The sequence below is a fragment of the Mesoplodon bidens genome (assembly GCF_964165515.1).
Source record: "Mesoplodon bidens genome assembly, chromosome: 15".
Taxonomy (NCBI): Eukaryota; Metazoa; Chordata; class Mammalia; order Artiodactyla; family Ziphiidae; genus Mesoplodon; species Mesoplodon bidens.
The window spans coordinates 72,320,842-72,454,122 of NC_138171.1; the positions used below are offsets into that span (position 1 = coordinate 72,320,842).

General features: G+C 42.5%; 5 protein-coding genes and 1 pseudogene across 10 annotated transcripts; 3 read left to right on the forward strand and 3 right to left on the reverse strand.

Moving 5' to 3' along the window:
• Positions 1 to 3,160: 3,160 nt before the first annotated feature.
• CHGB (chromogranin B) lies at positions 3,161 to 16,242 on the forward strand (the record flags this gene model as incomplete). The annotated part of the gene is made up of 5 exons (XM_081255697.1): positions 3,161 to 3,209; positions 7,901 to 7,947; positions 8,643 to 8,736; positions 13,653 to 15,349; positions 16,149 to 16,242. 5 exons carry the CDS (start codon positions 3,161 to 3,163, stop codon positions 16,230 to 16,232), a joined length of 1,971 nt encoding a protein of 656 aa, XP_081111823.1. The 3' UTR covers positions 16,233 to 16,242.
• A 5,387-nt stretch (positions 16,243 to 21,629) lies between these two features.
• On the reverse strand, positions 21,630 to 22,841 carry LOC308628362 (EEF1A lysine methyltransferase 2-like; annotated as a pseudogene). The gene has a single exon. The product of its transcript is annotated as an EEF1A lysine methyltransferase 2-like (transcript).
• A 5,703-nt stretch (positions 22,842 to 28,544) lies between these two features.
• Positions 28,545 to 39,669, reverse strand: TRMT6 (tRNA methyltransferase 6 non-catalytic subunit). 2 transcript variants are annotated; one of them, XM_081255699.1, is made up of 12 exons: positions 39,381 to 39,669; positions 36,703 to 36,830; positions 35,126 to 35,235; positions 34,485 to 34,576; positions 34,272 to 34,355; positions 33,882 to 34,006; positions 32,757 to 33,115; positions 32,282 to 32,367; positions 31,545 to 31,647; positions 31,356 to 31,442; positions 29,798 to 30,034; positions 28,545 to 28,715 (listed from the first exon to the last, which is right to left on the reverse strand). In XM_081255699.1, exons 1-11 carry the CDS (start codon positions 39,506 to 39,508, stop codon positions 29,825 to 29,827), a joined length of 1,512 nt encoding a protein of 503 aa, XP_081111825.1. In that variant the 5' UTR covers positions 39,509 to 39,669; the 3' UTR covers positions 28,545 to 28,715; positions 29,798 to 29,824. The 2 variants fall into 2 exon arrangements, with proteins under 2 accessions (XP_081111825.1, XP_081111824.1); XM_081255698.1 differs by having other exon boundaries at positions 28,545 to 30,034.
• Positions 39,670 to 39,832: 163 nt separating this feature from the next.
• MCM8 (minichromosome maintenance 8 homologous recombination repair factor) lies at positions 39,833 to 74,494 on the forward strand. 3 transcript variants are annotated; one of them, XM_081255694.1, is made up of 19 exons: positions 39,833 to 40,125; positions 43,186 to 43,332; positions 43,627 to 43,710; positions 45,745 to 45,827; positions 47,048 to 47,197; positions 48,843 to 48,946; positions 49,737 to 49,935; positions 53,370 to 53,455; positions 57,823 to 57,974; positions 58,219 to 58,414; positions 61,859 to 61,889; positions 62,843 to 62,983; positions 65,030 to 65,171; positions 65,933 to 66,128; positions 67,885 to 68,104; positions 68,393 to 68,602; positions 69,441 to 69,517; positions 73,453 to 73,642; positions 74,356 to 74,494. In XM_081255694.1, the coding sequence occupies exons 2-19, from the start codon at positions 43,188 to 43,190 to the stop codon at positions 74,446 to 74,448; spliced, it is 2,499 nt and encodes an 832-aa protein (XP_081111820.1). In that variant the 5' UTR covers positions 39,833 to 40,125; positions 43,186 to 43,187; the 3' UTR covers positions 74,449 to 74,494. The 3 variants fall into 3 exon arrangements, with proteins under 3 accessions (XP_081111820.1, XP_081111821.1, XP_081111822.1); XM_081255695.1 differs by lacking the exon at positions 68,393 to 68,602; XM_081255696.1 differs by lacking the exons at positions 73,453 to 73,642; positions 74,356 to 74,494 and having other exon boundaries at positions 68,393 to 68,652.
• A 9,395-nt stretch (positions 74,495 to 83,889) lies between these two features.
• On the forward strand, positions 83,890 to 110,132 carry CRLS1 (cardiolipin synthase 1). Of its 2 annotated transcripts, none has more exons than XM_081255425.1 (7): positions 83,890 to 84,558; positions 87,357 to 87,494; positions 92,060 to 92,189; positions 99,086 to 99,171; positions 100,081 to 100,149; positions 101,780 to 101,871; positions 109,436 to 110,132. In XM_081255425.1, exons 1-7 carry the CDS (start codon positions 84,253 to 84,255, stop codon positions 109,695 to 109,697), a joined length of 1,083 nt encoding a protein of 360 aa, XP_081111551.1. In that variant the 5' UTR covers positions 83,890 to 84,252; the 3' UTR covers positions 109,698 to 110,132. The 2 variants fall into 2 exon arrangements, with proteins under 2 accessions (XP_081111551.1, XP_081111552.1); XM_081255426.1 differs by lacking the exon at positions 109,436 to 110,132 and adding an exon at positions 103,573 to 104,780 and having other exon boundaries at positions 83,902 to 84,558.
• Positions 105,694 to 117,696, reverse strand: LRRN4 (leucine rich repeat neuronal 4). The gene is made up of 4 exons (XM_081255424.1): positions 116,985 to 117,696; positions 114,928 to 115,132; positions 109,136 to 109,273; positions 105,694 to 107,621 (listed from the first exon to the last, which is right to left on the reverse strand). Exons 1-4 carry the CDS (start codon positions 117,640 to 117,642, stop codon positions 106,373 to 106,375), a joined length of 2,250 nt encoding a protein of 749 aa, XP_081111550.1. The 5' UTR covers positions 117,643 to 117,696; the 3' UTR covers positions 105,694 to 106,372.
• Between the last annotated feature and the right edge of the window lie 15,585 nt (positions 117,697 to 133,281).

Sequence of the window (133,281 nt, forward strand, 5' to 3'; positions counted from 1 at the left end):
GCTCTGTTTGCTCTGGTGACCAGAGAGAGCTATCAGGCCAAGAAATGCAGATCTTGGCCATTGGAAATCAAGCCAGTGTGCTCCAAAATGGTAAGACTGAGGGAAATTAAGGAAATGGGCAGAAAACCAGCAGCATCTGCTGCAGTGTGTGTGTGTGTGTGTGTGTGTGTGTGTGTGTGTGTGTATGTTGGGAGGAGGAACATATGAGAGACCAGCAAGCAGCCTTCATTCTAGATCCTTACCATGTGATATGTTGCTAACTATAATAGATTTGTCAAGCACCTAATGGTCTTATCAACCCATCAGACCCAAATCATAGTTATCTCCCCTAGTTCTCAATATCTATTTCTTGCTTTCTCTCCAGTATATAAACAAATAAGTGCACCTGTTCATCTAATTTTCTGCAAACCCCAAACTGAAGAGGAAGATTCCCTGTTTTGTCACACCTGAAGGGTTGTAGCTCTATCTCTTGATCTCTTTTTTTTTTTTTGGCTGTGTCCTGCAGCATTCAGGATCTTAGTTCCCCAACCAGGGATCAAACCCGTGCCCTCTGTATTGGGAGCGAGGAGTCTTAACCACTGGACCACCAGGGAAACCCCATCTCTTGGCCTCTTTTTAGAAATGTTAATATATGTCTTCTTGCAAGCTATATGGAGTTATATTACCCATAATTTAGTGGGTTAAAAAAATAGTTTCTATCTTCTCTTAACATGAAGATTTGATTTGTGATTTCTTAATTATGTCAAAGTATATTAGGAATCTAACCTGACATAAGAAACCAAGTACTAAATGTATTGTAGGATCAAATTATCTAAGGAAAACTACTTATTGACATGGTCTTTATTAGGAAAAAACCTTAAAGTCACAGAGATAAATGTTTATCTTATTGGCCACAAACACAGAGAATTCTGTAGATGTACATCTGCAAGGCATCAGTTTCCATGGTAATGCCATTTTCCTGGCATGCCATGTTCTCTCACCTTCCTCTGTAGACCTGGAGTCTACCCTACACCTCTCCCATCTTTACTCTCTGACTAGTGAACTCTGCTAGAGCAGGGGGAGGAGTATATTTCCTTTTGCCATTAATGTTGGGATTAACCCTGTAATCTGCTATAGCCAGTGGAATATGTATCTACTACAGTGCTTGATATAATAGTAAGCATTTATATATGCAAATGAAATGAATTCATAAATTTTGAGAGAAAAATCTAAATTCAGAACCTGTACTGCTAACCTGTGGTTTTGAACTATATGCCATTTTTTGGTCTGTTTGCTTCCTGATTCCTTCCTCCGTTCTGTATTGCTGGAGAGACTGGCTCTTGCAAACTAAATTTTACAGTCTTCCCTGTCAGTCTTTCCCAAGTATGTTCAGCCACTAAGAGGTACTTGCACTGAAAGAAAGGAGAAGTCAGGGTTTTTATCCCCCTTTCTCTTCTTGGGAGGAAGGAGATGCATCTCTAGCCGTGGCTGCTTCTCTTCTGTGGTTCTAGCTCCCTTCCTCCATGGCCCCATGGCCTTTGTAGCTTATAAAGCTTCCCACTCCTACCAGGCGGTCCATGTTTCTGGGGTCCAGTGAAGATACATCCTTTCTTTACCCTATCACCATTCCCTCGGGGCGTAGCAGCTGCCTGCAGTTAACAGTCTCTGGGTCTCCTCATTTTCTCCTATTTGTTTTTCAGCTTTTCTAATCCTTGAGTATTAGTTCCTGTATTAAATTCCCTCTGGTAGTTTCATTTTCCTGGCTGGGTCCTGATGGATTACCTACTTCAGGAGCCATGTGCAAAGCTATGTTTTTTTCTGAACCCTGGTTCCTAAGGGAGATATGCTTTCCTCCTTAATTCCTCCTTGAGAGCATTCCTGAGAAATGTTCTTCCCTATGGCTTCTTTTCTTTTCCTATAGTAATAGTATTCTGTACAACTTGAGATAAAATTATATCCAGAACAACATCAGCAATCAAAAAGCTAGGTCAGCCCACTCTTGTAAAGGTGTCATCTGTTCCCAAATTGATCCACAGATTAAAAATGTCAGCTGTTACCAAATTGATCTATAGAGTTGATGCAATTCCTATCAAAATCCTCAGAGCTTTTTCATGAAAATTGAAAACTGATTCTAAAATTTATATGAAAATGCAAAGGGCCAAGAATAACCAATAACATCCCAAAGAAAAACAAGGTGAGAAGACCTTTTCCACCAGATATCAAGATTTATTTAAAAGCTATGGTGATAGAGAAAGTATGGTACTGCTCCAAGGATAAACAAATAGACCACCAAAATGGAATGGACTGATATTCTAGAACAGTCCAGAAACATACCCATACACATATGGACTCCAGGTTTTTTTCAAAGTTAAACTACAGAGCAGGTGGGAAATATGGTCATTTCAGGAAAAAAAAATTCCCAGAACAATTAGGTGATGACAGGGTTTTAAAAAAAAGAGTGACTATACCCCTATCTCATACCATGTTTATTCTAAAGCCCTGTTTCCTAAGGAAAATATTGATTTCCTCTGTCATCCTGATTTGAGAGAAATCCTGAGAAATCTACCCAAAGGCTTCCCACCCCCCCCTCCCCGTACATGGTGATCTGAAATTATAAAAGGTTTATAAAATAATGAGAAAAAAGAAAAGTAAGTCTGAATGTAGGAACTGGCTGTCGACCAACTGACAACAGTGAAAAGACATACACAGCCTCAAACACATGTTTCTAGATATGGAGGTTGGGGGGTGGGGCGGTGCGGGGGAGATGAGAAATAGGCTTGAACAATCTAAGCAGGACCTGGCTCCTCTCCCCCCGACTCATTTTAACTACCTCCCCTCACCCTTCCACCCCTTCTTCTGCCTAACTCCCCACCCCCGCTCAAGACCCCGAGCACCAAGGCGACTGGACTGGCGTAAATTTCTGCCTACTTGCGCCACCGCCCCGGGGCCGCCTCATGACGTCAGGGCTGAGCGAGGGGGCGCCGCCTCCTGGGTGCCCGCCCCTCCCGGCCCTGCGGCCCCGGCTTGCTCTTTAAAAGAGCGGGGCCTGCGCCAACCGCGCCACACCGCGGGGACCAGGATACAAGGCTATTTTCCCGGCGTATCTTCATCTCGCCTTCCGTCCACGTCTGCTCACCGCCAGCCGCAGCCCTCTTCTGCGCAGATTCCGGCGAGCCGGGCCATGCAGCCTGTGGTGCTTCTCGGCCTCCTGGGAGCCACGATGATGGCGGGTGAGTGGGCACTATGGGACGTTCAGCACCGCGGACAGCGCCAGCCTCTGCCTCTCCGGCCGCTCTGGGCATCCTGACTGGCGGATACTGGGAGACGGGGAGGGTTGAGTGGATGGTGTCTCCCTCTTGCTTGAGGTTCTTACTTTCTTCTCTTCCCTGGGTATTTCCCTTCAACTCCCCGCCCCAACGTCTGACTTGGAAAAAGCCAGAGAGCTTCCTAGCCCAACCAAAAGAGTCTGTTTTAATAGATATAAAGAAGACGTGCCCGCGCCTCCAAGGAAACCCCACATTTTGTGCTCACTTCTAAAATGTCACAGCCTCTTTACCTGTTTAGAGAGATGCTGTTATAGTCTTATTCTGTACCTGTAATTAAGTGCTTGTTTGGCTTTTTAAAACCAGATGACCACGGAGAGACAGGAGAACATGTATTATATTAGTTGGCAACTGTATAATTTATTTTATTATTTTATTATTTAAACATGATTAGATAAAAGTAAGTCTCTTATGTATATATATAGATAAGATATATCTTTTTTCTTAACACATTCATATATGTGTGTTCAGGTATATGTATGCACAGGTTTAGTGTAATATTTTTCTGTATTTTGTATTTCTGCCTCTGGGGAGAGGTAATTTCACATTCAAGTTAATCCATCTTTAAGTTATAAATGGAAACTGCAAGAAATATTTTGACCTTTGTATTCCAGAAAAATAATGAGTATAAAATAAGCACGAAAAATATTTTTAGAGTAGTAAAAAAAAAATCGTTTTAGTCAATTTGGGAAGATACAATTTTAAGTAGTAGATATTTGACAGTGCCTCTTTATGTGTGGAAAATTGTGGGATTGATCTTTCAAACTACTCTGAATCTCAAAGAAATGGTCTTTGGAGATTTGAGGAAAAAGTGTGTATGTGTGTGTGTGTGTTGAAATAAAATCCATGAGTCCATTGAGAAGTAAATATGCCACCACCAGATTAAATTGGAGGGGTTCTTTTAGCTGTCTTAATGACCTCATAGAATATTGTTCTTATCTGAGATTGAGATTCCTAATTAGAGTTGAGGCATTGCCATCCATGAATATGAGGGTTTCATTGACAGCAATTACGGGATCCCAAAGAGAAAATGAAAGCCACTGGTAATTTATTTTATTGCAAACTACATACATTCAGAATTTTCTAAAATTCTTGTCACTCTTACAAATTGCCTATAAATGTTCTCGATTTAATTAAAGGAAACCAAATGAACGTTTAGAGTCCTTCCTGGTCAAAAATATTTTCAGAAAGGAATTGCTTAACAAGCTAAATCTGTGCTATACATTGTGCTATAGACCACAAAAACAATGTCATTTATAAGGCTTATTTAACTATAGTGGTAAAATATTTATGGCTCTTATGCAAGATAATATTTTAAGAAGGGTTTATATTTTAACAGCAACTAAAATCAAGATATTATATTCTTTAAAAAAAATTTTTTTACTGAGCTATAATTCACACACCATAAAATCCATACTTTTAAAGTACATAATTCAGTGATTTTTAGTACATTCACAGATTATCACTTTTCAGAACATTTTCATCATGGTAGAAAGGAACTCCATATGCATTAGCAGTCATTCCCCATTCCCACCTCCCCCAAATGCTTGGATATTAGACATGGTAGCCTTCAAGCAGAGTTTGTTCTTTAGCAAAATCACAGGAAACCTGCAGAAACCATCTGGCTCATTTCCTACCATTATGAGTTTCTGAAGGGAGATCTACACCTTTCTACAGGAGTTGTTCACTCTAAAAATTAATATGAGTGAAGAAGCTACATGCTATTCATATATACTAGGTAAGATGGTTTCTGCATTCAAAAACGTTAGCGGGGACTTCCCTGGTGGTGCAGTGGTTAAGAATCCGCCTGCCAATGCAGGGGACACAGGTTCGATCCCTGGTCCAGGAAGATCCCACATGCCATGGAGCAACTAAGCCCGTGTGCCACAACTACTGAGCCTGCGCTCTAGAGCCCTTGAGCCACAACTACTGAGCCCGTGTGCCACGACTACTGAAGCCCATGTGCCTAGAGCCCGTGCTTCTCAGGAGAAGCCACCACAATGAGAAGCCTGCACACCGCAACGAAGAGTAGCCCCCGCTTGCCACAGCTAGAGAAAGCCTGCGCGCAGCAACAAAGACCCAAAGCAGCCAAAAAAAAAAAAAAAAAACAGTTTGCGTACCATGTTATTTTACAGCTGTATTTTCATTCTGGGATGAAACCTTAGTTTGGTAGTCTTATGGAATATTAATACTTTGGAAGTTATTCTCAGATTTATCATATGATATTATTTGAAAATTTTTCTGCCATTTGACTACTTCACTTTTATCACAATTATTGGATTTTCTTTTGTGCACCCTTAATGTTAACTTTTACAAAAATAAGTTAAACTACTTTAGAGGTATCAAGATACATTCGGTTATCACTTTGCTGCCACAGATTCTATTGGAAGAAATACAATGAAACTTAGATGTCTCACTAGATGCATAATATGCTTTCATAAGGAGACCTTAGTTCCTTTCCATCAAAAAGATGTCTGAAGAGCCTCAATTAGGAAACAGGATTGTTCTGTAAAAACAAACATGAGGGCTTCCCTGGTGGTGCAGTGGTTGAGAGTTCGCCTACCGATGCAGGGGACGTGGGTTCGTGCCCCGGTCCAGGAGGATCCCGCATGCCGCGGAGCGGCTGGGCCCGTGAGCTACGGCCACTGAGCCTGTGCATCTGGAGCCTGTGCTCCGCGGCGGGAGAGGCCACAGCGGTGAGAGGCCCGCGTACCGCAAAAAAAAACAAAAACAAAAACAAAAAAAAACATGAGCTACAAATTGTTTAGAGTCACAAAAGAAAAATATTCCTCTCCCCTCAAATCAGATGACTGTTACTACTTTAGCAATATCAGTAGTTAATAATACCTATTAAACATTTGTGGAAAAAGAAAAGTTATTAGCAAGAAACTGCATTTACCAAAGAAAGCTTAGTAAAGCTAGAATTTTAAAAGGCACTTTCTAGTTTATGACAGAAGTAATTCTCTCAGTTATTTCTTTTCAGAGCATTTTACAGATCTCAGGTGGGAAGAATAAGTGCCAAAGTGGGAATGTTCTCAAATAACAGCCATTTGGGGATAAAATAATGGCCCAGCATATTGGACCCTGAGTACCAAAGGTGGCCATCCAGATCTTGTCTGAACTACATTTCAGGAAGATAGTGGGGTCATACCTTGTTAATCGCTTCTTAAATATTTTACCAATGATTTTAACATGCTGCATAACTTTGGGCCTATTGAAACAATTGAAGTAGATCCCAGGTTGTGCTTTGAAAAGGAAAATTCAGTAAGGTGAGCAAATGAAATAGGAGTTTTATTTCTAGATTGAGCCCTATGATATGTAATTGATTGGGAGGAGGTAAAGAGATTGGAAAACAAATATTTGGGGAGGAAAGGTCAGGTTGCTGGTAATAAGAAACAACATTTGATCAGCTTCCATCTCTGATGTCTGAGAGTTTTGCTCTTGCTCCAAGTAGCTCTTCACTTGTCTCAGAGACCTGGAAGAATCTTCTGCACTGAGCTCTCCAGCCATAATAGCAGTTTCTCCTCTAGGGAGTGTCAGGAGAACTGTAGAGATGGGCCTATATGTAAATGCTTTGAGCTTCTCCAGTGGAAAGGGCTTAGAAAAAACAAAGTCAAAGTGAAAGATAAAAGAATCAAAGCAACTTTGCAAAAGGAAAAAAAGCACTGTAAAATTAAAAACACCCCTGAAGCATTTCCTAAGATGACAAAGGCACTTCAATCACTTCAATCACTGGTTTAAAATAAACAGAATCTCATGAAATTTAATTTAAATAAATTAAAATTTATCTTTTTGCAATATCCTCATGAACCATCCATTAAACACCTATTTGCATATGATATTGCAGACCCGACGATGTCCTGGTAAAATTAGATACCTCCCATATTTTTTACATGGCTGCAGACAACATGGGGGAAGGGAAACAACACTGATACAGACACATAAGCGTGCTTGTCCAAGAAAAGGCTTGGGAGTAAAACGAGGTAATTAATTATATAAGATAATCATAACCACATTTTTGTAAAGGAAGTGAGTTTCAGGGAGAATATTTTCTTGGGGACAGGAAAAGGCAAAGGGAATCACAGATCTTTACCCATTTTGAGTAGGCAGAAGGGTTGAGGAGGGCACTCCGGTTTCATTTAAACTAGGCTTGTTTTAAACTTTTTATTGACATATAATATATGTACAGAAAACTGCATATAGATCATAAGTATACAGCTTACTGAATTTTTCCCTCCTTAAGCACACCTGTGTAATCAGCACCCAGATCAAAAACAGAACATTGCCAGTATCCCAGAAGCTCCCCTTGTGTGGATTTGATTTATATTGGATATAAGATAGCATTCATTTTCAGATCATGTTTATGACATTGCTAGGGGAAACAGCTGTGTGTGCGCGTGTGCATGTGTGCGTGTGTGTGTGTGCAACTGGGGCAATTGTGGTCCCTGGGGTAGACATCCCCAACGATCTCCACTCTGCTCAGCTCTGCCTTTGACCCTCCCTCCAAGTAACATGCTGGGGGTGGGGTGATTTTGTGAGTTTGGGGACACACAGCTTCCCAAAATCAACTCACTTCCCATTCTCTTTTTCTTTCAAAGCTGTCAGTTCTTTGCCAGTGGACATCAGGAACCACAGTGAAGAAATGGTAAGTTGAGGGCTTCCCTGGTGGCGCAGTGGTTGAGAGTCCGCCTGCCGATGCAGGGGACACGGGTTCGTGCCCCTATCCCGGAAGATCCCACATGCCGCGCAGCGGCTGGGCCCGCGAGCCATGGCCGTGGAGCCTGTGTGTCCGGAGCCTGTGCTCCGCAACGGGAGAGGCCACAGCAGTGAGAGGCCCGCGTACAGCAAAAAAAAAAAAAAAAAAAAAAGAAATGGTAAGTTGAAATGGAAGTCTGGAATCCAGACTTATATCTAGACTCTGGATTCTCTCATCCCCTATCTCATCCAACTAAACAAAATAAAAACCAAAAATAGACAAACAACAATGAGGAAATGGGAGCGAGTGATGTCCCTCCTGCCCTGGGCTTTTACCTCCTTCCTGGATGTCTTAGTGCCCCTGAGGATAGCTGTCATCACACTGTTTTCCTTTGAATCTGTTCAGAAATGGGTGTTTATTTCTCTTCTCTGGATAGTCTTGACCCAGTGCCTTCTTGCATTGCTCTGTGGGGAGGCCTGGGAGGTTTCATTACAGTCCTATATGTAAGTCTACATTCCTGACCCAAGGTGTCTGCATCGGTACAGGTCACATAGCCAAGCCTCTCTTGACAGCAGCTCTGGCTTAAGTAGTCGGGCATTCCAGTGATACCAGCTTTGCCAGCCTGCTTTCTGGTTTCCCCCTAGGTGACTCGCTGCATCATCGAGGTCCTCTCAAATGCCTTGTCGAAGTCCAACACTCCACCCATCACCCCTGAGTGCCGACAAGTCCTGAAGAATAGTAAGTATCCTCCACTGCAGGAGACCTTTGTCCCTTGAGTAGTTCTTTCTCTTGCTCCCTCTGTTTCGCCTTCCACTTTACCTCCGTATGAACCAGAGGCATGATGCAGTGGGAAGACTACAGGCTAGATCAGTATCTGGGGAGATAACCTATGGCTTCCAAACCCTGCTCTGCCACTTAATAGCCGTGTTACCATGGGGAAGACCCCTTGCCTCTCTGGGTTTATTTCCTCAAAGTAAAATGAGGGAGTTGAAGTCAATGATAGTCTGTGAGCTGTCTATATAGTTCTTAAATTCCTTGGTTTGAGAGTTTGGAATTTTAAAACAGGCTTTCATTTGGGTGGAGGGAGGTACGGGAAGTGCTCGTTTGTGATTAGACGGGGAGGCGAAGTGTTCTGGAAGCAATGGAAGATGAAAGGATAGGAGACAGAAATTATTCTTCTCTTTACCTCCTACTCTTCTGACAGTGAGGAGTTAGAAGCTTGGAAAGGTGACTGGGAAACTTCTGGCCTGTTTACATGACAGATTGGTTAAGCCATTTTAATACATGGCTTGTTAGAATGAGAGGTACTACCAAATGGTATCAGGAGTTCCCGGCCTGAGAACTGGAAGGGATGGGGGTAGACTTAGAGCATCCAAGGAGTCAGAGCAATGGTCTTCTGGGTCTAGACTGGAATGTTCCTCTATACAAAACAGCTTATGTTGAAAACAAAATTTGAACAGTGATACGAGCAGTATCCATTGGAAGTTGACATGAAGAGGTAAATTTTACAAAACTATGCATCTCTGGGACTTCCCTGGCAGTCCAGTGGTTAAGACTCTGTGCTCTCAGTGCAGGGGGCATGGGTTCGATCCCTGGTTGGGGAACTAAGATCCTGCATGCTGCACAGCATGGCCAAAACAAAAACAAAAACTATGCATCTCTTTTAGCATGAAGTCAAACTGATTCAGACAAATCCGAAAAGCTCTGTTCTCTTCAACACCTTTCTCTGCTTTTAAATTTTTAGTCAGGCTGAGAACAGTGGATTTTCTTTTTTCTTTTCACCTTCAAAATCTCCTATTGCAAGATAATACTCTCTTCCTGTTGCTGCACATGAGGCCCATGCATAAAATTATAACAAGTATGAGTGACTAGCCAAAAGAGTAACCTGGGGGGACTCAATCCACTATTGGGGGCTTCAGGATAACCAAAGTAGGTGTGGGGGCCTGAGACTGTAGGAGACCCATGCACAGTGGAAGGAAGCTTCTCTACCACTCCCAGCCTACATGCCTCTTTCAGAATTTCTCCCCAACTTTCTTTTCCAGCAATTACAGGAATGAGCTTGTTAGAATGAGCTTATTAGCCATTGCAGGGAATGAGTGAGAGCAGGGTGGGTCTCCAGGCAGGGACTAAATGCTGCTCCTTTGGGCAAACCCATCTCGTTATCTCCCTTCCCCTTTCTTTGTTTACCAGATGGATGCAGAATTTTTGGGTCTGTCATACTAGGTCATCAAAGAACCAAGATTGCTTAGGAAGAGTTGTTGATTGTAGGGCTTTGCTAACTGCCAAGATCAGATTCTTAGCTCTCAGATAGGAGTCTAGCCTCTGCTCATCACTGATTGTGCCCTGGGGTCTTTTGAGTCTCTTGAGAGAGCCCCAGGAAAACTGGTCAAAATCAAATGACCCATGTCTATCAGGACCTTGGAGACATCATACCCAGAGAGCCATTAAATACTGAGATCAGGGAGATTTGAGCTCCTCCGGGGTTGCAGACTCAAACACCAGCTAGGGCCAGACAAACACATAAGAGAAAGGAATAAAACAGGACAGGAAGTGACTCACGAACTGGAGGATACATGCCCCTTCTAAGGAGGAATAGGTTTTTCTCAGCTTGAAACCCATTGTGAGAGAAATATAGATTCTGTTACCAGATCTTGGGATTTTTCAAAATAATTTAAAATTTGGATATCTAAGCAATATCTCCTAGTATTTAACTATTGCCTCTGAGTTCAAATTTACTAAAAATGTTATTTAGGCCAAATAGAATTCACCTTTGGGCTACCAGTTCATAACTTCTGTCGACTGAAAAAAAAAAAAAAAGAAGCACAACCTAAAATTTGAGATTTATATTTTATTCCATGGACATACATTCCAGGGGACAACCTCTCAGACACAGTCTGAGGGACTGTTTTGAAGAGGTAAGGGAGGAGCCAGGATATACAGGCATTCTTGCAATAAAAAACCAGATAGTCAGAACATCAAAATATTACTGTTAATTAAAGAAAACCAGACATCTTAAGTTAAGGAATTTAGCACTTTTCTATGTATGGGAAGATGCAGGAGTCTGGGCTTATTGAAGTCATTCCTTTGATACGAATCTTAATTATCTTGTTTTTTTCCATCCTGAATCCCCTCTGGGTACACAGTTAGGTGTGGCTGCAGTGCCTAGATGGCCAGGACATCCTTTGTTTACTGATTTGGCAGGCGACAAAGCTTCTGTCCTATTCTGGTTTTCTCTCTCATGCTGAAATGTCTTATGCTGATCACAGGACTGGTGGATCTTTCTGCCAACAAGTTGGATGAATTCCTTCACGTAGCCTCCCTCCCATCCCCAGCCCATCTCTGTCTCCACTCCCACTCTCTCCAGCACATCTCTGGAGTGAGCACACGCTTACTGAGCAAACAAACATTTGGGGAGCAGGGAAGAATCATTGTTTCATGGCTTGAAGAGACCTTAGGGAATTCATAGTCCAATTTCTTAACAGGTATAAGAATCTCTTTGATCTGGTCATCTCTGGCAACATGATAGTTAGGGATGGAAGGTGCATTTTCCCCTTTTTACTTGAAGTAAGAGTGAGCTTCACACCTTGGTTTTACAGATTGACAAGACTGTATGCTGCTGATCACAGCCCTCCTGAGATCTCACCTGAGGGGACTTAAAGCTCAATTTAGGAGGAAGTGCTAAGCCTCAGGCAAGCTACTACAAGCAGCATACATTTAACCTGGAAAAAATAAAAATACTTCTCTTCTTGACCAGCAGGCAGTAGGAAAGGGGCCACACAGCCTCTGCCTCGGGAAGCTGAGATTCTGTCTGGATGACATCAGTATCTGCTCAAAGCCTCCCTGCTTACCTGTGCATACCTGGTCAGCCGTGCCTCAGTGCTGCACACACCACAACTGGCTCTTAAAAGGCAAAGGCACCGGTGAAGGGCCAGCCCTCAGGTGTCTGGGTGTGAAAGGTCAGGGACATTTCAGTTGCCTCATAAAACATGAACATATGATCATGCCAGGCTGGGCTTTTAAGCAGAGACGAATAGACTGTCTGCTATTTCCTGGACATTTTTACAAAACAGACCAATTTTTTCTGTTTTGCAAATATCAGTTCAAAATGACTCATCAAGAGCCATTCAATAGAAATATCATGTGAACCACAAATATAATTTCAAATTTTCCAGTAGCCACACTAAAAAAGTAAAAAGAGACAGGTGAAATTAATTTTAATAATACATTTAATTTTGTCCAATTTATTTTATTCAATATATAATTTGTACCTACAATATGTTTATAATATATATTACCTTATACATCCAAAATATCATCATTCCAACATATCAATATGAAAATTTGAGACATTTTACATTCTTGTTTTTCATCTGAAGTCTGAAATCTGGTGGTTTCTTACATTTACAACATGTCTCAGTCTGGACCAGCCACATTTCAAGTCCTCAGTAGCCACAAAGGTTTGGCGGCCCCCACCATGGATGGCGCAGACGTCAGCCTAGAGCTGTGAGCAGCCTTGGCTTCAGGTGTTCTATATGAACTCAGTGACATCAGTTGAAATCCAAGCCCTCCCAGCTAACAACTCAGACAGTGTCAACCGCATATCTTCTTTCACAGGATGCCCTTGAGTTAAGGAGGATTTAGTGAAGATGCTGTCAACATTTAGAAAAGATGAGAAAAAATAGCATTCAATTAAAATGTTGGTTATACTGTCTAGTGTTGATTTGTGCAATACAAAGATAACTCAGTTTACTGAAGTTCATTCTCAACATTTGAGAACATGTGGGGTGGATGGGACCTGAATGAGGGAAGGACATGGTCCTTTCCACTGCTGTGCAGTTTTCTCAGGGAAGAAACAAACACCCTGCTTATCACCAATTACTAAGTTTTATTGTCACTCACTGCTAAGTTGCATCTACACAGTTGATTGGATAATAAAAGTCTGATAAACTAACACAAAATTTTTAATCCTTGGTTGAATCTGATATTTCCCATTTTGGGCATTTAACTTCATTGAGCTGGATTCTAGTGGGAACCATTTACACAATGCTAACTTTTAAACCCCTACTTAGAGCAAACATGGAAATAATGGTCCTGAATTACACCTCTCTGAGCCTCAGTGTCTCTGTCCACAAAAAGGGGAGGCTGAAATAGACAAATTCTAAGGTGTCTTCTGGTTCTAAATTCTAGTATTTTATAAACCTATATTTGGATTTCAATTTGGTCATTGAAAGATGCTTGTTGGGTGTTATGAAAAAATAAATATGCAGAGAATTTATTATCAGATTTAAACACAGCTAAGGAGTTTTCATACCATTTCTTTCTTTCTTTTTTAAAATATTTATTTATTTATCTGGCTGCGCTGGATCTTAGTTGCAGCATGCGGGATCTTGGTTGCAGCAGGCGGGATCTAGTTCCCTGACCAGGGATCGAACCCTGGCCCCCTGCACTGAGAGTGTGGAGTCTTAACCGCTGGACCACCAGGGAAGTCCCCATACCATTTCTTTTAAAAGTAATCTGAGTATATTCTTTATTAACTTAAAAAATTACCCAAGGACTTTCAGGATCTTTAGGATTTGTAGTGATCACTGAGGCTGTGCTTACTGAACCACAAACAATTCTGAAGTGATACTTACTCTTTTCTATTTTCATTATAGGTGGAAAACAGCTCAAAGATGAAGAGAAAAGTGAAAATGAAAACACAAGGTTTGAAGTGAGATTGTTAAGAGGCCCAGCTGATGCCTCAGAAGCCCCCAGGACCTCCAGTAGGGAGGACGCAGGGGAGGGGGACGCCCAAGGCCAGACAGTGACAGACACAGAGGGCGGTGGGCACAGCCGAGAGCGGGCAGGCGAGTCCCAAGGCAGCCAAGTGGCCAAAGAAGCAAAGACACGCCATTCTGAGAAGAACAATGGACACGACAGGGAGGAAGAAGAGGCGGAGAAATATCAGAAGAGGGAGCGTGTGGAAGACGGCCGTGAGGAGAGACACCCTGGAGGGGCAGGAGAGGCGCAAACTGCCCTTCCCAGCCACAGAAACCAGACTCCAGCTAAGAAAGACGAGTCAGCGTCCAGATACGGTCCGCAGTCCGCGGGGGGCCTGGAGAAGTCGCACAGCCGGGAGAGGAGCAGCCAGGAGAGCGGAGAGGAGACCGGGAGCCAGGAGAATGGGCCCCGAGAGCCGCAAAGCCACCCCGAGCGCCGGGAAGGACCTGAGGAGAGCGAGGAGGATGTCAGCCCCGAGGCGGACAAGCGACGCTCGAGGCCAAGACACCACCACGGGAGGAGCAGGCCCGACAGGTCCTCTCAGGAAGGGAGTCCTCCCGCTGAGGGAAGGGGGTACTCCCGGGAGGAGCCGCACGTGGGCACAGGCGGCTCAGGGGAAAAGAGAGCCCGCCATCCAGCCCTCTCCAGGCCTTCGGAGGAAGAAGCCGAATACGGGGAGGAAGTGCGGAGTCACCTGGCTGCCGGGGCTCCCGGGGACCCGGAGGGGGCACGATATGGGGGCAAAGGAAGTGAAGAGCACCGGGCTCCCAGGCCTGGCAGTGAGGAGAGCCCAGAGCAGGAGGACGGGAGAAAAGGCCTCAGCCTAGAGCCGCATGGCGTGGCGCACGGCCGTGACGAGGAGAGCGAGGAAGAGAGAGGCCAGGAGGGGGGGACCCGCCACAGAGCCCGGGGAGGGGACCCGGGAGCCTACCCCACTCTGCACCAGACGGAAGAGAAACGGTTCTTGGGTGAAGCGCACCACCGTGTTCGGGAAAGCCAGACGGACAAGGCGAGACGGCATCCTCCAGGCGAGTTGCGAGATTACCTCGACTATGATGAGCAAAGGGGTGAGGAGGGAGCCCGAGGGAAGTGGCCGCAGCGGGGGGACCCGCAAGACGCCGAAGAGAACAGGGAAGGAGCTAGGCTTCGAGGCAAACAGTACGCTCCCCATCGCATCACCGACAAGGAGAGGTTAGCGGAGCTCGTGGGTCCGTACGACGACCCTCCCCAGTGGAAGAGCAGCCGGTTTGAGAGAAAAGACCACATGGATGACAATTCTCTTGAGGGTGAAGAGGAGAACGGGCTGACCCTGAATGAGAAGAATTTCTTCCCAGAATACAGCTATGACTGGTGGGAGAAAAAGCCCTTTGAGGAGGATGTAAACTGGGGGTATGAGAAGAGAAACCTGGCCCCCAAACTGGATCTGAAAAGGCAGTATGACAGAGTGGCCGAACTGGACCGGCTCCTTCACTACAGGAAGAAGTCAGCTGAGTTCCCGGACTTCTATGGCTCGGAGGAGCAGATACGCCGTCGCCACGCAGCAGAAAATGAAGAGGAGAGGGCCGGCCAAGGAGCTCTGACGGAGGAAGAGGTATGGCGTGGGGCTTTTGCTTAAAACTAACTTCAGGTGGTTAATTTTAATATGTTATATACAAGACTATCTGATACTATGGGGAGATACGGATGGGAATTAATCACCATGGGACTGTACGCCTAGTAACGGAGCGGAGACAGCCTCTGGGTTTGATTTCCACCTGGCATCTAGCCATTGTCCACAGCCCTGTCCACTTCCTCCCACTGCAGTGCTGCAGTGCTTCTCAACCTCGGCTGCATCAGGATGTTCTAAAGCTCCCCAGTGGTTTCAATGTTCAGCCGAGGTTGAAAACCACTGGTCTAGTGTCTTCTCCTTGGTCATTTGGCTTTTCATCACTATTTCCCAGGGTAGAAAAGAACAGGTGATACAGAAGTTCGTTGCTTAGTTCTATCTCTGTCATCTCTTGGCCTAGAACAGTCAGACATCTACGTGTAGGAGAAGTAACATTACCAGAGCTTTACCTTCCTTAACAATGTTTTTTCCCCCCAATATTGATTATGTAGGTTGGTGCTTCTCAGGCTTGAATGTGCCTCAGAATCATGTGGGATTTCTAGCCTTAGAGTTTCTGATTCAGTAGGTAGGTCCCAGGTGGGGCCCAAGAACCTGTATTTCTGACGAGTTCCCTGGTGATACTGATGCTGCTGGTCAAGGAACCACACTTTGAAAACCACTGATGTCGGGTATCTCCTAGAGCCTCTAACATATCAAAAATTCCCCTTTCTGTTCATACTCCCTAAAACTGCAAAGAACTAAATTGATCTGGGACCTCATGCCTCTACTTTTCTGTATTTTCTAGGAAAAAGAACTTGAAAACTTGGCTGCGATGGATTTGGAACTACAGAAAATAGCTGAGAAATTCAGTGGTAACCGAAGGGGCTGATGGTCATTGGAGCAAAGGGCAAATTTTAAAAGCAGCCTCACATGATCTGTTTTCCACCACTTCACTGAAAGACCCCATTCATTTACCCAAAGGCAGAAGGTAGAATTTACTGTTCATCAAATGTTTGACACGATTGGAAATGTCCTTCATTTTTGCCAGAATGTTATTGAAAATATGAATAGCATGACTTGTAGCATATTCTTTTTCAAATAATAGATATATTAACATGCTTGTGACAATGACTGTGCTACTGTCCTTGAAAAAATGTCTCAGTTTGAAGTAATAAAAGATTCACCTGAGGCCAAAAGTGTCATGTTCTCAGCTTCCTTTGGGCTAATAGGGAGGAGTGTGATTTTTAGATCCATTCTTCAAAGTAAATTCTAAAATATAGCACTAAGATTGTTTGGTTGGTTGGTGTTTGGATACAGAAACAAAAAAAAAAAAAAGGAAAAGAGCAAACATCTGAAATCAAAGAATGTGGAGGGGGCTTCCCTGGTGGCGCAGTGGTTAAGAATCCACCTGCCAAGGCAGGGGACGCAGGTTCGAGCCCTGGTCCAGGAAGATCCCACATGCCGCGGAGCAACTAAGCCCATGCGCCACAACGACTGAGCTCGTGCGCCTAGAGCCCGTGCTCCACAACAAGAGAAGCCACCACAATGAGAAGCCTGCGCACCGCAACGAAGAGTAGCCCCCACTCACGGCAACTAGAGAAAGCCTGCGCTTTCAGAGGCAGGGCTCTGACTCTAAGTAACTGTGTGACTTTGGGCAAGTTACTTTCCCTCTCTGGGCCTCAGATTCATCAGTAAAACAAGGATATCTGTTCCATTGGGTTGTTGGTGAGGATGACTGAATTTAAGCAAAACACTCGGAGTAGTGCCCAGTGTGAGGCAATGGTGCAGGAAACAGTGGCTGCTACCATTTTTATGGCTGCAGCTTCTCACAGCAAGACCAACGGACAGTAGCCCTTCTCCCTTCTTTTACTTGGCATTTCATTCCTCACAGATGGTGGCTTCTACTTGGTTGATTACTCCTGTTTTGGCAGTTCAGGTAAAGAGTTGTCCTCCGGGCATCACCCATGACTTTTATTCATCTGGAAGGCCTGGTTCTCCTCCTCTTCACTAAGTTAAGACTTGCCTGTGATAATTTAGCCAGATTCTGGTCAGGTTAACTCTTGGTGACATACTTCTCCAGGAGGGTGTCAGTTTGTCATATGGAGAGCAAGCCAGTGCGATGAATCAGTGTGATGAATCTGACAGAAAAGTGTTCTAAATCTGGGCACACACACACTTCTAAAAGGCTGCTTATTGTCTCTCTAGGTATTTTTTCCAGCCATGGGATCATGACGGGCTGCTCCCAAAGGCGAGTGGGAAGTGCTAGGGGTCGTGGCTGCTGGAGGCAGTCCTCGTGGGACAAGGAGTTAGGATACAAATATCGTTCCGGTTTCTGGGGGCTGCCATAACAAAGTACCACAAACTGGGTAGTTTAAAACAACAGAAATTTACTCTCTCACAGTTCTGGAGGCCAGAAGCTCAAAATTAAGGTGTTGGCAGGGCTACACTCCCTCCAAAGTCAGTAGAGGAATGTCCTTCCTGCCTCTTCCAGCTGCTGGTGGCCCCAGGCATTCCTTGGCTTGTGGCACCATCATTCCAATCTCTGCCTCCATCTTCTCATGACCATCTTCTTTCTATGACCCTCTCCTCTTCACACAATGTTCTTTTTCTAAAGATACCGGTCGTGTTGGATGAAGGGCCCACCCTACTCCAGGATGAGTAATTACCTCTGCATCAATCCTATTTCCAAATAAGGTCACATTTGGAGGAACTAGGGGTTGGAACTTCAACATACCTTTTTCTGGGGGCAAAATTCAACCCATAACAAGCAGGCCCGCTCCCGCACCCCTCAGGTGGATTAACTCTGAGCCGCATATTCTGTGCCTCCTAGAACTCCCCGGGGGATTGAGCCCCAGGTGCCCCAGGTGGCCTGCTCTCTAGTGCACCCTTTATGGGCTCTCTTTACCTCCCTGTCCTGCTCCTACTGGTGACCCTACTGGTGTTTCCTGGGATCACCTCCCAGATAAACTGATTGTCCTCAACTTCTCATCTCAGGGATTGCTTCTGGGAAAGCCCAACCTAAGAAACCATTCAACGGCAGGCTCAAACTCGTCTTATGGTAAATAATGTAACCACACGTTGTAATACACTGCAGTTATAATCTCTTGTGTTACTGTGTCTTGACAGAAGATACTGGGAAATGCTTAACACGTTGCAATACATGCAACGCAATATGTCTCTCCCCTTCTCTACTGCAGTCCAGTAGAAAACAAAATCATTTCCTAAATAAAGAGAATTCAAGGGGCCCAAAATGAATAGGGATTTACTTACTGGATGAGAGAAACACTGCAATGCATCAAATGCCAGCCTGGCGAGTCACACACACACACACACACACACACACACACACACACACACACACACACACACACACACACACACACACACACACACACACACACACACACACACACACACACACACACACACACACACACACACACACACACACACACACACACACACACACACACACACACACACACACACACACACACACACACACACACACACACACACACACACACACGGCACTGCTCATGAGGAGAAGCTGCTGGCAGATGGAGCACAGCTCTGCATGGTGCCCCAGGCTTGGAAATGGTTCACACAGCTTCCTCCTGGCCCACTGCCTGGTGAGGCCCTGTGCTCCAGCACAGCTTTTCATCTTACTTTGCTGACACTTCAGGGCAGGGGAATGTGCAGGCACGAATGACCTATCTAGGTTGCAGGAGACATCCAAGAGAATCCCACCTGAGCCATAGTGCCCAGCAGAGTGCAGTTAGGACCTCTGGGTGCCACCATCTCTTTGAGAAGGAGTCAAGGACTAACCGGGTCACTGTCTTTTCCCTCTTTAATCAAAATAATATATGTTGATGGCAAAACATTGAGTGAGTGTTATGAGTTGAATTGTGTGCCTCAAAATGATATGTTGAAGTCCTAATCCCTGGCACCTGTGAACATGACCTTATCTGGAAACAGAGCTTCTGCAGATGCGATCTGTAATAGTTACGATGGGCTCATTAGGGTGGGCCCATATCCAATAGGAAGAGGGAAATTTAGATACAGACACATACAGAGAAGAATGCCATGTGAAGACAGACATACAGGGAAGAAGTCCATGTGAAGACAGTGGCAGAGACTGGAGTTATGCTGCCACCAGCCAAGAAACGCCTGGGGTCATCAGAAGCTGGAAGAGGCTAGGAAGGATTCCCCCCTAGAACTGTCAGGGGGAGTGTGGCCCTGCTGACACCCTGATTTGGAACTTCTGGCCCCTAGAATTGTGAAATAAATTTCTGTTTTAAGTCACCCCGGTGTGGTACTTTGTTAGGGCACCCTATGTACCTGATATAATGAGAAACAAATGGCCTCTGCCCGCCTCCTCCCAAATCCTTCTGCAGAGGCAGCCATCTATAGTTATTTTACAGTTTTCTTTTCTTACTTGAGTATTTAATTGTCACAGTCTCTAATATTTTATCAAGTGATGGGACAGGAGGGGAGAAAGCGTCCTATCATTACAAAATGAAAATCCACAACATACCATTGTAACATATGTATAATTGGGAGATCTCAGGTGCTAAATAATTAACTAAATGCAACAATTAGTATTTTTAGCTCAGGAGCTAGTCACTTGGACACATAACAGGCCTCAATGAGAAAGTGAAGACCAAAAGGAAGCAGGATGAGCCACATGGACACCTGGGGGACACTTCAGGCGGAGGGAACAGCAGATGCAAAGGCCCTGAAACAGGAATGTGGTTGGCACGTTTGAAGAAGAACAAGCAGGCAGCATGGGGGCCAGTCATAGGGGATGAGGGTAGAGAGGGTGGAAGGGTCCAGATCATGCAGGGCTTTGTAGGTCCTGGTAAGGACTTTGGCTTTAGCTCTTGGAGAGTTCTCTGGAGGACTGACATGATTTGCTTTACATGATAAAAACACTGCGGCTGCTGGGTTGAGAGAAGGCTGTAGGGGAAGTGAGGGCAGAAACACAGAAACCAGCAAGGAGGCCACTGCAAAACATCCTGGCGGGTCATTGTGATGGCTTGGACCAGGGTGGTGGCACTGGGGGTGGGAGAAAGTAGTCACACTCAGGATCTATTTTGGAGGCAGATGGCAGGGAGGGCCGATGGATTTGGTGTGGCAGGAGGGAAAGAGAGGCATCAAAGATGATTCCAAGGTTTCAGTCCTGAGCAACTGGGAAGAGGGGAGGTGGGGAAGGTTGCAGGAGGGACTGGCTTAGAGGGGAGGTATGTGGAACTCAGGTTGGGATTTGTTAAGTTTGAGATGTGACTAGACACCCAGTGGAAGTGTTGAGTAGGGTGTATGGGCCTGGAGCTCAAGGAAGAGGGCGGCTAAAGACACAGTGTGGGAGTCACCATCACAAAGATGGTGTATAAAGCCTCAAAATGGGGTGAGATCACCTAGTGTTATATAAATGAGCCAAAGATGACCTCTGTATATCTGCCCCAAAGTTGTTTATTTCTTCACTGTAGGCTGAGAACTGTTAGCTCAAAAGCCTGTCAGTGCCAGACTCAAAATTTATACATCCGGGGCTTCCCTGGTGGCGCAGTGGTTGAGAGTCTGCCTTTTGATGCAGGGGACGTGGGTTCGTGCCCCGGTCCGGGAGGATCCCGCATGCCGCAGAGCGGCTGGGCCCATGGGCCGTGGCCGCTGGGCCTGCGCGTCCGGAGCCTGTGCTCCGCAACGGGAGAGGCCACAACAGTGAGAGGCCCGTGTACCATCAAAAAAAAAAAAAAAAAAAAAAAAATTCATACATCCATTCGTTTTAAACATAGCCCAAAGGAGCACATTTTTGGACATTCAAGGCCCATCTGCTTTGCATACCTCTGCCAAACTATACTTAGCATCTGCTGGCCATTGATAAGATAGAGCCATGCGACTACAAGACAGACCTCAATCCTTATAAGCTGTGAGACTCCTGCCCCTTGGACCTCTCTGACTCAGCGACTCCCTGCCGTGCTGCTGAGCGGCATTACCTAGACACCAAAGGCTCCACTCCGACTCCCCTCTCCCTGGGAGTTCTCTTGCCCTCCTCCCCTTGAGTAGCAACCCCCTTGGTGTAGCTTCTGGACAGATTCCTGCTATGAGGAACATTCCTCCCTCCCCACCCTTGCAAACGTGCAGAGCTTCATCATCACCCAAAAAAGTAGGTATGCACTCCTGCCACCTCATAGTTCTATCTTTTTCTTTTATCAGTTCCCAAATCCCTTGAACATTCTACACCCAGGCAGCAAGTATGGACAAAAAAAGGGAAGAGGTGCAGGTGCTGAGCCCTGGGGCACACTGATATTTTCCTAAACATTCATCTCAGAGATGAAGAGGAACCAGCAACAGAGATGGAGGAAAAAAAGGCTAAAAAGGAAGCAGGGAACCAGGAGAGGGAAACCGTCACACGGAGAGGGGTCAAATGCTGCCAATAGGTTTAGAGGGCTGAGAAAGAGCTTTGAATTTCACTTTACATCTTTTTTTTTTTCCCTGTAAATTCACTTACTGCTTTAAAGTTTTTAACTGTTTCAGCAGTTACAGGAATATTTCTTTTTAAATCAGAAAGAAAAATATTTACATTTTAAATACAAAAGAAACATTTTAATTATTCTTGGTTTACCTCTAAAACCCAACCACTTACATGCTCATGATTTTTTTTTTTAAACTAACCTGTTCTATCTATACAACGTGTGCATCCTGTGTGATTACTAAGCATTTATTTACCCTTGGATTTTCTGTGTCAGGTTTACTTTGTTGTGGAGTTTCTTTAAAAAAGCTAACTGAATTTGTCCAATAAAAAGTCTCACATTTTTTGGAAAACCAGTGATGCAACACTGTTTCCAGATCTGCCTCCAAAGATGAACTTGGGTGTTGGTAGCTCTTTGAGAAATTCAAATCCTTCACTGAATTCATTTAGCAATGATTCCTTGGTTAAATTATATTAGGTTATTAGAAAAAAGTCTTTCACTTTTCAACATTCTGGAAAGAGATTTCACATAATGCTTCACCTTCTCAATTGCATTGTTAGGATTACGGTTTATGGCATCAATAGTCCCTTTGGCAATACTAGTATGAAATCGAGGCAGCTTTGCAGAAAGATTCAAAAAGTCTTCTACCTTCAACTTAATAAACCTTCTTTCTCTATAATATTTCTGGAAAGCTGTATCAATTCCAGTCATGTTAGGGAAACCAAATTCTGCCATTTCCGATTTCACTATCAAGTACTGAAGCATCCAAGAGAATCCTGTGTCTTTGCATCTACCTTAGTCGAGCCATACCCTCTTCTCCAAATGAGATTAATCCTGTATCTCCATATTCTTGGAGAGTTTGCAGTTCTCTCTCACAGATAATAGCATCCCAGTGCTCTTGGGGCCCCAGCCGTTGGGACGAAGCCATCCCCTCTGGGACTGCCCCTCTGACTGTGCCTGGGGCCCCAGCGCCACTGCTCTGTTTGTACCCCCCACGCTCCGAAATGCTGCCCTCCTGTTCCATTCATCGCTTCACTTAAATCTGTGGTCAGCACACTTTTCCTTAGAGGGCCAGATGGAACATATTTTAGGCTTCGAAGGCCATATGGTCTCTGTCACAACTATTCAGCTTGGCCATAGCAGAAAGCAGCCATGGACAGACAATACTTGAACAAATTAGCCTAGCCGTGTTCCAATAAAACTTCATTTATGGGCACTGCAATTTGAATTTCACGTAATTTTCACATATCACAAAATTCTTCTTCTTTTGCCTCCACCTCAACATTTAAAAATGGAAAAACCAGCTTTTAGCTTGAGGCCATACAAAAAAACTGGCAGTGCACCAGATTGGGGCTGTGGGCTGTGGCTTGCTGACACTTGGTTTAAAGCAGGCATATTCTTATTTTTGTCTCCTCTATTCCTTGAGTCTGTCGCCTTACAGCTACTCTGTGTCACTCACAGGTGATGGAAAAGAACTGTGAGAGGCCACCTTACTTACACTTATTTGTTTGTGGAAAGTACTCCCAGAAGGCAAATGACTTTTCACTCTCACTCCCTCCGCCCTCTGGATGAATTTCTCTACTTTTCCAAGTGTGCTGGTTTAGAATGATAACAACATACAACATATTGAGGCCACCCACATTTTGAAACAAGTTTTCTTTAGTACCTTGTTAACTTTCTGGCAATGTGAAAATGAAATGTCTAAATCTTTCCAGTCCTGTTTTAATACCTCATCTAAATGCCAGAAGCCCAGGTTACTAATGAACTGGAGGGGGGAGTACATCACATTAATTTCCTATTCTTCAAAGCTTTTGCACTTCCTCAGAAAGGGTCAAAAAACAGTGGGTGCCTAATAAATGTTAATGGGGGTAATTAACAGCTTATCAGTTGCTCTTCAGGTACTCACATTTCTTGCCATCTGACCTGTATTACATAAGGCCAAGAAAAATCTGTAATTTATTTTACAAAAATTAATACTAGCCCAGAGGCAACATTCTATTTCTAGTAAAGATATCAGATGTAATTGGATCCTTTCTAGCACTAGTTAAACAGAGTCCAAAATCAGGACCATTTAGAACAACATGAATTTTAACAATCAGATTTTTAGGACATGCTTCTTAGTATTTACTATTGCTATTGCAATATTTACAACCAATGCTTTATTTTTTTAAACTAATTTTTATTGTAGTATAGTTGATTTACAATGTTGTGCCAGGTTCTGCTGCACAGCAAAGTGAACCAGTCACACATATACATATAAGCCACTCTTTTTTAGATTCTTTTCCCATATAGGTCACCACAGAGCACTGAGTAGAGTTCCCTGTGCCATAGAGTAGGTTCCTATTAGTCATCCACTTTATATACAGTAGTGTGCATATGTCAGTCCCAATCTCCCAATTCACTCCCCCTTGCCCTTTTCCCCACTGGCAACCATGAGTTGGCCCCCTACGTCTGTGACTCTCTCTCTTGTCCTGCAAACAAGTTCACCTGTACCATTTTCTTAGATTCCATATACAAGCCATATCATATGATATTTGTCTTTCTCTAATTTATTTCACTGAGCATGACAATCTCCAACAACAAATGCTTTAAAACAAAATGTACACACCTTACTTTTTCTTCAAAAGTTTATACATATTAAAAAAGAATATATTTTTGGCTTTTCCATATACAACCAATAAATGAATGATTACCCATTAAGATCTGGTTCATATGAGGGAATTCCCTGGCGGTCCAGTGGTTAGGGCTCCTAGCTTCCACTGCAGGGGGCCTGGGTTCGATTCCTGGTCGGGGAATTAAGATACCGCAAGCAGCGCGGCCAAAAAAAAAAAAAAAAAAAAAAAAAAATCTGCTTCATATGAGAGAGGGGACCAAGATGGCAACATAGAAGGGTCCTGAACTCCCTCATCCCTCATTCGGATACACCGAACGTACAGCTACACACAGAGCAATCCCCTCTGAGAGAAATCCAGAAACTAGCTGAGTGATTCCTACACATCAGACAGATGAGAAAAGCCACATCAAATCCAGTAAGAGAAGCTGAGACACACTCTCAACTTCATCCTTGGCACGGCACTGTACAGTTGAGAGGGAAATGCCAACCCCAACTCCCAGCCTCTCCCTGAGGAGCACAGGGTTTGGACCACAACATAGCACCCCAACATTTAAGAGTCCCACTCAAGGAATGAACGGGCCTCCTAAAGACCTAGCTCTGAAAGCCAAGGCGGTTTAGGTCCATGAGACCCACAGGACTGTAGCAAACAAAGTAGCAGTTCTTAATGGCAACTAAACACTTGCTGCTGTGGCCACCCCCCAGGGCTCAGTGCAGAAGTGGCAAAGAACAACACCCATCTCCCAGCCTTTCCCTAAGGGTGTGACTGCACACTTTACAAGCTGCTCCTTGAGCACTAGGCTTCTAATTTAGCACACATTCAGGGACTGGCTGTGATCCAGGGCCACGGGAGTCTATGAGCACTTTCCCTACTTCCCACCTCTGGTTTGCCCCAACATTATCCGATTGCCAACCTCTCTGGAAGGAGCTTGTATGCATGTCTGGCATCCCAGCTGCCACCCAAGAACCCCAAATCTAATAGCCAATGAGAACTGCATTCACGAGTCCCACAGGACTTTAGCAAAGAAGTTTTTATATGGGTGCAGGAGCACCCCCTGCAGCTATACATCTGGGTTCAGCGTAGAGGGAGCAGGCAAAAAATGCTCACCTCCCAGTTTCCCCCTGGAAAGGGCTTAACTACATACTTTCCCAGCTGCTGCCTGAGGATCCACTTCTAATCAGCCTGCATCTAGGTGTTGACAGCAATTCTCCCCTTTGGGATACTGATGGGTCGTGGCACACCCTCAATTACTGGGAGCCACTAAGAACAAAGTCAGGGGTACTTAACAGCTTATCAGTTGCTCATCAAGTAGCTTGGAGATCAGAAAGTCGTGGGAGACAACCAAGAGCTCAGATCAGGCTAATTGATGAGGTTTATCTCCTATTTGAGACCATTCTGTCAAGACTGTGAGAGGTGGCTATTGTATCTAATGTGCAGGCATCAAGACTGAGAGTGAAGGAAAATAAACAGAGGAATATGTTCTAAACAAAAGAACAAGCAAAATCTCCAGAAACAGATCTTCATGAAAGAGATAAGTGATTTACCTGATAGAGTTCAAAATAATGGTCATAAAGATGCCCACCAAGGTCAGGAGGGCAATTCATAAATAAAGTGAGAACTTCAAAACAGATAGAAAATATAACTACCAAACAGAATAACTGAATATTGAATAATACAATAACTAAACTGAAAAATTCAACAGAGGGGTTCATAGCAGACTCGATCAAACAGAAGAAAGGAGCAATGAACTCAAAGACAGTCCAGTGGAATTCATCCAGTCAGAGCAACAAAAAGAAAAAAGGAATGAAAAAGAGTGAACATAGCTCAGGAGACCTGAGACACCATCAAGTGGACCAATATACACATTATAGAGGTCCTAGGAGGAGAGAGAGAAAGGAGCAGAAAGCTTATTCAAAGAAATAATGGCTGAAAAGTTCCCTAACTAACTTGGAAGAAAAAAAACCAGACATCCAGATAAAGGAAACTCAAAGAGTACCAAATAAGATGAACCTATACTGACACACATTATGATTAAATTGTCAAAAGTTAAAGGCAAGGAGAGAGACTTAAAAGCAACAAGAGAAAAGCAACTTGTTACCTACAAGAGAACCCCGTAAGACTACAAGTAGATTTTTCAGCAGAAACTTTACAGGCCAGAAACAAGTGGGATATATTCAAAGTGCTGAGAGAAAAAGCTGCCAACCAAGAATACTATATGCAGCAAAGTTGTCCTTCAGAATCGAAGGATAGAATTTTCCAAACAAACAAAAGCTGAAGTTTATCACCACTAGATCAGCCTTACAAGAAATGCTAAAGGGAGTTTTTCAAGCTGAAGTGAAAGCTACTAATAAGCTATTTAGTAACATGAGAACATATGAAAGTATAAAATTCACCGACAAAGGTAAAATATATAGTTAAATTCAGAATACGCTAATATTGTAATAGTGGTGGGTAAGTCACTTATAAAGACAAAAGTATTAAAAATAAATATAACTACAATAATTAAGGGACACACAACATGAAAAAGACAAAACATCAAAAATACAAAATGTAGGGGGTGTGTAAAAACGTAGACTTTTTGTATGCGAATATATACCCAAAGAAAATGAAATCAGTATCTTGAAGAGATATTTGCACTCCCGTGTTCATTGCAGCATTACTCACAATAGACAAGATATGGAAACAACCTAAGTGTCCACCAACAGATGAATGGATAAAGATGTGGCATATATATACAATGGAATGTTATTCCGCCACAAGAAAGAGGGAAATCCTGTCACTTGTGACAACATGTATAGACTCTGAGGGCATTATGCTAAGTGAAATAAGCCAAAGACAAATACTGTATGATGTCACTTATATGTGGAATCTAAAAAAATCAAACTCACAGAAACAAAGTAAAATGGTGATTGCCAGGGGCTGGGGGGTGGGGGAAACGGGGAGATACTGGTCACAAGGCACAAACTTTCAGTTATAAGATGAATACAGTCCAGCAATTTAATGTAGAGCATAGTGATTGTAATTAACCATAATTATATACTTGAAAGTTGCTAAGAGAGTACATTTGTAATGTTCTCGCCCCCAACCCAAATGGTATGTCACAGGTGGAGGTGTTAGCTAATGCTATGGTGGTAATAATTCTGCAATATATAACTGCATCAAATCAACAATGAACACCTTAAATTTACACAATGTTATGATGTCAATTACAACTCAATAAAACTTCATACAATTTTAATGTACCTCTATGCTAAAAAATCTTCTAACTGGCACCACTGTATATTTCCAAGTACCCTAATCCAATGGAGAAGTAAGATGGACATTACATAATGATTTTGTCTTTACTTTTTGATGGCCATTCATTAAAGTGCTATTTCACATAGCTCTCCTGGTGACTGGATGTCTAGTAGTCACAGAATTACCCACTCATGTGCTCCAAAGGTGGATGTCCACTTTATAAACAAGACACTCTTGATGTGTGTGTATATACACAGAAGTGTTTCTCAAGGAGTGGGTCCCGGCCCAGCAGCACTAGAGTCACCTGAAACTTAAAAATGCAAACTTCCTGCCCCATTGCAGACTTAATACTTAGAAACTCAGTGAAGCCCAGCAATCGGTGTTTGAATAAGCCCCCCCCAGGGGATTCTGGTGCACACTAAATTTTCAAACCACTGAATTAAATCATCAGTACTCAAAGATGAAGTAAATTACATGAATGAGACAACATAACAAGTAAAGGTTAACTCTGAGTTAACCTGGTGCAAAAGTCCACATGTCAACTCCAGGGGCAGCTATATGGGCGCACAGGGCCTTGGCAGTGCAGACCCCCACAATGAGTGGAATGAGTTGGGACTTGAAAACGGGTTGAGTTTCAAGTAGGAGATGGCTCTAACAACAGTGACCAGTGGAGACCAGCCACTACGGAATCTAGTCTGTGCATATATTGTGTTCTCTCTGACCAAGCTTGACTGCTTGCATGTGAGTGACAACTGTCCACAAGGACATGTTCAGTGATGTGCCGATCCAGGCATGTTTTCTCACAAAGACCACGTGTCACAGTCGGCTGAAAGCCAACGAATGCAGCATCACTGACAGCATCATTCATGTAAGTCAGACGGATCATAGTAGGAAACGCTTTTATTCTTTAAAAGCAATTGTCTTAAGAAAACGGAATCAAAACTGTAGTTGCTGGTAACCACACTGGCCATTTTTAGAATAGTACATGCTATTAGGAAAAAGCCATTTCTTTTTTCTTCTGAGATGCCCCTTGCTGGATGATCTGCATCTATTCTATAACAACATGAACAATACACACGATGAGCATGTTTAGTGAGCAAGACTCACTCTCAATGGGCGAGAGCCGTGGCTTCCTCTAAACACTTCTCTTGGCTGCAGATGACCAAATAATTTAATTACACTTTTTCAGAGCTTAGAAAGGCTAACCACTAGTCATGCCAGAGCTCAACAAACCAGCACTAATGATCACCAAAAAAAGGCACTTTAAAATACTGCTGACAAGAAGTGACACTAATGCAATGAGGACTGGTCTAAGCCCTGCACTAAACTTTGTTACAGTTCACATGGACAGTGTGTTCTCTCTGTCTCCATGTGGATGTGTGTGCACATATAAATGTATGTATGTATGCGCATATACCAACATCCACATACATGTATCTATCTATCTCCGTAAGCCTCTGGGGAGGGAAAAAAAACATTTCTGTTTCATTTAATAGTACACAAAAATTCTAGTCACTTTATTTGGAACAAAGAATGAGAGGACTGGCAAATTAATTCAAAAAAGTACCCTACAACACCTTTCTACTGACAAAAACAGCAGTAAAATAAATACTCAGATCTTTTCTAGGTCATCAACTATTAAAATAATAAAATATAAAAAATTTTAAAGTTTATTCCATTGGAGGGAAAAGGGTGGACATTTTTGGTACTGTAAGTCTCACACACATTCATATTGCTTAGGTTGAAGAGAACATAATGAACAGAGGAAATTTCTTCCACAGATTCCTTCGTTTCAGTACTCAAGTTTCACTGATGGTGTGTTATTCCACTTGGCTTAACATATAAACAAAGCTTTGTATAAATATATTTCTTTGATCTCTAAATTCTCAAGATATTTGCACAGAGCACTAAAAGTACTTAGAGGATTTTTGTGAAATAAACACAACTGGCCATATACCAGTCTACTGCTTACCCCAGGCTTGGGTATTCTGGCTCGAGGTTTTGACAGACAGAACCAATCTGTGTCAGAGGTGGACAAAAGGCTTACTTGTCCTTCCCACGAACAGGGGTATAGACACGTTCTCATTCTTAGGATATGAAAACACAATTAGTAATGGCATTTAAAGTTTACTTACTAACTGCATAATGTCTGAGAACAAAAATCAAAGCAATTTTTGAAAGGCTGAGTCAGACTCTGGGCACTTCCGTTTTTTAGCTGCTGGCTCTTCAGTCTTGTGTGATTCTAAAGTGCTGGTGCTGGATTTGAGACTGGGGTCTGCTTTAAGGTTGTCCATGGCAACAGTGAAGCCTGAGAGAAGGTATCCCCCACCTCCGCTCATCAGTAGTTTGGGATGACTTCGATCTGGCAAAACCTAATCAAGACAGAAAGACAGACATTCATGTTTTCCTAAGCAGATAAAGCCATGTTAACAATACACATGCCAGAAACGAACATTTAAATGACACAGATTTGCCTGAAGAGAGACCAATTTAATCAGACCAATTCCTAAAGAGGTCCGTCTTTCACATGACAGTGCAGATAAAAGCGTAGAAATTGGTTTAAGTGATTTTCTTTTGAAATATAAAACTGAAACCATTTCTCTTAAACCTGAAGCAAGTTTCTGGGGGTGAAAGGGCAACTGGTTTGTGTAGTGCTCTGGGCCTGGTTTTCTCCCTCTTTCTTCATGGTCAACAGTGGAGCTGGGTCCATGGAGAAGTAGCTACTGGACATACATCCAGAGCCTTCTTTCTCCAACACTCTATTAATTCTGTCAAAAATTCTTCTCTCCTGTTCCCAGAGCTAAATAAGATGACTACCAAGAAGCACAGGGTTTCCCAGGTCTGCAGAGTGTCCTGGATTAAGTAAGATGTCCAGGAAGCAGGGCAGGGCCTGTGACAGCCATGGAGGTGCACCCCCAGATCTCTAAGAGGGAACTGGCTGTGAGCTGAAGCAATAGAATGCCTCTAGCTGCTGCTTCTTTGAGATTCACACCCAGGGAGGCTATTCCTAGTTGATAACTGAGCATGGGTACCACAACTAGACCATTTCTGTCCAACACAGGACTCCTGTAATGGGCAATTTTTGCTCTGGGGTTCCTCATCATCCTGGCTGAGACTTTCCCAGAGCAGCACTGCATGCTCTTCCTCCCCTCCCCTCCTTCCTCCCACTTTTCACAGGCATCAGACCTGTATCACGGTCTGACAGCTCTCCCTGCCTAATCCTGCTCCCTCTTGTCTTATCTTTCACAGGCATTTCTCTTACACTTTTAATTCTATCTTCGCATATACATTCCAGAGGACATGAACTGACACGGAGCCCACCAGGACCTCTCGAACACTTGTTGCAAAGACATCCCAGCAGAAAGGAAAGGGTCACTTTCTTGTTAGCCTAGGGATTTTGCTATTATCAGTTATTCCCTCTACAGTGATCTCAAGGCCTTGGGGAAACATGAACCATAGTTGTTTGCATTTTAAATGTCTCTGGACTCGGGTATCTGAGTAATAGACCATGACGTGAAAAAAGAAAAAAGGGTCCGGAAAGGTCAGGGCACTTTCTCTGAGTTATAGACGTGAGACTCTTTCATCTCTATAGATAGAAACAGGGAGATCCCTAATTAACAGCTTCTGGCACTACTGTGCAGAGCCAGCGACCCGGGAGAGCAGCTCCCAAGGACTGGCTGTGAGCACACATACCTGGTAATTTCTGAGCCAGGTTTCAGACAGCCTGAGATTGATGACCCCTCCTCTTTCCCGCAGTTTTGTGTAGCATTCCAACAGAGGCTAAAGGCATAAACAGAGTTCTGTTAATAATTATTTTAAGGGTGCAATTTGAGAATCAACATTCAGATGCAAGAATTCTTGTCCACTCTGTTTCAGTATTACCTCTTTATATTGACAGTAGACCACAAATGGCCTTGAAGGAGCCACAAAGTCCAGCAAAGACAGCAGCAGTGGAGTGGGATGGAAACGACTAGCTACAATTAAACTGCAAGGAAAATGTTAGACAAATTATTTCTCTATGTCCCCAAAGCAGAGCATAGGTTTTAAAATGCATTTAAAATATCACGTATTTATTTGCATGACTCACACAAGGAAGCACTTTAAATACAACATTCTAGAGAGTCCAACAATAAAATCACGAGCTATTACTTTCTAGGAAACACAAACTGGATTATAAACTCTCATGGTGATTGGCAACTCCAAGCGGCCAACTTAGAGTTGGCAACTCTGATGACAGTCTTGATTTAAAAAAAACAACACTGTAATACTGGCTTTGCAGATACCTGAATCTGCCTTTCCTGTCAGGTTTTCCTTAGCCCATGCCCTCAGGCAGTATCACATCAACTGGAATGCCCCCCAACCTGCACCTAGCGGGACTACACAGCCCAATCTGATGTGCCATCATTGGAGAAATCTCAATTTCTTCTAAAACTCTGAAAGCAGCATAATCAATTTCCCATCTCTGGCAGATGCAGCCTCCTTTCTTTAAAAACCCAGGACAGGATCATCATGTTTGCCCTCATTACAACCGAAATAGACAAGCAGACAGAGAATGCTAATCTGCTTGAAGCAGGGCCCACGAGCACCAAGGTGTCGCCTGTGTTCTTTCATCAACACACCCGTCTGCGTTTCTTTCACTCAGCAGAGCAGCAGCCTCTAAACGTCTTTTCTTCTGCTCTTCTTGTCTCCTCTGCTTTTCCTGAATCTTCAAGAAGAAAAATAAGATACCAACATACTGAGGTCATTCAGTCGGGTTTATGGAAACACTGGTCTGTCAAAACATTTTAATAATATTTATCAACTTGGACTAAGGCAACAGGAGGAGATCATTTATAAGGAAGCTGAAAACACATAAGAGAGCCCTTTGGTTATAAAACTACCATGCAGCCACCTATACAATGCTTCTGTATCCTAAAGCTCCATCCCAAAGATTAAATCACACGTGTGTACACTCACACACACTTTTTCTCTGTTTTGATATTTGTTACCTTGGAAGCTGACGCTCCAAAGCCAAATCAAATCTCAGGGCTTACATGAAGTTAAATGAAGCCTGAGGAAGGTACTGAGGGTAGTGGGAACTCTTAACATTCTTACATAATCCTTTTTGCTTCCTCTCTCTTTAGGCTCCTTATAGTCTGGATTTTGAGAGACAATTTCCATTGTTTCTTGTTCTTCTGGGTGATTGCTCTCTGGGGCCTCTGGCATGCTGTCTTCGTTCTCTTGTTCTGAAGTCTGTTTTTCCTCCAGTGTGCCATTACTTTCTTCAACCGAAGCACTGTCTTTTGGCTCTGAAGATAACATCTCAGCAGAAAATGTTCCATTTAAGAGCCTGTCCACTTGGTTGAGGGGGAATTCATAAAGACCACTGAGGAAAGATTTTGGAAATCCAAAACATGCTGTTGCTGCCCGAACAGGTCCACCTCCAGGGTACAGCTGAATAATGGAGCCAAAACCTGAACAGACAAAAGAAACAAATATCTGCTCAATGGAGGCAGCTCTAGACTATGCAACCCTTGGGGTACTCCACAGTAAGGAGACTGAAGGTCTCTCTGCTTTACGCTGTTCAGAGGTTGAAGGTGATGCAGCTCCTCTGGGGGTCCATCTGGAGTCCATGCGTATTCCCAGTGGGGGTAACAGAATTCCAAACAGGTACACAGGAAGTCTTAAAGAAGTGTACCCCCCTTGACACTACAGTAAAACCCTGTGATCATATAAATTTTGTATGTCACATGATTGGTGATTGGTTCTCAGCATCCCCCAAGTCCAATCTTTAAACAGGGTAGTTAGAAGTTCTTATCTTCAACAGGGTCATAAAAAGGGCAGACAAATCAGGCTGTGTTGTACTCTTCTAGTACAGAATACATCCCTAGTATTCTTCCCACCCTATACTCTCAATTCAGGCCGGTAAAATGAGCACCAGCTATCCAAGAGTTTAACTGAAATCACGGTCCTGGAGGTCCTAGCCAGTCACAGGCTTCAGAACCATCCCCACTGACACAGAAGCTGGAAAGGACACTGCGTCGGGAGTGCCAGCACAGCTCAGGCTGGGAGCTGTGGGCTACGGAGGAAGGTCCCAGAGACTGGAGCTGTGCAGGCACACCCAAGTCATTTCACTCGCTTCCAGTAACTCAACCTCACTTTCCATGAGTTTGAGTTTTTTAGACCCCTCGTCTCGAATCATGGTAGGTTTTTAATGAACGTGAAAACGTTAAATCTTACCTCCCATTCGTTCCATTATTGCACCCAGCACCAAGCCTGCACATGTTTCCATCACAATCATTTTATTGCCAGCACGGATATTTCCCAACGTCAGCATCTGGGCTAGTGTATCGTATCTCATGTGGCTAAGGAAAAAAAATGATTCATTCATTTATAGCTAAGCAAAGTCTGCTATTTTAATCATAATTTTTCAAGTTTTGTTTGTTTCATAAAAATGGTGTTGGTAAGATTATTGATTGCTTTGGAGGCAATAGTAAAAAAGGACTTACAATTTATGAAGTAGGAGGACACTTTATGCAGATGAGCAAGATTTTCATTTTACTTAAAATCATGACTTTCTTAAAGATATACTTTCCCCCAATTACACTTTTGAAAGGAAACAAAGCGTACTTAATTTTTCCAGGTTCTCTTGCATAATACATAACTGAAAGAATGCGGGTGGATGGCTTCACAACAGTAATCATGGCTTCATATCTGGGGAAGGAAAGACAGAACATCAATTTTAAAAAGCTAGTTTAAAAATATTTTATTTTTAATAATATATTTTATAAATCTATAAAAAGATTTTATATTTTCATCCTTTTAAAAACAAAAATTACTTACTTCTTTTTCTTCTTTTTTATATATTTATCTTGAGCAAATTCTGTCTTGTCTCGGAATGTTGTACTATTTTCAATTAATTGCTGAACTATTTCCTACAAGAAAAGGAGCAAGCAGATTTCCTGAAACTTTATTTTCACAGCACAGATACTTCAAAGGTTTCTTACCCCAGAATGTATCCAAAGGTCTGATTCTCCAGGCCCTTTTCCACAGAAGTCCAAATGGGTGACCTTTGTATTTTTATACTCTTATCTAGAATTTGTATTAAAATGTAAGTACTTTAAACTCCATTTAAATCAAAGTAAAAGAACAGACATACAATAAAGGGAGAAAAGAGGTAAAGAAAACTGTCAGTCCTGAAGACACTGGCTGAAAACGTTACTGAAAATGAACAAAGTTAAGCTCTGAGATGCACTAAGTTATCAAATTCTCTTTTGCTAACACTATTAGTAATGTCATTCACTTACATTCCTGCCTATAAGAAACAATACCTTTGATATACTGAATTGCATATACACTTCAAGCTATTTTTAACAGAAGTGTACAGTATTTTTACATTTTACCTTAGGAGAAGTCTACTTTAAAATGCAAGCAATCTCCTAAATACCAAATGAAAACAAAAAAAAAAGTCCTTTGAATTTTACCTCGCCTTTAATGCCTTTGTCCTTTAAAGCTTTTATGTCATCTTGAGTAAGTTTCTGAGATTTCCCATCATCGATTATATTTCGATTATCAGTGCCCGCTTCTTTGGTCTCTAAGGAAGAAAATTGCTCTATGACATGTATGATCTGAAATTATTTAAAAATCTTTCCTATTCTAAGTTCGTATCCACATCCAGCCCATCAGCCACTTGAATCTGGCCTTCCGGTTCCACTGCCCCCACCCCAATCCACTATCCTTTCTTGTCACGACTACCCCAAGCCACTCACTCATATTCTTGTTCCCACTCTTGTCCCCTTACAATCTACGTGACACCAAAGTTCTCTTTTTAAAATGCAAATTGGCTCATCTATTCCAACGCACAAACCCACAGTGGCTTCCAGTAGCAATTCAAAGACGACCCGCAAGGTTGTATATGACCTGGCCCCTGGCTACCTTTCCAGGGCTCATTTCTCAACCCCTGTACTCAGCCACATTGCCCTTCTTTCTGTTCCTTAGACACAGCAGCATGGTCTCAATGCGGGGCTTTGGCACTTGCTGCTCCCTCTGTCTGGAATGCTCTCGTGACATCTCCAAGTGGGTGGATCCTTTCCATCACTCAGGGCTGAGCTCACCATCTCAGACAAGTTTCACGTCTTTCAATCAGCCTTCAGTACACCCCCCTGCTCTATCATCTGCACAGCACACATCACCATCTGAAATTATGCTGTTTGCTTATTTTTGGTGTTCCCCACTGCTAAATAAATTTTATGGGATAGTCTATCTAAGGAACTGCTGAAATTGCACTGCTTAATCATGTCTAGAACATATCTGGTGCTTAATAAAAACATGAATGTTGATTTAAAAGTAATTAATAAACTGGTTTGAACCAGAACTTCAATAGTGTTTTAATTATTTAATTTTAATAATTAAGTATTTTAATTTTATTAATAAAATATTTAAGCACATTTATTTTGATAAAAATTTAAGTATTTAATTTTAATTAACAATAATACTAAAATTATGGGGTCGTTACTCTAACAGGCAAGGCACTGTTAAGAACTTCCTCTGTGTCATATGATTGAACACTCACCACAGCTTGGGCAATAAACGTATTTATGGCCCTATTTTACCGATGAGAATATAAAACTTAGAGAAACCAAATAACTAGGTCAAGGTTACAAAGTAAGTGATGAAGCTGGAACTTAAACCTAGTCAGTTGAATTCAAAGCCAGACCTCTTATCCTTACCCTATATGTTAACTACCTCAAGAGCTGGTAACTTCTAGACACCAACAGGGCTCCACACCCACTCTTACAATGAAGCTGCAAGGATTCATGGCATCAAATACCTGGCCCAAGGTCGAAGAGCTGGTTAATGATGGGCAGGAGTCAGAACCCAGGTATCTGAAGGCCAAAAGCAGACCCTAATTAATTCCACCAAGCTACAGTTCTTAGATTATGAGTTTAGATTTCTTTGGGGACAGCCTGGGCTAGCATTCTAGAATTAATTCGAGTTGACAGGTTTCTGAGTAGCCAGCTCAAGAGCATCTATTTCATACATCCTAAGTAGTACAGTGCACCTGAAGTAGGCTCTTCCTTCTTCTTCTTAGGCTGAAGACTTCCTCCACTGGTCACTTCAAATGTGGTTCCATAACTATGGCCAATGACGTTATCCAGATAGAACCACTGTTTTTCAAAAGTTACTTTTCTGGGGAAGAAATGCAATCAATTAGCTGAATCTCATTTGTATTCAGTATAGGGAAGATTTGTTCAATCTAGGTTATTTCATAATCAGTCTCCCTAAAGGATGATCAGCAGCATTATCTCTGACCATGAACCGACAAATGAACTAGAGAGGATTGGGTTGGGGCCAGAAACACAAAACACTGCACAAAATTAATAAAGAAGGCACAAAAACACTGAATTTGGAATGAGAAACAAGGACAGAAGACATTCCTCTTCCGAGGCATTGGTCTGGCTCCAATTTGCACTGTCTGACAGGATGTCCAAACTCGCAGACTTCGGATTTCCTGAGCAGCAAGATTGCCATGCCACTGAGACACACACTGTGACGCCTCTTGTAACTTACACAAGAAAATCTCAAAACTGAACAATCATTGAGATGACAGGGATTTAACAAATTCCCTGGCCTGACTGGCCATTTTCTTTGAAAATCATCCCGTAAAAGCAAATGATATTTACATATGAACATTACTGACAATCTACACATGTGTAAACAGTACCTAACACTGATGAGGCTCTACTGAGGCCCAGGCAATCTCAGCTTTTCCCATTACCCAGATTTTTATCTTCTTACAATTTAAAAGGGAAAGCCCACAAAAACAAAAGAAACTTTCCTTTCAAAAGACAAAAACTAACACCCACCGAGTGTCGATCAGGGGTTAGGTAGTATGTGCCTGGTGTTTCATACTTTTTGATTTAATTCTCAATTAAGTAATCCTGGGACACAGCTCTTTCCAGATGAGCAAACTTGAAACTGAGGGAAAAGTGTCTTGCCCAAGATTCAGTTACACACTAGGAGCTGGGATTCAAATCCAAGTCTGCCTGACCTAAAAGCCTGGTTCTTTCCACTGCACCACACGGTCTATCCAGCAAAGAACAAATGGATCTCAGGAAGCCCTGCTTAGCTTCAGGACATGGCCCATATCAACAGAACTCTGCATTCTGAAAGATGTACACTGGTTCATTTTCTTTATGCCCCATCCTACACCTTCTCTTTCTTTCTCTGTGCCCCAAGAGGCCAACCATAACAGAATGCACAGACCGCATCACACAGGCTCCCTTGCTGAATGAAGGCTTCCTACAATTCTAGACCCTTGGATGCATCACCAGTCTCTACTGGTTCTCTAAACCTTGTCACATCTCTGTATGTGTATGTGTCACATCTTCATTAAGTCTCCTTACTTGAACCACCTGAGTGAATTTCTCCAAGATCCTAAGTATCCAGACAGGGCCAATTCTTGCTCTTTGCTGGCTCCTCAGTGATTAACACATAACAGACACTCTAAATATTTGCTGACATGAATCCCCTCAGAGAAGCTGAAACTCAGCTCAGCCCAGATGTGTACCCTCCCCCACCTCATCCTTAGAGTAGCCCAGTGCTAGCAAAACACTGTGTCTGAGCTGGGTTGGGTTTACCCCCTGGCAGCTGGTCTGATATGCAAAGAAGGGTGTGTCACTCAAACTGATTGGCCTGACAAGAGGTCACTGCCCTAGTCAGGAAAGTGGGACCCAGTCAGAAGGACATGGAGCCACACCTTCCTTGGGGAAGAGGGGGATGTGCAGAGTCTGCTCACAGAGGCAGGATTGCTTCTGCCCAACCAGATGAGTGCAGCCCCGAGGAAACAGTGAAGGGAGAGTCTGGCCTGGGATGTAGTTGAGCTCAAAGAGTCGTTTTCTAAACAAAATGGAAACTAATGCTATGGCTTCTGCCAAGAAAACTGATGCAAAGTGTTTCAAAATAAATGTCTAAAGAATACTTTTTAGAAATAAAGATGTAACTGTCTGTCTCCTTGGGAATGAAAAGCTCTTATCTAAAAGAGCACATTTGTAAGAAGCAAACTCAAACAACCACATCTCACGATCAAGCAACTTAAAAGGACAACACGAGAAAGAAAAACCAAAGGTTCATCTGCACATGGAATCGTTCATCGAACGTATAACCTAAGGACTTTGCTGCACTGCTATACATCAATTAAAAAGCTTAAATAATTCGTATTAGCACTTTACACATTTCTAATCAGAAATTCTGAAAAGCAAAAAGCACTGGTTTCAAGAATACAAAATAAAGTTGTGATGAGGGGGGCTCTGGAAAGCAAGAATGAGACTAGAGGATGAAGGGTGGGTTCTGCGAGAAGACAGGAGAAAATAACTCAAAACCTGGGGCAAGAACCCCAGGACAGGGGGTGGGGTGGGGGCCTGGAGAGAGGGGCGGAGCATCTGAGGGCCAAGAATGGGAAAAGGACCCTGGAAAGTGTAAGTGAGATGCTTAAGATAGAGGGCCAGTATGAGATCACGGAGGGGAGTTCTGTAGGAAGACAGAAGGAGTGAGGGAGATCTCGAGAGCCAAGGATGGGATCCTGGGGGCAAAGGTCTCTGTGGGAAGAACCGAGAGGAGATAACGAGGGAGAGGATTGGGAATCCAGAATGGATTGGGAATCCAAGAATGGAACCCTGGAGGGAGAGGGTGTCTAGAACATGGGGGCGGAGAACCCCTAAGGCCAGCGACCCGACTTACTTTCTCCGCTGGACTTGCACTGCTTTAAACACATCTTCCCGTTTCAGCACCACGAAGTCGCCGTCGCGGATGCGGTGGTCCCCGGGATGCGGTGGCCGTGGGCCCGGTTGCTCCTCAGAGCCCTCCATGACGCTCAGCCGGTCTCCGAGCTCCGCAGCTTCTCTCCACTTCCCCGCGCTCTGCCCGGTGCCCTGGGGTGTAGGGTGTAGCCGCCGGCAGCCTCACCTCCCACAAATCAAGAGGACTCAAAGCCCTCCGACCGGCACCGCCCCCACGTGCTGCGCGCCGCTTCCGCTTTCCGGTAAGAACCTCAGGACAGCTTCCGGGAGCCTCAAGGCTTCCGTCAGGCCGATCTCTTTGATTGGCTGCCCTCCATCACGCCCCTCCGGTCTCGCCGCAGCTTCGGGCGGAAGTTGCGTCACAGAAGCGCCAAAAAAGAACTTGGAAAACTGGGGTTTGGTTAGCAGAGCTGTTGTGGCGCCCTGCTCTAGACATTTTCCGGCTCCGCTGTGCGGCCTCGGTGGAGAAGCTGAGGTCCCCAAGCCGCTCCTACAGATGAGCCTCGATCCCGCGCGGGGACGTCAGGAGAGCTGAGGGTGAAGAGTCTGCGGGGCTTGGGCAGGGACACCTGAGGAGCTCGGACCGCGGAGTCTCCTCTCCGCCCCGTCGTGCTTCCCCCCCGAGAGGAAGGGAGAACCAGCCCAGCCATGAACTAAGAGAGTTTTGGGACCTCCATCTTTTGCAAGTAAGAACTTAGTCTTGAGGAGACGTAAATGAAGTGGGGTATTTAACCAAGCATAGAAGCCCGACGGGTGGCTTTTACCCATTCTCCAGTCCTACCTCTTGCATTTATGTTGGAATTTTTACTAGTTGTTCTCACCATATTACCTCGTTTGAAAAAGATACGGCACGTAGCATTGTCGAAGGAGCACTTCAGCTTGGGAATGTGGAGACGAAGTTTGAGCTCAGTACTGTCAACAGACAACTTTGATCTTGATCAGTTCGCTTCATTTCTCTGGTCTTCAGTTTCTTAACGTATGGTGTGGTCTAGATGATTATCAAAGCCCTGTTAGTGCCCATAACATGAACTTGTTATTAACTTATTTACTAATTTAAATCGCTTTAAATAAAGATGCGGATACGCTGTCTTGTAATGAATTGCACTACAGTCTATGGATATATTCTTATTTATTTTTATCCTTAGGATATGAACTGTTTTATTGAGGTATAGTTGATTTATAATGTTATGTTAGTTACAGGCGTACAACACAGTGATTCAATTTTTATAGATTATACTTCATTTAAATTTTTTTGGGGGGGCTGTGTCGGGTCTTAGTTGCGGTGCGAGGGCTCTTCGTTGTGGTGCGCAGGCTTCTCACGAGTTGTGGCGTGCGTGTTTTCTCTAATTTTCAGTTGTGGCGCGCGGGTTCCAGAGTGTGTGGGCTGTGTAGTTTGCGGCATGCAGGCTCACTAGTTGAGGTGCGTGAGCTCAGTAGTTGTGGCGTGGGGGCTTAGTTGCCCTGCGCCATGTGGAATCTTAGTTCCCTGACCAGGGATCGAACCCGCGTCCCTGCCTTGGAAGGCAGATTCTTTACCACTGGGCCACCAGGGAAGTCCTTATTTTTAATTTCTTGAGGAAGCTCCACACTGTTTTCCATACTGGCTGCACCAATTTACATTCCCACCAACAGTGTGCTAGGGTTCCCTTTTCTCCACATCCTCCCCTACATTTATTATTTGTTGTGTTTTTGACGATAGCCATTATGACCGGTGTGAGGTGATATCTCACTGTGGTTTTGATTTGCATTTCTCTGATGATTAACGATGTTGAGCATCTTTTCATGTGCCTCTTGGCCATCTCTAAGTCTTCTTTGGAAAAATGCCTGTTCAAGTCCTCTGTTCATTTTTTTGGATATTGAGTTGTACGAGTAAACTATTTTCTTCAGCAGACTTTATTTTTTAGAATAGTTGTAGGTTTACAACTATTGTTGTAAAAATTGCACAGAAAGTACAGGGTTCCCATATAGGTCCTCTTCCCTTCCCCCACCCCCAGTTCCCCCATTATTAGCATCTTGCATTAGTGTGATACATTTGTTGCAATTGATGGACCAAAATTGATACATTGTTATTAAAACCCGTAGTTACATTAAGATTCACTCTTTTTGTTGTATAGTTTCGTGGGATTTGACAGATGCATGATTTCATGTCCACCCTTACAGTATCATACAGTATGGTTTCACTGCCCTGTGCTCTACTTACATGAATTATTTTAAAACCCATTTAAAAAAATTTTTTTTTGGCTGCGTTGGGTCTTCGTTGCTGTGCACAGGCTTTCTCTAGTTGCAGCGACCGTTGTGGTGTGCAGGGTTCTCATTGCGGTGGCTTCTCTTGTAGAGCACAGGCTCTAGGCGCGTGGGCTTCAGTACTTGTGGCACATGGGCTTAGTAGTTGTGGCTTGTGGGCTCCAGAGCGCAGGCTCAGTAGTTGTGGCACACAGGTTTAGTTGCTCCGCAGTAGGTGGGATCTTCCTGGACCAGGGTTCGAACTCGTGTCCCCTGCATTGGCAGGCGGACTCTCAACCACTGTGCCACCAGGGAAGCCCCTTAAAACCCATTTTTAAAGATCACTTATATTTTGATTTATTGCTTTTCAACCAGGAACTATCTTTATGGGTTTGAGTTTAATAAAAATGAGTCTTGGGAATTCCCTGGTGGTCCAGTAGTTAGGACTCAGTGTTTTCACTGCTGTGGGCCCGGGTTCGATCCCTGATCAGGGAACTAAGATCATGCAAGCCGCACGGCATGGCAAAAAATAAAATAAAAATTTTTTTTAAATGAGTATCTCACCATGTACAAAGTAGAAAAAAGCAGCAAGGGATAATTAGCCCCCAAAATGATATTAACAAATATGAATATGCTTTCAGAAAAACTTTATTGCATTTCAACAAATTTATCTAAAAATTGCAAATAACCCATCTATCAGTATTGGCCTAGAAATGATCTTGCTTTCATTGTCATTTTAACACAGTCGTTCTAAATCTGGAAAATTAACTTCTTTTCCATTTTGGCCCCTACAGGAAAAGAAAGGTTGAAACATGTATGTACCCGTCCCACTCCTGTACTTCCGCAGAAAGATCTGTCTTAGATACCTATGTAAGAATATCCAGGGAGTTCCCTGGTGGTCTAGTGGTTAGGATTTGGAGCTTTCACTGCCGTGGCCTGGGTCGGGAAACTGAAATCCCACAAGCCATGCAGTGTGGCCAAAATAAAAAAAGTAAATTAATTTTTAAAAAAAGGATATCCATGTATAGCTGATAAAAGTGGATATGGCACAGCTGGATTGTCTATATATAAGGAGCTATGATGATATATTCCTAATGTCACAGGTCAGGATAATGTTCAGGCAGTGCTGCCCTGTAATAAGTCTCACAACACTACAGAGGTATCTTAGAGTTAATTACCTGTCTTATTTTCATTTCTATTGTGGGAGTTCCATGAAAACAGGTATGGTACCTTTTCTTATACCTTTTCTTATTTTTATCCCATGATAAATCCCATGACAAAAATAAGAAAAGGCGTAAGCATTCAGTATACTTGGTTAAACATCTGTGGTATGCCTTAAAAAGAGATGAGGATTAGAAGAATTACTGCAGAGTGTTTGGGGTTTGTACCATGCTGTGCAACATTGCTGGTCTCAAACTATAATATATATTAGTTTTTCTTATTTACTATGTTAATACATTTTTAGGGGCACTATTTCTCCTATAGTTTTGATGAGGACTTTCCTAATCTCTATCTTTTAAAAGACATGAATGGAGAGTACAGAGGCGGAGGATTTGGACGGGGAAGATTTCAAAGCTGGAAAAGAGGAAGAGGTGGTGGGAGCTTCTCAGGAAAATGGAGAGAACTAGAGCATAGACGTGACCTGAATAAAGCCACAGGAAAACATCCTGGTAGGGGAGACCAACGATAGTGCAATTTTTTTTTTCCTTCGTGAAGGAATCTGTTCATGCCTGTCATGAAAAGCAGTTTAACTCAAATTTGTCTGTCTTTTATTTGACATTACCCTTAAGGTAATATTTGGATGTTCATATCCAAAATTCTTACTGAAATCTGTAACTTAGATATTCTGTTAATAACATGTCAGGGTCTCGTTGTTATAAGGGGAAGCAAATAGGAAAAAAAAATGTTTGTTCTGTTTCTATTAACCTAGTATTCTGTTTTTGTGGTTTTGTTTGTTTTTTCAGAACAAACCCCACACTCTTTGCTGCTACAGTCAACGTTGGATCAATTCATACCATATAAAGGCTGGAAGCTTTATGTGTCAGAAGGTAGAGTTAAAAGTGCAAAAAGTACCATAAGTCTTATTTTCTTTAACTTTTTTTGGATGCTACATCTCATATTACTGTTCATTTGGCATATATATATATATATATATATATATATATATATATATATATATATATTCCCTCTTCTTTAATCTTAGTTCACCCAAACAATTGAATTATGTTTATGTTTCAAGAGCATAATTTTTCATTTTTCTATAGGTCAGAAAAACAAACCACACTAGGTATTTCAGAAAGAGGATTTAATACAGGGAATTGGGTATACAGATAGAAGACTGAAAGAGCAAAAAGGGAACACTGAGGTAAACTCCCAGATAGTGTTAACTTTGGAAAGCAACAACCACCCTTATGCCTGAGGGAACAAAAGATAAGTAGTGCTGAGGTTATCAGAACCTAAGAATTGAAAGGAGGAGCCACAGCATAGCTGTGGCTTTGACCTTTGAGGGTCACCCCACAAAGCTGTGCTTGGACCTCTGAAGGATATCTTTCAGAGCTGTCCTCAGACCACCGAGGCGAATTAAGCAGGTTGCTGCTGGTAATTCTGGCAGGAGAGTGGCATGGTTGGTGCTTAGAGCTGGAGGCTAGAACTGTAGCTATCCTCTGTAGCTGGAGAGATGCTGAAAAGAATTGGAAACAAGAATAAGTTCCTTCCTTCCTGCCACCTGCCAGTCTCTAAGGTTGCCTCTAATTGTCAGAATCTTACAGGAGTCTGGGACATTCCTTGTGCAGATCTTGATTGAAGAATCACAAAGCTGAACATAGAAGAGTAGGCTTGGAATCAAGAGACAACAGCCAACACAGTTTGTGTACTAACGTAGTTAAGGAATCTCCTTTTTGTAATCCAGAACATCAGTTCCCATCATACGTCTGTCTGTATGGGTTTGGAGAATCATCTTTCCCATGCTCTGATAATATTATTTGTTTGTTATGAGATATGGGTTTTGTGTTCATGTATATCTGTGTTTTTTTTATCCTCCGGACTGTACTGCTTATGGGCAAGGATCTTGCCCCATACCAGGCACTCAGCATTCATTCTGTGAATGAATGAAGTGATTTACACATGTTTTCTGTGTTGAAAGTCTGTTTTTCTCTGGTGTATAGAAATGTTAGGTTTCATAGTTGATGTGTCTTTTGATGCTTTAGGATGCATTAGCCACTAACACCCACAGTATTTCCCTGGCAGTTAGCTCAGAATACTAGAAGTGATCTTTGGACTGGTTCTAAAAATGGAGTTCACAAGTTGCCTTTGGCCAGTTGTACTTCCAAACTGCTTCATTGTACTGTTTCTCTGTGGGAGACCAATTCAAAAATGTTATAGAACTTTACAATGTGGAAGATAACTTTACAGTTTTGGGACCAGAGTCGGGTGGTAGTCTGCCTCTCCTGATCTCAGGAAGGGATTTGACAAATGGCTATTGGGACTAGTAGGATTTTCTTTGCAAAGAAATAAGAGTTAAAAAATTTTTTTAAACCTCAACATATTTTATTTATTTATTTTTTAACATTTTTGTTGGGGTATAGTTGCTTTACAATGTTGTGTTAGTTTCTGCTGTATAACAAACTCTATCAGCTATACGTATACATATATCACCATATCCCCTCCCTCTTGCGTCTCCCTCCCACCTTCCCTATCCCACCCCTCTAGGTGGTCACAGAGCATGGAGCTGATCTCCCTGTGGAGATCACAAGAACCCAAGCTATGCAGCTTGAGTTTTCGCTTTATTATGTAAGCTGTTTGAACTAGTAGATCTCACTCGGTGTCACAGCTCAATGTAAAGATTTTCAGTTATTGGTGCCTTTAGAGAGAGACACTTCCTATCTGCCTTTCAGATTATGCAGACCGAAACTTGTTTTAGAATCTTATGTTTACATTCTATACCAGTTCTTATCTAAATGTAATCAGAATGTACAGCAATTAGAAGTCATCTACCATGTATATAGTATTTCTTCTGTCTCATGAAAAATACGCTTGTACGTGTGTAATTTTTATTAGTGCTGATGCCATATTTGTTGGATTAGTTTACAGTGACAGCTCTCCTTTTATTGAGAAGATTCAAGCATTTGAAAATTTTTTCACAAGGCATATTGATTTATACGATAAGGTAAGGTTCTTGCATAACAAAGCTACTAGTCCACCTTTATGTGTCATCTTATTGAACAATGTATTTGAGGTGCTAGTGATTGTGATTATAGACACTGGACTGTGTTGGAGTATGAGAGTATGAGAGTATTATTAATACCTACCACAAAGGGTTGTTAAGAGACATAAATAAGTTAATATATTTTAAATATTAGAACTGTGCTTGGCACAAAACTTATAGTACTTATTATCACCATATTTTAAAAAACTTTTTAAATTTAGTTTTATTTATTTTTTATATAGCAAGTTCTTATTAGTTATCTGTTTTATACATATTAGTGCATATATGTCAATCCCAATCTCCCAATTCATCCCCCCCCCACCACCACCACCACCTTTCCCCCTTGGTGTCCATATGTTTGTTCTCTACATCTGTGTCTCTATTTCTGCCCTGCAAACCGGTTCATCTGTACCAGTTTTCTAGGTTCCACATGTATGCGTTAATATACGATATTTGTTTTTCTCCTTCTGACTTACTTTACTCTGTATGACAGTCTCTAAATTCATCCATGTCTCTACAAATGACCCAGTTTCGTTCCTTTTTATGGCTGAGTAATATTCCATTGTGTATATATATACCACATCTTCTTTATCCATTCATCTGTCGATGGGCATTTAGGTTGCTTCCATGACCTGGCTATTGTAAATAGTGCTGCAATGAACATTGGGGTGCATGTGTCTTTTTGAATTATGGTTTTCTCTGGGCATAATGCCCAGTAGTGGGACTGCTGGGTCATAATGGTAATTCTATTTTTAGCTTTTTAAGGAACCTTCATATTGTTCTCCATAGTGACTGTATCAATTTACAATCCCACCAACAGTGCAAGAGGGTTCCCTTTTCTCCACACCCTCTCCAGCATTTGTTGTCTGTAGATTTTCTGATGATGCCCATTCTAACTGGTGTCAGGTGATACCTCATTGTAGTTTTGATTTGCATTTCTCTAATAATTAGTGATGTTGAGCAGCTTTTCATGTGCTTCTTGCCCATCTGTATGTCTTCTTTGGAGAAATGTCTATTTAGGTCTTATACCCATTTTTTGATTGGGTTTGTTTTTTTAATATTGAGCTGCATGAGCTGATATTATCACTATATTAACATTATATGCTTTCTCAAAGTATGTGATTGAATGCTCATATATGGTAAAAAAGCAATCATTATTTTCATACCTTAATATTTTATAGGATGAAATAGAAAGAAAGGGAAGTATTTTGGTGGATTTTAAAGAACTGACAAAAGATGATGAAATAGCTAAGTTGATACCAAATATAGCAAATGAATTAAGGGATACACCTGACAAAACCCTGGCGTGCATGGGTCTGGCAGTACATCAGGTAAGTGTTGATTTTGTGAGACTTTTGTCAAAATTTTAAAGGAAGATTTCACAGTAACAGTACCTTCTCTAAAAGATTCTTAGTTTTTACCAACAGACTTTTGCTAGAACTGAAAGGTTGCTATCCTGTCAGAGGAAGACGTCATAGGCATGGTGGGGTTTAGGGTGTGTCTTAAAGTGGTACTGAGGACTGGACATAAAGCAGAGGAGGTCAGGGTATCCAGGTGAGGGTTCATTACAAAGATTCGTTGCAAATATGTATACACTGCTAGTGACCCAAGGCTGGGAACCTTGGCTGTTGTCTTCAGACTCCTCTCACTCATTAGTTCTTTTTTTTTTTTTTAAATTAATTAATTAATTTATTTATTTTTGGCTGTGTTTGGGTCTTCTATGCTGCGTGCGGGCTTTCTCTAGTGCGGTGAGCAGGGGCTACTCTTCGTTGCGGTGCATGAACTTCTCACTGCGGTGGCTTCTCTTGTTGCAGAGCACAGGCTCTAGGCGCACGGGCTTCAGTAGTTGTGGCACACAGGCTCAGTACTTGTGGCTCACAGGCTCTAGAGCGCAGGTTCAGTAGTTGTGGCGCACAGGCTTAGTTGCTCTGCGGCGTGTGGGATCTTCCCGGACCAGGGCTCGAACCTGTGTCCCCTGCGTTGGCAGGTGGATTTTTAACCACTGTGCCACCAGGGAAGTCCTTCTCATTAGTTCTTCATGTCTAAATTACCACATCCTTTCACTTCTATTTCTAAAATATCTCTTAAATCCGCCTCTTTTCCATCCTTAACAGCCTCTGTCGTAAGACTTCATTATCTTTCCTTAACTGTTGCCATATGTGGTAAAACACGATTTGTCCTTGGAAACTGTGGTGACTCTTCCCTGCCAAATGATATCCAAACCCTTTGTGTGGCACTGAAAGCCTTCCATAACCTGGTTCAACTTCCTCTCCCTGCTCTCCTTCATTCACTGCCATCCAGCTAAACTAAGCTTCCTCTAGGATTCTTACACGTGCTGTCCATTTGGCATAGAATGCCCCTTGCCTCACATGTCCAAATGTCTTGGGCCTAACTCAGTTGTCACTCTGAAACCTTTCTCATGACCCCTTTTCAAAACTCACATGGTTTTTCTGTCTATAAATCTTTATGGTAGCAATTATAGCTGCATATTTGCATCTCATTTTTTCAGACTGGCAGCATACTGCTTTGTACACAAGTAGATGTTAAATATTTATTTTACTTAATGTCAAATGCCAAGGAAGTAAATATTGGTTATTTCAAAAGTCATCTTTATTTTCCTTATCTTAATCACTGAATTTGGAGAAGTAGAAGATATTTTTTCTCCAGAATCCATCCAGAATAGCTTTGGGGGGCTACTGTAAGGACTTTTAATACTAGGTTTAGTTGAGACAGAAGGTAGCAGACAGGGATGCTGGAGTTTTCCAGCCCAAGGACTGCAAAATCCCAGGTAAAACATAATCCACTATAAAATAAGTAATCATAATTAAATATCAGAATTTTAAAGGGCAGTTAGAGTTCTGTTAATATGCTCTTCTGAACTGTTTATATTCTTAACTTCATATTCTCTATAAAAGAGTTCTGCTTCAAGAGGATATCTTGTTTTCAAACTTTTGAGTAAATGTCTGTCTTGTCTAGGTGTTAACTAAGGATCTTGAAAGGCATGCAGCTGAGTTACAAGCCCAAGAAGGATTGTCTAGAAATGGTGAAACAATGGTAAATGTGCCACACATTCATACAAGGTGAGGAATTTGCTGGTATTGAAGTATTATTCAGAAACAGGCATTAAAGACTATTTAAGAGTGAGAACCTCATTTTATAAACCCAAAGAAATCAGTAAAAAGCATATGAGTTTCTTACTAACTCATTGGTCATCACACCCAAGTGAACCTGCTGAATTTGAAGAGATCATGATAGAAATAAGCTTTTTCTGCCTAAATAAGTTGATTTGTGAACCTGCAAATTTTTGTAAGCATTGATTTTGGATGTATGCTTATCAAGACCCTGCTATTTACATTTAATAATCCATGTGATACACTAAGTGGTGTGATTAAAATTTGTTAATATTATTAGATTTCTATTAAACACAGAGAACAAATGGAATTTTTTCTTGAATTCAATTTTTTATTGTATTATAAGATTTTAAATTCTCATTAGAAGAGATGAATAAGGTAATCATCCAGGTTGTTTGTTTGGTTTTTTTTTCCTTAGAATTTAAAAAAGACATTTCCTAACATTTCTCGAAAAAGAAGTTGGAGACTCAGAAATTGCTGAATCTGAGACTTTCCTTTTGGCATTATTTTTTTCCTTTTTCCCTAGAGAACAGCCAACGAGACAAGAGGAAAAGGGAAGATTTAACTTTGTTTTTTTTAAGAATGATTTAATACTTGTAAAATTCCTGATATATATGGGCGTGATATGGTTTGAGAATTCCATAATTGCTTCTAAAAGGGACTTGTGAAAATGCAGACAACCTCAGCTTTCTGCTCATTGTAAATGTATAGATAAATATGTTCCTGTTTTTGTTTTTAGGGTATACAACTATGAGCCCTTAACACAGCTCAAGAATGTCCGAGCAAATTACTATGGAAAATACATTGCTCTGAGAGGCACAGTTGTTCGCGTCAGTAATATAAAGCCTCTTTGTACCAAGATGGCTTTTCTTTGTGCTGCATGTGGAGAAATTCAGAGTTTTTCTCTTCCAGATGGAAAATATAATCTTCCCACAAAGGTGATACCATGTTCTTTAACTACTTCCTTCTTTATCTTGGTAAAGAAGGCAAATCAGTTTACAGAAAACATTTCCCAGTGTTTCTAAATGCAGAGCTTATTTTTATTGTTTATTTTCAGTTTTTAAATTATAAAATACTTCAGGGTACAGAAAATAAAGAAACGAAACATCTCTACCCACCCCTCAGAATTTACATTTTGCCAGCTCCAGCTGTATCTTGAAAGAGGTAAAGCATTACTGGTACAGCTTTTGTCTCTTTTTTACTCCTTGCTTGTACCATTCCCAGAGACAGTCATTATCCTGAAGTTAATTTGTATTCTTCCCGTTCATATTTTTATATTTTGACTTAATAGGTACACATATTGTTTTCTTTCCTTTATTCTGCTGTTGGAAAATGATGCATTCCTTTTTTGTTAATTTTTTTTAAACTATAAATTTTAAAACTATAGAAAAGTGTAGAGAATAATGTAACTAATATCTGTGTACTACCATTATGAGTTGGCAAATATTTAGCTAATTTTTTTACAAAAAATATTAAGTGTTATAAAGGTAAAGTCTCTGTTTCCTCCTCAGTTCCATTAACTTTGTTCCACCCTTAGAGCCACTATTCTGAAATCAGCATGAATTCCTCAAGTCTGCATTTTCATATTTGACTATATATGTAGGATTTGTTTTGTTTATGTTTACGTAAATGATACACTGAATGTAACAAATTACAGCTTTTTTTCATTTGGTTATTTTGGAGTTCTACCTGTCTTAATATCTAATTATATCTAATTAGATATAATTATATCTAATTCTTTCTAGATATAATTATATCTAATTCTTATATCTAATTCTTTCATTTATTGTGTGGAGTAAATGAATAGCCACTGTTTATCCATGCTCTTGGCAGACATTGTGCTGTTTCCAGTTTTTCACAATTTCAAATAATGCTGCAGAGAACATTCTTGTGCATGTCTCCTTAGCAGAGGAATTTCTCGGTTATATGCTATGCTTATTTTTAACTTTTTTAGATGTTGCCAAAGTACTTTTCAGAATGTTGGTCCCAACTTACACCCCTGCTGGTGGTGTTAAGTGATTACCATTTCCCCATATTTTCATTTACACTTGGTATTGTTAGGTTTTTAAATTTTTGCCACACTGATGGGTGTAAAATGGTATTTCATTTTTAATATGAATTTCTGTGATTTCTGTTATGTTTGAGCATCTTTTCACATCTTTATTGGCCATTCAGTTTCTTTCTTTATTGAATTTTCTGTTCATTTTTCTGTTTATACTATTGATAGGAGTTCTTTATGAATTCTAGATACTGAGCATTGATTTCTTACATTATAGATATTTTCTCCCAGTCTTTAGTTTATCTTTTAACTTTGTGGTACATTTTTTGTTTTAGAGTTTTATCAATACATTTTGACATGGTTAAATTGATCAGTCTTTTTCCTATGACTTTTACATTTTCTGCATGGCTTAAGAAGGCCTTCCTCACTCACTCATTATAAACATCTCTCTTACATTTTCTTCCAATACTTATAAGTCTTGTTTTTTCTATTTAGATCTTTCGTCCATCTGAAATTTAATTTTGTGAATGGCATAAAGCTAAGGATCTAATTTTATTCTTTTAGGTGGAAAGCCAGTTGTCGCCATTTATTAATTAAGCCCTCTATTTCTACTGATGTGTAATACATCATCTGTAGTACACTGTGCTCCCATAGACATAGTGAGTCTGTTTTATTTCACTGGTCCTGTACCAGGTCTACACAATCCTATTTACATTGACCTTATTAAAACTTCTGATAAGGTAGAAAGACTTGCCATACCGATTCTTCTTTTCCAGAGTTGCCTTTATCATCCTTAGACTTTAATAAGTTTAACATTTATTACATTTTTACTAAGATTGAAATTCCTAAGGCTTCCTTCTCTTGTAGGAAGAACAAAGTATGTTAGATTCAGCCACTGGTTCTGATAATCAATGGTGTTGGTAAATGGGTGTCACCTACTATTTGGGCTTAAGATTCAGGACTGCCTTTAGGTCAGAGAGGCCAGATTTTTTTTTTTCCCCCCTTTGGCTCGTTTTGCAGAATCTTAGTTCCCCGACCAGGGATTGAACCTGTGACCTCAGCAGTGAAAATACGGTCTTAACAACTGGGCCTCCAGGGAATTCCTTGGAGAGGCCAGAATTTAAATCCTGATTTAAATCGGATATTTTCTGTAAACATTATTATGTCAAGGTGTTTCCATGCCCTCTAATACAGTAGGTAGTAACGCTGACTTCATTACTCGTGTCTGAACTTCAGTGAATCAAAGTGATCAGAAAGACAGTTGTTCCAGCTGATCTCTGTTCCAGTCACTATTGCTGCATAACTAATCACCCTACAGCATAGTGGCTCAAAATAACAACCATCATTTTATTATTTCACATGGTGTCTGTGGGTCAGGAGTTTGGAAGAATTGGTTGGCTGGGTACTTCTGGCTCTTGGTCTCTTATGGAGCTGGAATAGCAAGCGACTGGACTGACTGGACTGACTGGGCACTGGCCAGCATCTCTCCTCCACGTTGTCTTTCTGTGTGGGCTGGTTTTGGCTTCTTGCACACAGTATGGCAGCTCAGGACACTCATTCTGCTCACATGACTGCCAATAGCTTCAAGAGACAGAGGTCCAGCTGACAGGCAGAAATGGCTTTGCCTCTTTCGAAGCAGCCTCAGAGGTCAGGCAGCATTACTTCTGTCACATTCGGTTGGTTACAAAGTGAGTCACAAGCCTGTCCACATCCCAGGAGGGGGAAATTAGACTCCAGCTCTTTATAGGGGAGTGGCAAGGTTCTAGAAAGGTTTGAAGGGTGATACTATTATAACCGTATTTGGAAAACACAGTCTGCCACAGTCTCTGTATTTATAAATGCATCTTGAGGTACAAACAGCAAACAAATGACTTACGAAAACTTGAACACAACTGACTTACATGTTGAGGACTGCCTGTGTGGTACAATAAATATTATACTATACAAACAGTGCAAAAGGAGGTTAGATAGGAGAATTGGGGATTAAAGAAGACCCAGGAAAGGCTTTTGAAAAGGGGAGGATTGGGGCTGGGTATGTGGGACTGGATACAAGGGGATGCTCAAGGATTGGGAGACTACTTGGGCACAAAGGAAGGAATAAGTGCTTGGTGTGACAGGTGTGTAAAGAGACTTGCATACCCACAGCAGAAAGAATAAGAGCAGTCATCAAGAGGGACCAGCTGAAAAAGTGCCTCAAAAACAAAATCAATACAGAAGAAAATAGAAAGTCATTGCAGCTTTTAGTTCATCTTACTTTAATACCATTCTGGGACCAACTTTTAAACCACTACTAAATGAAGCATTTTAACTTGAATTTTCCTGAGGTATGATTGTAGTTTATCAAAATTTAAATGAGAATTAATCTTGTTGCAGTGTCCTGTGCCTGCATGTCGAGGGAAGTCGTTTACTGCTCTCCGAAGCTCTCCTCTCACAGTTACGATGGACTGGCAGTCAATCAAGTAAGCAATCGGACTATTAAATAAAAGGCAGGTTTTAGAGCCCTCATACTGCCAAGTAAATCTACAGTATTCCTGTATTATACTTTGATTCTTATCTGTAGATTGTGATAAGGTTTACTTGGTGCAGAGTTACGTGTTGGAGTGATAATTGTCTTTATTTGAGATTTGTTTTCTATCAGATTCCAGAAAGGATTTAATGTACAAGTATTATGTCCTTTTGCTATTGAGAAATCATTTTATATCTCATTTATGTGACTCATTGAATTGGATGTATATATAAGCAAAGCTGTATGTTTCATTCCATAATGTGATATCCTAGAAATAATATTGTTTTGAAGTTTTAAAATAGAGAATCCCTTAGAAATAGATATGTTTCATCTTATGTTCACAGTATCCATGAGGCATTTTCTATAGGTGATTAAAAAAAACTTTTTTTTTTAAGTCAGATAGTTTTCTCTATGTGTGTATATTTTTAACAATTTATTCCATTTTTTTCTGGCTGTAGTCCCATAACTCATCCCTAAATATAAAATAATGGGTAGTTTTGAAGTCAGGGTGCTATCCAGGAAACTTGGCTGAAACAGATGATCTTTAAAAACTAAGAACATAGGGGAAAAGTGAAGTAGATTGCTACCAAACCCTGTCCTAGCTTGACCTAATGCCCTATAAAAACCAAGACCGATACATACAGTAATAAACTGTGCACTATGCTGAGATCTTTACAGACACTCCATTTTATAAAAGATGACATGTTTAAAACTCTTGAGTGTGATCATGTGGGGGAGCCTGGTTTCCAGCCCATGTCTATAGCACTTCCACCACTGAAGGGGGTGGTGATGTCCTCAAAGGTGCTCTAAGGTTCACAGTACATGCATAGAAAATTCAGAGTGATTTAATTATTTGAACAAAATTTCTTTGTTTTCAGGTAAAAATAGACTAAAAATAGGCTTAAATATTTTAACTGGATTAGAATGGTAATCTCCTAATATTAGGAAATCAAACTTAGGGGGGTAGATGATTGAGAAAAGGAAGACATTTAAGTCCTTTTCTTGAGTTTTTAAAAGTAAGGTATTGTTCCGGTTCATTTTAAATGAGTTAGTTATAGTAAAACTTCGTTAATGCAATATTAGCTTACATAATTAATTGTTTTATTCTATGGCTATATAGGTATATAAAATGATTTTTTGCTCTACAAGAAAGGCCTCCTTCCGGCCATATACAGTAAACTCAGTTTCAATTTTTTCTGAGCCTTAGCTTGGATGGCCATAAGGAATTAAGTTATTGTTTTTCAACTAGTGCATTGAAATGTTTGGATGAGTCAAGGTCACAGCTTTATTGTGTATATCAGAATCGAAGGCTTACAGTTGCAGCAGTCCCAGTTCTAGAAGTTCATTTGATGAGGACAGTCACAACATGTGCAGAAATAGCTTGCTGAAAGTATGTTTTCACAGTGTTGATAACCAAAAATGGAGAATAACCTAAACATCTGAAGAAAATATTATAAAATGGATGGTACTATGAATTATTGTGTAGCCACTAATTATGATGATGTAGGAGAGTGTTTTGAAATGACATCCAAAAATGTTTACAATGAATTTAGTGATAAAGCAGGTCACAGAATGTTCTCTACTGTACAATACTGACTTTATTTAAAAAAAAACAAACACTGGTAAATACAAAAACATGTTGAGAGTATACTGTCTGGGAGGTCAGATGAAAGTAATTGTTATTTTTTTCTTTCTGTTTATCTGTGTTTTTAAATTTTTACAAAGGTGACACATAGAAATATGTGTTCCTTTAATAAGAAAAGTCTAAAAATATACTGTTTTTCTTTTTTTTTTTTTTTTGGCTGCTTTGGGTCTTTGTTGCTGCGTGCGGGCTTTCTCTAGTTCTGGTGAGTGGGGGCTACTCTTTGTTGCAGTGTGCCGCCTTCTTATTGTGGTGTCTTGTCTTGCTGTGGAGCACGGGCTCTAGGCATGCGGGCTTCAGTAGTTGTGGCTTGCAGGCTCTAGAGAGCAGGCTCAGTAGTTGTGGCGCACAGGCTTAGTTGCTCCACGGCCTGTGGGATCTTCCCGGACCAGGGATCGGACCCATGTCCCCTGCATTGGCAGGTGGATTCTTAACCACTGCGCCACCAGGGAAGTCCCTAAAAATATACTTTTTTAAAGCAAGGTGATCTTAGCATGTTGTGTCACTCTGACACTTCTCATTGCAGTTCGCCAGTGTTTAAATATGCATTGAGGGTGAAAGTAGTGGGTAACCATGGAGCAGGTTTTGTGCTTACATTCATCATTTAAGTGATTAAATTAAAAAGTTTTAAAGTAATGTGTATGTTTTTAAACACTCAATCAGCATAGAAGGCCACAGTTCCCACAACTTCTTGTTGCCTTGTACATGATTCTAGACAACATTCTTATGTCTCTTCCTTCACTTTACTTATCCGCTCTGTGAGCTGAGAATGTTAGAGACATGGTACCTGCTGTCCCTTCTCCCCTTCCACCTTTTCTCAGTATGACGTTGCTTTTAAATTGTCAAGGTTTACTTCTGTTTTCTAATGAGAATTATCTTCCATGTTTTATTCATAGGTCATATCTAATGAAACCAACAAACAGCACTTACATGTTTATGATAACGTAAATATTGTTCAACAAAGAATCAAGTCAGGTGATCAGATGGCAAGAGAAAGAAGTGTAATTTGTGTCACTGGGTTGTTTTGTTTTGTTGGGCTTTTTTGCCCCTTAAAGGAAAATGATCCAAGCATCAAAATCAAAAAGGATTCTTTTCTTATACTCCACTGAATTATCCCATATTTTAACATGCTTCGTATTTGGACTATAACTTTGTTGTTTAGCACTTTTCCTACTCTTCGTAATCTTTTTATCCATGGTGTTCTGAAAACGTCTGAGTCTATCTAGTCACGTCTTCATCCTGCTTGATACTGATTGGCCCTTTTCTTCTAGAGTTGTCTTCAACTCTAGAATATCTATTTTCTATTTTCTCTCTTTGGGCTTCTTATCAGGTGTATCCATTCAATTGTTTGTCCTTCACCCTTTGTTTTCTTTATGCTGCTCTTTTCTAGATTTCTTTGGCTTTTGCTTGTATCCCTTCTGTAAGTGTTTGATTTTTATAAACATATCTTTAATTTTTCTGATCTCACACTTGTTTTCCAATAGCTTCTCTTTCATAGCAGCTCATTCTTATTTTATGATGGTAACATTTTCTCAGAAACTCTGAAGCAGTTTTTTCTTTGTTTTTAATGCTTTTCTCCTTCTTTAATTATTGCCATTTCATCCTCAAATATCTGATGAGGAATGAGAAATTATTTGGAGTAGGTAAGATAGGTTTCCTTTGCTATTTTTTAGGTAGGAGTTTTTCTTCAAAAAGCCTCATCCCTAGATAGAGGGTAGGGTTTTGACGACCAGATCTTGCTTTATGAATGTGTTTTTGAATTTGGCTTGGGCTCCTCAAATGCCAGGATGAGGAGGCTTATGCTGGAGCTCTGATATCCTCTCTGGACACCTTAGTTCCCCTCATAGAGTAGATGCCTCTGTTTCCTTAAAACAGTGCTCTGGTTTTTGCCAGGTGGGGAAGCCTGATGGCTTTCCTGGGATGCTCTCCTTCTTCTTCTACCCACCTACGCACCCACCTTCCGAATAATTTCTGAACAGCTATTCTGCGACTTGTCTTTCAGTTGATTATCCTGTTTTGTTTCAGCCATCTGCTCCCACTCGCCATTCCTGCCACCTCCAACTTAGAAGCCTCTCTAGGGCTGAGAACATTGGCTCCCACTTCTCTTGTACCCTTGTAAATTTTTCCTGTGTGTATTCTGGAATTCATTTGATTTTATCCATCAATACTTTCCAATTTGCTGTTTTATAAAGTTTCATTAATGTCTCTTATTTGTTGACGGCACCTCTGCATGCCCCAAAACTTCTCTTCACTCTTTTAGTGACTGTTATTTTGGTGGACACTTTAGAGGGAAGGTAGGCAAATGCATGTGCCCATTCTGCCATCTTTTTTTTTTTAATATATTTATGTATTTATTTGGCTGTGCTGGGTCTTAGTTGCGGCATGCGAACTCTTAGTTGCAGCATGTGGGACCTAGTTCCCTGACCAGGGATCGAACCCAGCCCCCCTGCATTGCGAGCGCGGAGTCTTAGCCACTGGACCACCAGGGAAGTCCCTCTGCTATCTTTAATTGGAAATGGCTGAAGTAGTTTTAGATATACCATTGAACCTTTTCTTTTTTTTTTTAACTAACTGCCCTTTATCTAGCTCAGCACCATGTGGACCGTGAATAGTTAATATGTTGACAAAATAACCCAAAGTCAGTGTATGTACTGACTGAAAATTGTTTAACTTTTTAGAATCCAGGAGTTGATGTCTGATGATCAGCGAGAAGCAGGTCGGATTCCACGAACAATAGAATGTGAGCTTGTTCACGATCTTGTGGATAGCTGTGTCCCAGGAGACACAGTGACTATCACTGGAGTTGTCAAAGTCTCAAATGCTGAGGAAGGTGTGGTATAACTTTCCTCAATTCTGTTGTCGCTCAGTAGTTTGTCAGCATTCATCTTTTCCGTTTTTAAGATACTTCTGAATTTCCATTAATTTAAAGAACTTGATTCTTATATAGGTGAAACTTTTCCTCTAAAATAAAAGTTTATTTATAGCTCACCATGCCTTTCTTTTACAGTCTACTTCAGTCTTTGTAAGGAAAATGAAAATACCAATTATTGTGTATCATACTTTGAAATTTACAGGTTCTCGAAATAAGAATGACAAATGCATGTTCCTTTTGTACATTGAAGCAAATTCTGTTAGCAATAGCAAAGGACAGAAAACAAAGGCTTCCGAGGATGGGTGTAAGCATGGAACGTTGATGGAGTTCTCACTTAAGGACCTTTATGCCATCCAGGAGATTCAATCTGAAGAAAACCTGTTTAAACTCATTGTCAAGTATGTATGAGGTTATCTCAAGTTTTATTTTATCATGTGCATGTTGGGGGTGCTCTTGGCTACCAGTAACTGAAAACTCGTCAAAATGTTTGCAAATTACAATTCATTAGACATCTTTAGACCTGTGCAGCCAAGTCATTGAAAGAAGGAGACTTAAAGGGTGAACTGCATACATAATATTTAAAGAAGGGATAAAATTTCATTTTTTCAGTTCAATTCAAAGAATCAGAATAAATAAGGCCATATATGAATATATGAAGTATTATGTTGAATATAAAGAAGTATTTTACATTTGTCAATTGTATAGATAGGAACAAACAAAAAGGACAGGGTGGAAGAGGTATAATCCAGCTAATCACCCATCTTTGTACAGCCCGTAAGCTGAGTGGTTTTTACATCTTTTCATAGCTGAAAAAAATTAAAAGAATATTTCATGACACACAAAACTACATGAAGTTCAAATTTTGCTATCCATAAGTAAACTTTTATTGGAACACAGCCACACTTGTCCATTTACATAGTGTCTGACTGCTTTTGAGCTCCAGGGGCAGAGTTGAGTAGATGTGATAGAGAATGGCTCACAGATATTTATGTGTCTGTACCTTTACAGATAAGTTTGCTGATCTCTAGTTGAAACAATAAGGAAAATTTACTATATCACACAGTCTGGTTACTCGACGGAAGAGTCATGGGGACAGTGAATTACAGAGTCATTTCAACTATTTGTACGTAGGGGGTTGTTTGTTTACTTTTAAAAAGCAAGAAATAGGGCTTCCCTGGTGGCGCAGTGGTTGAGAGTCCGCCTGCCGATGCAGGGGACACGGGTTCGTGCCCCTATCCCGGAAGATCCCACATGCCGCGGAGCGGCTGGGCCCGCGAGCCATGGCCGCGGAGCCTGTGTGTCCGGAGCCTGTGCTCCACAACGGGAGAGGCCACAGCAGTGAGAGGCCCGCGTACAGCAAAAAAAAAAAAAAAAAAAAAAAAGCAAGAAATAGATTCACATCGAAGTCACTTACTATTGATAAGTATTTCAGAATATTTTTTTATTTCCGTGTTACTGTCCCGCAGTAGAGAAGAAGCAGTGTAGAGGCGTTTTTGCTTTAGTGATGACGAGCCTCTTCTAGAAGATAAACCTGAGTTAGAATCTTGCTTCAGCCACTTCCAATATGATCTGGGGCATGTTAATTTCTCCTTCATTTTTACCTTCTTAAAGTAGAAATAACAATACCTGCCTCAGAATGTTGTTCTGAAGATTAAATGAGATTTCATGATGTACTTAGCGTAATTAACACAATGTGCTGTTATTTTGAAATATTTTGACAAATTTTTGGATAATTTTGAAGAAATAGGAGAAAATGAGAGAGACTGAATAGTAGCTGTGCCAAACAGAGGTAAAGAACTGAGGTTTTGAAGTGCATTGTATTAGAAAAATTGATCTTGTCACGCTTTTCTCTTCACCTAGGCTTTGGGCTGTAGGAGAAGTTTGTCACTGTCCCTATCTAAGGGACAGCTTGTCACTGTTCCTATCTAAGTGCCTAAAACTACTCCTAACTAAGGCAGTGACACTGTCCCTAGCTAAGGGCTTGTCACTGGCCCTAACTAAGAGCCTAAAACGACTCTTTTTTCCTTTAATATGTTAATTAGAAAGCTGGGAAAAGTATAGAGTTCCTCAGGGGTTCTTTGTCTTTAAACCCTCAGAGATGTCCTTTGAATAGATGGCCCTCCAAACCTAGGATGAGCTAGGGTGGTGATGTGATCTGGTAATAAATGTTGGAGTGGTGAGTGGTCTGTAGCAGGTGACCAAGGAATACCCTGGTTGAGGACCAAAACACCTCTTTGATTGGTACCTCTTACCAGTTATAAATAAAAATGAACATTTGCAGTGGTCCTTCTTCTGTCATACTTAAGGAAGATAAGTTAGTATGAAAAACCTGGGTTTCCTTCCTACAGTTTGCTTTTACCTTTTAGTTCTAAGTTTGTGATTCCAACATCAAAACTTGAATTTTTCATGGTCCTCCATTTGTGAATCTTGCAGGGGTTGGCAAACTAGGCAGGCTGCTTGTTTTGGTAAATAAAGTTTTTATTAGAGCACAGCCCCACCCATTTATTTACAAATTATTCATTGTTGGCTTTGACAAAAGTTGGGTAGTTGTGACCCAGACAGTAAGACTGAAACTATTTACTTTCTGGCCTTTTAGGAAAAATGTTGTCAACCCTTGCTAGATTAACAAATTGAGGCCTATGAAAAGAGAATGGAGAAGACAATAGAAGGCTGTTTCAGTTTAGGTTCCTTCAGAAGCAGTGATTTGCATAAATGTAGTTTCTTTGGGAGGTGATCCCCAGAAATACTGGGAGGGGCATGAGGAAGTGAGACAGAGAGGGGAGGGCAGTTAGTGTATGGTACCTTAATGGAGGCTTAATAAGGGCTTAATCCTTCTGAGGCCTCTGGGACACTTGACTGTAGAGCTAGCCTCAGTATTTTTCCATCTAAGGGCCTAGATTTGGGGCTGCTCCTGAGAATATTAGACACCCGAGCACTTCTGGCCCGCCCAGCCTGCCTGCTGATGATGCTTCTGCGGCCACAGAAAGCCCTTTGGCAGACAGGTGCAGGCGCTCGGTAAGAGGCCAGCAGTGATCATGCAGGAGCACGCTGAACAATGATTGCCAAGGGGAAGTGGCAGGACACCAACTTCTGTGTTGACATGTATTAACAGGGATAATGATTCACAGTTAACTCTGATTATATCTCTTCCTCCCTGTCCTTTTTGTTCCTGTTTATGTATTTGATAAATGGGAACTACTTCTTTATATTCAACATAATACTTTATGTATTCATATGTGGCCTTATTTATTCTGATTCTTTGAACTGAAAAATTGAAATTTTATCCCTTTATTATGTACTCAGTTGACCCTTTAGTCTCCTTCTTTTAGTGACTTGGCTGCACAGATCTAAAGATGTCTATTCATGTAAAATAGAATGTAATTCGGTATCCTAAAGCCTAAAAGTAGAAGACCATGATTATGATCTTTTTTTTTTTTTTTTTTTTGTGGCGCTCCGTGTGGCATGAGGGATCTTAGTTACATGACCAGGGGTAGAACCCTCACCCCCTACATTGGAAGCGTGGAGTCTTAACCACTGGACCGCTAGGGAAGTCCCTATGATGCATTTTAAAGGCTAGTAATGTAAATGCTTTACAAGTGTCCTGTCTCCCTTACACAGGCACACTTTTTAAAACATTCCTCCCTTTATAGATTAACTAAGAATTTTGATAAATTTACTGTTAGAATAAAATTTCTTGAGTTGTTTGAGAAGATGTAAATTTTTTATTTTTTACTATTTTCTTTTGATGCTAAATAAAGCAAGTTAAGCAAATTGTAAAGTAGATCTTCTAGTGTATCACTGAAATGTAAGTTAGAATTTATAAGTCATATTCTGTTTTTCAGCTCGCTTTGCCCTGTCATTTTTGGTCATGAAGTAAGTATTTTACTTCATCTTTGCTCAAAAATACATAAATTTGGCAAAAATAGTATATAGAGATTTCACAAAAAATAGTCATTTCTGTTGGCCAGTTATTCATATTTTATTTTTATTTATTTATTTAAAGCAATTAAGTTTAGTATTTTTTTAATTAATTTTTTTTTGGCTCCGTTGGGTCTTCATTGATGTGCATGGGCTTTTCTCCAGTTGTGGTGAGCGGGGGCTACTCTTTGTTGCCGTGCGCAGGCTTCTCATTGCGGTGGCTTTTCCTGTTGCAGGGCATGGGCTCTAGGTGCGTGGACTTCAGTAGTTGTGGCACGTGGGCTCAGTAGTTGTTGCTTGCGGGCTCTGGAATGCAGGCTCAGTAGTTGTGGCACACACGCTTAGTTGCTCCTTAGCCTGTGGGATCTTCCCGGACCAGGGTTCAAACCTGTGTCCCCTGCATTGGCAGGCGGATTCTTAACCACTGCGCCACCAAGGAGGTCCCTTATATTTTAATATGAATCATTATTCTCCATAAATGGATGATATGAGAGAGAAACTACAGTCCCTTGTAAGACAGAGCTGCTTACCAATTAGAGTTAATAGGAATGGTCTTTTTTTAAAGTGACTCTGGACAGTGTAAATGTTAAAGCAGAAACTAACAAAGGTTTCTCAGTTTTGTGGAACGGAGTCAATGCCTGGCAAGGTATGTCTTCAGTCAGTGACTTTTAAGATACCTGATTTTATATGCTTTCTAATTTAAGCTTTTTAATCATCTACATTAAAGAAGTTTATATTTTTAGACTTACTTTTCTTAGGAAAAGAAAAAAAACAGAGTTCAATCATGCTTTAAAAAAAAGAATCCACACACAAATTTTGTAAACATCAGAGGAGCACCCCTTTTGCTAGTCATCTTTATGTTTTTCTCACTTGTTTTTGTTTTTTCTCTCTCTTCTTTCACATCTGAGCTTGTTAAAGCAGGTTTGGCGTTAGCACTCTTTGGAGGAAGCCAGAAATATGCAGATGACAAAAACAGAATTCCAATTCGAGGAGACCCACATGTCCTTATTGTTGGAGACCCAGGCTTAGGAAAGAGTCAGATGCTACAGGTAGGAAAATCAGACATTTAGTATTTGACCTTTTGCTTATAAAATGCATGAATAATTCACAAGTGAATTTTCTTAAAACATGCAGTGTTTGTGTTCCAGAGGGTATTATTTGTCACGTACTGTGAGTGAGTTGGGGTTTGTGTGAGTAATATATAACTTGTATCTGGCCATCCTTTCAAATCGAGCCAGTCTCCTGTCACTCAGGCTGCACAAGCATGCTGCTCTGTTAAGATGTCAACTATTGTGAAATATTAACCATTTTCCTAACCCCCTTTTTTGTATCCAGCATTGCTTTGCTAGTCTTTGTTGTTGTGACCTCACCTATGAAAAGAATAGTTCAAGAAAGTAAAGCAGGGTAACCCGTTATCTCTTCATACAGCTACATAAACACTGTATTGGGCTTTAAGAATAGTCTGATAAAGGTAAGAGATCTGGCCTATCCACCTCCACTGCTTCTTTCTGAGTCTAAAACAAGGAAACTTCTATGACCAGTCTGTTGTTGGTCCCCAAGATGATTTTGGCTGTGCCAATCAGAGCCTAGTAGTTCTCCCCTCCAGGGCTTATGCTGGCCCTAGAAGATGCAGCTGGTTGGAGTGCTTCTGGTTTCCTTGGAGTGACACCTGGTAAGCCAGCAATGCATATCACTATCGCCTTTGGAGCTTTTCGAAAATACCGTGGCCTTCCCCAGTATTAAGAATTAAGAATCTCTGGGTTAGGGTCCTAGCATCTACATGTTTATAAACACAGGTGATTCTGAAGTGCATCCAGGATTGAAAACTCTTGATCTCATTGTATTATAAACCTACTGTCCTTCATGTCAGAGTCATTATTTATTACCTATGGCTGAGTGTTAAATCAGTTATCATTTTAATTGCTAATCTGATATTTATTTAATCCTGTGTTTCCCAGTTTTGTTCATTTTGGCCAGTTGGGTCAACTTTTTTTTTAATTCTGTTCTGAACCCATGCTATAAGCCTGACAACTGAGGCACAGGGTACCCAGTTATAGGTGAAACAGAGTTGATAGTAAAAATGAAAACAGGATATACTTAGGTAGAATATGCATGTAAAAGTGCATGTGGGGATCTGAATTGCATGTAAGTCTGCTAGCCCCACTAAGCCAAGGTTTTTAAAAATTAGGCTAACACTAACAGTTATGAGTTGTTTATATGTTTAAATTATGTTTTCCTTTGACCATTTAGCAAGCCATCATACTCTCAAACTAACAACTAAGGAATTACAAGTAACAAAAATAGTGATAGCTACCATTTATTTAGCTAAGCACCGAAGCATCACTTGGGTTGTGTGCTACGCAAGTCCAGAGCACACTATTGACATAGATAGCAGTGTAAGTGCTGTCTCCTAAGGTTGTGGGGTGCACAGCTGTGTACAGCGGCCTTGCACGGGGCATGTATTGTATGCCAGGTACCGGGTTAAGTGCCTTGCATATACGATCTCATTCATTCCTCAAGGCAGTATTGATAAAATATAGGGAAGCTGAGGCTCTGAGAGGTTCAAGAGCAGCACACCAGTAGATGCATGGTAGAGCCAGGATTTAAACAGGTCTGCCTGACTCCAGAGATCCATGCTTTTAGCTGTTGTGTCATTTAACTACTTTTCTGTCGTGCCGTATCTTATTTACTCAGAAGGTGAGCACTATTGAGCCATTCTATTACCTGATGTTTAAAGAAGCATTGGAGTCTCTGAAACTAAACTTGTACTTACATTTTCGCTATTTGAACTTGAAAATGAAGCATAAAATGGAATTGTGTAGGGTATTCACATGACCACAGACTTCAGAATCAGGCTGCCTGGGTTTGATTGAGTCCTGACGTCACACCTTCATAGCTGTGTAAGTTACTCTCTTCAGACCTTAGTTTCTACATCAGTAACAGGAGTGTTACCTTCGTCTTACTGTGGTGGTGAAGATTGTACAGTAAAGCTCTTAGAAGAATACCTGGCATACAGCTAATATTTGTGAGCAACTACTATAGCTATTATTTCTCTTTTACTTTGGTTGATTCTCTTAAACTCTTTGTTTCATTAGGCAGTGTGCAGTGTTGCTCCACGTGGCGTGTATGTTTGTGGTAATACCACAACCACCTCTGGTTTGACTGTAACTCTTTCAAAAGATAGTTCCTCTGGAGATTTTGCTTTGGAAGCTGGTGCCCTGGTACTTGGTGATCAAGGTAAGAGGCCAAAGCAAATAATAATTTGGGGGCTTTCTTTTTTTAAGCCTTTTCCTTTTCAATTAATTTCTTTACAGTCTGTTCCAAGAGTCATTTGGACAGCACAGGTGGAATCTAAAAACATATTCCTTACTGCCAATCCTCCCCATTCAGTGGGGTCTTCATATGATGTTTAAAGAGGTTAAGTGTACAGTTAACTCTACAGTTGCACAGTCAACACCTGGCATTGCTGAGAACCGCACTCTAGACTTCTGACTTTAGAGGCTTTGTGTTCCTTCCCAAATCATGTTGTCCACTGTTTCCAAAGGACCCAGCTCACATAGCACCTTTTTCTTGAAACCTTTCCAGATTCCCCTTCCTCTTTTAACTCCACCCCACCCCCAGAAAATTCATATGATTATGCATATATATTATAGTTGTTAAAACATACTATCTTAAATGTGTATATATCTTATCTGTTCAAATTTAAGCCTTTAAGCTTTTTGAGGGTCACTCTCATATCTTCATTTTTGTAACCCTCACAACATAGTGCCTTGCCTAAGGAAAATGCTAAATGAGTAAATATTATATAACAGTTAAATAAGATAAATATTTTATTTGCTGTAAAACAAGCACAAAGTTTGTACTGTATGACATTTTATAATTTTAACTGTTGGAAACTAATGGAAATATGCTTTATTGTGGAATAATTTCTATCTTGTCAGGTTTGAAACTTGACGAAAGGAATATTTTTTGTCTGAATTATTTTACTGTGGTTGTAGGTATCTGTGGAATAGATGAATTTGATAAGATGGGGAATCAACATCAAGCCTTGTTAGAAGCCATGGAACAACAATGTATCAGTCTCGCCAAGGCTGGCGTAGTTTGCAGCCTTCCTGCAAGAACTTCCATTATTGCTGCTGCTAATCCAGTAGGAGGACACTACAATAAAGCCAAAACAGTTTCTGAGAATTTAAAGTAAGCCTCTTCAAATATTTATACTTTAATATATTGAATGCCTATAGATATGAAGAAGATAACTGAGGACATAAATGGAGAGTTCACAGAAGTTGCAAGTTTCCAATAAATGGACAAAAATGTGTTAGAACACTGCACGTTATAACAGTGAAGTGCTGGGACCTCCCTGGCAGTCCAGTGGTTAAGACTCCACGCTCCCAATGCAGGGGGCACGGGTTCGATCCCTTATCAGGGAACTAAGATCCTGCATGCCACACGGCAAGCCCAAAATAAAATAAAATAATAAAACAATGAAGTGCTATTGACATCTACCAGATTGGCAAATATTTTAAATATTAATCATTATTGGCAATGGGGTGGCAAAATGGGTTCTCACATACATAGTTTAGCATTTTGAAGGACAGCTTGACATGTTTATCACTATTTTAAATGTATATTCTGTTTGTTCCAGCCAATTCTTTTAGGAATTATACTCACAGAAATAGGCACAAGAATGCACAAAGATATTTTGACAGGGTGGGTCTTACGGCATTGTTTATCACTGCCAAAGATTGGAAATAACTTGAAGTGCCCCCATCGATAAGGAAGTGCTTGAACTATATAAGACTGTACTGTGGAAAGTAGCAATTAGGAGAACGAAGGTAGCTTTGTATGTACTGTGATAGGGGAACATGTCTGTGCTTTATGGTTAAGTGACAGGAACACATTACACACTTACCTGTGTATGTGGGTCCCACTTTTTTCCAAAACCAATGCTTATATCTGGATGTGTGTATGCTTTCTCTTCTCATTTGTTCTGTACAGGTTGGACAAAATGTATGGGGAGGGGAAAATAGACTCAAGTGATGCACAAGTGAGAAAAAGACAAAAAGATGCCTCGTGTGAAACACTGGAACTTTAAATTCTAGTGGGAAACAAAAAGCTAATTTTCTAATATTTAATAATAAATACTTTTATTGTAGGAATGGTACATAGTAAAAAACACAATTGTACTTTGAGATTCTGGGTATTTCTGTACTACCACCACCAAAAAAGCCATCTGTTAGTGTTTCTTAGTAAAATGAGAAAGTCCTGTATTGGAAAGATCAGAAAGATCTTATTGAACAAGGATCCAGGGAACTTGGATTCTGGTTTTTAGTGGTACCACTGGGATGTTGATCCAATTCTTTAACCTCTCTGGATTTCAGTTTGTTGGTCTCAAATAAAGGAGTTATCTGGTTGGTAAATTTAGAAATGACTAAGTAAAACACAGCACTTTTACTATAATGGTTAATAGACATATAAATGCCCCTTTAAGAAAAAGTGGTATTTTTGCTTCTAAATGGGCATAGGTACTTTGAGAGACTCAGTGTTTTGGTGAGACAGGAAATATAAAAGCTTAAGAACTACTCACCCAGATAACCTTTGATGTATCATGTTGCATTCTGGCTTACAAGTTCAATGATCCTAAATCATAGGGAGTGATATAGAACATAGAGAAGAATTTAGTGGTTTTGATGGTGTGAGATAAGGCTGCGTCCTCAACATACCGATATAGGGACATATAAGGCTGTGCACATGTGACCTGGTGTGTCTCTGGAGTTGGTGGGTATATCGAATCCAGAAGCTATTGTTTGTTTCTTTAACCTAAAGCTTCATTTTCTTTTTTTAAGTTCTACCTGGAACTTGGATTAGTAAGCAAGTGAGTAAACAGTTTTCTAGGTTTTCTGTTTGTTTTAATTCCAATCACTGTTTCCTCTTTCTTTCACCCTTTTAGAATGGGGAGTGCCCTACTATCCAGATTTGATTTAGTCTTTATCCTGTTAGACACCCCAAATGAGGATCATGATCATTTACTCTCCGAACATGTGATTGCAATAAGGGCTGGAAAGCAGAGAGCTGTCAGCAGTGCCACAGTAGCTCGTGTGAATAGTCAAGATGCAAATACCTCTATACTTGAAGTGGTTTCTGATAAACCACTATCAGAAAGACTAAAGGTATGTTTCTTCTCCTTAATCATTCAGTTCAGTTTTGTTTGAATGCCAGAGTTCAATGTGTTGCTTGTTGTAGAGCAGTAGTATGTAAACTTCCATAGCAAATACCTTTTATATTATAATACTAGAGTTTATATAAAGTTCAGTTGAAATAATCTAAGTCAACTACACCGAGAGCTAGAACTACAGTGTCTGGCTTATTTGGTCTATTTGTCTAAGCAAGTTATTTTAGCAGAATGATTTTATTTGCTACTTATCCTTGTAATCTTGGGCCTTTTTATCATGCTTTAGGTGGTTCCTGGAGAAACAATAGATCCAATTCCCCACCAGCTATTGAGAAAGTACATTGGTTATGCCCGGCAGTATGTCTCTCCAAGGCTATCCACAGAAGCTACTCAAATTCTTCAGGATTTTTACCTTGAGCTCCGGAAACAGAGCCAGCGGTTAAATAGCTCACCAATCACTACTAGGCAGCTGGAATCTTTGATTCGTCTAGCAGAGGTTCCTTGAGTTTAAGTTCACATTCTTTTGGCTTAAAAAGGGAGTAGAGGGTAATAAGATTTCTCTCAATTTTCTGTGGAATGATTTGCTTTTCTTCCCACTGAGAGACATTAGAAATGGGTGGATACATTTTTTTTAAAGGGTTGTTATATACTTAACAATCAAAGTTTAACCCCTTTTTTTGAAGCAGGACCAGTTACTTATGCAATGGGTTTTTTTTTCCTTTAATGACACTTAGGAGACTCTTGAAGTTTGAAGATTGCTTAGGTTAACTAAGGATTTGGGGATTCAAAAGGGAGCATATGGGAACATGGAATGTGTCAAATATCTTAGGCGTATTTGATTTCATATACGACAGGTCTGTAAGTGCCTGTTTTCCTAACGGCAGTAACATCTATTCACAATTATGGAATGCTAAGAGAACTCTGGCAGTTAAAATTAGCTGGATCAGAGTTTGAGGTTTTTTGCTCCTAGAATCTGATTAACTCATCTTTGTTGTTTTAACAAATTAGTTAGGCATGATTTCCTGAAAGTACAAGGCAAGTCTATTTCATAATCAGATCTTCTAGAATGAGCATTCAGAAAGATGTTCAAAAAATTTTTATGTACTAAAATCTATTGTAGTAGATAACAATGATTTTAAAATGGGTGATAATTTTCATACTCAAGTTTTCAGATAATTTTTTAAAATTGTGACTTTTCATACTACAGCCCCTCCTCCCAAAAAAGTTTTGTGTAAAATGAATAAATGAAATAAACTTAGACATACTATACCTGCTCAATCAATGTTAAATACATTTATCTTTTGTTATCTGAAGATGGTTGTTTTCTTTCACAGGCACGAGCAAGGTTGGAATTGAGAGAGGAAGCAACCAAAGAAGATGCTGAGGACATAGTAGAAATTATGAAATATAGGTAAGATTACATTTTAAATGCTGTTTTAAGTGAAATACCGGTCATCTTTCCATCTCAAATTATATATTTAAGCAAAATTATTTTTATTTAGCCCATTCGATCACTTATTTTCCTCGGAACAAATTGTACTTTACTGGTTTAAAATATTCCTGTGTAAATAATCTTTACATTTAAAAAAAAAGGTTTTTTTGAATGGGTAATACATTCACATAGTTCTAAAATCAATTGAAAAACATACTTTGAGAAGGCTTGCCTCCATCCTGTTTACCATCTACCCTACCTCTTTACCAGGACACCCATTACTTTCTTGTAAATAGCATATAACTTACTCTGTTCTGTACCTTTTTTTTTCAATTGAGATATAATTGACATATACCATTATTAGTTTCAGGTGTACAACATAATGATTTTATATATATATGTGATATTCGTATATCAAAATGATCACCACAGTAAGTCTAGGTAACATTCATCACTGCACAGTTACAATTTATTTTCTTGTGATGACAACTTTAAAGATCTCCTCTCTGGGGACTTCCTTGGTAGTCCAGTGGTTAAGACTAAGCTGCCAATGCAGGGGGCGCAGGTTCGATCCCTGGCCAGGGAACTAAGATCCCACATGTTGTGTGGTGCGGCCAAAAAAAAAAAAAAAAGGATTGACAGCTTTTAATTTCTTATTGCTGACCCCAGAGTAACTAACTGCCTCATAATGAATAAAATTATTAACAATTAATGACTACGAACCCTTTCGACCAATTCCTAACATATTACCCTCTATATCTTAATATCTTACTGGTTTAGCATCACACAGCACTTGAACCATCAATTTTCTCTTTTACATGACTCAGTACTAGGGTTCGAGGGGTCTTGTAGGTGAAAATTTTACCAGGCTGGCTTCATTGTGCTGGAGACCCTCCAGTTGATCATTTATAAGCAAACAGATAGGAATTACTAGACTTTCTCATACAACATGCTGCCAGGGCTCAGTGTACCAGCATATGAAGTAAAGGAATGGCCACAAAAACCAGCTGCCTGCCTGACTTCTAGTAGGTCTAACTTCCTGGGAGACGAGACCAGTAAGAAACTGAGAGTCCTAATACAGATCCTTTTTTCACTAGGAAAGTAAGTCACTGAACCCAACCAAAATTTTAGAAATCTTGGATTCTGAAATTTTTTCCTAATTGAAAACAAGCACCAACAACAGGGACTTCTCGTTTAATGACAAGAAGCTGCCTCTTTGCTCACAATCTTGAGTATGTGTATCTTTCTCTTTCTGTGCATCCTACCCTTAAGCGCTTCACCTTTGGGAGTGGAGCCAAGATTGCCACTCCTGGTTTTCTTTTCTTTTTAATGCTCTCTCGCCCTTTCTTTGGGTTTTCTGGTGCCTCGCTCTACTGAAGAGTGTCATGTGCTTCTACTTCATAGACTGTTGGCAGTCAAGCAAATCAAGGGTCAGACTACCCCAGCCACTTTCCTTCACCTGTAGCATTTGTTTTTTGAGGCTTTACCCTTTGTCACTTTCCCAAGGCCTCAGACCCCAAACTTTGCCTCAAGCAGCCAAGCTGGTGTTTCTCTACAATAAATCCCCAGGTCTGTGGACACCATGGATTAGTTCTCATATCTGAGCATTGTACTTAAGCAAGGTATATTATGTTCTAATTGCCTTTTCAATAAAAATACTACAGTGCTCATTTATGAATAGTTCTGCATGTCTGAATACTCATGTCAGACAGTGTTGACATGTGCTTTTTCCTTGTGGAACTTGTATTTGTTTCTACTTCTCCAAGTTGCCTTGCTGGTAAAACTGAATTAGCTTCAGGCTGTCAGTTTTCTTCAGGGCTCCTGAAAAAAGAGTTCTCATTATTAAGTGTAAATAGCACCCACATGAGATTTCCAGTTTGTTTCCCTGAATTGCTTGAGTGTTTATTAACTTTCATAAAAATTTTCAGGAAAAAAAGAGGCTAGTTTGATTCCAGATGATTGGAGTTACCTGGCATTATTTCCATGGTAGAGATCAAGACCCAGTTAAACACGTTGAGACTAGGTCGTGAACTATCTGCTTTGTGATACTTAGCATGCTTTCTGTTCTCAGTGTAAACTCTGAGAGAAGGGACCTTATCTGTCGCATTTACCACTGTACTCCCAGGGCTCAGACTGATGCCTAGCACACAGTAGGCCCTCAGTAAATGTACTGAATTAATGGTAAGGTTGATCTTAGTAATCATTTTTCATTCATTAAATCTTCCGTTTGAGAGTTTCTTTTGTTTTTGTTTTGTTTTTTGGCTGCACTATGTGGCTTGAGGGAATCTTAGTTCCCTGACCAGGGATGGAACATGTGCCCCCTGCAGTGGAAGCACAGAGTCTTAACCCCTAGACCACCAGGGAAGTCCCCAGTTCAGAGTTTCTGTCTCCTCAACTTTTGCATGTTTGCCCTTAACATGGTTTGGAACCTGTAAAATTACATTTTAACTGGGAAGCAGAAACCTAAATAAGAAAAATCTAAACTGTGACAATACATCACAATTATCAGAGCACATAGCTATAAAAACCACGTATTTATGGGCAACAGTTCACATAAGCTTTCTCTTAAAATTGGAAATAAACTAGGAAGCAGAAGAGAACAGAGCCACCTTCAAAGGGTAAGAGATCATTGTGAGAGTTTTTTCTATTTAAGGAAAATAACTCATATTTTACATACTTTTCTTCAAATCACAGATATGCCACTCATTAGCTGTGTAACTTTGGCAAGTCACTTAACCTTCCAAGACTTTGTTTTTTCATCTATAAAATGGGAATAAGAATAGTCCCTAAGTCATAGGGTTGCTGGAAGGACTAAATAGAATAGCACATGGTAAATAAATATAATTAAGGTAAATATTAGCTATTATAATTGACATACTAGCCTAAAGCATTTGTGATAACTGTTTTATGAGAGATAAGTATATGGTAAATTATATGGTAAAGTAGTTAATCATAAATAAGATTATACTATATTTCTAGGGGAAACACACATTCATCAAATTGTTTTATCAATTACAATCTTGGATGACTCATTCCTATTTGTACAGTTTATTCTCTTTCATGTGGTCTCCTATCTATTCAGGGAACAAAATGAAGCTGTGTTTTTAGTAACCCTTTAAACTCATTCCTGTGAGCTCCTTAGAGGCAGGGATTGCACCTATTTTGTTCACCACGATAAGTCTATTGCCTCGGAAGTGACTGATATATATTTGATTAATTAATTCCTGATTAAATAACATCTTTGCCTATGAGCCTGGCTGTGAGACTACATATGTCTCATTTACAGGCAGAGAATTCAGGCAGGGAATCAGCAACAGGGCTGGCTAATTGTATGTCTAACTAGTACTTTCAGACTTCTGGCTAAAATTTACTGTCAAGTACATATTTCTTTCCTTGATGATACTGTGAAAATAGAAGGAAAGCAGCAGAGAGCTGGAGTAATAGGCATATCCTTTAATATCTATCATTACTGCAACTCAGCAGAACCTTTCTAGTTCATTTTCCAGAGTATTTTTCAACACCTTTTATTTGCCAAATGCTACACTAGGAGCTGAAACACATCTTTACCAAGTAAAGCCTAAATTTAGTATGTTTAGAATTTCTTTTTCATGAATCAAAAAGAATGTTCCAGGTATTTATATTGTAGCCTATCAACTTTGTATTTTTATGCATTTCACTTTGCAAATATAGGGAGTTTCTTAAAAGTGGTAACTGTCCAAAATATTTTTATCCCCAAACTGTTCATACCTAGTGAATTACACAGTGGCCACTCAATAAATATACATGTTTAAATCTTTGTTACGTGAGCCTCAGGGCTACTTCCACATTTTTCTTATTATAACCTGGAGGCCTGGGACAAAAATTTCTCTAGCTGTGCCACTTTGGGTAACTTTGTTTTTCTTCCCTCCCATAAGCATGTTAGGAACTTACTCTGATGAATTTGGGAACCTAGATTTTGAACGATCCCAGCATGGTTCTGGAATGAGCAACAGGTCAACAGCAAAAAGATTTATTTCCGCTCTCAACAACATTGCTGAAAGAACTTACAATAATTTATTTCAATTTCATCAACTTCGGCAGATTGCCAAAGAGCTAAACATTCAGGTATGATAAACCAGATAATTAGTACATCTTTTTATAATAATTTCAGGAGGCCTTTATTAATATAGTAGAACATTTAAATATCAAAAGATTTGGATTAAAAGAACAGAATAGGTGTTTTTGGAGTACTTAAAAATACAGGCTTGTTTTCTTTAAGATATAAAATTAGCTGCTCAGAGCTTAAAAAAAACAGTTTTTATCTAAAATTCATACCTACTAAAGAGTTTTCAGCATCTTGATAGGGGAAAACATCATCATAGCAAGACTCAGTTTCTATGTTATCCTGACAATCCCTGTGGGCAAATCATCCTTATAAATTGTTGAACCTCAGTTTTTTCATTTGTTAAATGGACATGATTCCACCTGCTCTACCTACTTAAAAGTTTTAGTGAAAATGGGTGTAATAGCACTTTAAACACGTAAAACAGTTTATATGGAGAATTGCTCACTCAATTTCAAAAGTTAGTCTAATTTTTATTTTGAAGCTAAGCTAAAACAAATATAAAAGATTCTCTGCAAACTGGAGTTATTTTTGACTAGCTAGGCATTATAGATTCCAAGGTTTATATGTTGGCAGTTTTTTCTGTAAGGAGTACAAATAATTTTATTTGCATAAGAAACTTGACAATTGTATATTACTGTTTGAGAGATTAATTCTAAAAATCATATTTTTGTATATTACTTAATGAGCTAACTCTTTTGATATTTTCTTCCAGGTAGCTGATTTCGAAAATTTTATTGGATCACTAAATGACCAAGGTTACCTCTTGAAAAAAGGCCCAAAGGTGTACCAGCTTCAAACTATGTAAGAGAGCTACCAAATCAGGCCCTCCTGGGTTTATTATGAAGAATATGCACCAAAAAAAAAAAAAATGTTATCTGAAAAATGACATCCCAAAAGTAATGTAATAGGAAAAGAGTGTTGAACTAATTTAAGAAGTGATAAAGTCATGTGTTAATTTTTTACTTCTCCAAGAGGCTAAAAATAAATTGTTTATATTTTATCTAAATGATATAATTAGAAATTATTTATAGTTTTATTTTTGACCTTTCATTCTTATAAATATTTCATAGTTTTGCATATCACATGTGCATCTGGGTAAGCATTCACAAAGTTACTTTTAAATGTTTAAATAGTTCTGCCACACAAAACTGAATCTTTTAGAAATAAATTGAAACCAACTTTCAATTCCCGAAAAATTTGGATTTTTTTTTTTTTTTTTTTTTTTTTTTTTTTGCGATACGTGGGCCTCTCACTGTTGTGGCCTCTCCCGTTGCGGAGCACGGGCTCCGGACGCGCAGGCTCAGCCGCCATGGTTCACGGGTCCAGCCGCTCCGCGGCATGTGGGATCTTCCCGGACCGGGGCACGAACCCGTGTCCCCTGCATCGGCAGGCGGACTCTCAACCACTGCGCCACCAGGGAAGCCCTGGAAGTTTTTATATTGACTTTTTTTTTTTACTTTGGTTTATAACATTATATAAGTTTCATGTGTACAACATTATAATTAGACTTCTGTATATACTACTGCAAGCTCACCAAAAGTCTAGTTTCCATCCATATATTGACATACTAAGCTTAACATCTTAGCTGCTGAAAACAATTTTAAATAAATAGCTGTGCAAGACTAATATTTTTTCAAAGTATATTTTATTTATTTATTTATATATATATATATTTTAATTGTTTTTTGTGGGCCATGCTGTGCATCATGCGGGATCTTAGTTCCCCTACCAGGGATCAAACTCATGCCCCCTGCAGTGGAAGCGTGGAGTCTTAACCACTGACCACTAGACCGCCAGGGATGTCTGTTGTGCAATTCTAATATTAAAACCTAGCAGCGTCTGTTCCACTCTTCCACATGCCCTATTTTTCTGTTCAGTCTCAACTGTTCTCCCATTTACCTCCGTTTTTCTAAAGGTCACGCTAGTAATGCTAATTCTTTTTTTAAATTGAAGTATAGTTGTATACTTGCCTCCCCCCTTACTTCCCCTATTATTTGAAATAAAATGTATTGGTAGTAGTCAACTTGACAATTTAGTCCTTTGGAGAGAGGTTATCAAGCAGCGTGTAGGAATAAACACCACACAGTGAGTGATAGATCTTTATAGCTTCCTTTTATAAAGAAGGGAAATATGGTTTTTGCGTTGGCATGTTAAGTTGCCGTTGTTATACAGATGTTTATGAATGGGTAGAATGAACATGTATGCATATTGACTAGCCAAAGAGGTGGATGGTAGTAAATAAAGTGATTTTGATGCCCAAAACCCAATCCATCCTCTTAGTGTGCCTTCCTATAATGCAGAGGTTGGAAAGCAAAGAAACGTTTCCCAAAGTTTTTTTTTTTGGCTGTGCCGCGTGGCTTGTGGGATCTTAGTTCTCCGACCAGGGATGGAACCCCGGGCCCATGGCAGTGAAAGCACAGAGTCCTAACCACTGGACCACCAGGGAATTCCCTCCCAATGTCCTTTTGCTGCTTGAATTCTGAGTGTGAATTGGAGTCCACTGATTAGATTTGGAAGGTAGAATTGGGGAGCCATCTTCCTCCTGCTTGCTGTTTTCTGCTGGCACATGTAGTTGAGGAGACATTTAATTTAATTTCTCTGCAGCAGCATTCTAGCAGTTGTTAAGAGGCAGTTGTGTGACGTTGGCGGGCCCCAATTCTCCACCTTTCTTGTTGTGGGGGTAGAAGCTCCCCTGGCAAGCCAGACCTGTAGTGTTTTTCTGGGAGTCAGCCCTGGAGACCCAGCATGCAGCCCACTCCTCCAGCCCTTCCAACAATATTACAATCATCTCTGTTTTACAATCCTTCTTTTTAATGTGCCGAGAATGGTCTGCATTTCCCGTAACTAAATCCTCACTGATATACCTTTATCCAAAGCACTCTACCCAGCTCACCTACTATATACTTAAAAAGTTATGAGGCAATATTAATTCACAAAAACTACATACTAGTTTTATTTGAAGTTATAGAGGTCACTATCAGAAGAACTAAAAAAAGCTATACCAGGTTTGCTCTGGAGCGTGGGCCTAGGGGTCGAAAGGTAGAGTGTACATGTTTATTTTCATCATCAGCTTTTCTACACAATGGAATTAGTTACCGTGTATATATATATATATATATATATATATATATATATATGTATCTTGATAAGATAGACATAAAAATAAATGAAAAGGTTAAAAAAATTGAGTGATATTTTGACATTTAAATTGAAACTATTCTTAATACACAGACTTGCAAAGTCACTGAATAATTCATTAAGACTAGAGAACCTTAGCCTTACTTCCATATACGAATAATAATTTCAACAGACCTCTTCTAGATATATTGAAAACACTGGATAGCCTGAAAACTTCTCTTTCTCATAGAAGGTCTATTATCTAAAGTATTGAAAATGGCTCTCCTTCTCAGTCCTGAGAAGCACTGTATTCACAAGTTTGGCAGGCAAAATGTCATCCCCCCTCCGATGACATCCACATCCTAGTCCCCAAAATCTGTGAATATGTTAGGTTATACAGCAAAGGAAAATTAAGATTGTTAATCAGCTGGTCTTAAAACTGGAATATTGATTATTCTGAATTATTTAGGTAGGCTCAACATAATCAGAAGGAATTTAAAAGTAGAAGAAGGAGGTAGATGGAGTCAGTCAGAGGAAGATGTGACTATGGAGAATAAGCACAAAGAGATGCAACCCTGATGGCTTTTTAGATGGAGGAACAGGGGCATCAGGCAAGGAATGTGGGTGGCCTGTAGAATCTGGGAAAGGCAAGGAAACAGATGCTACCCAGAGCCTCTAGAAAGGACCACAGCCCTGTCAACGCCTTGATTTTAGCCCAGTGAGATCCGTGTTAGACTTCTGACCTTCAGACCTGTAAGATAATAAATTTGTGTTAAGGCACTAAGTTTGTGGTAAGGTGTTGCAATAGCAGTAGGACAGTGATACAACATCATATAAAGAGTATTCTAACAAAAGGAGCTGATATCTAGTCATGACACTGAAAACCAGCTGTAAAAAAAAAAGAGGCAAGTCATGCATTTTGTTGTCTCCACTCACTGAATGTTTGGAGAACCTCTCAGTGAAAAAGACTCTTAGCTAACATTTCGGTTGTGGAAGTTTTTCACATTTTGTTATTGACAACTTCACTGTGAGACAGTAAGAAAGATGCCTTTTTTGGCTATAGTTTCTGTATCATCAGAGGTTACCCAAACAGCAGCTGGACTATGAGAGGTTCTCAGTGAAGGGTGTGGGATGAAGGACACACCCCTTCACCAAGGTGATGAATAAAGAAGAGGGAGGCACTGAGATTTCTTGGTCGCTAGGTTGACACCTTTAAAAGCTGAGGTGTTATCCCCTTTTCTTCTCTGCTTAATATGTTAAATTAGGGGCCATAGAGAACAAGCACAAGATGTGAACGTGGCAAAGAGCCCATAATACCCCCTGAGCTCTGAACACAGAGGTGTGAGTGAGCATTGCCCGCAATGGTTATGACCATGGGGTTGGTGAGTAGGTCTCCTGGGCTATAGAAATCCCTTGAAATTTTACCAAAATTTGTATTGCTTATTTTTTAATAGCTTTCATTGGATTATATAGGAAGTCTGCAAAACATTCCATGGAAGATGCTTTTGATCTTTTAGGGGCTGGAGTCCAGACAGCTTGCAATGTAAGCTCTCTGAGAACAGAGACATGTGGATTCCCTAGAATCTAAACATGAGTGGTATAGAAGAATTTTCTAATTGTGGAAGAAAGGAAATAATATGTTTAGTTTAATTTGCTTCCTGGAAAATGGGCTTGGAATTGACAAAAAATAGAAGAGGTGGCGGTAGCCAAATATCAGAGGGTGGTTTTAGTATCAGAAAACCTATTCCAGACTGTGGCTGATTTGTATACAAGTTGATATACTTCGGTAACAGCCAGTTTTACTGGGTAAAAATCTCAGTTTTAGTGAGTGGGTAAAGATTGAAAAATATTTCAAAAGGGATCTAGCCCTGTATTTTGTTCAAAATATAAGAAGAGTCATAGTTTAACTCAAATTTCACCAAGAAACACAACTGTTTTTTCTACTAGTACTGAACTGCTCAGCCCTACACCACCTTTTCCTAGATATGAACATGTGCTCCAGAATTAAAGTTATTAAACAACCTGATTTATCTGAAAAAAAATTAATGCTGGGAATTCCCTGGTGATCCAGGGGTTAGGACTTGGTGCTTTCACTGCCAGAGCCCAGGGTTCCATTCCTGGTCAGGGAATTAAGCTCCTGCAAGCTGCGCAGTACAGCCAAAAGAAAAAAAAAAAATTAATGCTGAGTTTTGTGGAGACGTGGTTTCTAAAAATATGAGGACTAACAAACTGTTAAGTTTTCAAGGAATATGAGGTATGTATAGGAAATCAGTAGCTGAAGAATATTTACCACATTCAAAAACACTTTAAAAAACAAAATTCTCAAATTTGTATTCAATTTGCAGATATTATATAACCCCTTTAAAATTAACTAAAGTGCTGAGTATTCTGTGGAGGAAAAAAATTATCTTGTGCTCATATTTGAAGGTTTCTCTCAGAAGTAAACCACTGAAAGAATCCACAGTATTGGTTTAAATTTTTTCCATTGGGGAGGGGGGTGTGAAGGAGGTGTTTATCATCTTTCAAATTCAGTCACTTCTGAAATGGATTGGATAGTTAGATGATAACATTAAAATAGGTCTCTCTAAGCTATAGAAAACAAGATACTTGAATTTTTGACAAGGAGAAATGGAACAAAAAATAAAGCAAGTCATACACTACTGTTAAAAATTCTGCGGTTCCTTTAAAAATATTTTACTACTGGGAATTCCCTGGTGGTCCAGTGGTTAGGACTCGGTGCTTTTTCACTTCTGTGGGACCAGGTTCAATCCCTGGTCAGGGAACTAAGATCCCACAAGCTGTGCGGCGCAGCCAAAAAAAAAAATTTTTTTTTTATTACTAAGGGAAAATAGGACAAAAGTATTAAAACCAACTCTTTCACTTCCTTGTTTGTAGATAATGCCTGCCTGTGTGGCTGTTTTTACTTCCTTTGAAGCTTCCTACAAGAAATGAACCATTTATATGAGTTTTTATAAACTCTTTGCTAAAGACTTGTTCACATATTCTAGTAGCATCAATACTTTCTCAGAAAGGAATAATCAAAGGCTGGCACTAGAAATTGACAAAAAAAGACTTGTTTAAATCTCTTAATAATTTAAAGAGCAATCTAAATTATATAGAGTTTAGACTCTATAGAGTTCATCTCTGCAGGCCCTGAAGAGCTTGACCCTACCACTAATGCCCTCTCTTGGGTACACGTGTTTCAAATCTAAACCCAATCACTTCATTCCTTCCTGTTTAGACTGTTAGTTCGTGTAGTTATTACAGTGGTTTAAACCTGTACCTTATTTGTGTTACTAAGTATTCAAAATACCTTTGGGGTTAGGATGAGTAATTACAGCTCACTCCTACAAAAATTAACTCTCCTTGATTCCTGAGGAGAGAAATAATTGCATTTTCCTGATTTGGCTTTAACTTCTAATTATTATTTATATAAGACCCATCCACTTGCAGAGCTATTTTCTTTGCACTATAATTATTTTCTTCTGGTCCCAGGAAACAGAAAGTGGCTCAAATTTATTGTATCCCAGATCGAACAACTTAATATAAGTAACAAACACTATACCTTGTTGTATGTCTAATATAAGAAGAGGGTAAACATATCTCTATGTTTATCAATAGACTATTAACAGAAAATATTAATGAAGAGATTTGGGATAGTTTTCTTTTCAAAAAGCTTATGCTTCAAATAGAAGTGACAAGTGGGAAAGAATGAGTGGGTTGCAGAACTTTCAAAAGCCTAAAACCAGGATCCAGGAATCTTTAGCAGAGGTAAGATGTGCCTATATTCAGCACAGTCCCACCTGCACCGCTTTGCAGCTAACCAAGGAAAGCCTGAGTGGCGAGACAATACTACCCTCTAGGGGCAACATTTTTACTTTCACAACTTCCTCAGCAAAGGATCAGTCAAAAGATAAGAAGCCATACACAGGGGATTCCCTGGTGGCCCAGTGGTTGGGAATCCGCCTGCCAGTACAGGGGACACGGGTTCGAGCCCTGGTCCGGGAAGATCCCACATGTCGTGGGGCAACTGTGTGCCACAGCTGCCACGGGCTGTGTTCCACAACTGCTGAGCCTGTGCTCTGGAGCCTCTGCTCTGGAGCCTGTGAGCCAAAACTACTTAGCCCGCATGCCACAGCTGGTAAGGCCCGTGTGCCTGGAGCCCATGCTCCGCAACAGGAGAGGCCACCACAATGAGATGCCCGCGCACCGCAATGAAGAGTGGACCCCACTCACCGCAACTAGAGAAAGCCCGCGCGCAGCAACGGAGGCTCAACGCAGCCAAAAATAAATAAATAAGTAAATAAATTTATTAAAAAAAAAAAAAAAGCCATACACGGTATAGCTCCATAGCTCCGCTGTGACTGCACAGTAGATATTAGTAGCTATTGTTGTTAGCATTTATGCTTTCAAAGAAGTAACTTAAGCACACTGTCAACTGGCTAGTTATTCAAGGTTAATTATTTACAGTCCTTTCTCTTTTCCTGTTTTGTTCTGTTAGAATTTACATGATTGACTACAGAAGTTGGGATAAGACACCTGACTAGTTTTTTAAAAAAATAATTCTAATAAAAAGGGTGAAGAGATAAAAATTGGAATTAATTTCAAGCAACAGGCTTATTTATGGATACTTACTTGGATTCTTGTTACAGGCTTACTTTTCCAATTATTTTTTCCTAATTTTGGGAAAAAGTCCAGTGACAGAGATTCCCAATCCCTCAGACATATGAGCTGCCCACCTATTTAGTTAATCTTATTGGATAGAAATTAACGTATAGAATTTATAAAACAGGGAATTAACTTATTATAAATCAAATACTAACTGTAGAATTTTTAGGTTTCCTCTGCCCCCTGCCCTCCCCTAGCTGAATGTTAGCAAATATGCTTCCTACTATTTAGTATGTGTATCCTAACAGCTTGTATCTGGGATTGTTGTTTTACTGGGTTTCTGCATTTTCTCCACCCTTCATCCCAGGTTAATCTGTTCATTTGTTGACACCTGTCATGTTCTAGAAAATGAGGTCAAAGACTGGTAGCTGCATGTTCTCCTGTCTTAAAATGTTAAGGAAATGGTTTGTTGGAAGTACTGTTACTTTTTAGTTCTATGTATTGAGCTGTCATTGACCTTTAGGCCAAAATGCCAGACACTTAACTGCCCTACTTCATAAAGACTTAGTAGTAATATCAGTAGTCCATAGTAAAGCTGACTTTCTGTATTACATATATATACATATATATAATAGTTTCCTATATTTTATTAAACATTTTCCAGCTTTATTGAGATCTAATTGACATATAACATTGTGTAAATTTAATATGATGATTTGATACATGTATATATTGGGAATTGTTTACCACAGTAAGGTTAGTTAACACCTCCATCACCGCACGTAATTATTTGTGTATGTGTGTATGTGGTGAGAATATTTAAGCTCTACTCTCTGAGCAACTTTGAAGTATATAATACAGTACTGTTAACTATAGTCACCATGCTGTATATTAGTGCCCCAGAACTTATAACTGGAAATTTGTACCGTTTAACCAACACCTCCCCATTTCCTAGTTTACTATATTTAAAGTGTGAGTTTTGTTTTAGTTGGGGGTTAATTTTTTCTCTAATTTTATATTGAAGTGAGAAGCAGAAGAACGTAATGAAATCACTACACAGACAAAAGTTTTATTTTAAAAATTTATAGTTTAGTATAATGTAATTCCATACATAGAAATATACAAAAAATACATACGACTAAAATTGTATTTTAAACAGAAAACCATAAATGATATTTCATGGTTTAATTTCTGTGACTATTTTTTGCCTATGAGCCAAAAGGCTATCTCCAAACAATAAAGCAACTAAGTGAAGAGCTCAGGTGTTATTCTTGATGGTATCATTCTTGATGGCCCTGGATAAAACTAGATTACCATAAATTGATAGTACAGAAGTTGAATAAATAATTAAACATTAAACTAGAATTTAGAAAAAACAAGATTAAATACCAAAAGGAATAGAAATAAAAACTATCAGAGCAAGAAATGAAAAAAACATGAAGAGAAAAGCAAGTAAGATCATGCCCTCATAGCAACTATTAGAGGCAGATGCAGCAGGACTGACAGATTATGGAGCACAGAGAAGAAAAAATCCCAAGAGACAATGAGAAAGTGTCCTAAATTAGGAGAAGGTGGAAAGAGGGAGTAAACGGAGAGTAAACGCAGGTCCCTGAGTGGAAGGGGTAAGAGACTGAAATACTGCCCACTCCCCCTTGACAGGATTATCCAGAAAGTCTATGTATCAATTGTAGGTATTTGATTCCAATATCATTGTTTTTTTAAAAGAATTATCCTTTTTACATTGCTAGTACAAACACTTAATTTTTCTCTCAATATCAGCATTTCAATATGTGTGTAAGAAGCTGAAGATTTCTTTTGATAAATACTCAGCTCTACAATGACGTTCAGGTTCAACTGGTCTTTCCTAAGCTACCTGAACTAAGTTTAAGATCAACTTCACTGTGGGTCTGTCATCACAGACACGGCTGAGGGGGATGTTGCAGAGGCCACAAGAACCATTCAAATTCACTCTGACATAGACTCTACAAGAAAACAGGTCTGTAACATTGCAATATTAATAAATATTAATAACAGTATAGCAATAATCAATATAATTTATTACTTCTATATTAATCATTAATGTATAAAATTTGTCAGTTAATTAACGATGAGCTGATTCTTATTTTGGATATTCCTCTAATAAGCACGTTTCTTAACCTCCCTAAGCCAACATTTCCTTATCAGTAAAAGTAAGATACTAATGGAACCCATCCTAGAGTTGCTGGGAAGATTAAACGGGATGATGCACTCTAGCCTGGCTACAGTAAACGCTTTTTTCAGGTAAACGATCAGTAATTTCTAGTACTGACATTTTCTAACATCCATATTTTGGGGCATATGCAACGCTCAAAAGAGGGAAAAGAACAGAGAGCTGGCATTAAATACTTCCTCTGTATCAGACATTTTAGAAATAGGTGAAACTCTCGCGATTGTGCCCCAGAGCCGCGCACACCTCGGGTTTCCGGCAGGGGGGCGAGATGTCTCCCGCCCTCTCCCGGCCACAGCGGTCGCGCAGTAGTCCTGCCCTGCGCATTCCTCTCCTCGCCTCCCCACGGAGCCCAGATCCCGCCTGTAGGCAGACTGCGGCGCCGCGCCGGACCGCTACCCGGCAGCCCACTGGGCCTAACGGCACGTGACTCCCGCCGCCGCCGCCGCCGCCGGCGCTGGGAAGGCCAGCGGCGACGGTGTCGCAAAAGCGTCGCGACGGCTTCCGTTCTTGGCGGCCCAGGCCACTGGTATAACCGAACGTGCTGAGGCTTGAGAACCAGTATGGAGGCTGTCGAGGTTCTCCGGTGTTGCTGGGGTTCGATGGGGAAGCTACTCGCCGGTGCCCCGGGCTGCTGAGCTCTCGCCGCCTGCGTCCCCGCGGCTCGCCCGCAGGGCCATGCTGGCCTCGCGGGTGGCGCGCACCTCGTGGGGTGCCTTGCGCGTAGCCGTGTGGGCGCCGGGAGCGCGGCCGGGCAAGGGGCGCGCCCGCGGGGCCTTGTTGCCGCCAGTGCCATGCTGCCTGGGGTGCCTGGCGGAGCGCTGGTGGCTGCGCCCGGCTGCGCTCGGCCTGCGGCTGCCTGGGGCCAGCCCGCGGGCCCACTGCTCGGGCGCGGGGAAGGCAGCCCCCGGGCCCGCAGCGGAAGAGGACGCCGCCACCAAGGCCCGGGGCGGCCGGTGGGGTCCGCCGAGCGCCGCCAGCCTGGTACGTACCGAGGAGAAGGCGGAGGGGCGACTCTGGGTCGGGGTCGACTGCTCCGGCGGGGCTCCGTCCCGGACGTAAATAACGTGCCGTGGCCGGTGAGGTCCGATGCTTCCGTTTCAGAACTTTTAAAGCGTTCCCCGAAGAGAAGTTATGGGCAGATCATTCGGTCGCGGTGAGTGTCAGGGGTACGAGCCGCGTCCTCCTTCTGTCTCGGTGTTCAAGTTAGAACCCTCTCCTTCCCGTCTATCCGCACCGGTAGCTGGACGCGCCTCTGGATATTGCATTGGTAAAAATAGCCTTCACCTGTCTTATTAAAAGCCCGTTTAAAATTTTTTGAAGCGAGTCCCCAATGTTTAGGGCAAGTGTCTGGGCGTCTTCAGAAAGATATACAGGCCTTTCTGTTTGCTTGTGCAGGTTTGGTTAACTATCATTTGACCTTTGGTAACTTTACATATTGTAGGATGAAGGATAGCTAAGTAATTTAAATCGTAATTAAAAGATCCTTTAACCTTTAATTATAGAAAAAGATTAAATCTCTCTTCCTGAGGTAACGGAGGAAAATATTTGTCTGCTTACCTGTTGAAATACTGACCAAACAGAAGACATGAGAGCATGAGTGTGGGAGAGCTTTTGATGTCACGTAGCAAGACTCATGCAATTATTACATCTTCAATTGTTATGTCTTCAGTGGGCCCCTGTGCTGCTTTCATCAGTTGTACAGCATGGGTTGGGGTGGCCACATCCTGGCAGGGGTCTCAGCTACATTAATAGCTAGAGCATGTTGGGGTTTGAATGAATGCTGGATGCTTTGAGGTTGCCATATCCTGGTTGAAGTCCTTCCCAGAACGGCAGTAGTTGGTCCAGTATGCCACAGGTTATCTGGTTGGGTAATCTGAGATTAGATCTCTTAATTTTAATTTAGAAACGTTTACGAATTTAATGATTAGAAATTGAGGTATTTTATTTTGACTGAAATATTTTATGTGGAGCTAAAAGGAATCTCTTTCATTGTTCCAAGAACATTCAGTCTGGTTTATTAATTCACCAAATGAAGTGATCTGGCTGTTTACAACTGTGTCTTTAATTTTTCCCCATGGGCCTCTCTGAGTTTAATTTTGGGCCACTGTATTCTGACCTTTTGCTTTGTTTTTCCTTTCTCTCAATCATGAACTGTACCTCCCCACCCCCCTCAATGAGTCACTGTAATGCTGGATCAGTATTTGACTTACTCTGTATCGCAGTATGGTCAACAGACTTATCTTTTTTCTCTGGACTCTGAAACACTTGGACCTTTGAACTTGAATTTGGAATATGTTCCAAGAATGATTCCATTTAATTAATATAATGTGGATTAGTTCAACAGAGGGTCCTTGAGTAGAGGTTTGGAGTGCTGATTGTTTGGTGATTGTTTCCTGGAGAATTGGAATTTTTCTGTAGCTTTAGTGACAGTATTCTGCCACTGGGCCCCAATAACTCCATTATTCCTTCAAACTGAGGTGAACATTTCTTGCTGGGTTCTGTTTATAAACACAGACTTAGTATCTTTAGAGAACTGGCTTTTCTTACAGAATGGTTGAAGGTATTTTAAAAGAGGTATTTAGAAGTGGAAATTGTCACTTTTTAAAAAAATCAAAATTAAGGTTCAGGCAAATAGGTTACTGATTAATAAAGAGGTTAAGTAGGGTTATCTTGTGAGGAGATAGTCCCATGGGGTAGAGCTGGCAGTCTTGACTCAGTGGAGAAAAAAAATCCAGCCTTTAGGGAATGACATTTTCTCTGTGTTATTTCTGTACCCTGTTTTGTGCGGTGTATCTTAGTTCCACTAGGCCGAGGCTTTTTCAAGTTGAAATACCCTCTCATGAAACAGACTTTGGCAAGGAAGGAATGGTTTTCAGAGCAGCTGCCGAGGTGCCCTTTTGTTGGTGCCAACTTCAAGCACCTTGGCTCCAAATGAAGTTTCAAGGAATCATAAAGCCCCCACAGGGGAGCTGTGAAAGCCCTCAGCTTCTGGTTGGGGATCTTTACATTTCTGTGGCTATTTTGAACAAATTTACAAAATCTCTTTATTTCCTAAGTATCTCAATACCTTTTCCTTGTTCCATTTTCTTCTAGCAGTTCTCCAGTTTAGTGATGAGGTTATGGAATTAAATGTTTTTTTCCCCTTCATTCGTATCTCCAACACTGTGTATGGCATTTAGCATTCTTTTGATGGGTATGTGTAGAGGAGTGAGGAGAGGTTATTTGCAATAAATGTTTTTTTAGCCAAAATGCCCATGGTTGATAATTCGGCTTTTTTCTGACACTTTCTAGACCGTTTGTCTACTTGAAGTATAAGACCTTCCTGAAGATCTTTTTTTAAAAATTTTGTATAGTGGGAAAGTAATTCTTTTAAAAAAAATTTTATTGAATATAGTTGATTTACAATGTTGTTGAATTTTCACTTTTAAAAGCAGTATGTTTTTAGTTTTGAATTCTGATGGTGAAGTAATACATTAAAGGCTTGACTTATATGATAGACAATACATGTTTATTCCTTCTCTCTTTAGTGAGAAAACCTACTCTATATACAGCCAACATTTTAGTCTGTGTTTGGGTATATGACATATCTTCATCTTCTGCATTCTTAACAGTTTTAGATGTGTGTAAAAAGAACAGAATGGATTTTAAAACTGAAAGTACTAATTTTAAGGTTTATTTAGCTTCTAACCTTTAAGGTGATGGAGTGTATTTTTCCAATGTATATAGTTATTTAAAGTATGAATTTATAGTATTTAAATTTTGTTGTCTTTATGTTTCAGTATGAAAACCCATGGACAATCCCAAATATGTTGTCAATGACGAGAATTGGCTTGGCCCCAGTTTTGGGCTATTTGATTATTGAAGAAGATTTTAATATTGCACTAGGAGTTTTTGCCTTAGCTGGGCTAACTGATTTGGTAAGTTGTACCGGCACTCCCCCTGTTTTGCTCCCCTTCTAAATCCCAGGGTCTCTACTACACTGAAATAGCACAGCCTCAGTCTGCTTTTCTTTGGAAGGAAATCCTCAAGATGAATTTCACCTAGTACTTTGTGTAAAGGCTTGTCTTTAACATCTATGTGGGACTCTGTTATTCTTTATATGATCTAAGGAAGGAAGTGGAGGTTGTAGGGAGGCATGGGAGAAGGAGCTTTTTACTCTTGGTTTTTAACTTCTTCATAAAAGAAAAAGCCTTAGAAATTCTCAAAGGGCCAAGTACTTGCTTTAGGGATAGAAATAAAGGAGAGAAGCTGTGAGACTTTTTCTCCTACTTACATAATAGAGAGAAATATCTGATCTGCAACAACAGTTGGTTTTACTGGTGGAGAGGGAAACAGTGGGCCAGTTGTTGTGACCAGGGAGCTTGCAGAGGCCAGATCTCTGCTCAGGTTTATGCTGGCAGGAGGCCATAGGCACCCCACAGATTTGGTCCTTGATTCCTTCTCTACACCCCTCTGACCACCTTCCAGAAGACCCTGCCCTACGTGGGCATTAGACATCCTTCCTTCTTCCACTCTCCGAGCAGATGGACCAAGGAGAAAAGAGCACCTTGACACCACTGTGTCAGTTTATAGGGAGGGAAAGATTTATTCAGGTTGTCTCCAATTAGAACTTGGAAAATAATTTTCTAACAGAAAGCCTCACTATGTGTTATATAGGCTTTTGTGGACTGGCCAGTCATCATCATATGTGACATTATTTGTATTTATCACCCACCCTGTTGCATAAAGGATTTGAAATGGCTTGTAAAACTACATGTCCTGCAAAAACACAGTTGAAGGAAGTGGGGAAAAGGTAGAGGAAAGATTTTAAATCAGGACAAGAGCATGTAGAAATAGACATTGTGTATATAAATTGTATGTTCTTGTACAAGGCTGGTCTGAGATTCAAGTGAGCACCCAGACAAGCAATAACAATTTGGTGCCTCTTTAAACTGATGTATGTTTGAAAAGCTTTGCTCAGTATTCAGTGAGAATAAAGAGAAGCTAATTTTCTGTTAATAAAAGTTGCATAGCATCTTTCTTTGTAACATCAGCTATTCCCTTTGAGGTTCATAGAAACAAAATGACACCTGCCCAGTAGCATTGTTGAGCCATACAAAATGAGCTGAAGATTCTGCAGAATAAATAATGAGGGCATTTGCATTGTTATATGGCATTTCCAAATATGCATCAAATACAGTTTCTTGAAGTGGTTACCACCTCTTTTTCCCGAGTTTAGCTCCTGTTTGTCACAACTTCTCCTCATTCTCAAAATCTCTTCTTTTGTGAAGCCTGAAGCCCTCCCCTTATTAATATGGTCTCCAAGTCTGTCAAAGGCCATTATATTGATAATGGAATTTTTTTTCGTAATAGGCAAGATCTTTTTCAGTTACTGGATTTGCTCTTTTTTGGTTTGTAGATTTTTTTAGTTGCCACATGAGATTGCAATATTCATCGAATGGGAGAGGTCTCATTTACACTTTTCTAAATATGTAAGACAATGTGTACGGAAACCTGAGTTAACTGGCATCATATTACATTTACTTCATGTAGGTTTTGATGCCTCTAGAATGGCTGCTGGGCAGATGGCTGTACTCATGGAGGGTTTAAGTAGGGGAATGTTGTATATGGGAAATGGATTACAGGAATGCAAGAATAGAAGCAGAGAGGCTGGTTATGAGGCTTATAGTAATCTAGGGAAGAGGGTTGGGAAATATGTTTTGAAGATAGAGTTGATATGTTAAAGGATTGGATATGTGGGGTGAGAGAAAGGAATTAAATAAGAGTGCTAGGCTGTTACTTTTTTTTTTTTCCTTTTCAACACGCAGATACATGGAGGTTTACATTTTCTGTGATGGTCAACACTCAGGGTAGGACAGGTTTTGTGGGAAAAGAGTTGTTATGCCTGTTCAGATAGAGATAACATTGGGTAGTTGAATACAGAAGTTTTGAGTTGGAGGAAATCATGGTTAGAGATAGATTTAAGAGTTATCATCATATAGATGGTCAAGTCTGGATGAAATCATCTAGGCTGTGGTAAAAGAAGAGAAGAGGTCAGAGAAAAGAACAATAATGGAGCAATGGAGAAGGAGCCAAAAAGGACACTGAGAAGGAATAGCTGGTGAGAAAGAAAGAAAATTGGGCAATAAGGTGTCCCAGATGTTAAATGAAGAAAGTGCTTCAATTGTGTTGGGGTCAAGTAAGCCAAGAGTGTAGAATTCATTGGTGACTTTTATGAGTACAATCTCCAGAGGGTGGGGCAGTCAAAATGGGTTGGTGAGCATACATGAGGTGGTGATGACAATAGATGTCACATTGAGGAAGTTTTGCTTCATAGGGGAATAGAGAGATAGTCAAGGAAGGGTAGTTTATAAAGAGATACATACTGGGGAAATTTTTGTTGTTAATTAACTAATTAATTAAATGACTGGGTAGGAAGAGAAAGATTGATGATGCAGGGGAGGTGGGAAAAACTCAGAAGGTAAGAGGACCTGGGATCAGGGACCGCAGAGAGAATGTGCATGGATGCTAGTAGGTGGTGGATTTGGAGGTGGGAATACAAGGGAAGGCTGACAATCTGTTTGTGTTTTTTGAGCAAATATAGACATGGTCATGAGCTAGAGAGAGAGGCTTTGGGAGGGATGAGCAGACTATGAATAAAGAAGGTAAGCACAGTAAGCAGGTGTAGGTTTGCCAGGCAGTATTGAGTACCCACAGGAGATTTGTGGTCATGAAAAAGTGAGATCAATCAGCCCATTTATGTGTTTTTCTTGATCAGTGTTCAGCTGCTTGGGTGCAGGCCTGGAGTACATGATAGTTGTATTTAAGCAGGGTTGAGGGAGAGTGGAGTAGGGAGTTATAGAGGTTTACAAAGAAGAGATGATGTTGATGACCTTGGAATCCAGTGTGGGTAGAGGAACGATGAGGACAAGAGGGTGATGATGGTGAAAAAATGGGAGGTTAAGTTCCCTGAGATCAGAAACTGAACTGACACCTGAATCTTCCAAGGCCCCAACTCCCAGTTCTAGGCACTTTCTGTTAGTGTTACCTGTAGTATACTTAAGAAAATAGATTTTTTCAGTTGAGGTAGTAATAGCTAGTAACTGCTTTTTTTGAGGATTTACTAAGCGCTGGGTGCTAAACAAGTATTAATCACATTATGTACTGAGACAACCCACCCTGCGAGGTAGGTAGCACTATCTCTGTTTTACAGATGAGGAAACTGAGGCTTAGGCCAAATAACTTGCCCAGAGTCACACAGTTAAGTGAGTGGGAGAGCCAGTGCTTGAACCACTTATGCTCTGCTGCGAAGAGTAAGTTCTTAACCATTGTCCTGTACGACTGCTCTAAGTCATTGGAATACTTGAGATATGGAGGACTTATTTATACTTTAAAATGTACCATGTTAAATTATGTCTAGATTAATTTGATCTTTTTCCTTGGAACTAGGACTGGAAAATTCAAATATTTGTTGAAGTTTGAAGTTAAATAAAATGAGTAAAAGCCAGGGTAGGGACTTGGAAAGACAGAAAATATCTGCCTCGTTTAATGAAAATAAGCAGTACTTGGTTTCAGTCAATTTTGTGGCCCCAGGGTGGCCAGATCTTCCCATTTCTCAAGTGAGCCTGGAGATCTGGATTTTTTGAGTTAAGACTGAATATTTAAATATTGGCAACTAATTTATAGTTAAAAAATCACTGGGCAGGTCAAACAAAACCAGCCTGCAGGCCTCTTTGGCCCCCTGGTAACCCAAGTACGACCTCTGCTTTAAAATATAATTTGTTTCCAAGAGTAGTGAATAAGTAATTTTCATATCAAAAATTCTAAGTAGGCCAGGTACAGAGGACTGAGTTTTGTATTCAAATACAGGTCATGCAATACAGTCAGACATGGAATTAACAGTGGCACTAGATAAAAAATATTGATAATAACAGTTAAAATAGAATAAAATAAAAATAATAACAGCTAAAACATAGGGAGTTGGGTCATATTATAGAAAAGTAGGTAGGAATGGAAGTTAGAAAATCTCGCAGTTAGACGGTAGTCCTTGCAAGTAAAAGCAGCAATTTTGGCTGTAGTGAAATAGCCCAGGGCTCAAGGGGCGGGGGATGGGAGGGGTGGGTTGGGGTGGGGTGACTAGTCCATGCTCTGTCAGTCCTGCTTTCTTTGAGTTTTATTTGGGTTCTTTACATCTCTAAATTTGTGTCTGGGTTCATCCCACAAAGGGGCACTGTGAAAACATTGCAAAATAGCTGAAGGCCTTGAGAAAGAAAAGTGAAAATTTTTTTTTCTGTAGAAAAGTGAAATCATTTTCTGACCAGTTGGTAATTTAAAAGCTAAGTGTATACCAGTAAAACAGAAGGTTTGGGGGTAAGAGACAGAAGAGGTTTTATCTACATTTTATGCAAGTATAGCTGTTATTCTGGTATCTCTTAACCTTCAAGATATCTACTCTGTACCTATTATGACATTGATTAAAAAAAAAAAAAACTTCTATTTTCAGTTGGATGGATTTATTGCTCGAAACTGGGCCAGTCAAAAATCAGCTTTGGGAAGTGCTCTTGATCCACTTGCTGATAAAATACTTATCAGTATCTTATATGTTAGCTTGACCTATGCAGATCTTATTCCAGGTAAGAACGCATCATGCGTACTTTTAAATAGTACAGGGAAGAGTCACATTTATCAGCTTAGGATTTCTCTTGATTGAGAGACAAATAATTTTTGTTCCAAAAATATGTTTTCAACTTTAAAGTGTTTCCCTCAATTTAAACTATTGAACTGTTTTGCTTGCCAAGCTATTCGTTTTACTTTAGAATTTATGACCTTGTATATACTATAGAATGCATTGTTTTCTTAGTAAAATTGTTTAAAATTAAAATTGAGCAAATATTTCAAAAAGATTGAGCTAATTCATATTATCCTAGAATCTTTTGAAACTATTATTTTCTTAGTGCCTAGCTTTTGAAAGCAATTTAAAGTTTTCCTAAGTTTTATTATTTATTAAGTACAATTTAATAAGTGAGAGCTCTGAAATCCTAAAGATGTCTATAAAATTTCACATTGTTATTATTATTACTTAGATGGTATTACGCAATTTTAAATTATACACGTAGTTTGTACATTGTCTGAATACTTTTTTTTTTAAATTAATTATTTTGGCTGCGTTGGGTCTTCGTTGCTGCGTGTGGGCTTTCTCTAGTTGTGGTGAGCGGGGCTACTCTTTGTTGTGGTGTGCAGGCTTCTCATTTCGGTGACTTCTCTTGTTGGAGAGCACGGGCTCTAGGTGCACGGGCTTCAGTAGTTGTGGCTCGTGGGCTCTAGAGTGCAGGCTCAGTAGTGGTGGTGCATGGGCTCAGTTGCTTCACGGCATGTGGGATCTTCCCAGACCAGGGCTGGAACCCATGTCCCCTGCATTGGCAGGTGGATTCTCAACCACTGCACCACCAGGGAAGCCCCTGAATACTCTTTGTAACAAAATTTTATGATCTTTTGTATTTTGTATGTGCTTTTTTGGTTGTTCATTTTCTACTTCAGCTGTGTTTCTCAGTTTTTAATCCTTTGGTTCAGATTAGACTGTTTATTTCCAGGAGTTAGAATCTGAGAACAAAGAAGCTGGTACTTTGTCCTTCAATACCATGTTATCACTGACATTTGATAGGAAGAAGTTTAGTGGCATTTCAGCCTAGTATAGTCTCCCAATCTAGAGATTCTTTTTCTCCTCTACCTTTAGGCTTTTTTTAAAAAAAATAAATTTATTTATTTATTTTTATTTTTGGCTGCGTTGGGTCTTCGTTGCTGTGCGCGGGCTTTCTCTAGTTGAGGCAAGCGGGGGCTACTCTTCGTTGCGGTGTGGGGGCTTCTCATTACGGTGCTTTCTCTTGCTGTGGGGCACGAGCTCTAGAGCGCAGGCTCAGTAGTTGTGGCGCATGGGCTTAGTTGCTCCACGGCATGTGGGATCTTCCCTGATCAGGACTCGAACCCATGTCCCCTGAATTCCCCTGCAAGCGCATTCTCTCTCTCTTTTTTTTTTTTTGTGGTACGCGGGCCTCTCACTCTTGTGGCCTCTCCCATTGTGGAGCACAGGCTCCGGATGCGCAGGCTCAGCAGCCATGGCTCACGGGCCCAGACGCTTCGCGGCATGCGGGATCTTCCCGGACTGGGGCACGAACCCACGTTCCCTGCATCGGCAGGCAGACTCTCAACCACTGCGCCACCAGGGAAGCCCTGATTTTGCTTTTATTCTTGAAGGATATTTTTGTTGGGTATAGAATTCTGGGCTGGTAGTTAATTTCCTTTCAGTACATTTAAAGTACCATGCAATTGTCTACTCACTTCCATTGTTGGTAATAAGAAATTGTTAACCCATTTCTTTTTCAAAGGTACTTTTACTCTGTCTGCTTTTAACATTTCCTCTTTGTCTTTGGTTTTCCATAGTTTCACAGTATTTGGTGTGATTTTCTTTTTTATTTATCCTGCTCGTGATTTGTTGGGCTTTTTAACCTGTGGATTGATATCTTTAATCAGTTCTAGAAAATTCTGAGCCACAATCTTCAGGTATTGTTGTCTGTGTTTCTCCTTCTTTTGGGACTGCAGTATACCTGTGTTAGATTTCACTGTATCCTTTAAGTGTCTCAGCCTCTTTTCTGCATGATACCTCATTTTATCTTTCTGCACTCCATTCTAGGTGATTACTAATGAAGCTTGCTCTTTCATTTCACTAATTCTCTCTTCAGCTGTGCCAAATTCATTTAAGTCTTCTATTATATTTTTTAGTTATAAAATTTCTATTTCATTCTTCTTCAAACTTAGTAAATCATCTTTTATAGTTTGCAGTTCCCTGCTGAAATTTTCAATCTTGATTTTTATATCCCTTTGAACATAGTAAGCTTTAGTTGTTTTATAAACACTGATAATTCTGAAATATCTTTTGAGGGTCTCTTTCATGTGTCTGTTTCTATTGATTCTTACTCATGGTATCTTATGTCTTTGGTTATTTTTGACTGTTTAGACACTGTACTAATATTTAAAAAATAATTTGGAGGAATATCTTGATGTGTAGGATGATGGCATCACTCTCCAGAGGAAATTTTTTGTTCAGTTCTGCCAGGTATCTAGGCATGCCAACAGTCTGGGACCACCTAGATGACCAGATGATAAGACATTCTTTTTTAAGGCTCAGTTTGCCTAGGGCCATCTCCTCTCCCAACCCTGTGGGAATAGTTGTTTAGATCCCAGCTTAAAGCTAGGAGGTGGTTTGTCACTGCCCAACCTGAGGGCTCTGGGCTTTGACTACTGTCCCCCCGCCCTTTAAGGCTGCCAAAACCCGGATTCAGCTTTGTGGCTTACTTCCCTTGGGTCAGGGACAGTGGCTTTGAGTGGCTTTGAGTGCCTAGGCTTATTTTCCTGAGTTCTTATTTTGATACTTTCTTAGCATCTTACAAGCTTTTCACTTTCAAGATTTTTTTGTTTAATGTTCTTCTTTAATTGTCTTAGCAGGATAATTATTACCTACTCAGATATTAATGGAGCTGAACCTGAGGATCTTTTCATTTACCTATAGGTCTGAAATTTTACAATGTTATATGTTCTAGATCCTACTAGAGTTTGTAGTAAATCTTTCTTCCATTGTGCTGGGTACTAAGAAGGCCCCTTCAGTCTGAAAACCTACCCATCAGTTCTGAACATTTTTCCCTAGGTTCTTTTCTTACTGGAAACCCTTTTTGTTCTCTCTCTGGGAGATTTCCCCAACTTTGTCATTTACCCCTTCTACTGACATTTTAGTTAATTTATTTATTTAATTAAAAAAATTGGTTTTTGGCTGTGCCACATGGCATGTGGGATCTTAGTTCCCTGACCAGGGATTGAACCCTCAATCCCTGTAGTGGAAGTGTGCAATCTTAACCACTGGACTGCCAAGGAAGTCCCTCGATTGACATTTTTATTGCTATCATTTTTAATTTCCAAGAGGAAATAAAGAGCTCTTGTTCTGTATATTCTTTAAAAACAAAACAAGGGGCTTCCCTGGTGGCGCAGTGGTTAAGAATCTGCCCGCCAATGCAAGGGACACGGGTTCGAGCCCTGGCCTGGGAAGATCCCACATGCCACGGAGCAACTAAGCCCATGCGCCACAACTACTGAGCCTGCGCTCAAGAGCCTACAAGCCACAACTACTGAGCCCACGTGCCACAACTACTGAAGCCTGTGCACCTAGAGTCCATGCTCCACAACAAGAGAATCCACTGCAATGAGAAGCCTGCGCACTGCAACGAAGAGTAGCCCCCGCTCACTGCAACTAGAGAAAGCCCGCGCACAGCAGTGACGACCCAACACAGCCAAAAAATAAAATCAATCAATCAATCAATAAATAAATATTTTAAAAATGTCTTTTTCTTACTTCATAGGTGAGGATCATCATTTCAGAACACCTTCTGTCTATCTGTTTTTGTGTGTGTGTGGGGGTGGTTTTAAACCCCTATATTGTATCTATTTCTTTTCTTCTTCTTTTTTTTTTTTTTCTGTTTGTTTTGGTCTCACTTTCATGATGGAGACTTTGCTAAATTGTCTGGTGATCCTCGGCTGCTTACTTCATAAATGTTTAACTGGGTGCTCCCTGGGCATTGGTGGAATTTGTTGGGTGGTATACTACCCTCTAGGGTGAACAGGCAGTGAGAGACCAGCATGGCCCTGAATTCTCAGTACCTTTAGGTCTATTCTGTACGTAAGAGCTCTCCATTTGCTCCTTAGAGACTGCAGAGGTCCTGGTTTAGAGATTAACATGTAGAACAAGGGTTGGCAGACTTTTTCTGTAAAGGCCAGAATGGTAAATATTTCCGACTTTATGGGCCACGTGGTCTTTGTTATAACTACTCAAGTCTGCTATTGTAGTGTGAAAACAGCCGTAGAAAATATATAACAAATGACTATGGCTGTGTGTTAACTTTATTATTTTCAATGCAATAATGTATGCTATTGATAGTGATCACTTCTACTATGTAAAAGTGACTTGATTTTATTATTTCCCTTTAACACTAATACATTTGCCCATGATGTACTTCTTTGTTGCAGAACTGTATTTCAGACAGAGTTAGCAAATAGAGAGGAAAACCTTGGAGCACTCCCTGACACATTTTACACCTCCCTAACACACTATCATACTCTAATAGACAAAGGAAAGCTGTTTTAGCCCTGGAAGAAAAGGGAAAGGAGGGCCAGGAGAGAAGGCAGGAACAGTTAGAAGGTTCAAAAGCCAGGGAACTGGACAAAATTGCCCCCCAAATCACAGTAAGAGCCTCTATGTATACAGGCTCTCAGTTGGCAGAGGCTTTAGAGATCACCTGGTACAGCCTGGTCCCAGTCTGGCTGTGCTTGTGAACCCCCAGGGAGCATTCACCTTTGCTTTTATGAAGCTTTCACGAGGTGATTCTGTGATGAGTAGTCAGTTTGGGGAACACTGGATTTTGTAAACGGTCCTGTCTTCCACCAGACTGTTAACAGATGGTAAACTGAGCCCAGAGATGCATTCTGCAGTAGTACTGACTAACTGGTGACCTTGGCCAGGTTTTATAATCTGCCTGAGGCTTGTTTTCAATATTTGTAAAATGGGGTAATGATGGTTCACATATCATGGAGTTGATATGTAGATTAAATGACATAATATGTATAAAATACTTAAATGGCGCCAGATGCCCAATAAATGGTAATTTTAGTAGTTAATAGAACTAGAGCCCAAGGCTTTGCAGTGTATTGAATTGCCTCATCTGTTCTTCTGCAGAAACCTTATTTAGAAATAAATTATATTCTTTTTCCCCTGTGGTGATGAACTACAATAACAGGTGTTTATTTTCCTCTAGTTGTGTTTACTGTATATAATTCACATGAGTTTGCTGCATTTTAAAATCTGATTTAAAAATAAATCTGATTGTTATTTGATTTTGCCAGCTGATTATTACTATAGAAAAGTTTGGTTTACAGGCACAAAAACCCTCCTAAAAATCATGACTGCCTTGTTCTGTTACTTGGTTCATACAGCCGAGTCATCTTTGTGCTCCAAATGCTATGACTTGAGTGGATAAGCATTCTCTCTTTGGAATCGTCTTGTCATTGAGTACTAGGCCAGGGATCAACACTTACATCACAGCCACAGCCAGCAGAGATTTAAATTTTAAATCTGTAATTAATTAGTAAGATTTTTCATAAGTTTCTGAACCAATAGAGGACCCTAAGTATAGCCTTAAAAGTAATTCACAAAGAGCTGTTTGAAAGTATTATAGAAGGGATGTGCATGATTCTTTTATTTTAGTAATTGAAACAATTTGAACTGAGTGTTAGCCTCAAGATTTTTTCCTTTTTAAAAAAGATTTTTTTCTAATAACATGACATATATTCATGGTTAAAACTTCCTTCAACGTGGAAGGATGTAAAATGAAACAGGACCTCTGCCCTCCCATTCTCATTCGACAAGGGAGCAGGAGTTCCTTGGGTATCCACTTAAAATGTCCTTCTGCTGGCACTGGGACCATCCTGTAGGATCTTAGGAATAATGAGAAAACTATCAACAAGTTGAATTCATGTTTAACTAGAATTCATTGAATGAATGAGCAGAAGAAAAAATAGCAATTGCCTGGATAGGAACTGGCCAGGCAAAAAAAGATATTTTGGTTCTCCACAAGTGGTACACATAGCAAATTTTACTGTTCATAAAATAATCTAGAATGCAGAAGCAAGCCGTCAGAGTTCTTGAAAGTCAGAAGGGCTTGAGTTGGGACTTCCCTGGTGGCACAGTGGCTAAGAATCCACCTGCCAATGCAGGGGACACGGGTTTGAGCCCTGGTCCCAGGAGATCCCACGTGCCACGGAGCAACTAAGCCCATGTGCCACAACTACTGAGCCTGTGCTCTAGAGCCAGCGAGCCACAACTACCGAGCCCACGTGCCTAGAGCCCGTGCTCCACAACAAGAGAATCCACTGCAGTGAGAAGCCTGTGCACCACAACAGAGAGTAGCCCCCTGCTCGCCGCAACTAGAGAAAGCCCGCGTGAGCAACGAAGACCCAACGCAGCCAAAAATAAATAAATTTATTAAAAAAAAAAAAAAGAATGCCTTGAGTCCCGGCATCCTTTCTAACCTTTTTACCATCTCATTGCATGTAATTATAGTGAGCTTGGTGATCTTTTTTCTAAATTTACAAAGCTGGGAAGTAACAAAGGGCTGAGTAGAGCTGACACTGATAACTGCAATTTAAAAACGTATGCAAGGAAAAAAAAATACAGAAAGGGGTGAGAGGATCAACATTCTGAAATGTGACTTTAAAAGCCATAGTCTGTCTTTCACCTTGTTTTGAAGGCAGATTAAAAAAGAATATAAAAATCAGTGGTTCACTGTAAGGACCCTAAACAGGCATCAATAAGTGTTTATTTTAAAATTTTTGCTTAGGTGAAACACCAGTTTATGGTAAGGCTTCATTGTATGTATAATGTCTTAATAATTTTCAAAATCCTAATCAAAATTAATTTATATTTGGTTTTCAGTTCCACTTACTTATATGATAATTTCAAGAGATGTAATGTTGATTGCTGCTGTTTTTTATGTCAGATATCGAACTCTTCCAACACCGGTGAGTTTGTTTCAAAAAAATGTTCTTTTAGTATTACTTGTAACTTAAGGCAAAAGAAAAAAATCACTATGGTGTACTGAATTTCACTGTATGGGAATAATTTATGACAATTATGTATTCAGTCCATTTACTAGGAATTTAAAGAAAACAGACATAACTGTCATCTTGCTATTTGAATCACCCATTATGGTAGCTGTTCAGTGAACATATGAATAATCAGTTTTTTAAAAGGATGTTTTTTTTATAAGTCAGAATTGTTTTAGTTGATAGTCCATAAAACTCAGGCCAGCTAGCCCCATCCCTAGCAGCAATCTCTGTTAGGAGTGTTTTATATAACTAAGCACCCTTCCCTGTCTAATTTAGCTTCTACTATGGATTATCTAGAACTAGTTTTTAAAATCACAGTTTTATGAGCATGGAGTGGTTTGTTTGCACATTTGTTCATTGGTTCTATAAATATTTGAGCACATAAGCATAGCATAGCTTATAACCACCTCATGAACATAACAACCTCATCTTTTGATTCCCAGTCCAGTGAAAATGGCAGTATTTTATTCATCTTGGTTCTTTTTAGCCTATAAAGAAAATAGTGATGAGGGAGATTTGTTGAGTCTATTTAGTAGAACGACATAGTTAAGCAGACTTTATGATAGTTATTGTGTTAGTAATTTATAGAAATTGAGAAATCTATAAATTTAAAAAATCGTATTTTCAGTAAACTGTAGGTGATTTATGAAGAATGTAGATGTTGCTCATATAGTATAATAAAAGAAGATGCAGATAAAGGGTTTATCTAGCATATAGCCAGGCATGTGTTATACACTCAGTAACTGTTACATATAATAACAAAATATTTATTTTAAACTTGAATGATGAATAAACTTTATTTTTTTTTTTGTCCTCTGCCAGAGAACACTTTCTAAGTATTTCAATCCTTGTTATGCCACTGCTAGGTTAAAGCCAACCTTCATCAGCAAGGTAAGAGACACCCAGCATCCTTTTAAGTTAAAAACCGTTGAGGATTTTTATTATGATGACTATAAACCTCAGTCTGGAGCAGCTGAAAATGAGACACATTTTAATGCATTGACCATAGAGAATAGAGAGTGGGGTCATTAATCCAGTTCTTTTGTCCTCCAGGCTTTCTGGATCTTTAGTATATATGTTGTGTTTTGTGTTGGTGGTGTAAGAATTTAAGTCTCCAAATGAGGTATTAGGGCCACCACTTAGGGGAGGTGGAGAAAATGGAAATGTAATTGCATATTGACACAAAGAGTATGAAAACTCCTTTCTGGTTTCACTACCCACCCCTCCCTGTAGTGAAAACCATATAACAAGGTCCTTTCATTTGCAAGGTAGATTGTTAACATGGAAAGGGATAGGAGAAAGTTTTATTCACTAATAAACAACTCCTACTCTTAGTTGTCCATCTGTTTTCCTGAGCCCTCTTCAGGATAATAACTGTATGCCAGTCTTTGCACACAGAGAGGACACTACTAATGCCTCTGAAGGCACATTTGTTTTACTAGTAGCCTTGGTAAGTTTGCTGTAATTATTCTTTTGCTCCATGCCTTGTGACAGAGGTTTAACAGGTTAGGGATGCTGATCATCTTTGGGACAGCGGGATGATTACTCTTAAATTCACCCCAGAGACTCCCTGGGGTAAATTTTTACCTATAAATATGCGTTATTTACTTATTTATTTATCTATCTATCTATTTATTTTACCTATTTATTTTTGTGACTTACATATGTATCAAGTACAGTAATTGGAGTATAGCACTGTACAGAAGGTGGCTTAAAGAGGTACCAGGGACAAATGCCTCAATTCCTTGGGCTTGCAGGGAGTTCTCCAGACAATTTTTATTACTTACTTTTAAAACGGAGTGGAATCCTTGTAATTTGGCTGCAGAATGGATGAGAGAACATAGTTGCTTCTCTAGACACATCACCCACGGATTCATACATCACCCGCTTCCCCAGAATGCTTCTCTCAATGAGTACAGGAAGTCTCCAGTGGTTTTGCTGTCTTCCTTTTCTCCACCACGCTGTCTTTTAGGGTAGGGAAACCTACTCATTTCTGAACTTAGAGCCTCTCTCATGGAGATCAGTGCATTTCAATTTTCTAACCTCATAGGTTTGACAGGTGGTAGGCAAGTGAAAGGAGCATTGAACGGAGTACCGGGAAATCTGGGTTCTGGGTTTGGATCTGGAACCTGCTATGACTGCAGGCAAGTCACTTAACTCATTACCTTTTTACCTGTGAAGAATAGCTTCATTATTTCCATATTCACAGGGCTGTTTTAAGAGGCAACTGAGAAAAAGGCAAAGAACTTTGCAACGTTATTGAATTGCTATGGAAATTCAAGATAGTGGTGTTTTCTGATAGTTGCTCTTCCCCTTACTATATAAGGGCAGCTGTGGAGACAGATGGGCCCGTTAGTGAAGTTTAGCCTTTTGTGTGAATGCCAGCTTCTTTGGCAGGGATATTACAACATCAAGCATGCTGAGGGTCTGTTGTGTTACACTGTGATGGGTTATGCCTTTCTCTCGTGAGCTTGAAACATGATTGGGTTGGCGCTGTTCATTTATGACTTCTTATCTTTAGGTTAACACAGCAGTCCAGTTAATCTTGGTGGCAGCTTCTTTGGCAGCTCCGGTTTTCAATTATGCTGACAGCATTTATCTTCAGATCCTGTGGTGAGCTCAACATAGACTTACTCTCTGAGAATGTCAACAAAATGGCTTATTGTGACAATGCTAGAATTACTTTGTTCTTAATCATGTTTATGAAGCACTGGGTAAAGCTGTGGGCTATATTTTTCGATGGATACCATTTTTAAGAAGCTCACTATCAAGTGTAGGATATAGAAGTTATAGGGGGTTTCATGCAAGTTAGAAGGCATGAGACAGGAGGAGAGAAAAATACTTCTAGGTAGGAAGAAGAGGGAAAGCTTCAGGGAAGAAGTGGCATTTGAGCCATGAGGTCTAGGTGGAGAGAGACTGAGGGGAGGCCATTCTGCTGAGGGGCAGACCCTGAGCAAAGTCAGACGAGCAGGAGAGTGGATAAGGGGAAAGTGCACCCGGCCTAGTGAAGGGGGCGGAGTGGGAGAGAAACTTGGAGAAAGGAGTTTGAGCTTTATTAAGGTTATGTATAGCCTTGAAAATGTGTCACATTCATACTTTATGCCACACTGATACTAAAGCACTGTATTTTGACTCTACTTTTAACTCGATAATTAAAACATTTCTTGATGCAGTCTGAGCCAGAAAATAGTTGGTTAACTAAAGTCATTTAAGCTAAAAAGCTTTAAAAATGATACACACGCTAGACATTTTATTTTCTAAAGTATATAATCGTACAATTCATTCTGATTTGTCCTACGTCTTCTGATAAAGGCCCAATGCCTTTTCTTTGATTATAGGCTCATCAGTGGGATTTTTTTCTTTCTTGCAAAAAAACTGCATCCATAATACAACCTCTCTGATTTTCATGTTCTGCTTCTTTTAAAGTGATACAAGAATGTAAGACATTTATGAAGCAGAGTATAGAAACTTTCTAGATTTTTACCATTTTCTCTAGTATTTTAACAATTACATTGTCTACTTACTTTGACAGTAATTTTTAGCAACTCGCCGTGATATCAAGCCTTTCCAAAGCCTTCAGCTTAGTTCTCAGAAATAGTGACTCTTCCTACCTGTATGTTTCATTATGTGTGAATTTAGGATATCAAACTGGCATAAACAGTTTTGGGGTCAAACAGAGTCTTGATGAGCCTACACCTCACCTGGTGGAAACAGAAGCACATGTGTGCACCAAAAAGGAATGTGTTGGCTGCAAGCACTCAGCAAGCCCTAAGTGTCAAAGAGAATCTGATTAATCTGATTCTCCTTAATTTTAAGGAAATATCAATAAAGAAAGATGAATTTTATTTAAAATGACTCAGATATTAGAATTCCCAAGATCTGTAAGAAATAGCTTCTAAAACTAACACTCGAAGCAGCGTGGAACAGTGGGAGGAGCACAAGGGCTCTAGAGTTGGAACCAAGCCAGACTCATAGTTCTGTGGCCCTGAGCAAGCTCTCTGGGGCACTGTTTCCTCTGTTAAGATGAGGTTGCTGTGAAAATAAAACAACCTAGAATAATGTCTGGGTAAAAAAATGACAATTGCTATTATTATTTTTTTCAGACTGATTAACTAGATTAATTCTGTTTGACGTTACTGATTCAAATGAAGTCTTAAAGAAAAGCAGTATATTTAAATTCTTGTTAAAAAATAATTACACCAACACAGGCTTTTTTACTTTGAAACAACTCTTTTAAATGTATTCTTTATGATTCTTATAGTTAGCATTTTTTAAGAGTTTAGACTAAATTTTATTTCTTTCCTTCCATAAAAGGTGTCTTACAGCTTTTACCACAGCTGCATCAGCTTACAGTTATTATCATTATGGTCGGAAAACTGTTCAGGTGATAAAAGGCAGATGAAAGTCATCCATCATCATTAGCAAGGAAGCAATGTACATCATCGCTGGCAGGGCCAGTGGAAATCTACGGGAGTTTCCTTTTTTGGTGTTCAGCTTGAAAAAGGACTTGTCAGAACAAACCATGTCATCAAAATTTAAGTAATATGCATTGAAAATAAGCTTGATCATGGGCATATGCAGAATTTCCAGTGTATTTTTAAATACAAGTAAAACTATAATTTAGATTTTTTTTTTTTTTTTTTTTTTGGCGGTACACGGGCCTCTCACTGCTGTGGCCTCTCCCGTTGCGGAGCACAGGCTCCGGACACGCAGGCCCAGCGGCCATGGCCCACGGGCCCAGCCGCTCCACGGCATGTGGGATCCTCCCGGACCAGGGCACAAACCCGTGTCCCCTGCACCGGCAGGCGGACTCCCAACCACTGCGCCACCAGGGATGCCCCTAGATTTTTTTATCTTAGGTTTCTTGATTAATTTGTAAGTAGCAATTATTCCAATTATTGTCAGTCATTTTTTGATACGTAAAACAAAAAACAGTCTAGAGCATGGAAACTGAAGAGTTGTCACTTTAATAGAATGTAGATTGCTCACAAAGCACTAGAGAATTTCCTGGGTTTAAATACACATCCTGTACAACTTGGCTGCACAGTTGTTTGTTTGACTTTTAGATCTGTGCACACATTAACAGTACATGTGGTTAATATTTGATTGTTTCAGATAGTGACTATAAAGGTAGCTTAGTTGTGGATGAAGTAAACTTGTAAAGAGATTTAAAATGAAGTAAATTTTGAAAATAATAAATAAGATCAAAATAGAAGGTACTGAAGTTCATGTTCAGAAGTCTTCCAACCTCTCAGGTGCCTAATAGTTTATGCATCAGGATAATAAGTGACAAAGGTAGTTGGAAAATGAAAACATGTCTGTTACCCTAGCCATCCAAGAGGCAGTGAGTTACATCATGCCTTCCCACTGTATCTCTAACATAACAATGTTTGTATGATATTGGGACCTGTACTCATATGTTATGTAAATAATATGAAATTATATTTTTCAAAGGTTTTTTTAAGCTTCGGGGAATCTTCTTTTGTTGAGATGTTAAAGGAATAAAAGAGCCGGAAAAAAGTGACCTTCAATTTGGGTTGTCTGTGTTCCACGGTCGTCTGCTGTTGCGGAAGTTTTCTGATTCATAAAGTCCGTTCAGATATATCACTTGCACTTAACATTGTAAAAATAACTGGTTTGGGATCATCTGACTTAAAAGTCCTATTCTTGCTACACTGTCATGTTTAAGAGAATGCAAGATGCAGGGAGAGGGGAGAGGAGACAAGTGGCTGGTGCCGGTTGCCTCCTCTTAACAGTGGAGGCCTGTTGCTGCTCATTGTCCCGAGGTCTAACCTAAGTGTAACATGGACTCATACAGTGAGATTATCTAAACATAGCCTATTGAGCTGTGTTAAAATGAGAAGTTATAAGCAAAATTCATGCCTCTTGGTTGTGGCATCCTTGGATCAGTGTGCCCCTTGTTGCCTGCTGGTCCTGGCTTCCTTGTTCCCAGATTAGCTGCTGAGCCATCCTTGGCTTGGAAAACACTGAAGCCTGCAGCCAGGGACACTGCTAAGGAATCCAGTGGAAGGGGGTGAGAGAAGGGTGGTGTGAAGCTGGCCATTCTCCCCTTTGGGAACCTCCTGTAATGTCTCATAGCGGCCTGGGATGCAGTGAGGCTTGAGGTGGAAGTCCCATTGCTGGACCACCCAAGAGGGACGTTGACCATGTCTCAGCACTAGCAAAGTATGAGCACACAAAAATGATGTTTAAAAAAGGGAGAACTTGGGGCTTCCCTGGTGGCGCAGTGGTTGAGAGTCCGCCTGCCGATGCAGGGGACACGGGTTCGTGCCCCGGTCCGGGAAGATCCCACATGCCGCGGAGCGGCTGGGCCCGTGAGCCATGGCCGCTGAGCCTGTGCGTCCGGAGCCTGTGCTCCACAACGGGAGAGGCCACAACAGTGAGAGGCACGCATACCGCAAAAAAAAAAAAAAAAAGTTTCCTGAAAGTGAGCTTATTATTATGCTTCCTTAAAAAAGGAGTTCACATAGGTGAAATGCAGCAAAAACTGAGTTTGAAAGGACAGCCTTCCCCGTGTTTCACAGATGTTCCCGGAAGACTGCAGTTTAAAGCTAGAAGCACACCTGCTACTGTACCCTGAAATGAACTAATGAACCCGCAAGGCCTCAGGGAACATAACCGTTTCTCAGGTTAAGAATCCACTGTGGGGGGGAGGGGGTGATGAGAATCCACTGGAGTCCTTCCCTTTAATAACAGGACCCTTAGCCAGAGCTTGACCATGAGGGAACTTCTCTGAAATGACCTGAGGATGTCGCTTCCAATATGAGAAAAGCGGCCGCATTGCGCCATTTGTTTTCTCTCTTCCTACTTCCACACACAATTCTATTTATTCTACCGGACGTTGAGGGGCACTGACTTCTGAAAAACCCCAATAAAATCACACACAGGGATGCCCGGCAGCATGAACCATCACGTTTCTGGGAACAGAGAGAAGCAGCAGGAAGGGAAGGCAGAGAGGTTCCCGGGGATGAGGAACTCAGTGCGGGGAGTGCCACGTGCCTGAGGAGCGCGGGCCTCGCCCGAGGGAGAGACGCTCGGGGCCGACTGGCCATTCGGGACCCGGGTACCGCCTTCTCGCGCAGGCGGCGGGTGCTTAGCGATCGCGCGCCCGCGGGAGAGAGGCCGGGGCGGGCGGCGCGGGTTCGGCGGCGAAGGCGGGGTTGCGGTAGGCCAGCAGCTGCGTGCGGCGGTTCGGGAAGCGTGGCGTCCGGCCCCGGCGGCAGAGGCCGGCGGCCAGCAGCGCGGTGCTGACGAGCAGCAGGCCGCCCGCGGCACCCAGCCCGGCCGCGACGAGCGCTGGGCTGCGCCCGGTGCTGAAGGCGGCGCACGCCCCACGCCGGCTCAGGCCCGCGCCGTTGGCCGCCAGGACGCACACGCGATAGGCAGTGGCTGGCGACAGCCCGTGCAGGGCGTGCTGGCGCGCGGTGGCGCAGACGTCCCCCACCACCGACTGGTTCCCCGGCCGGCCCTCGGGCGCGTAGCGAATCTGGTAGGCGCGCACCACCGAGTTGGGGGCGCACCAGCGCACTAGCGCCGACGTGTCAGTGGTCTCGGCCACCGCCTGCAGCTTGGGGGGGTCCGGGAGGGTGTCTTCCCCGCTGAGGCCGGGGCACCGGCAGTGCCAGCGCCGCTGCAGCTCTGCGCACGGCGTCTGAAGGTGCCTGCAGGGGTGGTAATCGCAGGGCTCATCCCGGGCCGGCGCCCGCACCTCCTCCTTCCCACTCTCTTCCTCCTCCTCACTGGAGTCGTCCCGCAGCAGGACCGGAATCCCGCCCTCGGAAGGAGGCGGGTGGGGAGCCCGCGGGGTGGCCCGTGTCCCCGGGGCGGGCTGAGGCGTGCTCCCTGGGTTCCAGGAGGTAGGGGAGAGACCAGGGTGTTTGCTGGCCCATGGGGTGGAGGCAGCTGAGATAGTAGGTTCCAGGACAAGCCGGGCAGCATGTTCTTCTTGGTGCTCCGTCCCGGCTGTGCTCGCAGCCCTAGGTGCGCTGCCAGAGTTGCTGGCACCTGCTGGAGAGACAGTAGTGGAGGGAACGGCCCCGTCCTCGGCAAGGCTGTGCCGTGGCCCCGCCGCTCGTGTGGGGGAATCCACAGGGAGGGAGGGCGCCTTGGTGACGACACTCTGTCGGCCTCTCGCAGATTGGGTAGAGGGGACTGTGCTCCGCAGGGTGGAGGGACCCTGTGTAGATGGTGTGTGGGTGGAGAAGACTGAGGAGGGTGGGTTGGAATCAAGGAAGGTGGTGTTTTGGTCCGAACGGCACACACTTGGCAGCTGGGACAGCAAAAGAGGGGCTGAGAAGGTGCCACCGGATCCTGCAGCTGGTGTGCACACAGTGTCTGCTGTCCTAGAGGGGAGGCCAATTGGTTAGAAGGTATTTGGCATCAGGGCCGCTTCTGTGCTGGGCTTTGAGTCCTCAGTGCAGATAATTCCTCTCCAATCCTTGTGACACATCTGACAGGTACCATGTGGTACCAACACATGCAACATGGGTCACCCCAGTGACCTTCAGGGCAACCTGTGTAGGAGGCTCCCCTCATCACTCCCATTGTGCAGAGAAGAAAATGGGAACTCAGAAAGAGGGACGAACTGCCCAAGAGAGCGTGGCTAGTAAATGCAGAGCCAAAACCCAGGGTGAGCCCGGTGAGGGGCAGTCCAGATGCTCTAAGTGTGGTCTGCCATCTTATTCTCACCTGTCTGCCTCCTAGTGGTGAGTACTGATAACAACACTCATCCTAGCTAACATTTTTGAGTGCTCGCTGCATGCTAGGGACTATTGCTAACACTTCACTGTATGAACCAATCTAGTCTGCACTACCTCATGAAGTAGGCACTATTATCCCCATTTTACAGATGAGGAGGTAGAGGCACAAAGAGGTTAAGTCACAGCCAAAATCAACAGTAGTAAGTACTCTCAACCTTTTCATTCATACCAGAGTAAGACCCTTCACTGCAAAGGGCCTGGGTGCCAGAGGCAACATGAAGGGGTCAAGGGGGCAGGCTGAGCCCCACTTGATATCCAGGCTTGCGTGAGAGGTGAGAAAAGAACCCCACAGGACAGGGCTCTCAAAGTGAGCTGCAAGGAGAACAGATTAGCTGGTGAAGGTGGTTTGAGGGTGCTCAAGACCAGAGGTGTCCCCAGCCCCCATCCTCTCCTGGTGGCCGGCCTGGGCATGGCTCCCCACTGCAAAACAACTCTCCAGCCAGCAGCCAATGGGAAGTCTCCATAGGAATTCTTTTTCTCCTGTCTCACGAGAGAGCTCTATAAGCCCACTGGCCCTGGACTTAGAGGCCAGGCCCCGTTTGGGGACTCGGTGGGGCCCAGTGGTTAAGAGCACATTTTTGGAAGACGATATAGATCCTGCCTCCTCCACCCAGCGGCTACGTGAATCTAAGCAAGTACCTCTCTTCCTTGGGCCCCAATTCGCTTGTTTGTAAAATAAGCAATGATAACTCCGCTTTAGCAGAGACAAGCTAGCTCTTTACTTCTCCCACTTTCTTTTCCTAGCGGGCACACAGCTAGACTACATTTCCCAGCCTCCCTTGTAGTAGGCGTGGCCTGCTAAGTGACATCTGGCCAATGGGATGTGAGTGACGGTGGTGAGCTCCACCTCCTGGGCTGGCCCATTAAAACCTCCTGAGTCGGGGGTCCTCCATGCTCTCTGCCCCTCTGGCTGGCTGGGAGGGAAGTAGAGCCTCTATGTCCTGGGTTCTTGAGTGTGACTACATGGGGAACGGCCGCCCCACCCAGCACTGCCAACTTGTCCAGCATGGTTACATGAGCAAGATATGAGCTGTGAGAACTTTAGCTCCGGAGGGCAGGCCCTCACCCCTCAGTCGTCTGCTTTGTAAATGTGTTACCTGCTTAGGGCAATCCTCTTTGCATCCACGAGGAGCCAGGACAACTCACAGCTGCAAGTGAGGGGGTTACCAAAGAGGTTGATGGACAGGACCTGGGAGGAATGCAGGTTCCAAGGAGGGAAGGAACTCAAGTTGCAGCTGAAATGCACAAAAATCTATTAAGTCAGTCTTTTACAATCAGGTCAAAACTATACCCAGAGAGCCACGGTGGTATCATGGGAAATCCATTCTGTTAGGTGCTAGATGATACTGCTTTGAGCAAACTCTTCATAACCTTGGATTTTTTTTTTTCATCTGTAGGGATACAAACCTAACCCAGTCAGTATCACCCCTCATAACAAATGGAGACAATCCTCCCTGCTGGTTATATCAAAAAGAGTCTGTGATGATGAAAGTGTTTATAAATATAAATCTCTACACAAAAGTAAGATATTGTTGGACTTCCCTGGTGGCGCAGTGGCTAAGAATCCGCCTGCCAATGCAGGGGACACGGGTTCGAGCCCAGGCCCAGGAAGATCCCACATGCCGCAGAGCAACTAAGCCCGTGCACCACAACTACTGAGCCTGCGCTCTAGAGCCCGCGAGTCACAACTACTGAGCCCACGTGCCACAACTACTGAAGCCTGCGGGCCTAGAGCCCATGCTCCACAACAAGAGAAGCCACCACAATGAGAAGCCCACACACTGCAAGGAAGAGCAGCCCCGCTGGCCGCAACTAGAGAACGCCCGCCCACAGCAACAAAGACCCAACACAGCCAAGATAAATAAGTAATAAAATAAAAGATATTTTTTTAAAAAGTAAGATATTGTTATTATAGACCAGTCACAAGAAATGGCAGAAATTCTTAATTAGTGAGAACACTCTTGAACATATACTATTGCAGTTGAACTGCAGCTGATGGCACTCAACACCAGTCCTTTGGAAGATGCCTCACTGAAGTGTATCAGTTAGTTCTTGCTAACTTAGCTTAAAATAATAAATATTTATTCTTTTTCATGATTCTGTGGATTGACTCAGTGATTTTTATGATCTGGGCCGGCTCAGCTGGGCCTGAAAGATCTAGGATGGCCTCCCATATATGGAGCCTCAGCTGGGTTTGCCGGGACCTCTCTCCATGTGTCTCCCATCACCCAGGAGGCTAGCGCAGGCTTGCACACATGGTGGTGGACCAGTCAGTCCCCACCAGCAAGAGAGGGCGAGCCCCAACTTGCTCATCTGCTTTTGTTTCTGCTTATATAACATTTGCTAATGTCCCTCTGGCCTAAACAAGTCACATGGCCACGCCCAGCTTCAAGGGGTGGAGAACAGACTCTACTTCCTGATGGGAGGACCTGTAAAGTACATTGCAAAGGGGTGTGTCTACAGGGATGGGAGGAATTACCAGGGCTATTTTTGCAAACAATGTACCACACCTAGCAATGGCAGGTCCTCTCCTGGTTTTCCGCTTTTTCTGCCCAGAACCTCACTGAGAGTTTGGCCTCAACTGTCTCAACTCCTGGAGTCTCCTGGCCTCTTGTACATGTTCTCAGTTATAATCTGAGCATCATGAGCAACAGGAGTTACACTCTATCTACAGGCCTCTTGGGATCAAAGGCTGGCTTTTCTCCATCTGCCTGGGAAACATCCACCTTCTCCTCCTGCTCTGGGGGAGATGCAGATGTTCTGGGCAAGGAAGGACCTACCACCCAGATCTGCTCTAACACTCCTGGCCAGTGGGCACCTGACAGTTATCCCCTGTGGAGCACTGAATATATGTGTGTGCCATTTATATTGAAACTTAAGCTGTACCCACATATATGGGTATATATATGCAAATGCTCGCTTTTAGCAGGATTCACAGAGATAGAGTAGAAATCTTAGGATGGGAGTTTACTTAGCACTTCATCTTTCAAAGGAAATATTTTTCTTTTTGCCTGAAGGGGAGAGGAAAAGGATTACCGTATTTTGGGGGAAGTAACGTTGCTTAGTGGTTCAGGTAACATTATCTCATTGATCATGAGGTAGATAATATTTCACTTTTTTTTTTTTTTTGGCTGTGCTTGTGGGATCTTATCTCCCTCACCAGGAATTGAACCTGGTTCCCGGCAGTGAGAGCGCCAACTCCTAACCACTGGACCGCCAGGGAATTCCCAATATTTCACTCATTTTATAAATAAGGAAAAGGAGTCCTTTCCTTTCTGACAGCACTTTCTGCCATCCAGTGCAACTTGCATATGATAAAGACAAGCTGCATTTGCCATCCACATGCTGAGGGAGAACCTGCATCACATCCTGGCGCATGATGGCACCCAGGTGTTCTCTGCATCTGAGCTTACAGAGCCCTAGTGTGGAAGAAGTTTCCCCTCGCCCTCTAAACAATCCCTTTTCTCTTTTTTTGCTGAAATATTGCCAAAGGCGTCTCCCTCCTGCATGTAGTGTTGTCGGAGAGGACTGTGGATGGCGTTGGGCATGCCGGGTGGGCAGAGCAGCCAGGAGGGTGCCATCCCTTCTTCAGAGGGTGCTGGCTGTGCCAGGGCACGCACACGTCCCCCAGCATCTATCACAGATAGCCTCCCAGGGGAGGCTGTGGGTGAGCTAAGGAGAGCCAGAAGCAAGGTGGGCTGAGAAGAAGGGAAGAGGATCCAGCAGGGGAGAGGGCAGTTAATGAGCTTCAGAGGCTTGAGAGCTCCCAGCCTTCTGGGAGTGACTCCTCCCCCAGCTGGAGCACAGTGGGGTACAGTGGGGGCCTGGGCTGAGCCAGCCAGAGAGTTAAACCTTTCCCTCCAGCCACGGAAAGCATGGAAAGGTTCTCATTTGGCTTAAGTCTCAATCAGATTACAATTTAGACAGATCTCTTGGCTGAATATGGTGACTGGGTTACAAGGGTTCTTGACCTGAAGTCCTTGGAGACAGGGTCTGTGAACTTGGATGGAGAATATTACTTCTTTACTTTCACAAACCTCTAACTGAAATTTACCATTTGCTACAGTGGCGAAAGAAGGCAGCAAATCACAGGTGAATCACCAACAAATCACAGATATGTCCATATCAGTTTTCAGTAGTTTTCTGTCATTTATAATCATCAAAATTATGGAAGTTATTGGACCTGCTGCTGGATTTTGTTATTTACGGTGTTAAATAAAGAAGCACACCCCACACACATATATTCCTAAAACACACATTTAAAAACGTTTTGTTAACTATAATTGGTTTCTTTGGAATCCTACGTACGTACCCTACTTTATGTACATCAGAACATTCTTCTGAGAAAGGCCCATAGGCTTCACAGACTGCCACAGGAGTCCATGGCACAGAAACGTTTGAGACTTCCTGCACTAACATGTGGGCCTCTGAAGGTGGAGTCACCGATTAGAAGGCTCTTGGTTATTGGGGTAGGGAATGATGAGAACCTGATATCAATCTGCCCTTCAGGGCGGGTAGGAAGGGCTGGCACAGGAGCTATTGGGAATGGAGACCAGACTGGACCTGGTAACTGGGGAGCCAACCTTAAGATCCGTCTGCACCTGCACTGACTCTTCAACCCACTCCCATCTGGCTCCACTGAGAAAGAATGTCACCAACACCCCACATTTTGCCAAATCCTACGGCATCAGACAAGGGGGTGGGGACAATGCTAGAGGAAGCATGTAGCGTGAGAAATGACATGCAAAAAAGGTATAAGAAGTGGAAATAGCCAATGACCTTAAGAAGGCCTATGCAGAAAGGATGGAGAAGCACCAGGGCAACATCCTGAGGACAAGGAGAGAGTGTCAAGAGGGAGGAAAGACTCAACAAGGGGCTCAGTGGATAGAGAAGTGTCCACTGGATGTAGCAGCTGAAATGCCACTGGTCCCATTCAATCATGAAGCTGAAGTGGGTGGTCAGATTGCAGCGAACTGAGAAGTGTAGGGATGAGAGGAAGCAGCCACCACTTCTTTTTTTTTTTTTTTTTTTTTTGCGGTACGCGGGCCTCTCACTGTTGCGGCCTCTCCCGTTGCGGAGCACAGACTCCGGACGCGCAGGCTCAGCGGCCATGGCTCACGGGCCCAGCCGCTGCGCGGCATGTGGGATCCTCCCGGACCGGGGCACGAACCCGTGTCCCCTGCATCGGCAGGCGGACTCTCAACCACTGTGCCACCAGGGAAGCCCAGCCACCACTTCTGACCCAGGTATGCCTGCTTTTCTTGGGGTCTAGGTTGCCTTTTTCCACCTGGTGAGTTTGGACTCACCGTTGAAGATATGGATCAATGATGTTCTTCTTCCAGTCTGCTGGAGCTGATCGTTAACCCCACTTGCCTTATAGCATGGTACATGGTGTGTGCCTCTGTTACTGATCCCAGCATATCGTGACAATTGGCAGATGTCCGCTGCCTACAGAACTGTGCACTCCCTGAAAGCAAGGGCCATGCTGTCATCACCACCACCACCATCACCCTCCACAGCATCATTGTTACTGGTGCCTTCACCACTATCCCCATCAGCATCCACCATCATCACCTGATGCCTCCTCCACCATCTCTGTGCTGAGGGCGCTCAGTTAGGGATGTCCAGCCCAGGCCTTCCATGATTTCCAGGCTCATGTATCTAGCTGTGTGCTACATCCTGAAAGACCTATGAGACATCCAGTGGAGATACCCAGGAGTAATAACACAAACCTCCTGTTCTGTGCCAGGCGCTGTTCTAGGCACATATCAAAACATTTCTTCTCACAACAGTGCAGTGGAGGGAGAATTTGATCATTATCCCCATTTCACAGATGAGGAAACTGAGCCACAGAAGCACTAGGTAACTTGCCCCAACTCACATAGCTAGTAAGTGGTGGGTGGAGTCAGGATTGAGCTCAGGCAGTTTGGTCCCATATTTGATAACCTTAAATAATGCTGCATCAGTCTGAAGCTCAAAAGAGGAGTCTGAGCCAGAGATGATATCACTCTCATCCCATCCACATCATCACCACTGCCACCATCGTCATCACCATTACCATCCTATCACCAGTTCACCATCATCAGGGTTACCACTACCACCATCACTGTCATCATTATCTCACCTTCATCACAACCGCCATGACGATCTTAACTAATGTTATAGAGCACACACAATGTGCCAGGCACTGAGCTAAGTGCTTTGCATGTTCTATGTCATTTTCCCTTGTGATAAGCCCCACAGTGAGTACTCTGGAGCTAGCAGAGTAAAAAGAGAAGTGGCTACGTTTGAGAGTGATGGTGCGGCAACAGTGCTTGCTGCCCAGGGCCCAGCTGTGGGCCCACAGGAAAGGAGGTGGCCTGGGATCATCTTCAAAGGGACGTCGCCCTTCCTGCTAGAAGTCAGGACAGTAGTTGCTCTTGGGAAGGAGGGCAGATATAGTGAAACTTGGGACATCCACTGGGCCAGACGGCACCATCCCCAGGTCCCAATGCAAGTAGGACCTGCTCAAGCCCTGGAAGGGGCTGCTGACTTGCATAAACACATGGGGAAGCAGGTGGATGGAGAAATAGAGAAGACCCTGATGCCCTCAACTCCTCTTCCCACTGCAAGTTTCTCATCCTGGGCTTAAAGGAAACTTAACATGCATGAGAGTTTGAAGTTTTAACATCACTCTGGACAGGACTGATTTGCTTGGTTTTTAGGCTGGATGGACTCTCTAGGATGTGCCCACCATATCACCCGAAGGATGAAGAGGAACAAGACCCCGGCGAGGCCTTCAAGGAGCAATGGAAGGAAAAGTAAGGTCTGGTTTATCCTATAAAATAGTTACGCCTATTCAACTTAGTGTACTGGGCAAAACTCAGTCACGTGCTTCAGGAACACTTACTTCTGGAAATGAAGGACCTGTAGGAGAGGCGCGTCTTGAAAGATGTGTGTATGGACAGAGGTAAGTGCTGGCGAATCTTGACAATCCAGCTGCTGCAGGTCAGGGCTCATCTTGAAAATGTCCCCCTCCAGGCTGTTCAGCCTGGGCATCTTCCTTAGGTAGAGGGACGTGAGCTTCGGCAGGTCTCTGATCCATCCAGACTGAACTGAAACACAGAGGGGCAACTGCCCACTACCTGGGAAGGCATAAACCCAGGAGGCCGGCACAGGATTAAGGAAACGACGAGAGTGACAAGGTGAGTGGTGAAGGTCATTGCAGAGCATGGGTACAGCGGGCAGCTTTGGGAATCTCAGAAGCATGAGCCATTTCAGCTGGAAGGGCCCTCGGAGATGACCAGTTCTTCCTTTTCCAGCCCCAGGTGGCTGAGGCCCCAGAGGACAATGACTGGCGAAAGGCCACACAGTGGGTAAGGGACAGGGTGGGGCTTGACCCCAGGACACTGTCTCCAAGTCCACTGTTGCCCCACCCTCTTGTTAAACCCCACACAGAAGTACCCCAGCCTTTACTCTGGTGGCTACTAGGAGCAAGGGAAACCTTTGAGGAATGTAAGGAAGGAGAGGAGGAGTGAGGCAGGAGGAGGCCCAGGAAGCTCATTTCGTGGCTCTCCTAGTAAATGGAGAACGTGCCCCTTCTCCTGTTTCCTGTTCTTTGTTCTCTTGTCGGTGGTGGAACAGGTGATTACAGTAAGTCCCCTACATATGAACATTCAAGTTGTGAACTTTCAAAGATGCGAACATGCATTCGCATGTCCAATCATGTAAGTTAGTCCTATTTGAGGAGGCACTGTTAGTTTTTGAGGCACAGGACTAGAATGTGTAGAACAGTACATGAAGTTTGCAGCAGCCGTTCAGAATGCAATCCAGTGCTACCGTGTCATCTATGATAAGAAAAAAGGAGCTAATACTCAGATACCACTGGATTTTTGTCTTAAGAGGGTAGATAGAATTGAATCCAGCAAGGAAGCAGAACCTATGCCATCAACGTCAGGCGTGAGTAAAATGGCAGCTTGCCCTCCGTCTCCTGTTGCTGGCGACCCTTCAGCTCTACCATCTCCCACCTCCTCTCCCTCCTCCAGTCAGTGAGTCTTCTTTCCTGTTCACTCGATGCCAGCCCCTGGATGCCAGCTGTTGTACTGGACTACTGTACTTTTCAAGGTAGTGTACGGTAGGATTAAAAAATGTTTTCTTTATTTTTTGTGTTTGTTTCTTATGTATTATTTGTGTGAAAAGTATTACAAACCTATTACAGTACAGTACTATATAGCCGATTGTGTTAGTTGGGTACCTGGGCTGACTTTGTTGGGCTTACCAACAAATTGGACTTACGAGCACGTTCTAGGAACAGAACTCCTTCGTATGTAGGGGACTTACTGTGTAGACGAGAAGTGTTTTTAAAAAATAACACCAACCTTGTGAATCAGAGTCAGAACATGCCAAATACAGGAAAACAGGTATTCTCACCTCCCTCCTGTGTCTTATTGAAGAATTCAACATTCACAGAAAGAGTTTTAGCCAACTGAATAGAAATCAATGAAGGCATCCTCTGAGCATCAGGTGCTTCTCGTTAACTAAATGTTTGGTACCAAGTTCTTCCATTCATCAGCTCCAAAGCACTGCATCCACTCCCCATTCTACAAGCATTGACCAGCTCTGCTGGGGAGCAGAACAGAAAGGCTAAAAGTGTGGGCTCTGGACCCAGAACGCTTGGGTTCGGATGTGGAGGCACCGCTAGTGACCTGGGAGGCCGCGGGCCAGCCATTCCCCTTTCTCTGTGCCCTGGTTCCCTCGCATGCAGAACGGAGATAATCGTCCCCACCTCTTGGGACTCAAGGAGTGAAGCCTGATGCGGCGCTTCGAACAGGGTGCCCTCTGCTCGGGGAATCTCGGGGCGGGTCTTTTTGAGGGGTCTTGTGAGCAGGCGCCAGGGGCAGCGCCCCTCGAGGAAGTTCACAGCCCTTTCTCCCCAGATCGCCGGCCCCTCGGGCTCGACACACTCACCGCGCCGGAGGAACGTGCCGCTGAGATCCAGGACCTCGAGCGCAGCCAGGGGCGCGCCACCAGCCCCCGCGAAGGCAGCGTCGGCGATGCCCTCGTGGTCGCCGCGGCCCAGAGCGGTGCAGGACAGGTTGAGCAGGCGCAGCGCGGGGAAGCAGGCGAAGGCTCCGGTCTGCAGCGCCCGCAGCGGGTTCCCGGCCAGCGCGAGAGTTCGGAGGCCGGGCAGCACGGGCCCGGAGCACGGCGGCAGGGCTTCCAGCAGGTTGTAGCTGAGGTCGAGCGTGTGCAGTCCCGCGGGCGCGCCGGGGCCCCAGAGCAGCGCGGCGATGCGGTTGTGGCGCAGCGTCAGCACCTGCAGCCGCGGCAGGTGACCGAGCTCGGGCGCGCTCAGGGCGCGCAGCAGGTTGTGGCTGCCGTCGAGACTGTGCAGCGCGCGCGGCAGGCAGCCCGGCAGGCGCTCCAGGCCGCGGTTCGCGAGGGTCAGGGTCGTGATTCCCGCGGTGGGGAGCCCTTCGCAGGGCGAGACCGTGGCGTTGCCGGCCCAGCTCCCCCAGGGACCCTGGTGAGTGAGCTGGAAAACTGGGACCTTCTGGAGAGGCCCCGCCCGGCTCGGGCGCGGCGCCGTCGACGGCAGCAGCAGCAGCACCAGAGCCCACCACATAGCGTTTGGCTGGAGACAGAGCAGCGGACCAACCCATTAAATGCATCGGAAACGCGGAACGAAGGGGCAAATGCGCCGCCCCCCACCCCCGTCGCCTCTTCCCCAGGAAGAGCCCAGCCCTGGATGTTCCCTGAAGGGCGAGGGGCTGTTCCCCCGCGTCCCCAGATGTGCGGTGACTTGGTCCCTGCCTGCTTTGCCCCATCGTCTCCCGCATGGACCCCGAGGCACCTCCTGCCCTTTCTCCCCCTAGCTTTGCCTTTCCCTCTCATTCACTCGAGGGTTTCCACCCACAGGTGACCCCTTGAGGAAGGCCTCCCTTATCTGCTCCTGAACTTTCCAGCAACCTTCTCCCTTTGCTTGTCCCCATCCCATGAGTTTCTGGGGGGAAGGGAACGTGGCCTTTCTCTTTGCAGATTCTCCCCAGGTGTGCAGACGCTGCTGCATAAACGTATATTAGTAACACGCCAGTGGATGGCCTCAGTCGGGAGGAAGCTCTGCTGGGGTATAATAAACATGGGACCTAAGGAAGACTTTATTAGTTCCAACGACACTCAGTTGCCCCAATTTTCCCCCTGAGAACTGCGGAGCCACAAGTGAGTCCAGTTTGCCTGTAACCTAGTTTGCAAGTCACACTTTAAATCCTGGGATCTCTTTCTTGGGAGGGCACTCAGGGTTGCCTTCAGGGAAGAAGGGAGCCCTCAGACCACTGTGGGGCTTGGGAACCTGGTGTCAAGCATTTCCTCATCCCATGTTGGTCCCAACAAAAGCTAGGGCTCCTGGGGTCAGCCCTGCCCAGAAGGGATGGCTGAGGGCTGCTAGATGTGGAGTTTCTGGAGTACCCAGGATTGCACAGGGCAGCTGGGAGATCAGGTAGGGATAGATCAGGCAGCCATGGGCTGCTGTGGATGTGGCAGAGCTACTTCCAACTAGGTCCTGACCTTGAGGTCACTGCTTGACATCCCCTCATTTTTGCAGGTGTGTATTCCTGCTCCAGCTCTCTCTGCTGACTGCTAAGTCCCTGAGCAACCACCCTGGCTCCAGGGGAAGGGCCTCCCCCTTGCTAGCTGGGGGGTCAAGACAGTGAGAAAGATCCTGGAAACTGAGGCTAGGAGTCCGTGTGTCCAGCAGTATGTCATACTCACCTGGAAGCTGTCCTTTCAGAGTGTGGCAGCCTTGGATGCCCGTCTACAGTCTTCAGTTTTGTCTTACAGGTTCCAGGAGCCAGTATCTTAGCAGCTCAACTTTGAATTTCAGAAGGAGGTCTGTTTCCCAGATGCCCCTGGCCTTGGCCCCACCCACCCAGGGATCCTCAGATACCGCAGCCCCTGCAGCCCCTCCTTCCCTACCGAGATATTGTGGTCTTCAGCCAATACTCTCACTGCCTGTCTCCTGGGCCTGCCCCTGCCCCTTTCTGGGCATGGCACCTCCCCCCAGCCCTCCCCCATCTTCACCTGGCCTTTCGCCAGCCAGAAAGCCAGCCAGCCAGCCGCCTTTCCCGGGCCTGAGCGATGGAGGGAGTCCGCTCTTCTGGGACAAGGTGAGCACTGAGGGATAACGGTGGCAGTGGGGTAGAGGCAGCCCCGTCACTTTCCAGGAATCTGATCCTCCTGCCAGGTGGCTCCCATTTCCTGGGAAGGTTGGAGGCTGAATGGTGAGCTGGTATGAGGAGGAAGGCGCCCTTCCCCAAAAGAGGAAGGTACCCCAGTCTATAGGAAGGAAAAAACGGCAGGAGTGGGGGGTCCTCAGAGGAATGTGAGAGCAGGGGCAGGCATGGACCGGATCCAGGAGTCCCCAAGAAGGATGGGTTTGGTTTTTCTGGGACTCAGTTCAGTGACAGCATGGATGTTTGTCTCTCGTAAGGGGTGGGAATCAATAAAGAGGGCAGAAATGCAGAAAGATCATTCCTGCCCCGTGGCTGGGGTGATCAATCCTGGTTACCAAAAGCCCCAGGTCTCCCTGAAACCATGGGGATGCTAAATGTGCTTCGCTTAGAGCACATTTGTTTAGAGCAGTCAGTGCCTTTCTCCCCCAGAATTCCAAGACTGTTCATTCATCCGAGGGCCTTTGATCTGCACATCCCCGCCCCCACCCCAGGCCAGGGGTTAATCATCCCCAGCATAGTGTACTCAGACCTCTGAGGCCAAAACTTCATCCTTCCTCTTGTCAGTTCTTATCTGAGCAGCGCTGAGGAACTCCAGGACCTCTGGGAATTGGCATGTTTAACTGGTTAGTTGCAAATCCCCTGGGATCTCTTTTGAGGCCTTCTCCACCCAAAGCCTCAAATACATCCTTTCAGCCTAACTGCTAGCCCGGGGCCTTGCTGCTCAGAAGTATACCTTCATCAGCCCCACATGGGGGTGGGGAGAGGTCTGTTCTGTGCAGCCCTGTTTGGGGCAGTGCATTTGCTACCAGGGATCCTGAGGCGCAGGCCACAGAGGTAGAAACGCTGTGCCATAAACAACAGGGAGGTCAGGAGGGAGGCAGGAGTCAGGGAAAGGTGGAAATGCAAGAGGACCAACGTGGGGGGTCAGTGGGCGGCCTCAGGTAAGGCCCTTACCTCTGCCTTCACTTGGTTCACGGGCAGAAGAGCCCCCAGCAGGTCAACTGAAGCCTCAGCTTCTCTCAGAGTGTAACAGCTGGGACTGCCCTGGAGGTGACTGACAGCCTGAGGCCAGCAGAGGTTTGGGGTGCTCAGGCAGGGGTGCCAGATGAGAGGGAGCCGAACCCATTGAACTGAGACTGAGGAGGAAGTGGCTCTCCATGGAGACCTACAAAGGGACTTCCCTGGCGGTCCAGTGGTTAGGACTCGGTGCTCCCAATGCAGGGGGGCAGGCGTTCGACCCCTGGTTGGGGAACTAAGATACTGCAGGCCTCACGGTGTGGCCCAAAGCAAGAAAACATGGAGACCTATAAAGAGGACCCCAGAGAACGATGTCAGTGTGCTCCTCTGTGCACTAGAGGGGTAAGAGGTCTGGACAGGCCCTGGCTGAGGTCATCACCTGGCCAGCGTCATTGCCAGAGCCCCAGGCTCTCTGAGCCAGCTTCTTGTCCCCACTGCTTGCTGGCTAGCTCACAAGTGTCAGCAAGGGCCTGGCCTGGACGGGCGGACCCAACGTTTGAGCTCGGCCCTTGGACTGCTCTGTTGCTCTGGTCATACCCAACCCAAGCAGACACACTCTCTGGGGGCTGCCCAGTTGGGCCTTTGAGCCGGGGAGTCTGGTGGCAGATCCTGCACGGCGGTGTTTGCTTTGTGATCTCACCCAGGTGGCAGGTGGGCCTTGCCCCAGGGGTGCACTCTGCTTGTCACCAGCATCCTCCCACCTTTTAAAACTGAGCACTTATTATACTCAGAGCCTAATGCCATATGCATTATCTTATTGAATGCTCACCAGGTATGATTTTCCCCATGCTGCAGGTAAGGAAACTGAGGCCCCCAGAGGCTGACTAGGCTCTGGAGCACACTACCAGTTAAGTCTGTCTGGATTACCCACTGTTTTCTATTGCCTTCCACGGGCCTCAGCATTTGACACGGTAATATCCCAGTAAGCACAAAAGAAACTCTTCCAAATATTTAGATAGATCCAAATCACTCAGGAAGCCAGGACAGTTGGGATATTTCCTTTCATAGCTGAGCAGCTCATTCTCCAAAGAAACAGAGCCGACTTCCTGGTTCCCTGTGGACCCAGGACTGAGGCAGATGGCTGGGCAGGGCCGCCGGGCACCTCTCAGGAAAGCCCTGGCTGTCTTCTCCAGCCGCTTCCCCTCTTCCAGCCACATCTGGAAAAGGTGACCGAAGTGTTTGTCCCCTTATGGACAAGGGTGCTAAGGTCCCACAACAGAGTCCTGGGGTCCAGTGTGTCCTCCACATGCGCCCCACGCTGAATGCCATGCGTCGTCCCGCCCTCCAGCGCTGTTCCCAAGCAGCTCCTCTGTCTGGGTGCCCTCCCCCCCACCACCTTACCCTCCAATCCAGCTCGCTCTTCCAGACCTACTGTGGCTTCCCTCAAAAGTCAGCCCTGATGTAAAGACATGAATCCATGTAGTTTATTCCAGAGACCATCCTAAGAAACATGGAGAGGGAGTAAGGAAGGGAGCCCGGGAAGGACAGGCACTGCAGGTGTGTTAATGAGCAGGTCACTCAGTCCCCCTGGGATCCTCTGGGAGGCTGTGGCCAGCCGCCTTGGGATTATTTCATCACGTGGCCAGGTGGTGGGGTATTTACCCCCTATTCTCTGCTGCTTGCTGGCTCAAGGCTTCTTCCTGTGGCTCTAACTGCCTGGCATGTCTGGTTTGCCCTGAGGACTCCAAGGAGGGCTAGGGGGTGGGTGGGCACTGGCGGCATCTGCTGTAGCACCTTCAAGGTTTCGCCCAGGCAGGTCCTCACTTGGTGTTCTCTCCCAGGTGACCTGGGGTTAACTGCTGTCACTTGGACTGATGCGGCTCCTCCCTAATTTAAGACTCAACTTCCTGAGAACGGGCCACATTGTTCTTCTAGGCATCCCACGTGCTCAGAGTAGAGTCTGGCACTTGGGAGAAACATTCAACAAATGGATGGGAAAAGAGTACATGGTGAGTTAGAATGTCCTCTGAGGTGCCCAGGAGTGGATAGGGCAGGACACAAAACAGCAAACATTAAATGCAAGTGCCTGAGATTTGCATCCGAGGTCTGCCAGCATCCCAGCCTTGAGAAGGGCCCAGGTAAGGGTTGAGATGGGCATGGCGGGTGCAGGTGGGGGTAGGAAGGGAAGGAGAGAACTGAGTCACAAAGAAGTCTCCAATCCATTTTCCCAGTACTCCCATGGATCTTTAGGGAGAAGGTCTCTTGGAAGAAGATCACAAGGTTAGAGTGTTAGTAAACCCATAGCCTGCAGGAGAAAAACAATAAGCCAGTAATTAGACACCTGGATGGTACAGTTCTTTTCTGGATTTAGATCAAAATCAGAGTCATGGGTCCTTGGCCTTAGACGTGGCTTTAGAACTTGTCTGATTCCACCCCTCCTTGTCCACTGTAGAGGGAAAGAACTGAGTGCCACTGAGGGAGATTGGCTTGTCTGGGGTCACATAGTTGTGTCCGAATAGTCCAGTGAGAAGGAAGGATGATCTAATTCTCATTGCTCTATTCTGGGCTCTGGACTCATTTGCACAGTCAGCCGGGTCTCACCTGCCCTGGCATTAGCATTGTGGGCCTTTCCTCATAGTTTCCCATGACTAAACACATCTGACTCATCAGGTGACTGGGCAGAGTTTCTAGGGGTTCTGACACCTGCTGTCCTGATGCCACCCCCAGAACCCCAGAAATAAATGCCCCTAATACAGGCTGCCCCAGAGACCCAGAATTTGTGCTTTCCAAGGGGGTCCTGTCTGGCTCTGCTCACAGTTCTGGCAGCCTGGGTGGGGTAAGGAGACCTGGCCTAGATGACAGGTGACTGGGCAGCCAGCTCCCCTGCCCTGCCGTCCAGATGCCAGATGACTGTGCTGAAGGTTCTTCCCCCAAGTGCTGGAGACGGAATGTACAAACTTGAAGGCTCATTCTTCTCTGACGGCAGAGATAAGCTGGAGGAATGGGAGAGTGATTGTGGGAGGAGATGGTACCAGGTTGTCAAGTCTCCGGGCAGCAGCTCTCATGGAATGGTATGCAGAGCAAAGGTGGGGCCCAAGACATCTGAGCGGGCTCCACTGATGTGGCCGATCTGCCTGTGAGGAAATGACCTTGAGGGAATGAAGTAGTAACGGGTTGAGACTCATTTATTTTTCTATTGAGGCGTCACTCAGTGGCAGTAAAATTTTAGCATGACGATTTGTAGGATGCTTAGAAATAAAGAAATATATATACCATTTGGCGTCTTGTTAAAATCTGTAGTGGAAAATATTAAAACTGAAAAGTCAGACTCTGCCACTTTATTCTGCATGTGGCTGTAGGAAGTGGGATAAGATAACATGTAGGCTGTTCTTATAAACTACGTTCTCGAATTTACCACAGCCCAGAGGCAGCGTACATATGAAAATTTCCTTAAACTGGGACAGGATACTGGGTTCGCATCCTAACGGTGCCAATATTTTATTGGATACAGTGTATCCTTAAACTTCTATCTGTCTCATATTTTTAAGTAAATGAATTGGTTCAGGCTTAGCAATTGAGCACATGTATCCTCAGAACATGCCAGCACCTGCCCCAGGTTCTCAGTGTATAAAAGAGGGACCCCGTCCTCAAGCAGTTCCCAGTCTAGAAAGGGCAGAAGACAGAAGACAATCCTGCACAGTGTGAGCTCACTGTTGCGTTACAAAGGGCTGAACTGTGAGCTCTGTTAGCCCCAGGGGGTGTCTAGCCCATGCACTGCTGTTTCCAGGGTCTGGCTGTACCTGCATACAGTATGTGCTTAAGAAATATTTGCTGAATAAATAAGTGTCCATTAACTGTGTCCTCCCCTTCTGTTTCTAATCAGTTATATTTCCTAATTTGGGATTTTACATGGAAGAACAGTCAGGGTTTGCCTGTATATTTATTTAGATTTTTAATATGTTGAATAAAATTCTTCCAAAATCAACAGTGTTTGAGTTGCACAAAAAAGGCAATGATTTGGAATGTCATGGAGCTTGAATGTTACTTATTCCCATTGCTATAGCCACAGGCACATGCAATGTGGACGTTCGATAACATTTTGTGGGATGAAGGAATGCATGCCATCCAATAGGCATACCAGCATGTGCTCAATGTCAGTACTCACCATGGAAATGCAAATTTAAACCACAGTAAGATACTAATAGGCACCCACCAGAATGGCCAAAATGAAAAAGACTGACAGTGCCATGTTTTGGGGAAGATGTGGAGCAGCTAGAACTCTTATACTCTGCAGATGAGAGTGTCAGGTGGTACAACTACTTTGGAAAACTGGCAGTATCGATCCATGAATGCCAAGCATACATCTACCTAGTGACCCAGCAATTGCACTCTTGGGTTTCTTCTCAAGAGAAATGAGTGCATATATCCACCAAAAGAATGTTTATAACAGCTTTATTCAAAAGCCCCAAATGCTATAAATAGGAAAACAGACACATAAATCATGGTATAGTCATACAATGGTATAGTCATGACACAGTCACAAAAAAGAATGAAGTATGACACGCTTGACACCACAGATGATGCTCACTGATGCTGTGTTTAGCAACAGAAACCAGGCACGAGGGTACATACCATATGGTTCCATTTATATGAAGTTCAAGAATTGGCAAAACGAATCAAAGGCTAGAATAGTGGTAACCTCTGAAGAGCATCCCAGGCAGAGGTTCCAGTTATGCACAAAGAAATGGAGTTTTGACAAGTGATGGTGTGTTGAGGGAAGGGTCAGCTCAATATGGCAGGAAGATTGCAGGAGCCATGGAGGAGGAGTGGAGGGAGAGAGAATGCGAAGGTTTCTTGGGCCGTTTTGTAAAAGGTCCTGTGGTTGTCATTTGTGCTATGTGCTGCATATTTCAGGTTCTTTCCCTCTGGCCACTTGGTGAGACTGTACTCCTGGCCCTTTGTGGTTGAGTGGGACCATGTTTCCATGTTTTGTTCCAGCCAATGAGTTGTAACAGGAAACGGTGTGTGCCACTTCCAGGCGATGCATTTAATTGCTGTATGAGACCCTTCAGGGATCTCTCTTCCCCTCTTGCAATTGGCACTGTTTGGGATGGTGGCTGCTCCATCAGCCTGGTCCCTAGGAAGACCAGAACCCCCCTGAGGCTGAACACAGGCATATATAGTGTGAGAAATAAACCTTGTAGTTTTAGGTTGCTTGTTACTGCAGCATATCCTTGTCTATTTGGGTTGATACAGGCCTTGATTATGGTGTCAAGTTCATTTGTTCATTTATTCATTCACTAATTCATTCATTCATTCATTCCACACACTGAGCTTCTGCTCTGCACAAACCAGTGTTCTAAATGCTGGAGCAGATTTAGTTTCTTCTTTCGGGAGCTTTCATTCTGTCGGGGACTACAGACAACCTGCAAACATATGAATAATTCACAGTCTGACTTACAGATTGCAGTAAGAGTTATAAAGGAAATAAGCAGGTTGATATGATGTAATGGAATTGGGGAGGAGAGTGGAGATGGTCATCAAGAGGGGTTGCTTCATTTGAACTGAGACCCAAGGGAGGGATGGAGCTGTCATGCCAAGAGCCATGGGAATAATGTCCCAGGGAACAGCAGCGAAGAGCCTGCAGGGAAGGGCCTGCTGTGTTTGAGTCACAGAAAGCAGATCTTTGTGTCTAGAGGAATGTGGGGGAGGGGAGGCGGAGGCAGGGATGCTATCCTTTTTTTTTTTTTTTTTTTTTTTTTAGGGACGCTATCTTGCAAGTAAGTTGTGCATGACCTGCTTGGTGTGTTAAAAGGTCACTCTTTTTCTATGTCTATTGTAGGCAAGAGCAAAGCTAGGGAGTTATATAAGGAGGCTGTTGAATGTGTCCAAGGGGGAGGTGATGATATTGGCTTGAGAGTGATGACAATAAAAGATGAGACAAGTATACACACTTGAAATATGTTTTGAAAGTAGAATCCACAGAATTTGTCAATGGATTGAAAGTGAGGCATGGTAGGCTAAATAATGGCCCCCAAAGATATCCATGTCTTAATCCCTGGGACCTGTAGATGCTACTTTATATAGCAAAAGGAACTTTGCATGTGTGATTAAGGTGATGATCTTGAGATGGGGACATTATCGTGGATTATCTGGATGTAATCACAAGTATCTTTAGAAGAGGGAGGCAGAGGGAGATTTTACTGCAGAGAAGAAGGCAAAGTGGAGACTGAAGGAAGATGCTCCACTGCTGAAGTGAGGAATGCAGCTTTAGAGGCTGGAAAAGGCAAGGAAGTGGAGTCTCCCCTAAACCCTCTGGAGGGAGCGTGGTCCAGCTGACGCTTTGATTCTGGCCCAGTGAATCTGACTTCAGAATTCTCACCTTAAGAACTCTTAAGAGAATACATGTCTATGCTACTGTTGTTGTTTTTATTGTGGTAAAATATACATAACATAGTATTTAACATTTAACCATTCATTAAGTGTTCAAGCCAGTGACATTAAACACATTCACAATGTTGTGTAACTATTACCATTATCTTTGCCTTAAAGACTTTCATCATCTGCAATAAAAACGCTGAGCCCATTAAATAATAACCCCTCCTTCCCCCCTATTCCCAACTCCTGGTAACCTCTATTCTACTTTCTGTCTCTATATTTGTCTATTCTAGATACTTCCTATAAGTGGAGTCATATAATATTTACCCTTCTATGTCTGGCTTATTTCACTAAGCATAATGTTTTCAAGGTCCATTGAGTTGTAACATATATCAAGTTTTCATTTCTTTTATATTTTATTATTCTTTTTGCAGTACGCGGGCCTCTCGCTGTTGTGGCCTCTCCCATTGCGGAGCACAGGCTCCGGACGCGCAGGCTCAGCGGCCATGGCTCACGGGCCCAGCCACTCCACGGCATGTGGGATCTTCCCGGACCGGGGCACGAACCCGTGTCCCCCGCATTGGCTGGCCGACTCTCAACCACTGCGCCACCAGGGAAGCCCCTCATTTCTTTTTATGGCTGGATAATATTATGTGTTGTTTTAAGTCACTGAGGTTGTGGCAATTTGTTATAGCAGCCATAGGAAACTAATACATGAGGGAGGAGAGAAAAGAAGGTATGAAGGATGATCCCTAGGCTTTTGGGCCTGTGGACTGGATGGATTGAGATGCCATTTACTGGGAAAGAGAAGTCTCAGAGAGCAACAGATTCAGGGTAGGAAAATCACAGGCTCTGTTCAGGCCATATTAAATTTGAGATGTTTGCTGGGCTTCCAGAGGAGATGTTGAGGAAATAACTAGACTGTGGAATTCTTGGGGGGAGGTCGGAGCTGGAGAGCTACACTTGGGAGGCGTCACCACATAGATGGTACTTAAAGCCAATAGCTTGGTTGAGACTTCCCAGGGCAAGTGTGGAGAGAGAAAAGAAGGGGGCTGAGCCAGCATTTGCAGGTAGAGCCCAGGAGGAGGAGCCAGCCTAGCTGGCTGAGAAGGAGCAGCACGGGAGGGGGAAGAAAACTCAGGAGAGTTCTGTATCATGAGAGTTTCGGTGAGGAGGGCACAGCCAACCAGGCTTTGAGAGACCGAATAAGGGGAGGACACTTATGACCTGGATGAGAGCAGAGTTTGGGGGAGGGGGGAGGGACAGTAGCCAGAGAAGGAGGAGTTAAGGACGTGAGAAACGGGGTAGTATTAGTCTTCTTAACTCTTTGAAGAAATTTTGCTGTGAGAAGGAGCAGAAAAATGGGATAAGGTGGAGTTCAAAACTTTTTAAGGTTGGAAATATTGTTGTAGTTATCTATGGCTGCCTAACAAGTACCCTAAAACTTAGTGGCTTAAAGCAATAGTCATTATATTCTTTTCCATGATTTTTGTGGGCCAGGAATTTGGTGATAGCTTGGCTGGATGATTCTTTTGCTCCACGTTGCATCAACTGGAGTCACTGGTAGTATTCAGATGTTGAACGGGCTGGTTTTGAGGGTCCAAGATGGCTTCGCTCATAGGTCTGTCACCTTGGTGAGCATGGCTGGAAGGCTGGGCTCCACTGGGACTGTCAACTGGAGTGCCTTCTTGTGGCATCTCTAGCATGGTGGTTTCAGGGCTCCAAGTGTCCTGTGACAAGACAGAAGCTACATGGCCTTTTATGACTGACGTTTAGGCATCACAGAATATCACTTCTGCTGTACTCTATTGGTCAATCCAGCCAGAAACCCACTCAGATTTAAGGGAGGGGACATAGCCGCCACCTCTTGATGGGAAGACAGTCAGAGAATTTGCAGCTATGTTTTAAACTCCTACAGATACAGAACATGTTCGCAGGCTGGATCGGAATGCACCATGGGATGGGAAGAGGTGAATGATGTGGAAGAGAGAAGAGGAAACTTCAGGAATCAACAAGTCCTTCGGAGGTCACAAGGGGACAGTACTCAAAGGTTGGAGACTGGGCTTCCCTGGTGGTGCAGTGGTTGAGAGTCCGCCTGCCGATGCAGGGGACACGGGTTCGTGCCCCGGTCCGGGAAGATCCCACATGTTGCGGAGCGGCTGGGCCCGTGAGCCATGGCCGCTGAGCCTGCGTGTCCGGAGCCTGTGCTCCGCAACGGGAGAGGCCACAGCAGTGAGAGGCCCACGTACCGCAAAAAAAAAAAAGGCTGGAGACTGAGCACTATTCTCCCTGGGGCAAGAGGGAAGGACATTGTGAGGACGGATGCAGAGTGAAAAGATGAGTCTGTTCCCTTCTGATGATTTCACTGTGCCCAATAATGTACAGGTCATTAAGTTACAAATCATCAGCTGAGGGTAGGTGTTGAGGAGGGTTAAGAAGAAAAGAAGGTGTACATCATAGTAATTTTAGAGAGTAGGAACATTAGGTATTTGTTTGAAAGACAGAGTTTAACAGTGATGGCTTTCTGTTATTGTTGAAAAGAATATAGATCCTAAGTACATGATTATTAATCCTCAAGAGTATATTAACAACAAAATCAGTTTACTGGTGATTGTTAATTATGCCAAGTATTTATGGAACATATGAGAGATGCTCCAAATTCTAGGAAGTTGACGACCAATTCTTGCTCACCACACTCCTTTAGATGGGAGGTATGTGCTGTTATTTCAGCTTTATTGCTTGGAGGAACTAGAGTAACTTCATAAAGTACGTCTGAGAAAGAACCAAGGATTAGAACTCTGAAATCATTTCTTTTTCTTAGGAGTACTGAGGACATGGAAAATAACTGCCTGTTTTACTTGAGAGGATATTTGGATCATCAACTCCTGAGAGTAATTTAAAAAAATCTCTGGCAAGAGTTGGTCGTGAGCAGAGTTACGTGGTAGGTGGTATCCTTTTGCAAATGATGCTTTTAGTGTCGAAAATATATTTGTAATTCTTGTTCTGGAATTGCTTTTAGAAGGAGTTTATGATTCGCACATAAAACAATCAATAGGATTACTTTTATTTATTAGAGCATTCACCAAAATGTTTTGTCACAATCTTGTTCTAGGGGCTTCCCTGGTGGTGCAGTGGTTAAGAATCTGCCTGCCAATGCAGGAGACATGGGTTCAAGCCCTGGTCCAGGAACATCCCACATGCCGCAGAGCAACTAAGCTTGTGAGCCACAACTACTGAAGCCCGCAGGCCTAGAGCCTGTGCTCTGCAACAAGAGAAGCCACCTCAGTGAGAAACCCGCACACCAGAACAAAAAGCAGCCCCCGCTCAACGCAACTAGAGAAAGCCCACGCACAGCAATGAAGACCCAACACAGCCAAAAATAAATAAATAAAATAAATTTATATAAAAAAATGATCACAGTTTCATAACTCACCTTATTTAGTTTTAAATATTTCCAAAAACTGTATCCCCCATGAAAGTAATGAATATTCATCTACAGCCAGGATATCCCAAATAAGGTGAATGAGGGTTTGCTGAGAATTTCCAAAGGGGAGTTCTGAAGATGCACCTTTGCCAAAGTCCACACATACTTCATAGAATTACATCGTGTCAGGAATGACAGAGATATCAGACTCACCCAAAACAAGCTCATTGTCTATGTCCACTGATTATTATCTATGCCTCCTTTCCCTCCAGTATCCTTTATATTTATCAACTGGGTTTCCATCCACCCAACTAGCCAAGTTAGAAACTGTAGGTAAAGCTCGACCCTCTGCTCCATTACTCTACAAATTCACTTGTTTACTGTTAACTACAATCAGCTGGGAATACATTCAGCCGAAAGTTCTAGAAAACCTACATAATAGTGGCTTAAACATATTTGTTTATTTTTCTCACATAACAAAAAGTCCAGAATTAGGCAGCTGTTGGTGTCCCTTCAGCTGTCCCATGATGACATGGACTCCTTCTGTTTTTAGGCTCCACAATCAAAGGGGATCCTTTCATCCTCAGGTTTGTTGCCTTTGGGTTGTAAGAGGGCTGCTGTACCTCCAGGCAACACATCCACATTCAAGGCAGGAAAAATGGGAAAGGTGAAGCCAGCTGCACATCCCTTTTTTTTTTTTATTTTTTTATTTTTTGCGGTACGCGGGCCTCTCACTGTTGTGGCCTCTCCCGTTGTGGAGCACAGGCTCCGGACGCGCAGGCTCAGCGGCCACGGCTCACGGGCCCAGCCGCTCCACGGCATGTGGGATCTTCCCAGACCGGGGCACGAACCCGTGTCCCCTGCATCGGCAGGCGGACTCTCAACCACTGCGCCACCAGGGAAGCCCCTGCACATCCCTTTTATCAGGATAGAAGAAGCTTTCCCAGAAACCTCCACAGTGTACTTTCCCTTGGGCTTCATTGGTCAGAACCGGTCACATGGACACCCCTACCTACAAAGGGAACTGGGAAGCGTGGAACAGGATGGTCAGATTGGTCCAGACCCATAAAGATCCATGCCTGGGTCTAGACACATTCCCTCAGCCAAATTCCAGTTCTGTTAGCAAGGAAAAAGGGAAAATTGTGTTGGTAGGTAAAACTGTTGGTGGGTAAATAATAGTGTTCGTCACAGTTGTGTAGTGTGCTGATTTTAGTTCTGAGATAGCTCTCACATTTCCTATCTCTCTCTCCACTGTCTTAGCTCCAGTCCTCAGTGTCTTTTGACTTGTCCATCACAGCAGCCTCTGAACTGACCCTCCAACTTCCAGTGTAGCCCTCCTACAACCATCCTCCATCAGCTGCCAGTCTTATGTTTCTAAAATGCAAATCTGATTATGGCCCCTCAAATATAAGAACATTCAGTGGCTCTCTCTACTAGTGGCTGCTCTGGCAAGCTTGGCCTGAATTTCCCATCCATCTCCTCACTTGGCAAACTCTTACTCTTCCTTCGAAGCCAAGTCTAAATGTCCCGTCCTCTGAGAAATCCTTCCTACTTTGCTCCTGATGTAACAAAACTATTCTCTCCTTTTTTTCCTCATATGTCTGTTTTATATATCAAGAATAGTACCTGTTGTACAGCATTACAAAGTTACTTGCTCAGAGGCCTGTCTTTTGCTAGATTATAAACTGTTCAGTAGATTCTCCTTTGCAGCTGACATAGTGTGTAGCACGTAACAGGAGCTTATGGCAGAGGGAGCTCCTCATCTCCCAACAACTACTCTCACCTTTATCAGAAAAAGAACGCTGGTTTTTAATTGAGTTCATGTTACTTTGAATAAAGACCAAATATTTCAATCTGCCTTGTAGCTAAATGAAGCCATGTGACATAATGCCTGGAGCTAAAGCAGCCACATTAGAGATGACATCAAAGTCACACCATGTGATGGCAGAGTAAAAAGCTAAAAGGATGTGGGTCCCTGACATGGTATATAATGTCTTTTTGGCTTAGGCTTGCCTTAGCTTTAGGTGGAAGAGAAAAAACTTTCTTGTTTTTGAGCCACTATTATTTTGGGTTTACTGTCACTTGTAGCTAAACAATTCTAACTGAAATGTGTAAAAATTGTGTGTGTGTGTGTATTTAACTAAATTGGTTGAATTATAATTGGCTGAACCCTAACATGGCTTGAAAACTCTTAGTCCATAGGCTGCATTACGTTCTCAGATATATTGGATATATATTCACATATTTTAAAGATATGTGAATACTAGGCTGGGCATGCCTCACGAATCCCTGTGGTCTCATAGCTGACTTAGTGTGCCCATGCACATTGCCTACCCCCGAATGCATTTGCATTTACAGTGCTTTAGTCTAGAGTGGACTCTGCTGGTTTATAAGCAATGGATTATTCAACAGCTTGCAAAGTGTTTGACTCCCCATTTGTTCTCCTGATGTTTACCGGTTTCAAAGAACCATTTATAAAGGGCGGAAAAGGCAGAATAAACACATTTCACTCAGCCTCTGAAGACAGAGCTCAGTCCCTGAGGAAGAGTCACCTCTCCCTGGTTGAATTGTCATCAATCATTTATATGCAATGGCAGGAGCTAGGCCAACACTTTGTCAGGGCCGGGGGTGGGGGCGTGGTTGTGTGGTTGGGGGGTGGGGTTGGGGGGTGGTTGTGTGGTGGGAGGGGTTGCCTCCTGTCATGGTTTGGTGTTTGTTCTGCTGGGAAGAAGACAGAACTCTTTCCCCCTCCTAAACCCCACCTCCGACCCAGGTTTGCAGTCAAATGTCATATTGGACAGGTAGACCAGCTGTTGGGGTCTAAGGATTTTTTTAGAGGAAATTTTCACCATTTTGACATTTGAAATCTGATGTAATGTAATTGGGAGGAAAATTGTCTATGGAGTTTTGTAGTCCTGATCTAATATGTTCATATGTTCTGGGAAAAGTCACCTCAGTGGTATATTATCACATATAAAGACAGTCTAGGGCTCCTGGCTCACAAGGTCTTGCTGTTCACATGGGAATATCAAGAGCTGTGCTAAAGTCAGAGGTCTGGATTCACATCCTCACTTCCCACATTCTAGCTGGGTGATCTTGACTAGTTGCTTGACCTCTCTGTATACAGTTCCAGTGTGTGCTGGAGTCAGGTCAGCCCTGTCAGAGAGCCAGGTATTTGAATCTCTTCCCAACTCTGTGTTCACTGATGTCCTCTTGGGGTCATGTTGGCTGTAGTAGGAATCTTTATACCAGGGAAACTGGCAAATCAGGGCTCCCT

Bases quoted from the DNA above. Each gene is read 5' to 3' on its own strand.
- TRMT6 (XM_081255699.1), bottom strand. From the start codon at position 39,508: ATGGAGGGCTCTGAGGAGCAACCGGGCCCACGGCCACCGCATCCCGGG. The intron at 34,356-34,484 runs GTAAGTAATTTT...TTCCTTCCCCAG, and splicing joins ATAAAAAAGAAGAAAAAGAA to ATATGAAGCCATGATTACTG. The intron at 32,368-32,756 runs GTAAGAATGTTA...TTCTTCTTGAAG, and splicing joins GAGGAAGCAAAAAGGATTAT to ATTCAGGAAAAGCAGAGGAG.
- MCM8 (XM_081255694.1), top strand. From the start codon at position 43,188: ATGAATGGAGAGTACAGAGGCGGAGGATTTGGACGGGGAAGATTTCAA. The intron at 58,415-61,858 runs GTATGTATGAGG...TCTGTTTTTCAG, and splicing joins CTGTTTAAACTCATTGTCAA to CTCGCTTTGCCCTGTCATTT. The intron at 73,643-74,355 runs GTATGATAAACC...ATTTTCTTCCAG, and splicing joins CCAAAGAGCTAAACATTCAG to GTAGCTGATTTCGAAAATTT.
- CRLS1 (XM_081255425.1), top strand. From the start codon at position 84,253: ATGCTGGCCTCGCGGGTGGCGCGCACCTCGTGGGGTGCCTTGCGCGTA. The intron at 99,172-100,080 runs GTGAGTTTGTTT...GTCCTCTGCCAG, and splicing joins ATCGAACTCTTCCAACACCG to AGAACACTTTCTAAGTATTT. The intron at 100,150-101,779 runs GTAAGAGACACC...TCTTATCTTTAG, and splicing joins AGCCAACCTTCATCAGCAAG to GTTAACACAGCAGTCCAGTT.
- LRRN4 (XM_081255424.1), bottom strand. From the start codon at position 117,642: ATGTGGTGGGCTCTGGTGCTGCTGCTGCTGCCGTCGACGGCGCCGCGC. The intron at 109,274-114,927 runs GTAAGTGTTCCT...TGTGCATTTCAG, and splicing joins CAGGTCCTTCATTTCCAGAA to CTGCAACTTGAGTTCCTTCC. The intron at 107,622-109,135 runs GTAACACATTTA...CCTCCCCTCTAG, and splicing joins AAGAGGATTGCCCTAAGCAG to GACAGCAGACACTGTGTGCA.